Genomic DNA, 144,179 nt, shown 5'->3' on the forward strand with positions numbered 1-144,179 from the left:
GTATACAAATGATTGGTCCCACGATACAAGAAGAATTGTTTTCAATCCTGCTCAGATTTCGTAGTCACAAAATCGCACTGACTGCAGACACGGCTAAAATGTATAGGCAAATTAACATGAATTCAGAAGACAGACCACTTCAATGAATCTTATGGAGAGCATCACGTGACGAACCGATCCATGTTTACAGTTTGAACACAGTCACTTATGGATTAACTTCAAGTTCATTCTTGGCCACAAGATGCCTCAAACAGTTGGCAGAAGATGAATCATCAAATTTCACAGTAGCCACTCATGTCTTGACACATGACTTCTACGTTGACGATTTTCTGGGAGGAAATCATTGCATTGAAGGTGCAATAAAGCTGCGTGAAAGTCTCACAGAATTACTCCAGAAGGGAGGATTCAATCTACGTAAATGGTGCTTCAATAGCAAGGCAGTGTTGCAATCTATTCCAGAAGAATTGAAGGCAGTACAGGATCTAGTGCAATTCGACACAGAAGGCACAAAAACATTGGGAATTTCATGGCGCCCATCCACGGACGAATTTCTCATGGACAGCAAGGTCTCCACGACAGTGGATGTAGGCTCGTTGAAGATCTTCTCAAAGCGCCAAGTTGCCGGCATAATTGCACAAGTGTTCGATCCAATCGGACTAATATCGCCAGTGGTGATAACATACAAGTCATTCCTGCAGCAGTTATGGCTCCACAATGTAGGATGGGATGATCCGCTTCCTATAGATTTGCAGAAAACATGGCGTCGTCTTCATTCGCAGCTCACATGTATTAACGAAGTAAAAGTACCACGCTTCGTTTTGGCTCCAGGAGACATCCATAAAGTTCAAATTCACGGTTTCTCTGATGCATCAGAGAGAAACTATGGCAGTGTTCTCTTCGTAAGATCAATTGATTTAGAGGGTCACATAAGTGTGAACTTATTGTGTTCAAAGTCCAAGGTGGCTCCGGTGAAGAGAACCACTCTTCCACGTTTGGAATTATGTGCGGCAGTTCTACTAGCCAAACTGGTACACAAAGCATTGTCCATACTGCGTCTATGTATAGACACCATTCACCTATGGACCGACTCCAAAATCGTCCTAGCTTGGCTGGCGTCACCAGCCAGTAAATGGAAACCTTTTGTTGCCAACCGGGTTGCTATGGTACAGGAACTCACACAGGTCAGTGATTGGAAGCACGTTCCGTCAAAAGACAATCCTGCAGATCTGATCTCACGAGGAGTCGATGCAAAAACTATCAGATCACTTCAGCTTTGGTGGCACGGACCCACCTGGCTCCAAGAAGAGGAGACACAGTGGCCATCATCCAGTTTAGCATTCCGTCCAGACGACAACACTATTCCAGAGCAGCGTAAGGTAGCAGCTACCACATTGGTCACTCATGTAACAACTGAAGAAGAAATCATATCTAGATATTCAACTTTATCCAAGCTACTGAGAGTGGTGTCACTCTGCAAAAGGTTCATCAGCAATTGCAGAAACTCAAGAGAGAAAAGGAGTGAAGACCTTACCACCTTTGAAATTCAAGGCGCCACACTTGCCTGCATCAAGATAACACAACGCGCATTCTTCTCTCAGGAAATCAAAGATTTGTCTGACAAGCAGCAAGTACACAACAAAAGCATTTTGAGGAACCTTCATCCATTTCTCGACAATGAAAAAGTAATTCGTGTCGGAGGAAGATTGGAAAACAGTGAACTGGAATTCCAAAGCAAGCATCAAATTATTCTTCATCCAAAGAGTCATTTCGCGAAAATTCTGATAGCATCAGAACACAAGAGACTTATGCATGCTGGTCCACAGCTTCTCATATCATCACTTCGTGAGAAATACTGGATACCTCGCATACGACAGGTGGTCAAACAGATCATTCATCAGTGCAACATATGCTATCGTTTGAAGGCTTCAGCCGCCCAGCAGCTGATGGGGCAGTTACCCTCCAGTAGAGTGAGACCCAGCAAGGCATTCCATCACGTAGGCGTTGATTACGCAGGGCCATACCACATCAAGACCGGAGCCGCAAGAAGCAGATCCACAAGAAAATGCTACATTGCAGTTTTCACTTGTCTTGCCACAAGGGCAATTCATCTAGAGATTGTCTCAGACTTGACATCACAAGCCTTCATCGCAGCTCTACTACGCTTCACCGCGAGAAGAGGAAAGTGTGCAAGTATTTTTAGCGACAATGCTAAGACGTTCCATGGTGCTAAAAATGAATTGCAGGAATTACGTAAACTCTTTCAATCACAAGAATTCAACAAGGACATTAACAGATTTGCAGCAGAAGAGAATTTCCAATGGAAGTATTCTCCACCACGCAGTCCATCATTCGGCGGGATTTTTGAAAGTGCAGTGAAGTCTATGAAATACCATCTTCGAAGAGTAGTAGGAAACGCCGTGCTAACATACGAAGAACTAGTAACTCTGCTATGCCAAATAGAGGCCTGCCTCAACTCCCGTCCTCTTTCCACACTCCCTGATTCTCATGATGAATTCAGCTACATTACCCCTGGTCATTTTCTTATTGGAGGTCCTCTAACCTCATTTCCTGAACCAAACATTACAGATCTGGCTGCCAACAGATTATCCAGATGGCAGCGCATACAGCAGTTCCAGCAGCGAGTATGGAGGAAGTGGTCTCAGGACTACCTGCATAGCCTGCAGCAGCGACAGAAATGGACAGCCGTTCAGTCGAATTTGAAGCCTGGCACACCAGTGCTATTAAAGGAGGACAATCTTCCACCACTCTCGTGGAGAGTCGGCGTCATCCAAGAAGTGTTTCCGGGAAGGGATAACCTAGTGCGCGTAGTCACCGTTCGTACTAGAGACGGAGTCTACAAGAGAGCATTAAGCAAAATTTTGCCTTTACCACATTGGGAAGAAGACGCTCCATGAGCTAAAACATTGATAATGTATCCCCTAGTGTTAGGTTGGATGTGAACATTCCAACGGGGGGGAGTATGTTGGAGATTTATCTATAAAAGTAACCATGTTTATTCTTTCTTTATATATTTTATATTGCATATAGCTTCAATTGTTTATTTGTGTATTTCAAATGCCTTAAGTAACCTGCACTCCCATTGGCTAATTCAATCTTAGCGCGGTGTCTAGTTGCCGCCATCTTAGCGCGGTAGTTACTTCCAGCCAGTGTGCGTAGAGAGGCCACTCGGGACACAGCCAGAAACCGTCGCGGATAATTATGGATACCGTAAGCCCAACGTGGCTACGCTTCATTAGTGGCGCGTTGTTGTAACCCCAGCTGCAACTTCGTGTAAACAGTTTCCCCTAGTCAGGAGTGCATGGGAAGTGTAATCAAGTGTTATGTGCATATACCTTATAATACATAGTTATAGTTATCAGTGTGTGTGCCTGTGTTTTCTTTACAACTACCAAGAGGATCGCGGTGAACTTTGCCCTGTAGCGACACAATCCATACCAGAGAGATGTAAGTGGTACCTACAATTTCACTTACATTTAGATCCTACCGGTTTGGATCATCATTCATTTCTGGTCCTTCACAGCCGGACAGGTTCTACATTCAGTTTTGGTCCTGTACGGTCCGGAACGCAAACAAAGAACTTGTGGGCGAGAGTATCTATTTCCACAGTCAGCAATGGAAAAATCCGCCAAATACGATTTTCTGTGCTGGCCGAAACTCCACTTTTCTCCGCTATAGGCGCTCGACATCGACTGGTGCTAAGCGGACTTTGAAACTGCGGCTGTGTTGTGTGCATTTACGATGGTAGTCAATGGATGGTTAAGTGTTGTGCAGTGGAGCAACCACAGGGGGGGCAATGCTCCAACCTTGGACCGAAATGAGTTCTAGGGGGCAAGGGGGGGCAAACATTGACGGCCAAGTGTACCTGCCGGGGGCAATTACCGCCCACAACTTCAAATTTTATGCAAATAAAAATACTTTTCATAAAATTTTCTTGCTCGCTTCGCTCGCAATACCTATTTTTCTTCATCTTATCAAGTTTATGTATTGATCGATTGATTTGCTTTATTTTACTTTTACACCAACTTCTACCTATTTTTGGATAATTTACGAGGGTAATAACGTCTTTGATACTACTACTACTTTTACTACTGCTACTACTATTAATAATGATAATAATAATAATGTTGGTCCCGGGTTCGAATTCTAGCTTGGGCATGGATGTTTGCGAGTGTTCATTCATCAATTTCACCATATCATCTCTCATCCCCATCTTCGCAAATTAGCCAAAAGTGGCACAAGAAGCGAAGTAAAATAAAGCAAATTAATAATAATAACAATAATAATAATGTTATAATAATAACATTATAATTCTTATAATAATAAGATTATTATTATTATTAGCTTTATCATTATTAAAATAATAATAATTATTTTTAGCATTACTATTCTTAAAATTATTATTATTATTATTGGTACGTTTATCCTGGTACTTGCCCCCGCAGACAAAAATTCGTGGTTACGCCTCTGGTGTTATGTTGTGTATTTTCGAAGTTATGGGACAAGAACAGCTGTAAAATGTAAGCTATTTAGAAATATTAGTTTGACTTCCAAAGTAGCGGCGAAAAGTGCTCTTACATGAATGAATAATCATGATAACCTGGGATTTACTCCAAAAGAAACTTCAAATATTTATAATCAACTTTGCCGCTGGAAGTTTGGCCCGTGTTTTCATTGAATGCCGAAAAAAAACTTGAAAAGTTTTTGTCGGTCACATTCTGCTGTGTATTATTTTAAAAGTAAGAGAATTCTTTCGCTTTGCTGTGAATTTAGAATACATTAATTACGGAAGAAGTAACCGCAGTGGTCGTCATTAGGGCTTCAGACTACCACGTGGGGGACCTGGTTCGATTGCTGTTTGGTCATCTCTGGAAATTTTTTTCTATCGGTGTTCCTGCAAAAGAGGGTCTGGCTCTCACCCAGGTTCACATCAGTGGGTACAGCCCTGGGTGAATAAATACGGCTGGAGTATGCTGCTGATTACATCACTTTCATTATGACCGAGATCGAGAATGCATGAAGCCCTAACTTCATACCATAAGGTACCTTCGTGCAAACGAAATGTTTCTTTCAAGGGAGAGGGGATAAGCAATCATTTTCCAGCAGGGAAAATAACACTTCTTTTAGGGAGGGGGTAAACAACGGAGATATTTATTTTACTTTTCACGTAAAAAACACAATGAACTAAGTAACATTTTTCACTAGTTTTTCAGGAAGAGAAGGATGCCCCTCAGTGCCCCCGCTGGAGACGTTAATGTGGCATACAAAAGTTATTTTCGTTTAGTTATTCAGGGCATAAATTAATCACTCTGATGCGTTTTTAATTTATTTATTTCATTATTATTGACTTTCTTTGGAGTTCCCCGACAGAAATCGGTACAGCTATCTTCCCTTGCTTATTGCTGGATTTGTAACGAAGAAAATTATAGAAATGATGCCTTACTCCAAATGCAACGCACAAATATCTACCTCACCATGTATTTGAGAACCTATGGACCACTCTCCATCGCTCAGTTTTATTGGTATTTCGCGAACTATTAAAAAAAATGTCATCGAAAATGCTGTGCCTCTCTTACCCAGAGTATTTAAAGCGAAACCTGCAAGAACATATAGAGCCTACTGCCGGCTTTGAGATTGAGAAAGTACAATGCGTTGTTCTGTTCCACGAATAATGATCGCCCTGAAGACTTAAGGCGAAGAGGGACAATTACGCACCAGGCATGCATTTATTCCAATATCGTCGGAATGAGAAATGCTACTAAAAAGATCTCCGGCAGGAATGAAGAGTATGAATTTCTCCCCATGTGGCAAGTGGAAGCGGTTTCCTAAGTTGATTATTAAGCCTTATACGATTTTTGAAAAATATGATGAATTAGTATTTACTGAATCCCATGTATTCCTTATGGGACATCAACTTCAACTTCAAGTTACGGCTCATCAAATGGGAGTTTCGACTTTTCCTACTGCTATGACATAGTTCTACGTGTCCTTTTTCCGTCCATGTACTTTTCTACGTCATCGGATGTTTGATATTCCCGAGAGAACGAATAAAATAATGGTCCCATAAGCCTGGTGCATTTCTCCTTGCCTCCTACGCCATCCTGGCAGTGTTGCCAAACCTGATGTGCATAATAGAGCTAAATTTCACCATTAATATAGCTAAAGAGGACTTTCAAGGAGCTAGATTAACGAAGGCTGCATAAAGTGCCTACTAGGTAAAAAGGTAAAGTGTTCCCCTGTGCATAGCACCACGCCATGAAGGCGTATAGGGGGTGTGGGGGTAACGCCCCACACTTTCTTGATCCGGTCGTGAGTGGGGGTGATGTGATCAGCATCACGCCCCTGACCGCCTTTACCCCCCCAGGGTTTCCCCCAGGTACCCATGTTATTCGACGCTGGGTGGGCGCCGGGGCCGCTTCCACCGTTAGAAAAGTTCCCGGATTTGAACCGGCCGGGGATCGAACCCGGGACCTTGAGCATGGTAGTCAGACGCGTTACCGACTGAGCCACCGCGGCCACATAAAGTGCGTACTAGGGTAATTTTAATTGTCAGAGGGGTGGGGGTTCTGCTATTACCGTTAGCTTTAAAGTGATGGCAATTTATTCTTTCTTAGTTTTCACCGCCTAGATTTGGCGGCATCACCCATCTCAATAATCCATTGACACTCATATGAAATAAAAAATAAAGGATTCACCTTAGCCAGAGAGCTACATATAAAAATACCTGGGGAGGAAAGAGGGGGTGGGTGACGCAGCCTATATATGAATATCACGTCACGTGCAAAATGTACACTCATGGCAAAGGTTGGTGGTATTTATGGGCCGGAGCCAGTGGTGGCACCATTGTGGGGCAGAGGGCGGGTGCCACAGTTCACAGTCAAACGAGTGCACGAAAGAGCCAGATCTGGCTTCAAAAGAGCGAAGTTGGCAACAGTGATCAGCAGCTGCCCCAGCGAGAAAGACCAAGGGGAAATTGTCCCTCCTCGCCTTAAGTAAACTTATCTGTAGATTCTTCATTCCAATTGCGTTGAAATGAATCTTTCTCAACGAAAGAAGTGTTTGGAACACTTACATACATAAATCAAGGCTCTCAATCGTAATGTTTACCTCCATTAGAAGCATCTCGGTAGAAGCAGATCAGTCGGGCATCAGCGCCATTTGGTGAGTAACGGCAGAAATCGTCAATTCTTGCGATAACATTCGGACTGTGGACTGCCGAGGCTCGAAGGATCTTAGTTTCACAATCTGCAGACAGATGTCATGCCAGCACAGTGTGAATTTTTGAATCGCGAATTTGTTCAGTCAGATCAAGGGGGAAATTGTACTAATAGGGGAAAGTACGTTCATTCGAAAGGGAAATTGTCCCTTTAGATTGTTGTGGCAACACTGCTCTTAGTAATCCATGGCCATGTTTTTCGACATGAAGCGTATCAATTCACTTTGATAAATATGACATATTTTCGTAAGAAACCCTCGAAAATGCGTTATTGGGAAAACGTGGAGAATCCAGGTCAGTCCTATTTGTTTGTATTTGGCTTTATTATAGAAAAATGCGAGAACTCTCTGAGTCAATGTGCCATAAAATCACACTTGCACTGGAATAGACACGTATCAATAAACGTGCAAGGTAGAATTTTTTCGTGCTCATTGGAATGACCATGACCATCTACGGACCCCACCGTAACTCTTTATAGGTTTGTAGAGAAATGGAAGAACTACGGTAGCTTCGGTATGCATCTGCCGCCTGTAAAAATATTTATATATCACAAAAGTCTACGAGATTATACCAGCATCACAATACGAGTTGATTTCGGCATACTCACTAATTTTGGCCTCGTAATCACGAATCTGCTGTTAAAATTTGGGTATCAATTAGATCTCCGAACAACACCTCTCGCACGTTTTTTTTTTTTTTTTTTTTTTTTTTTACTTACCGATTCTGGGTAACATTATCGATTCTGGGTAACATTATCATGTGAGGGAAACGGATTCCTTGAAATCTACAGGAGAAAGTACTTACGGAAATCATTTTCTTTAGCGTTGTGGAAGTTCCTGAATGAAGATTTGCTCCATTTTAATGTGAATGCGTGTTGTTTTCTGCGAAAATCTCTGTCCGACACGCTGTTTTTGCCCCCGCCATTTACTTTCTGCACTAGAATGCAATGTTCCGTGTGTTAAGATGATGCATCGGTAACAGTAGTATAAGCCGGAGACACATTAAACTCGTTTATTTTCAAATATAAATCATTGCTACTTACCTCATATGCATACCGGAACATTTTTCAAGCTGGGAATCACTTTTTTTTCCATGAAAAAAGCGTTATTTTTAACATTATAATCATTTATTGGTCGTTGCTAATTCGGCGGGCAAATCTTGACTCACGTTGTCTGTCGTCAGCTGATGTGCAGTGTTTCCAAACTTATGAACCAATAAATGCCGCACAAACTATTCACAAAAGGTTTTTAAGCTAAAATTGGGGCTAGACTCTACTTTACGTCCTTATCTGCATGGTGATTGCTTCTTTGCGTTCGCGGTGCGCAATCGTGGTGCAGCACCCGGCATCTCTTCGGGTAAGTATCTTTTGCTTTTTACACTTTCTGTTCACGATAGCCCCACTATCCATTCACGGGGTCGAGGTATGCCTACGAGGTTAGGTTAGGCCTGTTAGGTTAGGTTCCATTAGCACTAATTTCACCCCTAAATATGTGCTTCATCATCTAAAAAATTCCTCAGTACGTTCAATTACGCATATCCGGACATCGTTTTTTCTCGATTCACTCCTTCAGGAAATTTTTCCTCCCTTTGGGATTTACGTTGTTGAATTCCTTATAACATAAGGGTACTAGTTTACTATCCTTCGGACACATTTATTTATTTTTACAGAAGAGACTACTTACCGTAATAAGTTCCTGTAGCATTGTCGAACATCGGGAAGGTGTGATGTTTCAATGTTTCATAGCTGAAATTGATGTTGTTCGTTGAAAATTAATTCTCCGACGAAGATAGCGTTTGGCGCGTACATCTTCGTATAGCATCAAGTTTGTACACCTTCATACACCATCACCTCCATACACCGTCGTGACTATCATGACGTGTCGTGATTGTGTTTTGTTGGTATCCAGTGTTTCGAACTGTCTGCGTTTGGGATGAGTTAGAACTGTGAATCGAGGGTTTGGAGAATGACGTGTGGTGGGTGTGTTGTAAAGTTTGTGCCGGGTGTGGAGGATCCGGTGGAGTTTTTGGTTGAACACGGGAAATATGTATAATGGAAAGGTAAGAAAGAGAATATATGTTTCGGTTAAAATTTGGTGTGTTTTTATGAGGATGTAGAAATTGGAAATAATTGCGAACCATTGGCGCTAGCCCCACGAACCATTGGCGCTAGCCCCACGAACCATTGGCGCTAGCCCCACGAACCATTGGCACGTGGATAGGTTAGGTAGGGCCACGCAAAGGTTTCAATAGTTAAAAATTGGTTTCGAAAAAAGTATTCGTAGCTCCACACACCATTCTCGGATAGCCCCACGAACCATTCACGGGAACGAGGTATGCCTACGAGGTTAGGTTAGGTTCCATTAGCACTCATTTCACCCCTAAATATGTGCTTCATCATCGAAAAATGTCCTCAGTACGTTCAATCACGCATTTCCGGACAACATCAGTTTTTCTCGATTTTCCCCTCCACGAAATCTTTCCTCGCCTTGGGATTTACTTTGTTGAATTCCTTATACAATAACCTTTCCAAAGATATATGACACGTATTCCTTAGGAAAAGGACGTAAACTAGACTCTTACCGAAAAATCTTCTTCAAAGCTAGGTGCCAACTCTGAAAATCAGGCACCAGAAAACCACCTACTAGCAATTGTGCATACTATAAGAAGGTGAGCCAGCCCTAGTGGCAGAGTGGTTAGCACATCATGCTACGATGCCAGGGGTCACAGGTTTGAATCCCGGCCTGAGCATGGATGTTTTTGAGTGTTCATTGATCATATCATCACTCATCCCCATCTTCACAAAGAAGTCAAAAGTGGCAAAAAAGAAAGCAAAATAAAATAAAGCAAATCAATCCATCTATAAGAAGCTGAGAATCACTGTATTCAAAACATCGCTAAATCATGTGAGAAAGCCAGAAATGGGGGGGGGGGACAAAGAGTAAGAAATTGTTATTTATTCTATGAAATGTTCACAACGTTGATAAAAAAAATAATTTGCTAACTTACGCAGTACTGCAATTTTAACTTGGGAGTTTTCAGAATTTCGTACATGCAAACTTGAAAAATGGCAATATTACAGCAAAAGATCAGTCGCCAGGCTGAAATTTCTAGTCGCCATGGTGACCTGGATTTTTTGAGCCCTGAATATGTAGCATGATAAAATCACAATAAAAACGAAAGGAACTTGGGCCGTGATGACTCAGCAAGATTCAAGTTTACTGTAAGAAACATTTATACAATTCTGTAATACTTAGTCTTTCTTGAAATAGTCATTAAACATTTGGAACCATTGCCAGGAATAGTGCTGAAATATTATTAAAAGTGTTATTGAAATATATGTGTGTATGGAGTCTGGTGAAGGAGTACCATAAACCCTATGTGCCCCCTCGAGAAAGTGGAACATTTTCATGGTTTATAAAAATTTTGTTGTTTATAAATGTTTTCAGTTCTTTTTAGCTTGCGGAAATCTGTTATTGCGAAGTAAAGTATGTCTGTTACCTTAGCGTGAAGCAGAACAGCCCGAAGGCTTCACCCAAGTGAATGTAGTACACAACACAATATTCCACAATAGCAGCAGACGGGCTGTTCCCTAATGTTTCATAAATGTGCATTGTTAAATAAAGTAAATCAACGGTAAATCAATTTTTTTGAAATAATTATGGAGACTTGTGTGCTTGCTTCATCGACACTCTACAATGCCAACATACTGCTGCAAGCACACCTCTTGCCATAGCGGAAACGCCGACATGGCCATCTACACTTCATTGTATCACTCTGTATTAAAACACATAAAAGCACAATATGTTGGTAATATTAGTGAAAACAGTAAAAAATAATAATTAAGTTACTTACCATTATAAAATGACCAAAGATAACAAGTCAGAATTGACATTGTGGTTGATGTTTTGCAGGTTGCAAATGATGCTCTACTATCTAAACCAACTGTTGTTTACGCAACCCAAGTTCTGAGTTGTATAATATTACCAAATGTTTTCCCTCACTGCTAGACTTTTACGTCACCATGATTTTTGAGATTTAATATTGGCTTGTGTACTTTAATGGGAAATTGATGTTTGTAAGGAATAACATTTAGTATTGTTATTGAATTTTGAAAGGTTTTTTTTATATATATATATATATTTGAAGGATGCAATATATTTGTTTTGTTTATTTGTGATTAGTGTTAATATACATCATCAAAACAGTTGCCCATGAATTGATGCAAACTTTGTAATAAATATTTGATAAATTCTTCGTTATATTTTTGTACATTACATATTTTTTTTTCATAATGTAGCTATTTACACTATCATTTCAGGAACAATGGTACAGGCACCGGTAAATGATGATTCTGCTTCTTCTGGTATGCAAAGAAAAAAATATGCAAAGCCAGGAAGAAAAGCCAAGGGGGAAAGGATGTGGAAATCAAAGAACCAGGGAAGGTTGATTGTTCGAAACCTTTCATTTCAGGTGTGTGTATAAGTATCATCTTAATTCTTACTTGCATAAACCTCTGAATTCCACTTTATACGGAGATTGATAAATATTTTTTTTGAGAACTCCACATACATTGAAATGGGTTCTTAACCACTTGGATATGATGGCCTAAAGTCCATCTCACATGGAGCTAGAATTTCCACTAGAAAGGCCTCTTACTTCATAGACTAGGACAGCAAATTGGTTACCCAGCAACTAGTTTTGGTTTAACATGGTTCTTGTCACAACACTGGTCTTTAAGATCACATATTTCAGAATATGATTATTGAGTTTGAATTTGTTTTTAAGTCTACTTTATGCACAGATATGCTAATCAGGACTGGGTCTACAGTTTGAAGTGGGATCCGAACCATTCACTCTGTGCCTCCACGAGGCATTGAATCTGGGACTATTTTATTACAAGGTAAGTATGTTACCACTACACCATCGGGGAAGCGAGTCTATGATTCTGATGATTGTTATTTAAATTATGGAACTGTACTCTTGGTTTTTGAATTAAATCATAGAAGGAGTATTTTTGATCGAGAGTCCATGTGAAGACACGTGAATTCCACGTAGATATTTAGTGATTTTGTGTTGTTAAAGAATCATATTTTATGTATTTGGTTTCTGAAAACCATACGTAGAAAGGATGTTCTCATAATATTTCGAATATCACATTCTGTCCATGGAATGGTAATTGAGATAAAATTGGTTCTGTATATACGAGCCATGTCCAGAGTGTAGTACCAATTTGTAATAAAGAATTGAAGAAGTTTTGGAGCACCTGGCCTAAATCCCCGCTCTTGCCTCTAGCGATTATCATCAGTTACAAAATTAAAGGAATTCATTAAGAGGAAAACTCTGTGATGACAAGGACGAGCTCCGGCGAACAATAACAGCATTTCTCAATGGAATGACTGCAGAAGTGTATGACAAGGGTACACAAAAACTTGTGTGAAGGTACAATAAGTGCTTCAGTGCCATGGGTGCATATTAGAAAAAAGTTCAAGGTACTTAAGTAAGAAAGTTTTGATCAACTAACTTCTTTAGTTCCTTTTTAAAATTACCAAACAGGTAATACTTTCTGGACTTGACTTTACACTCATGGGCATATACCACGTGAGGCACCTAAAAGTACCACCTGAAATAGCGAAGAAACCAGAAGCAGTAGCGATGTGAGGTTTGCGGGAAACAATAATATCAAATGGGGCTCGTAAATCGGAGGTATGGGGTGGGTCGAAAAATATCGACAAATGGGGCATCTGGAGCAAAGTCATATTTTTTAAAATGGAACGATATACAATAACATGCATAATATAAAAGAGCACACACACAGAGAAACACAACGCCGTTGGTCTCGTGCATCTACTGCACATAGGAACGAAGATATGGCCATGTGAAAATATGTAAACAAACTAACAAGTGGCCCACTTGACCGTCAGTACCACGGCATGTACAAGTATGAGATGTCGGAAGCCATTGGACAAGATGAAGACAGAACGTGTTAAAGGAAGAAAAAATACAGTAGACATCGTCAGCACCATGTATTTGACAGTGTTACAGCATAATGAAAATGACCATGACAGTATGTCGAAGAACCACTGCGTAAGAAGCGAAAACCTGTCAAAGTGTGTGTTCAAAGTGGTGGCTGTCAGCTGCGATACAGGCAACGAGGCGCCCACGCAAAGATCGTTGCACAGAATGTAGCATCTCGTAGGGAATGTCCCTACAGGCCGCAGTAATACGGTGTTGCATATCCTCTGGAGTTGTTGGCACATCCCGGTAGACAATGTCCTTCAGCTTTCCCCACAGGAAAAAGTCTAACGATGTCAAATCTGGGGAACGAGCCAGCCATTTGACAGGCCCTCCACGTTCAATCCAATGATTTGGAAATGTATTTTCCACACATGCTGTAGCGCGTCTTGCACTGTGAGCTGGGCACCCGTCATGTTGGTACCACATTTCCCTCCTTGTCTGAAGTGGTATGTCCTCCAATAGTACAAGCAGTTCATGTTGTAAAAACTGTATGTATCGGTCAGCATTCAGTGTCCCTTGCATAAAAAAAGGGCCAATGAGATGTTCACCCACTATACCACACCACATGTTCACACTCCATGGGTGCTGACGTTCCACTTGGCAAAGCCAATGTGGATTTGTCACCGACCAATAGTGCATGTTCCTTAGGTTGACATTTCCATGATTGGTAAAAGTTGCCTCGTCAGTGAAGAGGATACGTGACAAATCGGGTGTGTCGTGTCGTAACATCCATGTGCAAAACCGAACACGGTCCACAAAATCATTCTCGTGAAGTTCTTGATGGAGGGAGATATGATATGGGTGAAACTTGTGTGTGTGCAGAATCCGCAATACACTTCGCTGACTCCTCCCAGCATCCCTGCCAATTTCACGGGAGCTAACGTGCGGATTCACAGCAACAGCGGCGAGAACATTTGTTGCACCTGCCTCACCTGTAGTTGGCTTGTTCCGCACACGTGCTAGTGGTGTTACACTTCTGGTGTCTCTTAATTTAATAAATAACTTACCAAACAGACGTCGAGATGGCTGTCGTCTGTCCGGATATCTCTCTGCGTACACACGGTAGGCTTCTGAGGCATTATTTCGGCATTCCCCATAAATCAGGATCATGTCCGCTTTTTCTGTTTGTGAACACCATAATCTTCGCTCTTACCACTACGACTGCTTGCCATGAACTAACACGATCTCGTGGACCTGTTATCAAAACTTGCTCTGCGTAAAGGCAGTTCTGTCAGGCACCTGAGAAGTCTTACATGCCGTGGTACTGACGGTCAAGTGGGCCACTTGTTAGTTTGTTTACATATTTTCACATGGCCATATCTTCGTTCCTATGTGCAGTAGATGCATGAGACCAACGGCGTTGTGTTTCTCTGCGTGTGCTTTTTTATATTATGCATGTTATTGTATATCGTTCCATTTTAAAAAATATGACTTTGCTCCAGATGCCCCATTTGTCGATATTTTTCGACCCACCCCATACCTCCGATTTACGAGCCCCATTTGATATTATTGTTTCCCGCAAACCTCACATCGCTACTGCTTCTGATTTCTTCGCTATTTCAGGTGGTACTTTTAGGTGCCTCACGCGGTATATAGCTCACGTAAAAGGGGGGGGGTTCAACTTTTGGTTCAATTACTAACTAACTAACTCTCTAGCCTTCTTAAACTCGAAGGTTCATGGCTACAGCAACACAGCCATCCATCTTTCCCTATCTTGAGCAAGTTCTATATACTCTTTTCCATCCCCACCCATTTTCCTTAGGTCCATCTCAACGTTGTCCCTCCATCTTCGTCTTGGCCTTCCTACAGGTCTCTTACCATCAGGTTTCCCAACAAGAATCCTGTAAACTCCTCTTTCCTCTCCCATTCGTGCCACATGGCCTGCCCACCTAAGTCTTCTTGATTTAATTATTCTAATAATATCTGGACATGAATACAAATTATGTAGTTCTAAATTATGTAACCTTCTCCACTCACCTGTCTCCTTATCCGTTTTAGGTCCAAAGATTTTCCTCAGGATCTTATTTTCAAATACTCTCAATTTATGTTCCTCTTTTAATGTAAGGGGCCAAGTTTCACATCCATATAATACTACAGGCAAAATTACTGTTTTGTATATTTTAACTTTTAGTTTCTTAGATATTAAACGAGAAGACAAAAGTTTATGAAGAGAGAAGTAACATTCATTTCCTGAATTAAGCCTACTTTTTATTTCCTCTTTAATATAATTTTCATTTGTTAATATTACTCCTAAGTATTTGAATTTGGAAACTGTTTCAAATGAGTTGTTATCAATAATTAGATTTTGATTATTACCTAACACTTGGTTTCGGCCTGTAAGCATATATTTAGTTTTCTCTTTGTTAACTTCCAAACTCTTTAGCAGTTTTGAAAAATATTTTAGCATTATTCTTAATTGTATTCACATCATACCCCAGTAAGTCTACATCAACTGCATATGCTAACAACTGAGTCACACCATTTAATTTTAGTCCTTCTTTAGGGTTCCTATTTTTCATAAGTGAAAATCCGGAACACTACTGACCCGTAGCTTGTTAGGGAGCGGGGGAGGGAGGCTGGACCCGATAAAGTTATATGTATGTACAATATAATTTCAATGGTGTTTGCAGTACTGTCTGTATCTCATTAACACTTGTATTATGGAAAGGGAGTGGTTCAATGTAGATTTAGATTGTTTCGTAAAATGAGCAGTTTAAAATTATGTCACACATTTAAATATAAAAAAAGTTGAGGAAGGTATAGTCTTAATCATTTCTTTTTTCCCACCCGATTCCAGGATATTTGTGCATCCCGAAGAAACTATTCGGAACACCGGGACAAATGATACCATTTCAGGATTGTCCCTGATAAACTTGGACATATAGCAGCCCTAGCATGAGCGTATATATAGCTCACGTAAAAGGGGGGGGGGGTAAGAATTACAATGTTAGAATGAGTCTTTTCCTCCTTGCTACAAAATTAAATATAACATCAGTGTTATTTTAATATTCATATGTTTGTACACTTAACAGTGCAGGGTTCATTAGTCGAGGGCCTCCCCGATGGCGCAGTGGTAGCGTCGTCGGCTTGTAATCAAGGGGTCCCAGGTTCAATAACCGGTAGAGGCACAGTGGTTCGGATCTTATTTTAAACTGTAGGTCTAGCCCAATTAGCCTTACTGTGCATAAAGTGGATTTCAAATACCAACTCAATCAATCCATTAGTCGAGGATCTCCCGTTGAATTGCGAAGATATTATTTCAACATCCTTAATGTTAAACACATCCTCTCGGTTGTTGAAGATGAAACTGGCAGTGTAGCCAACAATTTGTGCATATTTCAGTACAAGAGCTAGTCACAATTTTCTACTACCTACAATGCAGACCCTGGACATGTCTTTTCAATTACTGTTTGCCACATTTTTCATTCAGATTTGAAAATGTAAAAAATATCAAAACAGGCCATCCAACATTTTGACACACTGTTCCAATGAATAAGGAATAGGCATTTCATATTGGAATAAGTTGTTGCAATTTTTCAATGTGTTGACTGTGTTCAGAGAAAGTTGGATTCATTTCTACTACAAAATGATCCAAAAATGGACAACAGTAAAGTTTCTACTATTAGTGTATACAATTTCACTAGTCACCGTACTGAGTATTGATACTTTTCTATCCATCTTGTGCTAAACAACTTGAGAACGTTACAGAACTTCCATAGCTATCTGACACTGCATTTTTCACAACCAAATTACTTTGAGAAGATTGATTGATTTATTTGCATTGTTTTACTTTGCTTTTTGTGCCACTTTTGGCTAATTTCCGAAGATCGGGATGATTGATGACATGATGAAATTGTTGAATGGACGCCCACAAATGCCCATGTCCATTTTGGGTTTCAAAACCAGGACCGACGATGTGCTAATGGGGGGCTGCTTCTTTGAGAAGACTCAATGGGAAAAAAATTATAACATTTGACAGTCTCAATATAGCAGAAATTGCACAGAAATGGGCAATAGCCAGGTTTAAAATATATGCTGAACAATGTACAAAATTTGCCTTTAGACACTTCTCTGAAATTATCTATCTATATCGCCCCCTTAATTCTACCACCCATTACATCAGCACCATCATATTCTTCACCAAGAATTTTTTTTTTTCCTCAATTCACACCCACTCAACCCATAGAGAGTAGAAGTGCTAATATCTGAAGCTAACCCACATGTAGTTACAATTTCCAATAGGGACAAGTTTCCCATTCCAATCTAGAGTTTGGAAAATGGTTTATCAACTTTCGGGATTATCAAACCGTTAGGAAATTTCAAATTATCAAAAATTAGAACCGGAGGAATAGCTTGAATGGTAACAAATCATGTCGGGAACTTCTAATGAAATTACAGAAGGTTGTTCGCTTTATATCCGACCATTTTTGGCGGGTACTCACCTTAAGAGATACTGCGCCGCCACCACTGATCATGTTCTATTGGACCCCCAGCATTGTGAACTATCGCCCGGCATCACAGTTTCCATTGCAGCAAGCTCCGGTGTAGGACAGGCATGGGAATTCTGTCCCACTCCTCCCTGCAAGCTTTCCATAGACCATCCAGGGTGCGCAGGTGGCGATGTTGAAGACGTTGTTTCAACAGTCCAAATGTGCAAAAATCCATTTGACTGGCATCGGGGCTTTTCACAGGAATGTCACCCCTTAGCACTACGGGTGACACTTTACTTGCAGCTCTTCTCCTGGTGGTTTTCGTGGGTGAATGTTTCGCAAGGAGAGCCTGTAACGGGCCACAATAGCTTTCGCAGTAGTCACCCCGAGTGTTTCACAATGCGTACATATGAAAACTTAGCATGGAAAAGGGCCGTTACGTAACCCTCCCAATACCGGTTGATTTTCGGTGCCATTTGATAACATTCACTACCAACACTCATGCACCTACAAGGTCAGACACAACACTGCTCCCGCTAGCAGATCCATAGTTCCTGCATGATACGCCAGGTGGCAGCACCGAATCGACAATGGTCGGATATAAAGCAAACAACCTCTGTATAATGTCCGAGCTGTAAGTTCATAAGCAGCTGCTTCGGGCAGAAATTACATGTGGCATTATAGAATTTGTGAGATGTCAGGAGTTTTATGAGTATTTTCCAGAGAAATTCTGAAACTATCAGGAAATTGCAGACATTTGCTTTACAGTCCCATCTGGTGTGTGAAATTGATTTCTTTCCCATCCACATCCCTTTCTATATAGGCCTCCCCGATGGCATCGTCGCCTTGTAATCAAGGGGTCCCTGGTTCGATACTCGGTGGAGACAGAAGTGGTTCGGATCCCACTTTAAACTGTAGGTCCAGTCCCAATTAGCCTTAGCGTTCATAAAGTGGACTAAAAACAACAAATCAACCAACCCTTTCTATGTACTTGTAATTTATGAGAACAAAATAAGTCTGAAGACATTTTTACGAACAAGTGTCTGCGTTTAGCAGATAGAACAGGTAATCTGGTAATTTTACTGAACCTAAGGGGGGGAGGGTTGGACCCATTGAAACCCCCCCCTTAAATACGACCATGCACTGCCACAATTTTTCAAGAGTGGCAATACAATTTATTTTTTTGCCTTGTTCTGTCCAAAAATATCTTCCCCTCCCTTCAAAAAATAATAACAGCTGAAGGTCTCAAGTGATACATTCTGTTTATACAGTCATCATTCATTTTTATATATGCTACAATATGAATGAAGTGGGTTCTGATTGGTTGCTCCCAGCATTGAGACAAGAAACCAATAGCGAAATAAATAGACATTTTCTAGTTGCCAAAATTTCTTCCCATCAACTCTGAAGGGAAAAAATTCTATTCTAGCAGGCAGAAAGCTGTTATCATAGGAAGTCTAGCTCTATGGGATAAGGTTTAAATTTTGATTGTGTAATTATTTTTATAAGCTCTCCAGGAGGATGAGGAATGTGTTTCATATTAATGTGGAAGAAAGTTAGAAGATGTGTACAGAATGTAATTCATGTAGAAAGAGTGTATGTACAATATCAGAGTTACACAGATGGTCTTAGATGATAATGTTAAGTGTTACTTATTGACAGTGGTCGGAAGTAGCACACTACTTGTAGCGTCTAACTATAGCTAACTACAAAATTTGTAGCGCTACATTTTGAAAATTGTAGCTGTAGATGTAGCAAAGTTACAAAATACCTGTAGTAGAGAAAATTTCGCTACAGCTACATTTTTCTTAGCATTTTGAGGTAAATTTTGAATGTGGCAACAGGGTAAGGGAAAAAATCGAAAATAATGCTTACTTTTGCAGGAGGTTCGTAAAGACGAAGTCTATTACGTTGAAATACAGATATTAGATTATAAATATCTTGATATCGCAGATTATATAATCTGTGTAATTTATTTCAATAGGATATGAAAAATTCTAATATCCAGATAACTAACTGACATATATGAATATATTCCGGCTAACAGCTACGTTCTTTTTTGAACTGCGTCACTATTTTGGCAAGAAACATGCTTCGTGTGTGACACCCCTGGAATAAAGATGCCTTGTTTGCGTCACCCCAGGAACATCCTGTGGCTATCTATCCATGGTGTACGAGACAGCAAAATGTGAATAATTACTGTGTTAAACATAACTTGCAGCGCAAAAACGAGTTATTCGTTTTCCACTACAATGACAGCAATAGTGCCAGCAATCAATGGCTCAGTACGTTAACACCATTGATCAATGTCAGTGTGTAGGACCTCATCAGCAAGAAATTATTGTTACAAGAACAATAGACATTCAATTTCTGGAATTACAATTATTTTGTCATAATATTTGTTCCCAAATTTTAAAATTACATTACATTTAGAACACTCGGGTTTACATGTCAGTTTCCTCAATATATTTTATATTGTAAGAAGTACGTACAAGTTATTGACTTTCCGGCAGAAACAATTTTCTTTATTTAATATATAGTTTCCAAATTTATGTATTTTTTGTACTTTCACGTCGCTTTTCTGTAACTTTTGCTAATCATGACAATCAGGGTTAATGTTTTTTTTTTTAGTTATTCTCTTATCTCATACATTCGCTTTCTGCCACTTTTGGCTAATTGTGTGAATGAGGAAGATTGATGAATGATTATGAATAATGTGTAAAATGAAGGAGCATGAGGATTCCATTCTCTCAACTTGGAGTATTTCCTAGTTTTTGTTACGAGTTCATTTTATACACAGATAGGCTATTTGAGACTGGATCCGAACCACTATGTCCCTCCCTCCTGTATTGAACCTGGGCCCCTTTGATTACAAGGTGACAAAATTTCCACTGTGTCTTCAGAGAAGCATTCTCAACAGGAAAACTTATGTGAAGCATTGCTCCACCTATTTCTCATTTACGCCAAGGAAGCATCTGCCAGTATTCCCAAGGTTCTAGCAAATCTTCCCCCCTTCCCCTCTCTTCCTGCCAGCTATTATTCCGTTTAACTGCTAAGAAGATAAAATTGATAAATATTACATTTTTACCTGATTCCCATTTTGCATAACAGATTATGCATGTGCAATACATATGACTATTATTTTTTTAAAGCAGTCAGTAACAGAAATATTTTTGTTATGACTTTATGAGAACAACCCGCACACATGTAAGGCCTGGTTTCATTATAAAGCATAGTTTACCCTCCAATTATTGCTTCTTCCATTATTTCATTATTAAAATCTGCTCAGGTGATAAAACTGCCCCACATATTCTCTCTCCGTAGGCATAGTAAAGTGGAACACCCTAATTGCAAATCTCATTTATCAGATTTGAATTGATATGTCACTTACATAGGTACATTATTCTCAAACACTACAGTAAAAATAAGTAACTAAAGTAACACTGCTATCAAAATTATCGAATGACTGGAATCATGATAATAAATAACAGAATCTATTTTCCAATAAGTACAACTATCATTCTTTTGAATATTCATGTGGTTGTTTTAAGTTGTTTTTTTAGGCAAAAGTAGGGAGTAGCGATCAGGAGTAGCTGGAGCGAAGCTACTTTTAAAATGTAGCATTCTGATCACTGCTTATTGTTTCTTTATGTATGTTTTTCATCATTAATGTCAGCTGTAATTGCCAATTTTTGTATAAAAAAGTCATACTCTAACTTCCAGGCAACTGAAAATGACATGAAGGAGCACTTCTCAAAATTTGGTCCAGTTGAAGATGTGAAGCTTCTTCACAAACCAGATGGCAGATCTGTTGGCTGTGGGTTTGTGCAATTTGAAATGGTAAAAGATGCTAGAGAAGCCTTGCGTATTTGTAGCGGGAAAGAATTTAAAGGTAAATTTTAACCTCTATTAAAACATATTTCTTACACTTTTTGTACCAATAAGTAATGTGTCCTCATCAATTTAAAAGGTAGTTTATCCTTCTGCTCTGCTATTGGAAAACAAGCCCATTGTCATCAGTCCCAAAGTAACAGGATTTTGTCATCTAGTAAACTGCAATGAAGTTGGTTTGTCTTCATTCCTTCCAGAAAAAAATTATGAAGAATTGACAATGATGGGTGACCCTTTTCCATTTTTCTTGTGTGCACTTTAACAGGAATCTTTCTGCTAATCACCTTTGTAGTTGGTAGGGACATTAGTGAGAACTGACTTCATGTATTTATTTTCACATTTGATCTTATCTACTAGGAATGGATCGATATGAAATTTTGGCCTATACCGATAAGGTACCAATGTAAAATTTACCAATATAGATAACCAATAAAATTTCAAGTGGTTCGTTCATTGACTTTGTTAATAAATATATTACCAGATGAACCAAGCTTTTGCAATGCAAGAGGAGCTGCATATTTAGACACATTAAAACCTTTAATTAGCCGTTGTATTTTGTGGGATACACTGCTTTCAATGCGTTCTTAAAATGGGCAGTGTGAATTGTGAGAGATATGTATTTTGAAGATGCTATTTGTGTGCCATCTGTGTGATTGTAGCACATTATTATAACATAAAAAATACCTAATTTTACATTTCTTCATTTTCTATGTAGATATATTATTGAATATTCATTATACTAACAAAGAAATATGAAACAATTATATTTTATATGGTACGATTGTAATCTTTGTAGGAGCACTGGTTACCATTGTATAATTACATGTATGTCTCTAATGGGCAATGTATCTCACAGGATACATTATGTATCGCATTATTTAAAAAAATAAAACATTTTTGTCATAATTATACTGAAAACAGCATTTATCTAATTAATTTATTCATTTATCCAGTTAATTTATTTTTTTGAACTTGTCATAAATGTTTCCTCATTTAAGGGTTAAAGAAAGAAGAAGTATAGTATGAAGATTATATCCATAAAGATTGTAACAAAATATCACAATATAGCACTAAATAGATACATCAGAGTGGTAAAGTTATCAGTACTTTACCAATAAAGTGATACATCAATATGTCTATATCAACAGATACCAGTAAAGTACCTAGTACCAATTAATCTGTCTCATTCCTATTATCTACATATCCACACAGATATAGTTTTATTTCTAGAAATAGAAAAGTTTGTGTAGTATGAAAACTAAGAATGATAATTATAACTAAATTCAGCCTAAACAATCCATCTTGGTACTCTGAAATAGGAGTCCAATGTTTGAACCCAGACATAGTGAAATTTGATGAATGTGAACATATGTTGCTTGAAACATTGATATCTCATTTCAGGATGCCATAATAGGTATGCATCTACCAGTCTGTAAAACTGTGGAAATGTCAGGGAAATTTCCTCTTATTCTAGAAAATCAACGTTTTTCTATAGTGCAGGAGGCCTTAGAAAGAGCGTTTCGCGGGCTAACAGCAGACGTCGCTCGCACACTATTGCCGATACTCTCGTATCGTCTGCTCCTCAGCCGAACGAACAGGCCGAGGTAGCAAGAGGCAGAGGTCACTCACCCTTCCAGAAGGGTGCAGCGAGCTAGCTGTGGCAACCAGGCTCGCTCATTCGCAGACCTGATTGGTTCTCGCAGACACACCCCCATATTGTCGACTGCTGTAAGCCCACAAAGCGATCTTTCTAAGGCCTCCTGCACTATAGTAGTACAGTAGTTTTTGAACAAACAAGAAATATTGTAAATTAATCCAGATTCTCGGTCCCCGCATGACATATCTTTCATACCCCTGCACGGGCCAGACATCACCATAGGTAGGGGAAACCGGTCGTGTGATTTACTTATGGTCCAGGGTTTTTAGTTCGGTACTGAGACTGTCATTTATTGTCGTACTAGTGCGAGGCAGAGATAAAATACCTTGAAATGTTACACTTTTTGCTTTACCTTAGTTGTGTTGACTCGAACAATAATAATACACTAATAGCATTATACCAGTTACCTGAAAAACATCAAATGATAACACAGACGAATGGTAAAAAATATGAATATATTGTATCAACGAAAATATTAGAATTAACAAACGTTTTACAGCTCCCCCTGATTCATTCCCTCTCTCACATTCTCACTTCTGGGGAATGTCACATGGAAATATACATACAAATCATGGATCTAATCAACATACCATTTCCTTTTTGTTTAAACATTTACGTGAATTTAGGTCATTAGTCTGCCTGCTCCTGTGCTCATTTAAATCAAATATGCGCCAGGCCTCGGAAAGCAATTATCTGAAGCAATAGGTCGGCATAGTTAAACCTTTCGTTCAAATGAACATACGCAACAAAATCGTAAGCACGACATTTACCAAGTTTCTCGGACGGGGGTAATACACATAAGCCTCTCTTGTCCATTGAGAACAATTACACCATTACATAGTGATGCAAAACTTAATCGGCTCCAGCTGCCAGAATACACAAATCAATCGTCGGCGCGAGCAAAAATTGCAAGAACACTATGCAATAAAGAATACTACACCCGCACGACCTTGCAATATAACAAAAACTTTCAACAAATTAAAAGACTAATCAGTCAACCTTTGACAAGCTAATTGACGTGACTGGGCGGTTATATATATATATCCCTCTCTCCCCTCTTTCCCTCTTGCCCCCTCTCTGTGTGTGTGAGTGAGAGACAGTGAGGCCTCCATGTTTAACACGTTTTTATATTTTCATGCAATATACAGTTGTAGGTACAACCTACGGAATTTACTTAACAAGCTTTTTTGCGGTAGTGTTTTCTTTTCTCTTTTATTTTTGTTATTTTGAATGTTTTTAACTTCCTTTCTTTACACAAACTCACAAGTGATTTTGCCGGTGTATGGCATGATTGTATATCCTCAGAAAAAGCATTTTGATAGAGTGTAGATCTTTTTCTTTTCTGTATTGTAGCATGTAGTGCATAACGTTAGATTGCTTTAACACTTTCCATTCTTCATTCCAGGGAGGGTGATTGTTGTTGATTGGGCTATGCCAAAGGACAAGTATGTAAAAGCACGACCTCCAGTTTTGTCCTCATCAAGTGAGAAGAAAGGGGAAGGAAGGGAGAAAGTGAAGAAGAACAATGAATTTGTGAAAGAGGAAAGGCTTGAAAGTGTGAACAAGGGGAAATGTAATAAGAAAGTGAGAAAAGATAACGAATTTGAGAAAGAGGAAAGCACCGAAAGTGAATTACAAAGTTCAGAAGACTCAGATGAAGATACAAGTACTTTTCAAAGTGATAAAAAGAAATCTCATCACTTGAGTGAAAATCATAGAAAGGAAAGTGACAGTGAGGCAACAGAAACTGATAGTGATGCAACAGAAAATGACAATGAGGCAATGGAAAGTGACAATGAAGCAGTGGAAAGTGACAGTGATGAAGAGACAGATGAAAAACCAAAAAGAAATAAGTAAGTGAGGAAACTGTACAATCAAGTCTTTACTTTTTTGTATGTCAGTGGGGTTTTATTTTTATACATTTTACTTCACACATTTGTCAATGTTCCCACTGACCTAGAAATCCCGATAAAATCAGGAAAATCAACTTAAAAGTAAAAATATAAGGAATTGTTAAAAAAAATAATCAAACCCTTTAAAAGTCAGATTTTTCTGTCCTCTTCTAGGACACTTTTACCTCCAAAGTAGTTTCTTTTTTGGGACACTGTAGTGTAAAAATATTCTATTCATTGTTTAATTTGAACAATGTTAAAGATTTGTTTGATTAACATGTTATTTTATGGTAACTTACCTTGTAGCCAGAAAACTAAAAGAAGCTGCATGAATACAGTAAAAACTTAGGTCTAAGCTTTCAATCCTTTCTCAGGTCCATTGAGGAAAACAGTCAGGTGCCATAAGAATTTTTCCGCAATTCAGTGCTAAGTTATGTTAAATCATAAAAGAAAAGTCAGAGAATTTGGTTTTACAAAATGAATAGGAACTCTATTTGTGTTCAACTTATTGTAGGGGAAATATGTAGAATGTATAGTAGACAGGCTCCTTGCAAAAATTACTATTATGCTAGGGGTCCTGGGTTTGAATCCGAACCTGGGTATAGGGTCGTCTTTGTGAGTGTCCCTTCATCAATTCCATAGAATCATCACTCACTTTCATGACAGTGGCAGAAAAACTAAGTAAAATAAACCAAATCAATAAATCCTTGTAAAAATCAATATTTTGCAGCAAAAATCACCCTTCAGAGCAGTTGATCTAGGATGTTAACCTGTTGGAAGTATGTCCAGCAATGATCGTGTTATTAAATGAGGATAAGAAAAGTCTAGGAATGTGGAGTGAACAGTTTTCATTACAAGTCTGGTTTGGTTCAAACATTAGCTTAGTTTCTGGCTGATTAGGTTTACTTCAAGTTTTACGGACTTATTCATGCTCTTGAACAATCAAAAGTCTGGGTGCTGTCTTTGATGCCATTAGGTGAGATTATGCCTTGATTGCAAAGCCCCCTTGCATACCATAGTGCTTATTGAGGAATGTAGGGTTCTAGCCAATTACAAGACCATATTCCCTAATGTTAACATTTGATTACGTGATCAGTTTTTAATCATCACTAGAAATGTACACATAGAACACCATCTAGTGTCAAGTATAATTTATACTATGTGCAAATCATTTGATGGTATAGATCGGCCACAAGGAAAAAAAACTTTGGACGAAAAGTCCCCGTTCAACTTTCTCTTCTTCCGTTCAGCTCGGGCCATAAGGAAGCATGGTCCACTCTCCCCCTCCCCTCCTTGTGGGAGTACGGTGCACAGGAGTCGCGGGTCTGCGCAGGATGTTTTGCTTGTGGTTCCACTATATAACACTCAACACTGTTTCTGCTGGGAACAATTTTAAACAACTCTTCCATCATTTGGGATTAAAAACTGGTAGAACCTGTAGAATCATTTTTGCAGTGCTGACATAGTTCTTTATGTTATTCAAGTCGCAGTGGTAGATCCAAATATTTTTAATTTGTTTTTTGAGGGGAGGGGCTGTTGTTTCATTTATTCTTGCCTTTCCTTACCTGTGAGTTAAGTAGAGATTGTGTCAAATTATTTGACTGCTTTTCTGTGACTGCTATGTAGCAGGCCATGGCCTAAGGTCAAGATCTAGCTTCCTGAGCCAGCAAATGGTCCATGTAGCTATATTCATGTTATGTGTGCGTACAGTTCATCATGTTAAAGAATTGCAGCCATTTAGAAATGAGCAGTCCAACCTTAACTACATACGCCACAGTTTCAGCTTATTGACATGACTATAATGAATTTATATCAGAGGTGTGGCATGCCAAAATGTAAAGAAATTAAAAAGTTTTTTCTCAATAAAATAACAACATTGTTAAATACGTTAACCGACAGCGTTGCAGTCGAGTGTATATTGCAGAGGACATTTTTTCTGCAGCCGACAAAGGTGAAGAGGCAGGCCGTTCCGTTACCGTCAAGAGGTAACAAGAGAAAATTGCACCAATGCAAGGGAACAGAGGGGAAAGACTTAGAGGCAAGTGTGCTAGGGGGTTATTCATATGCCTGTTTAGGGGCCCAGTTACCGCTGCAGCCTACCAGATCAGCAAGTGTTGTCACATTGGATTTCCAGAAAAGAACTAAATCCCTCCTAAAATGGGGATACTATTTCTCTGAAGCAACAAGACCTAGACTGCAAAGCCAAAGCTGAATTTAACTACAACTGAGACCATTTATGTAATACGTAGATGAAAAGATAAGTACTTGATGCGATTCGTGATTTGGACAAATCTTGCTCCAAAAAGCTAAGTTGGCAACAGTAGTACGTACATCTGGACTCCCCTCCCACCGCTGGAGGAGCAGAATTCTGTTGTCTGCTCACCGCAGAAACATCAAACTGACCCAAGAAATGTGTGGTTCTTCTTCCCCTTTCCACCTCTTTGCAAAGAAACAGAGATGGTTGACAAGGCTCGACCATTATTCACTGGATTTTCGCAGTAACTCTCTCATGAGTGGTAGTTCTTTCTAGGAGTGATTGTGGCTAAATCATTGAGCGGATTGCAAAAAAAAAAGAAGGAAATAAACATAAATCCAAATCAAAGGCTTGTTTTTTGTGGGGGGTGGGGGCAGCATAGGGTGGAGATGATAACGTCTGATGGCCGGTAACACTTTTGAAAAAGTCACACCACGCATATATATGTGCATATATAACTAGCTGTGTGTGTGTTTCTATAAAAAAGCCTTTGTAGAGAGTAATACATAAAAGTCAAAGAAACAATAAGAATAGCACAAAACAAAAAAATTGAATATCTGAAGGGGAAAACATATTGTGTACGAACATCAAGAGTACAACACAGCAAACTAGTATTTTGTATGACCACCATGGACTTTCTGCAGTGCAGCCAATCGTCGAGGCATGCTGGTTACAAGGTTATGGCAAAGTGTAACCTTGATTTCATGGAACCAAACCCAGATTATCTGTTCCATGAGTTCCCTCCTATTCGAGAATGTCTTGTTATGCAGTCTTCTGCTCATATTGGCCCACAAATTTTCAATGGGATTCATGTCAGGTGAGTTTGGAGGCCACCAGTCTCAAAATAGTCATGTCCTTGAACCATGTATTGACGATTTTTGCTCGGTGACATAAAGCATTATCGTCCTGGAAAACAAAATAGTCCATATTTTCTCCAGAAAAGTAGTCTCTAGCTGTTGTAAGAACTTTCCGTTCCAGAATTTGAAGATATTTTCATGCATCAACTGACCCTTCACATATCTCCATCCTTCCGACGCCTTGAGCAGTAAAGCAAGCCCACACCATCAGTCCACCACTGAATTTTTGCGTCTCTGAAACACAATCCTTTTCAAGTTCCTCGCCCTTTCGCATCCACAACTTGGCACCACCATTGTTTCCCACTATTCTAAATCTCTTTTCATCAGAGAAAATGACGTGCTTCCACTTGTCTTCAGTCCAACTTGAATATTGCTTCACAGACTCTCATCTTGCTGCCCTGTGTGCTTGTGTCAGCTGCGGCTTCTTACGCGGTTTCTTTTTCCCAATATCCACTTCGTGGAGTCGAGACAATACTGTTGTATGGCTGACTGCAATTCTAAGGTCATTTCTAATTACTGAAGCGGGTTGGCAGGAACTCATTCCTCGATTCTGCAGTGCTGTTGTTTTCATTTTCCGATCTACTCTGGGTGATGTTTTCTTTTTTCTACCACACTGTTGCCGAAGTGACAATTTGTTATACTAGTTTTGCTTGTGAATTACTCTTCCTGCTGTTGAAGGGTGGATTTGTTAGTGTTCCACCGATTTACCTGAGAGATTTACCTTCGCTGTGCAAAGTAAGAATTTTGCCTTGCTTACGTGGTAACAAGTCACATTTCTTACCCATTTTACTTGTTTAGAGTCCACACACAGCAACATTATCACACAAAAAAATCTTACACAACAACAATACTGCCACTTGACACTGTACAAACTATGAGAAAGCACAGAGCAGTCACTAACTGCTGTTTACCTTGGCCTACACATCACAACTGCAATGCAGAATCCTCACAAGGATAACTGACGAGGCACTTTCAGTGCCATCTGGTGGGAATATTACTGATACACACACAAACATTTGACTAGCGCCGTTCGTGACCACAGGGGTCACAGATAACTCAACGAAACTATCCTACTCTTCCTTTCCTTTTATTTCTTTTCTAGCAGGCTGAAACTATGGTTTTCTGTGTAAGTTACTGTGAGAATTGACGTGTCGCTATTTTTTTCTTTACAGTGTGTGTATTGTATGCTTTCTACTGAGGATACATATCTTACCTGAAATATAGCTAAGAACATAAAATATCTATATATATATATAAAACTTATGTTTTATTATCCCGAGTTAACTTGGACTACACACACATGCATGAAAAATGTTTATTTTCATGAACATAATGTAAAAAACTTAGTTTTACAAAAAGTGTATATATGAAATGAAAGTTTAAACAATTCAGCTCACTTACTTATAAACATTATGTATATGTAATGAACAAATTTTATTATCCCGAGTAATGAGTGGCGGCAATTGGATTCCAAAACTGCGGGGGAGGAGGGAGGGCAAAGACAGTTTAATTCCCTTTGTAGATAAGGTTTAGCATAGTTTGAGGACAAAAGTGGCAAAAAAATAGGGGTCAACTGCTCCCCATGCCCCATCCCCTAACCACCACCATTGGTCGGGCTAATGAAGGATATACATTTTTATCATAATAAACGTAAGTATAATATCTTGCCTTCAAATGTTGTATTATGTTTTTAAAATCTTACATATAGCAGTTCTGATTCTGAAATTATTAAATATTAGATAAGCACAGTATGGTGAATTCTGAAGCATGGAGCTACACATAAGGGGACTTTGCAATCTGGGCAGTTGTAATGTGATTCACTGTCAATCTTCTTGCCTTTGGAATCTCTCACTCTGCTACTCATTCCAAGCATCATGCTGAGTAAAGTGTTACTGCCAAGTGGACATTTACTGTACTTCGTGGCAGAGAACCTCTCACAAGTTTGTACAGGATAAAAAAATTGAAAGGGAAAAAGTAGTTTGGCCCGATTATACTTGGGATAATATAAAAAGTGCACCCAGTACCTGTCTGAGTTTACTTGAGATAATAAGGCACATTTTCTTGTAAAAAAAAAATATTATGAAACTAAATATAATTGTTTCATGTTGCAGGAACGTGAAAAGATTTGACAAAAAGGACCAGGGATCATCAGATTTTAGGAGTAATGAAAGTAGTGTGTTCTTGAAGAAGGTTCCATTTAATGTTACATCTGAGGAGTTGAAGGAATTTATGCAACAATTTGGGGAGGTTGTTTATGCTTTGCTCTGCCTTGATCCTGCAACAGAACATCCAAAAGGCACAGCATTTGTAAAGTTTAAGGTATGTACAGGGTTCAAATAATTTAATGGTCATGCAAGATAACTTAGTTAATGTACAATGTAAATTATTGTTTTCCGTATATTTGAAAAATGGCATTTCAAGTGTCCATTGTTTTAAATAGCAATCTGCCTATGTTAATTTGATTGTATGTTGACATCCTGGGGAATAATTTTCCCCATCATACAAAATTGGACCTACAGTTCAACCAAGATGGCAAGAACCCCAGCAAACTCACAAACTAAGGTGAGATATCATTTATGTTTTCTCCTCTTGCTTCCCCTTTGCTTGTGCCCAAGCACCCCCATTGTTGCCATATGTATAGCTTTCCTTCTTTGCTTTGTTGCCAAAAACTTCAAACAACATTAAATATTACATCTGAACTTTCCTTGTGGCTTACCTCTTCACAAAGGAACACTTGGCATTGAATAAAGGTGACAGTGATGTGTTTAAGAATGGCATATATTTTGGCAATATAAGGGCATGGTAAACAGCTGATTGCATCGTCCTCACTCCATCTGCTTAGTTATGGTTGAAAATTTGATAAGGTTTTTTTCCTCATCTTGGTCAAACTGAATTATTTCACCAATTTTAATCAATAGAAAATATGATGAAAACTGATCCTTGCACATAATGACAAATACACATTTGTAGCATATTCTTCTAATTGTGCATTATATGAAGTTCAAAATTTATATTGAGGAAAATTTTGCATTTAAATGCATAATCAAGATATCCACTCAACATGGAAAAATTTCAAGATGTTGAAAAATTTAGGAATTTGACATTGCCTAAGAAATTCAAAGAAGTCTTATATTTTTTGTGTTTGAATTTAGCTTGAAGGCAGTTGTGTGCCCAATGGGATTAGAGGTAGTTATTCCTACAAAAATATTAAAAAATGAATGTCAAGTGCAGAAGAGATGAGAAGGCATACTCCTCTCCCACCTGGGCATTCCACTGCTTCAAAGTTGAAACATTAAGAGGGATGTAAAGATTCAAGAAGTTATTTCTGTAATATTGCATACCAAATTATTCATGCCCAGGTCAATCAATGAATATAGTACCCCTGCTTTCCAGATTTCACCGATGGACGGGCTGGTGCACCGCTGATGCGTGCTTCGGCGTTCCGTATTTCACCGGGGCGCACCAAAACTTTCACCAGGTTAAACCATGATGTCATCAATTTCACCAGCCTCAAGAGCTGGTGAATAAAAATGGCATCGTCTGCACTGAAGTTTGTTCTGATTCTTGATATGCGTTCTGTAGGCAGTAGTACGGAATGTCACACCTATTTTGTTGCACAGAGGGCGAATAAACTGTCGACATTTTAAATACTGCTGCTCCTTCACTTGCACGCAAAGTGAAATAAAGTATGCCAATGCATCAAAACATGTGTCCATCTTCTGCTGCAACATGCAGGAAAGCATTCATTTGCAAAATTCAATATCTTTACAAAAGAATACCACTTAAATTCATGCAAAATAAGATGTCGTTAAGTGAAAATATATAATATTCATGAAATATCTTCTGTGATTTAGTCACTGATGGTGAATTTTTCCTGATAAACGCGGATATGCGTTTCATTTGTTCCAGTATGAAGATTTCCGAATTTCACCAAATTTGGTGTCATTTTTGGTGCACCAGTCTGATGCACACTGCTGAATTCTGGAAAGGGCAGTATGTGTTCAACTGAAGGATATGGATTTTTTCTTCCAGTTAGGGCATGGCCATTACCTTCCATTCTTCTTTCACCCCTTCTATGTTATTTAAAGCAAAATAAGCTTCTTGGCTCTGCAGAACAATTTTCGTATGAAACCACACACCATTAAACATATTAAAACAATGCGACTCATAATATACATGTCTGAGTTTCCTGTTTAGTTATCTCCTTAATTTCAACAACAGCAAAATACACATTTAGAACCATATATATAATGGAAGCGAAGTTTGGTCATGAACATCTCGTCTTAATTTTTATTTCTTTATCTATTGCAGAGAAAAGAAAGTGCAGACAAGTGCTTGAGGGCAGACAGTGACTGTTTGCTGTTAAATAACAGGCAAATGGAAGCTTGCAAAGTAATAACAAGAGAAGAAATTGATAATAATAGGAAGAAGGAGAAAAACAAAGTAAAAACACCTAAGGACAAAAGGAATTTGTATCTGCTGGGAGAAGGAGGTAATTATTTATTTTTGACTTTTTGCAGTGTAAGTCTTTTTATAGATGTTATTATTCTGAATTGGTTTGTCCAGGAATTCTAGGTTTCTCCAGGTTTGGGATGATTTAAGTTCTTAAAGCATAAAGACACCAAATTTTGGTGCTTTTGGTTAATGTAGCATATGCAGTTTTAGGGTTGGGCATATATGAAATGTTTGCCATACCAGCAAAATAGTGATATAAATTTACAGATATTGATAACATATTCTACAGATGTGATAAAAAAATTTCAAAGGTTCATTGAAGATCACAAATTGTTCATTAATATATGTAACAAGTGACACCAGTGCATTTTAGCCAACATTTGTGGAAATTGTGTTTTAAGGGATGTTTGCTCAAGCCTTGTGTTTGATTTTAAGTTCACTTTATGCATAGATTGGCTAATTAGGACTGAATCTACAGTTAGAAGTGGGATCTGAACTACTTTGTGCCTTTACCAGGTATGAAACCCAAACTATAAGATTACAAGGAGACTACATTACCATTATGCCACTGGGGAGGCCTGCTCGAGCCTTCGGAATAATTGGAGGATGCTCCTGTGTTTAGCATGGTGACAGTCAGAAAGAAACTGTGTACTTAAGAAATTTATTTTATAACACCAGGGCATCTGAAATATACATTTATATTCATAGAAATAACAAAATAGCAGAACCCTGCACTAAATTAGAGGCTATTTATAAATCTATCAGATGGGTAAAATTATCAGTAATGTTTATATCAGTACCAATAGAGAACGGAATAATCTCTTTCATCCTTAACAGGAGCACAAATAATTACAAAGAGATTTCAGAATGAAAAAACAATTCCACATTGCTATAATGTTACTTTGAAGGTTAAGGAAATATCAGTAAGTTGCCTAGGTCAGCATTTCTCAACCACTGGGGCATAGTGGTTTGAATCCCACTTTGAACTGTATGTTCGATCCCAATTAGCATTTCTGTGTATAAAGTGGCCTTAAGACTCGATTCAAACTCAACCACCAGGGCCTTGGCATAAAATTATACCGGCCTACAAGAGGTTCATTAGATCCAGTGGTTGACAACTTATAATTAATGTATAAATTTTAAAAAATTAGAAAGGTGAGTTATGTTAAAATTGTTGGGATCAGGCCATGGACTATTTTTTTTTAAAAAAAAGTTGCTGGATAGTGGTTTCACTAAGGTTAGGAAACACTGACTTAAAAAGTGAGGTACAGTTTATTACAATATTCAATGTATTTTTATTAAATTAAACTATAATTAGAAATAGTAGACTCCATAACTAAAAGAAAGAAATGCTCTACATGCAATGAATGTAATTGGTAAAACCATTTGGGAAACGAGTCTTCTGTTATAGATCATACAAATGAGGAAATCGCACCCTTTTGTGACATCAGAAATTGAGTAAAATAAGCACTTTTGGAACGGAACTTAGAATTAACACAGATCTTGACTAATATATTTTGTTCCTCTGTAGTGATTCGTCCATCCAGCAAAGCAGCCCTGGATATCTCACCCTCTGACATGGGTAAGCGATTGCAGCTTGAGAAATGGAAGAAACAAATGATAAAAAATTTAAGTGTCTTCGTAGCTAAAGATCGTCTTTTTGTACATAACCTTCCACTGGAAATGAATTCGAAGCAGCTGAAGGCCCTCTTCCTGAAGCATGGAGGCAAAGGAGCAAAAGTAACTGAGGTATGCAAAGCCCCTTTTTTCTTTTCATAAAGCTGTGTCCATTGAGACAATTTGCAATGTTCCAAACTGTAGAGTGGACGTAATGGTGGTCAAGTTGATAGGGTGGTGTACATTGTAATGTATTGAAGTGGTTGTCCTTTACAATAGCGCAATTTTTTTTGTATATTTTCCCTTTGACTTTCCATGGAACATTTACTTCCATCGACTCATGCTACCATCTGTCGGAAGCCAAGGGAAAGTATAGACTCCTCCTCTCCTCCCCTTCCTTTTTTTTGACGTGCTGAAGCAAACCCCATTACTCACCTCATTACTAGATTCCTGAAGCAGACAACCCACTGTGAATCTATCTATCAGTTTTCATGTTATAGCCACTCATATTTAGGTTGCATGAATTTTGAAAAACTCTGTTCTTTGAACTTCAGAGCTTTGCCATTTGGAGACATTTAGATATTAAATCACACTTGAGAATTATGTACACATATTTATTTATGAAATTGGTGCATAATAAACCAGACTGAGGAAATACAGATGATCCACCCTAGTTCATTTTTATGTATGCTACCATGTTAGTTCTGTAGCTTAGATGTTATTAATTAAGGTTGAATGTGCAAAGTAGAAAACAAACATTCAGAGAGCAATGATAAAATGACAGGCAATAACTTTGTCAGTCTCAATATCAGCATATACGGTAACTATGTAGGTACTCGCACCTCAGCCTCATTTTTTATTTATTTATTTTTATTTTTTTTATTTTAGGCCAGAGTTATGCTAGATATGAAGAATGAATGTGTATCAAAGGGTTATGGTTTTGTGTCATTTACTAAGCACGAAAATGCCTTGCAAGCTTTGAGAAATCTTAATAATAACCCAGAGATCTTCACTCGAGGAAAGGTAAGTTTCATTTCTTTTCTCTTCTATCATCTTAATCGTCAATTCTTTGTTACATAATTATATTTTTGGCATGTGAGCACTGATACTTGTCAACATTATTGCAAAAGTAGCTATGACCCACTAAAAGTAACAAATTAATTATTAATGTGATTATTAAGAGGCATGCATATTTTGTTTTTGACTGAAACACAAAATGAGAAAAAATACACTTTAATGTTCATTTTTCATGTTTTTGAAAGCTGTGAGGTGCATTTTCCTACTATGTTTTGTCACAAAATGATGCGAAATAAACTATTATAAGCACGAAATTTAGAGTTTATTTATGTAGGTACTCGCACCTCAGCCTCATTTTTTATTTATTTATTTTTATTTTTTTTATTTTAGGCCAGAGTTGAGTTCATTTTTTATTTAATGTATTTACAGACTCGACACTTTCTGAAGTCTGAATTATCCCGTGAGTTATGCAAGTCATGGAAAGTTGATTAAATCTCCTTTAAATATTTGAAAAGCAAAAATGGACTCCTTTATGCAAGAATAAACTTAATACTCTGATAACTACATAAATGTACTATTAGAAGGGAAATATTTATTTTATGCAACAAGTGTAGTTTGAAAAGGAAATTTTGGATTTTATTCACCATTTTAACACCAAAATGTCATTTTATATATTGCTTTTCATCCGAAAATATGCCCAGATCTTGTACCACATTTATTCATCACAATGTGTAGCTCTAGTGATATATACGGTAGAACCTCGATTTTACATTTTTTAGGGGACCAAGGTGAAAAAACTTAAAATATGGGAAAATTTTATAACATTTTGCTCTATTGGGACCATGAAGATTAGATGTATAATGTGGAAAAATGTAAAACTGGGGAATGTATAATTGGGGTATATATATATATATATATATAATGGATAAAGCAAGGAGGGCCAAAAGGGCTAAGTAAAAATCAAAGAAGGTAAAAGGAAACACTCACCGGACAGTAGAAAAATTCAAAATTTTTGCTAATTTCATAGCATCATCGGTGTGAGAGGAAATAGATGGAACCGGAAGTTGGGGCACTGCAGAGTTGCCAGGTCCCCATCGAAGAAGAAGCAGTGCGTAGAACGAAAAAAAACACTTGTTTCGTCACCAGGCTCGTCGTAAACTGTGAGTGTGTAGGAAGAGTTGGGAGGGACGGGATGGTTTGGGGGGGGAAGGTGGGTGAGGGATGGACATTACTGGGTGGCCTTGTTCAGGCCAGGTGGAGTGGTTGCACTCATGGCCGATATATAGGCCCTTTCCCATCTTTTGCGAACAGAGGTGTTGGCTGGTTTGGGTAGGAGATGGATGATCGCTACCCGGAAGCAGTCGTTGAAACTGATGTTGTGGTGGTTGGTGTGGACGGCGACAGTGAAGTCCAGGTTGTGGGTGGAGGAGCGGTGGTTATTGATGCGGAGGTTGAGGGCTGTTGATGTTTCCCCCAGGTAAAAATCACCACAGATGTTGCAGGTGAGGATGTAGATAAGGTTTGAGGCATGGCAGGTCCCTTTGGGATGAAGAGTAAATTTGTCAGTGGCCATGTGCACCTGGATGGTGTGAGAAGTGATGAGGATGGGGCAGGTCTTGCACCTGGGGCGGTTGCATTTATGGGCAGGGGTGTGTTGGATGTGTGGTGAAGGAGTGTTGTGGACCAGAATGTTTTGGAGGTTGGGGGGGCGTTTGAAAACCACCCTGGGTTTGTCGGGAAATATGCTTTTGGTTTCAGGATCACTGTGGAGAATTGGGAGAAGAAAGTGCAGTGTGTGCCTGATTTTGTTGAGGTGGGGATGATATTGGGTGATGAGTGCCGGTGGGTTGGTGGCAGCAGGTTTCTTGGTGATAGTGGTATGTGAGGCAGCTCGCGATATTTGCTTGGTGACCAGGATGGAGGGATATCCACGGTTAACCAGGGCCTGGTGTAGGCGGAGGTTATAATTCTGGCGGGAGGTGGGTGAAGTGTTCAGGCGCTGTCCCCGGAGGGCCAGAGAGAATGGAATGGCTTTTTTGGTGTGGAACGGGTGGGAACTGGAGACGTGTAGGTACTGCATGTGGTTGGTGGGTTTTATGTGGATGGAGGTAGTCAGGTGTCCTCCCTCGATGTGCACGTCCACATCCAGGAAGGTGATCTGGTTGGGGGAGTGCGTCCAGGTGAATTTTAGGGAACGGAAGTGGTTAAGTTCGTCCAGGAAAGCTGACAAGGATGGTTCTCCATGTGTCCAGAGCATGAAGATGTCGTCGATGAAGCGGAGCCGTTGGAGGGGTTGGGTAGCCAGAAACTCTTGCTCAAGTTTGCCCATGAAGAGGTTTGCATAGGATGGGGCCATTCTGGTACCCATGGCTGTACCTCGGATCTATATATCGGCCATGAGTGCAACCACTCCACCTGGCCTGAACAAGGCCACCCAGTAATGCCCATCCCTCACCCACCTTCCCCCCCAAACCATCCCGTCCCTCCCAACTCTTCCTACACACTCACAGTTTACGACGAGCCTGGTGACGAAACAGTGTTTTTTTCGTTCTACGCACCGCTTCTTCTTCGATGGGGGACCTGGCAACTCTGCAGTGCCCCAACTTCCGGTTCCATCTATTTCCTCTCACACCGATGATGCTATGAAATTAGCGAAAATTTTGAATTTTTCTACTGTCAGGTGAGTGTTTCCTTTTACCTTCTTTGATTTATATATATATATATATATATATATACAAATAATGAAGGAGACAGTAAACACTTACCACACAAATAGAAATAATTCAATATTTCGCGATCTGAGTCGCATTTTCAAGAAGGTAGATAAAAGATCGACGACACTGTGAGTAGAGGCACAGAATACTGACCGTAGCGTCTCTACGGTCAGTGTTGCCAGAAACAGTTGAAAGGAAACACGAAATACTTTAGCCAGTGTTTACTGTAAGGTGGGTGGGTAGTTTCGGGGAGGAGAGGAAAGAGTTACTGGTTGGCTAGGTTGAGTCCGGGGGGTATAGTGGCGTGCATGCCTGCTATATAGGCCCTTTCCCATCGCCTGCGGAAAGATGTGTCAGAGCGGGGGGTAAAAGGTGGATGATGGCAACACGGAAGCAGTTATTGAAGGTGGTGTTATGGCTGTTGGTGTGGATGGCAACTGTGAAATCGGAGTTTTGGGTGGAGGAACGGTGATTATTTATCCTTAGATTCAAGGGGGTGGAGGTTTCGCCTAGGTAGAAGTTGCCGCAGATTTGACAGATGAGGGTGTAAATTAGATTGGATGAGTGGCAGGTGCCCTTAGGGTGAAGGTTGAACTCACCTGCCGCTGTAGGGATCAGGAGGGTGGGGGAGGTGATGAGTATGGGGCAGGTCTTGCATCTGGGTTTCTTGCACCTGTGGGCTGGGGGAAGGGGTGGGGGTGTTTCGGACCAAGATGTTTTGGAGGTTGAGGGGGCGACGGAAGACGACCCTAGGTTTTTCCCGAAAGATGTCTCTGGTCTCGGGATCACTGTGCAGGATGGGGAGGAGGGAGTGGAGGGTATGTCTGATTTTCGTAATGTGAGGGTGGTATTGGGTGATCAGAGTTGGAGGGTTGGTTTTGGGTTGTTTGGTGCGGTTGTCGGAGTTAGCTCTAGTGATTTGTTTGTTGATGAGGGTGGAGGGGTAGCCACGGTTGGTTAGGGCTTGGTGCAGGCGTAGGTTGTAGTTTTGGTGGGATGAGGGGGATGAGTTGAGGCGCTGGCCTCTGAGGGCAAGGGAAAATGGGATGGCTTTTTTGGTGTGGTAGGGGTGTGAGCTGGAGTAGTGGAGATACTGGAGGTGGTTGGTTGGTTTGATATGTATGGATGTTTCCAAGTGGTCTCCCGCAATGTGGATGTCCACATCGAGGAAGGTCACTTGGTCTTTGGAGTGGAACCAGGTGAATTTGAGGGTGGTGAACTCATTTAGTCGGTTTAGGAATGTTGTGAGGGAGGGTTCGCCATGTGTCCAGAGGAGAAAAATGTCATCAATGAATCTTAGCCAGAGGAGTGGTTTCAGTTGCTGGGAGTCTAGGAATTCCTGTTCCAGCCTGCCCATGAACAGGTTGGCATAAGAGGGGGCCATGCGGGTACCCATAGCTGTGCCACGTATCTGCAGGTAATGTTGGTCACCGAAGCAGAAGTTGTTGCAGGTAAGTACAAGGTTGGCTAGTTGTATCAGGAAGTGAGTGCTGGGATTGTTGTGTTTGGGTCGGCTGTTAAGGAATGATTCCGTGGCACGGAGGCCATGGGCATGGGGAATATTTGTGTAAAGGGATGTGACATCAACTGTTGTGAGGATGGTGTTGGATGGTAGGGATGGTAAGTTTTGGATGATGTTGAGGAAGTGGTTGGTGTCACGGAGGTAGGAGGGCAGGGCTTGGACGAGGGGTTGGAGGTGAGAGTCTAGAAAGGCTGATATGCGTTCAGTGGGTGAATTGTAGCTGGACACAATGGGTCTCCCGGGGTTGTTAGGTTTGTGAATTTTCGGGAGGAGGTAGAAATTGGGGGTGCGGGGGTTGTCAGGTATGAGTGAGGAGATGGTGGAATTGGATAGGCCTTCAGGGGGTCCTCGGGAGAGGACAAAATCCCGAATTTTGTCTAGGTGTGTGATAGATGAATCAACCGTGGTGGGCTTGTAGGTCGATGAATCAGAGAGTTGACGGGAGGCTTCCGCCACGTAGTCAGAGGAGTTCATGACTACTGTGGTGGACCCTTTATCAGCGGGGAGGATTTTGATGTCTGGGTTGTTGCGGAGGGACCGGAGGGCTTGGTGCTGGGCTGGGGTTAGATTGTGGTGGGAAGAGGGGATTTGGAGGTATGTACTGTCGGAAACATTGTTGACAACAGAGGTGATGTATCTTTCGAGGGGGTGGTTGTTGGGAAGGGAGGGGGGATCATGGGGGGAAGGGGGGCAGAATTGGAGGAGACTGGGATGTATGTCAGACGGATTAGCTTTGGAGGGGGGATTCTTGGCCCAAAAGTATGTCCACCTAAGTCTGCGGGCGAAAGTTTGTATGTCAAATAATAGCCGGAAATTGTTAGGGGTGGAGGCTGGGGAGAAGGTAAGACCTTTGGAAAGTACGTCAATTTCGGTGGTTGTGAGGTTGTGGTTGGAAAGGTTCAAGATGGAGGTGCAGTCAGTGGGTGGTTGGGGGTGAGGAATGTCAGTATGCTGGGGGGATCTTTTGTCCGAGGACTGGTGCTCTTCTGTGGTGTGGTGGGAGGGAGGGGCAGGGTTAGAGATGGTAGGTTGGGGTGGAGTGGGTAGTGGCAAGGGTGGGTCTGGAAGTAAGGGACATGTGGTTTTGTGTTGGTGTTGTGGTGGGAGGGGGAGGGTGAATCCTGCATTCAGGGCTTGTCTGCAGAGAATGGAAAGTTTTTGCAGGTGTTTTTGGTTCAGGTTGTGGGCAATGGACTGGGAAAGGTTCCAGAGTGTGTTTATTTGGTTGTTGTTGTTGCCTGGGGTCAGTAGGAGGATTTTGGTGAGGGACTGGATGGAAATCGAGAGTTCTCGAGTCCGGTGGAGCTGTGATTTGTACATGGTTAGGGTTAGTTCGGCAGCAAAATTTCTCGCTAGGGGGCGAATATTGGGTTGAATATCGGGGGCATAGCTGAGAAAGGGAGTTTGGGTGTCAGGCTTTTGGGAGTAAGGCCTAATAAGAGGCATGAATGTAAGAAACGTGTGTGACAAACAGATTTGGTGAAGGAAATAATGAGTGACTGGAGTCGGGAGAGTTGGCGTGAGTTGTACACAAAAGGGTTCATATCCAAATAAGAAAAAAACACGAATAGGGTTAGAAATGGTGCCAGAAGGACGGATAAATACAAATAATGAACGAGACAGTAAACACTTACCACACGAATAGAAATAATTCAATATTTCGCGATCTGAGTCGCATTTTCAAGAAGGTAGATAAAAGATCGACGACACTGTGAGTAGAGGCACAGAATACTGACCGTAGCGTCTCTACGGTCAGTGTTGCCAGAAACAGTTGAAAGGAAACACGAAATACTTTAGCCAGTGTTTACTGTAAGGTGGGTGGGTAGTTTCGGGGAGGAGAGGAAAGAGTTACTGGTTGGCTAGGTTGAGTCCGGGGGGTATAGTGGCATGCATGCCTGCTATATAGGCCCTTTCCCATCGCCTGCGGAAAGATGTGTCAGAGCGGGGGGTAAAAGGTGGATGATGGCAACACGGAAGCAGTTATTGAAGGTGGTGTTATGGCTGTTGGTGTGGATGGCAACTGTGAAATCGGAGTTTTGGGTGGAGGAACGGTGATTATTTATCCTTAGATTCAAGGGGGTGGAGGTTTCGCCTAGGTAGAAGTTGCCGCAGATTTGACAGATGAGGGTGTAAATTAGATTGGATGAGTGGCAGGTGCCCTTAGGGTGAAGGGTGAACTCACCTGCCGCTGTAGGGATCAGGAGGGTGGGGGAGGTGATGAGTATGGGGCAGGTCTTGCATCTGGGTTTGTTGCACCTGTGGGCTGGGGGAAGGGGTGGGGGTGTTTCGGACCAAGATGTTTTGGAGGTTGGGGGGGGGGCGACGGAAGACGACCCTAGGTTTTTCCCGAAAAATGTCTCTGGTCTCGGGATCACTGTGCAGGATGGGGAGGAGGGAGTGGAGGGTATGTCTGATTTTCGTAATGTGAGGGTGGTATTGGGTGATCAGAGTTGGAGGGTTGGTTTTGGGTTGTTTGGTGCGGTTGTGGGAGTTAGCTCTAGTGATTTGTTTGTTGATGAGGGTGGAGGGGTAGCCACGGTTGGTTAGGGCTTGGTGCAGGCGTAGGTTGTAGTTTTGGCGGGATGAGGGGGATGAGTTGAGGCACTGGCCTTTGAGGGCAAGGGAAAATGGGATGGCTTTTTTGGTGTGGTAGGGGTGTGAGCTGGAGTTGGTTTGATTCCTAAACCGACTACATGAGTTCACCACCCTCAAATTCACCTGGTTCCACTCCAAAGACCAAGTGACCTTCCTCGATGTGGACATCCACATTGCGGGAGACCACTTGGAAACATCCATACATATCAAACCAACCAACCACCTCCAGTATCTCCACTACTCCAGCTCACACCCCTACCACACCAAAAAAGCCATCCCATTTTCCCTTGCCCTCAGAGGCCAGCACCTCAACTCATCCCCCTCATCCTGCCAAAACTACAACCTACGCCTGCACCAAGCCCTAACCAACCGTGGCTACCCCTTCACCCTCATCAACAAACAAATCACTAGAGCTAACTCCCACAACCGCACCAAACAACCAAAAACCAACCCTCCAACTCTGATCACCCAATACCACCCTCACATTACGAAAATCAGACATACCCTCCACTCCCTCCTCCCCATCCTGCACAGTGATCCCGAGACCAGAGACATCTTTCGGGAAAAACCTAGGGTCGTCTTCCGTCGCCCCCTCAACCTCCAAAACATCTTGGTCCGAAACACCCCCACCCCTTCCCCCAGCCCACAGGTGCAAGAAACCCAGATGCAAGACCTGCCCCATACTCATCACCTCCCCCACCCTCCTGATCCCTACAGCGGTAGGTGAGTTCACCCTTCACCCTAAGGGCACCTGCCACTCATCCAATCTAATTTACACCCTCATCTGTCAAGTCTGCAGCAACTTCTACCTAGGCGAAACCTCCACCCCCTTGAATCTAAGGATAAATAATCACCGTTCCTCCACCCAAAACTCCGATTTCACAGTTGCCATCCACACCAACAGCCATAACACCACCTTCAATAACTGCTTCCGTGTTGCCATCATCCACCTTTTACCCCCCCCCCCCTCCCGCTCTGACACATCTTTCCGCAGGCGATGGGAAAGGGCCTATATAGCAGGCATGCACGCCACTATACCCCCCGGACTCAACCTAGCCAACCAGTAACTTTCCTCTCCTCCCCGAAACTACCCACCCACCTTACAGTAAACACTGGCTAAAGTATTTCATGTTTCCTTTCAACTGTTTCTGGCAACACTGACCGTAGAGACGCTACGGTCAGTATTCTGTGCCTCTACTCACAGTGTCGTCGATCTTTTATCTACCTTCTTGAAAATGCGACTCGGATCGCGAAATATTGAATTATTTCTATTCGTGTGGTAAGTGTTTACTGTCTCCTTCATTATTTGTATTTATCCGCCCTTCTGGCACCATTTCTAACCCTATTCCTGTGTTTTTTTCCTATTTGGATATGAACCCTTTTGTGTACAACTCACGCCAACTCTCCCGACTCCGGTCACTCATTATTTCCTTCACCAAATCTGTTTGTCACACACGTTTCTTACATTCATGCCTCTTATTAGGCCTTACTCCCAAAAGCCTGACACCCAAACTCCCTTTCTCAGCTATGCCCCCGATATTCAACCCAATATTCGCCCCCTAGCGAGAAATTTTGCTGCCGAACTAACCCTAACCATGTACAAATCACAGCTCCACCGGACTCGAGAACTCTCGATTTCCATCCAGTCCCTCACCAAAATCCTCCTACTGACCCCAGGCAACAACAACAACCAAATAAACACACTCTGGAACCTTTCCCAGTCCATTGCCCACAACCTGAACCAAAAACACCTGCAAAAACTTTCCATTCTCTGCAGACAAGCCCTGAATGCAGGATTCACCCTCCCCCTCCCACCACAACACCAACACAAAACCACATGTCCCTTACTTCCAGACCCACCCTTGCCGCTACCCACTCCACCCCAACCTACCATCTCTAACCCTGCCCCTCCCTCCCACCACACCACAGAAGAGCACCAGTCCTCGGACAAAAGATCCCCCCAGCATACTGACATTCCTCACCCCCAACCACCCACTGACTGCACCTCCATCTTGAACCTTTCCAACCACAACCTCACAACCACCGAAATTGACGTACTTTCCAAAGGTCTTACCTTCTCCCCAGCCTCCGCCCCTAACAATTTCCGGCTATTATTTGACATACAAACTTTCGCCCGCAGACTTAGGTGGACATACTTTTGGGCCAAGAATCCCCCCTCCAAAGCTAATCCGTCTGACATACATCCCAGTCTCCTCCAATTCTGCCCCCCTTCCCCCCATGATCCCCCCTCCCTTCCCAACAACCACCCCCTCGAAAGATACATCACCTCTGTTGTCAACAATGTTTCCGACAGTACATACCTCCAAAACCCCTCTTCCCACCACAATCTAACCCCAGCCCAGCACCAAGCCCTCCGGTCCCTCCGCAACAACTCAGACATCAAAATCCTCCCCGCTGATAAAGGGTCCACCACAGTAGTCATGAACTCCTCTGACTACGTGGCGGAAGCCTCCCGTCAACTCTCTGATTCATCGACCTACAAGCCCACCATGGTTGATTCATCTACCACACACCTAGACAAAATTCGGGATTTTGTCCTCTCCCGAGGACCCCCTGAAGGCCTATCCAATTCCACCATCTCCTCACTCATACCTGACAACCCCCGCACCCCCAATTTCTACCTCCTCCCGAAAATTCACAAACCTAACAACCCCGGGAGACCCATTGTGTCCAGCTACAATTCACCCACTGAACGCATATCAGCCTTTCTAGACTCTCACCTCCAACCCCTCGTCCAAGCCCTGCCCTCCTACCTCCGTGACACCAACCACTTCCTCAACATCATCCAAAACTTACCATCCCTACCATCCAACACCATCCTCACAACAGTTGATGTCACATCCCTTTACACAAATATTCCCCATGCCCATGGCCTCCCTGCCACGGAATCATTCCTTAACAGCCGACCCAAACCCACAATCCCAGCACTCACTTCCTGATACAACTAGCCAACCTTGTACTTACCTGCAACAACTTCTGCTTCGGTGACCAACATTACCTGCAGATACGTGGCACAGCTATGGGTACCCGCATGGCCCCCTCTTATGCCAACCTGTTCATGGGCAGGCTGGAACAGGAATTCCTTGACTCCCAGCAACTGAAACCACTCCTCTGGCTAAGATTCATTGATGACATTTTTCTCCTCTGGACACATGGCGAACCCTCCCTCACAACATTCCTAAACCGACTAAATGAGTTCACCACCCTCAAATTCACCTGGTTCCACTCCAAAGACCAAGTGACCTTCCTCGATGTGGACATCCACATTGCGGGAGACCACTTGGAAACATCCATACATATCAAACCAACCAACCACCTCCAGTATCTCCACTACTCCAGCTCACACCCCTACCACACCAAAAAAGCCATCCCATTTTCCCTTGCCCTCAGAGGCCAGCGCCTCAACTCATCCCCCTCATCCCGCCAAAACTACAACCTACGCCTGCACCAAGCCCTAACCAACCGTGGCTACCCCTCCACCCTCACCAACAAACAAATCACTAGAGCTAACTCCCACAACCGCACCAAACAACCCAAAACCAACCCTCCAACTCTGATCACCCAATACCACCCTCACATTACGAAAATCAGACATACCCTCCACTCCCTCCTCCCCATCCTGCACAGTGATCCTGAGACCAGAGACATCTTTCGGGAAAAACCTAGGGTCGTCTTCCGTCGCCCCCCCAACCTCCAAAACATCTTGGTCCGAAACACCCCCACCCCTTCCCCCAGCCCACAGGTGCAAGAAACCCAGATGCAAGACCTGCCCCATACTCATCACCTCCCCCACCCTCCTGATCCCTACAGCGGCAGGTGAGTTCAACCTTCACCCTAAGGGCACCTGCCACTCATCCAATCTAATTTACACCCTCATCTGTCAAATCTGCGGCAACTTCTACCTAGGCGAAACCTCCACCCCCTTGAATCTAAGGATAAATAATCACCGTTCCTCCACCCAAAACTCCGATTTCACAGTTGCCATCCACACCAACAGCCATAACACCACCTTCAATAACTGCTTCCGTGTTGCCATCATCCACCTTTTACCCCCCCCCCCCCCCCCCGCTCTGACACATCTTTCCGCAGGCGATGGGAAAGGGCCTATATAGCAGGCATGCACGCCACTATACCCCCCGGACTCAACCTAGCCAACCAGTAACTCTTTCCTCTCCTCCCCGAAACTACCCACCCACCTTACAGTAAACACTGGCTAAAGTATTTCGTGTTTCCTTTCAACTGTTTCTGGCAACACTGACCGTAGAGACGCTACGGTCAGTATTCTGTGCCTCTACTCACAGTGTCGTCGATCTTTTATCTACCTTCTTGAAAATGCGACTCAGATCGCGAAATATTGAATTATTTCTATTCGTGTGGTAAGTGTTTACTGTCTCCTTCATTATTTGTATTTATCCGCCCTTCTGGCACCATTTCTAACCCTATTCCTGTATATATATAAGAATGAGATGGAAATAGGAAACCACTCACCAGAAAATGAAAGGAAAAAATCCATGACTGTGAGCTGCATCTGCAGACATAGAAAAAAAAAGATGGCGGAAACAGAAGACCTGCAGAGTTGCCAGGTATAGTTGGTACCGAAAAACTTTTCTCTCATCAGGTTTATCAATAACTGTATGTGTTGGGGGAGGGGGGGTAGTTGAAAAAGTTACTGAGTGGCCTTGCTCAGGCCAAGGGAGTGTGGTTGCATTCATGGCTGTAGGCCCTCTTCTATCCTTCCTGTGTTTAGGTGTTGGCAGATGGAGTAAGTGGTGGATGATTGCTACCTGGAAGCAGTCTTTGAAAGGGATCTTGTGATTGTTGGTATGTTTGGCAAGCCACCACAGATGTTGAGGTGTGCCAGTTTCCTTTTGGGTGGAGGGCAAATTTGCCAGTGACAGTGTAAATCTGATGGGTGTGGAAAGTGATGAAAATTGTGCAGGTTTTGCACCTTGGAGGGTTGCATTTGTAAATAAGGGGGAGGGAGGTATTGTGGACCAGTAGGTTGGAGGGATGTTTGGAAACAACTCTGTGCTTGTCACGCAAGCCCATATTTCCTACTTATTTACTATTTAGCCCTTCTGGTTAAGTAATAGATGTGCATTACATGTTAAAGTGAAATGTTCTAGTATTTGTAAAAAATTTGAAATACTGTTCATGAGAAAAGGTTGGCTTTTTAAAATCTCTTTAACAATTGTGTGTGTGTTAGGGAGGGGGGATTGCTGAAACTCTGTCAAATTCAAAACAACGATTTTGTACATATTTTGTATTATTTATTCTAATACAAGAATATGTTCTTTTGGTGCTGGACTATGCATGTTTAATTTATTCTTACTCCTTTTTACATGAAAAGAGGCCAATAGTAGCCTTCTCTCTTGAAAACAAGCTCCTGATTGAGGTGAAGAAAAGAAGATTAGAGAAGAACCACCAAAGGAGGATGGATGACGCTGCTGATGCTAATACAAAAGAGGGTAAGAGAAGTCTCATGGAGAAGAGGACACCAGATCAAGGTGCTATGCAGGGTCATAAAGAATTACCAGAGTTTGCTGGACACGCTGCACAAAAAGGTGCGCCTACTTACAAACGTATTGATGTAAACAAGTTGATGAAGATGCACGTGAAAAACCTGAGGAAACAGAAACGTGATATGGAAGTACAGAAAACGAGGCAAGGAAAACGGAAGAAATTGAGGGCAGTTCCAGAGAGCAACAAGAAGGTAGGGGTTTACCATGTTAGTAGCTTGCTTATTAATTCTGAAAGAAAGTTCTTTGAACAACGAACACTTTATTGGGACAACACAATTTACTCATATGAGGTGATTTTTTTTCCCCTTCCTTCTCGATTCAGTTCTTTAGTGACACACAGGGTTTGCTTTCCTTGTATTTAAAATGTTGCTGCCTATGGGCATCCTAAGTGTGTGTTTGTCAAGCACATGAAAACTTCATATCGCAAAACATTTGAAAATACTATCCAGCTGCTATAAATTATATGATTGGAAAGGCCGGCTTCCATGGCAGAATGGTTAGCACAGCATGCTTCAATGCCAGAGGTTCCAGGTTCAAATCCCAGCATGGGTGTTCTTTGTGAGTCCATCAATTTCATCATATCGTCACTCATCCATCTTTGCGAAAAGTGGCAGAAATGCGAAGTAAAATAAACCAAATCAATCAATCTATATGATTGAGGAAAAATTAAAACGTACTTTCGTTGAACATGTGATATTTTGCTGAAAACATATTTACCCTGGCAACCAACGCAAGAATAATTAAATCCTGAAGTAGTAGATCCTCTGAAATTCTCTCCTAATTCCCACTTTTTTTCATTGGAGAAAAATTACAACTTTAGCGGCTTTAAAAATGTAATTGTTTTAGTTTGGTTCTGCTCGTAATACAGGGCTGAGAAAAATATATAGTAGAATTTGAAAGAGTCAGTTTGATGTAAGGAAAGAAAAAAAATATTGGAAAATAGTGGTACACAAGACAAAAGTATGCGATGCACAATGTAATGAAAATCAATATCATCTTATTAAGACATTCCCAGCGACAAGGCATGTCTGACAACTGAGAACTTCAGTGCAGGTGTTCACTGTGACCTTGGATGACCACTTCTTTTTGGGCAGTTTGGGATCATTGAACCTATTCCACCCACTTTATGATCGTCCATGTTTTTTAAGCCAAAATGACAACAAAAGTTCATTTGAGCAGTAATTACCAGCTCATTATTTTTAGAATAAGTGTCTATGGCAAGAGCCCATTGTTCTACCCACCAGAATCCCATGGGCACACACCTCAATCAAACCCACCTAAGTGCATGCATCACTGCCATACTATGTAAATTAAATTTTCCCAACCCTGCATTCGATAATATCTGAAGTAAACTACATATGAAAATTCCCCAGTTTCTCAATTCAAGAATGCAGTATCTCAATTCAAGAATATTGTACAAATCTGTTCTACTGATGTGGTGAAGGTGTCAGGTACAAATCAGAGATCAAGAGGCTTCTTTTTTTTTAATTGTTGGCATGAATCAGCCCATTGTGATATAATCTGGATATGCTGGCATATTATGATACAATGAATTTTTAAATGTCTTATTTGTCTCCTAATGAAACTCATTTCCCTATGTTGTTATATTTGGGAGATTAATTCTTAGTGTAATCAGCTTTTAAAGTAATTGTCTTTCAGTATTAACATTTTTTTTTTTTTTTGCCTTCAGGTTGCAAAAGATGATGATGTTGGCGAATTAAATAGGTATGTTGAAAAATATAGGCAAATGATAGGAGATTCTACTAAAATGAAGAAGTGGTATGAATAAGAAGTATATTTATTCATTCATATGTTATACATAGTGTAAATAGATGCCACATAATACATTTTTTGTAAAAATAAGATGCTTTTATGTATGACTGGACAATAAAATTAAATGTAAACATGAAGCTGTCTGGAGTCCATGTATTCTTCTGTATGTGAGGCATGTGAAATTTTGAGTGAATGATAATGGAAGAAAATATTTTCCTACTTAAATTTAGGAGTTCTTGAGACGTCTCCCTCCAATTACATCAACAGCGAAAAAACCATAGTTATTGCCCAAAAGCAGCGGCTCCATCTGAATGGTGCACTGGGCAATGATAATACAATACTAGAGCTGACACCAAATCATTTTGTGATTAAATTATTCCCTCATGTGAAATTATGAATATTTTAAGCTTTAGCGCACAGAGCCTTGCATGCGTTTCTAGTCTAGACGACGGGGACTTTTCAAGTGTGAGCTTTTGAAACATGTCATCAAGTGCAACAACAATCGTAGCTCAATAGCTAATTGTAGTAGAGAGAAGAAATCGGTTTTGTTTTCTTAAAGACAGGATTTTAGCAATAGTGAAATTTATACATTATGTCTCCCAATGAGTGTTAAAGAAAGAAGATTTTTTTTAAAAAAAATGGTATTCAGTACACTCGTGGCCACCATAATAGACCAAAGTGAATGAAAAATGTATGTAGTAGTGGTACATTCCTATAACCATGTAAACTTTCATTGAAAACATGCATACTTGGGGGAGAGTATGATATGAAAGTGTGTTGATAGCTTACAGAAACAATTTCTGGAATTTTGCTTCTAGCAACGTTGGATGGTACAAATTTGGAGGGAAACACGACGAAAGACCACTCTTTGAGGATATGTAAAGAGCCTGTCCCCCAATTTGGAAAAGAAAAACAAATTACGCCACATTTTCGACCCCAAATTGTCACACATTGTTAAGTGTTATTTTGTTCTCATTATTACATGTAAAAGTGAAGAAAAAAGGGGTGGTTGAGAAATTATAGCTCTTCTGTAAAATCTATCCCATAATACAAGAGGCAAAAGAAGGACTTGCTCAAATTCCACTTGTTAATGACAGTAAGAATGGATATCTTGTTTTGTAATTTAAATATATCATACTTTATATGTGTACTAATGAACAAAAAAGACACGAACTTTGTAGCATGTGTAGTTTTCAAGAAATGGTACATTAATTGCTAATTACGTGGTACTGGTCGTATCCATCTTCAAAGGAAATACCTATGTGGTCGATATATCTCCCATCCGTCGACTAAAGGTGGCAAAATTGGGGGGGACAAGGACAGTGTTATTTTCTTGATGCAAGGCTTAGCATTAAGAGACTGTAGTGCAGGGGCAAAAGTGGGGGAGGACTGCTCCCCACACCCACGAATCGCTGCCACTGTACACAGCACAAATAAGCTAAACAGTCACATGGGAAAGATGTACATCTTAATGGTTCAAAATTTTAAAGAGCACCACCATAACACTTTTCTCCTGCCACCGTCAGCACATGAAGAGTGATCATCAAAAAGACAGTTGGATAATGTGGTCTCTTTGGAAAGAGGATGTGACCACTGCATCTTCACAGGCAATTGGTAGAGGCACATATTTTTGGTAAATAAAAAAAGCAAAATTTCGGTACAAAATAGTGTCAATTTCGGGTTCAAAAGTGGTAAATAAAATGAAATTTCGCTGTTATAGGGGTGAAAAAGTGCCATATAAAATGATATTTTGGTTTTTAAAAATGTGAATATAATCCCAAATTTGATTTAAAAACTGCACTATTACAAAACAAACATATCCCTTCTAATAGCACATTAAATCATTACCAGAATATTAAGTTTATTCCTGCATTTTTGCTTCTCAAATATTTACAGCAATTTTCCGTGAATTGCACAACTCACAGGATACTTCAGAAAGTGTTGCGTCGGTATATAAACTGTAAATTTCGTGTTTAAGAGTCTATTTCGCATTTCATTTTGTGACAAAACAGGGTAGGAAAATGCACCTCACACCTTTCAGAAACAGGAAAAATTAACATTACAATGTGTTATTTCACATTTCGTGTTTTCGCCAAAAACAAAATATGCATGCCTCTAGCAATTGTGACTGTGTGTAGAGGACATGTACTATCCCAGAGAGAAAAAAAATATCTAAATATGAATGCTATGAGTCTTGAAGCTTTCCTGGCGACGAATGATGAAAAGATTCTCTCGGGCTATTGACCAGGTGAGTTGTGGAAAGGATTACAAGCTTTCGAGAGTTAACGTCACTCTCATCTTCAGGGGGTAGAAGTGCAGTCCTGAGACTTCAACCCGGTGTATGTGTGTTCGTGGAGGGAGGTTCACGGTGAAGGTGATGGACCAATTGGGTACCGTGTTCTGCTGTGTCAATAGAACAGCACTGCAAAGAACATCAAAGCTACATTATGAATTTCCATTCGGAAAAGTCTGGACTAGCTAAACATTTAATCACTGAAGGCCATAGAATATATTTCAGCTACACAGAAATTATAACCAAATTTTCAAACTACTGGGTCCGCATCGTCAAAGAAGCATGGGGAAAAATGTAATCTTAATCGTGACACAGGGCTCGAACTGGACCCAGCTTGGCTAGCGATACTCAACCAGCAGTGTAGATGTAGCAGGTACCCAATTGGGCTGCCATCTTCACCAGGAACTTCCCTCCATAAACCATTACACACCGGGTTGATGCTCAGCACTGCACTTCTACCCTGAAGATGAGAGTGACGTTAGCTCTCGAAAACTTGTAAAAGTAATCCTTTTCACAACTCACCTGGTCAATAGCCCGAGAGAATCTTTCCATGAATGCTATAGTTACAAATTATAGCTCTTCCCCCCCCCCCCAATACAGTCTAGGCAAGAAACCTATGGATGAAAAAACCAATTTTTCATCTACCAAACAAGAAAAAAAGTAAAAAAAAAAAATTTTTATGAAATTTGAACTTCATCAGGTCCCCATGTAGGCAATGCCACGAAGTAAGGGTTGAAAACAGTATCTGCATATTGCCTGCTGTGTGTTTCATTCTCATGGCAAGAATTGAGCATTTGCTGCTGATACTTTCAGAGAAAAAAAAATGTCTAATGTAAGAACAGTGATTTGTTTTGGCAAGAAATTGCACCCCTTCCCACCAATATAGCCAGAATTAAATTAATAATAAAAATAACCCATAGCTCTACAGCCTATATATAGGGCCTTGGCCTATCTGCAGACTGCCAGTAACTGTGAGTAGCAAGTCGAACCCCCAGCTGTTATAGGAGATATCCATGACTGGGTTATGCTACTCACTCCTAGCTCCCCAATTTCCTCACGATGGTGGGTTGCCACCTATGCACAAGCGGAGACTGAACCCAGGCAGATTCGAATCCATGCTGTCCCGCAGTCTGAGTCCAAAGCACAGCACCTTAGACCACACAGCCATGAAGGAGGACAACCAGAATCAAATTAAACACTTCTAATAGAATGCCTCAAGACTCATGTAGCCCTCGAAACACGTATCTCTGAACATTACTGAGTCACAGTATGTTCCAGAAGTGAAAAAACAAAAATGTATGTCACTATCTTGGCATTAGCAACCTCATGGATTCCCAAACTTCTGACTGCACATCAAGACATGGGCAGGGTCACGACCATGATCCAGTGGGCTTCATGTCCAGTAGAGTACTGCATGGGACCACTTTTGCTCGATCATACTTGCCACACTCGAGTATATGGATCAAATATAATTTCAATGTGACAACCATAGAAATATACGTGTAAAAAATCTGTCCTGGTAGTTTCAGTCCATAATCATCTACAGTGAAACCTCGATTTTACGTTTTTCAGGGGACCAAGGTCAAGTAACTTAAAATGTGGGAAAATGTAAAATTGAGGAACGTAACATCAGTGTTTCACTGTATTCAATTTTATATATTGCTATGTATTGGTAAGATAGTCCATTTTTGTTGGCCCACTACCATAGACAAATTATTGGTTGTACATGAACTACTGGGCTTCGAGCGATGCTATCACTTCCGTACACTATCTAGCATCGTCCTTGCGAACTAGCAAAAAGCCCTCGCTGCAGCATTCTCAATGTCCAGGCTTGTGACTAGACACCTCCATTACCATGAACTGGATACCAAAGTCCAATTAAATAAGTTCAAGCAGCCATCCAGCGACACACTCTGAAAAAAGTTACTCCTGGAGAGACTGCTCACCAGCGACAACTGCATACAGTAGAAGGGAGACCATATTGAGAAGGTGATCTACCGAATTGTGAATGATCTATTTATGCGAGAAATAAATTGTAATTCAATATGGTACATCCCTTGTATTAATTAAGGCTAAGCCAATACCAATGCTTGGAAATTGTAATAATTAAAAGTCCTTCAAAATATTGATTAATAGCATCAATTTACCAGAGTTTTGCTACAGTTTTTCACACCATTGGTGCAAAAATAACTGGAAACTTCAGATGATATTGGTAAATGAAATACAACCGATACCTTCCAATTCCAACATCACTGGTATTGGCTCAGCCTTAGTATTAATATAGGAGTACTGCTTTGTAATTATACCACATCAATCTACCAGTTTTGCTTTAAAATAGTATTTGAAAAATTACCAGAGATAATTGAAATATTCATTACTAGGGCTAGGATTTTTATGACCTGAAAATCACCAAAATATGCTTAATGACCTAAAATTTTACAAAATATGCACTAGAATTTGAAAAATATGTCCTTATAACTGGACTGTTTCAAACATCAATATCTAACATATGCTGAGATATTTTCACATACGTACTATTTTAAGTTCACTTTATGGGCCCTGAGTTGCAATACACAATGAATACTTTCTCAAAATTTTCAAATAGAAATGAAAAAGATTTTACTGTTAAAAAAAAACAAGTGAACAGTGAACATGGAAGTTAGAACAAATCCACTCCGAAAATGACTGTATATTTCTTGAAAAAGCGAAAATATGCTGAATATGACCGAAAATCCATCAAAATATGCTCTATCACATATAAATGGCCAAATATGCCCTTATAAAGCACCTTAATTCAATTAGTTTCTATATATTTAGGGAACACATCACCCTTACCAAAGAAAATATGCTAAGTGATGAAAATCCTAGCCCTATTCATTATGTTTAAAGACACTCGTGCTCTGCAAATGTATTGCACGGAATATTTGCAGGACTGTGCAAGATATCCAAACTGGAAATGTAACAGGAATTAAAGTTGGACCAATGTTGATACTTTGGCATCAAAATGCCTAGCTGTCACACACACACAAACTCATTTTCTGAAGGATATGGCTTCCTTATTGCGTCTTTACTTACCATTTCAAGCAACCCTTGATGCTTCACAATTTTTAAAATTATTAATAATATAATCATTCATTTCTATATCCTTCAAGTGTTCAAAACCAATGAAAAGATTTTCAGGCTTGTGTTTGGATCAGGTAGCCATTTTCAATTTATGAAAATTGTTGTAACTTGTGTTCTGTAATTCCAAATGTAATGATTCAAAAACCTCTTTCTTTATCACCATTTTTGCTCTCACATTAGTAGTTATAAAAAAAGAAAGCATTTACTTCTGAAAAAATGGCTTTTTAATCATTACATTTGTAATTACAGAAGTTAAAGCTATTTTCATAAATGCTAAAATCACCCAATGATACTAATTGAAATTGAAAATGGCTGCCAGATCCAAATGCAACCATGAAAAAATATTTCATTGTCGATTTTGAACACTTGAAGGATATAGAAATAAAAATTATTAACGTTTTTAAAAATGATGATGCAGCAAATTAATTCACAATTGATTGAATTGATGTGAGATTACCCTGTTATATGAGTTAATATTTGAATTACAGTGGAATCCTAATTTTACATTTCCCACATTATACATTCAATCCCAACATAGCAAAATGTTATAAAAGTTTCATCGATTTTACATTTTACCCACATTTCAAGATTTTTTCAACCTGATTTCCTGAAATGCATAAAATTGAGGTTCTGTTGTACTAATAAAAACAGGACAACAAAAATACTTGAACAAATAAATAGTATTATCTCCATAACAAAGAATATAAATTTACATAAATGGAAAATAGTAGTAAATAAATATTAAAGCTTACAATGAATAAAATATAAACATTATAATTATAATTGACATATTTGAAATTATGTTTCATAGTCATTTTTCTTTTCCAAACTTGCTGAAAGCATAACATACAAAAAATAATTGGAAAATTCATGGACATCAACATACAAGTTACAGCCTGGGATTGGCATGGTTTGCTGCACCCTTTCTATTCCTTATCCCACCTCTCTTCCCTGACAACAATGGAACCAGACCTTCAAAGTATCCAAGTATTGTAGAAAGTATGACAGATCAGACAAGTTGTTCCTCACAATATGCAAAGTACAAATTTCCCACTTCCCATGTTTCCTGATAATATTTTGCTGTTCTCAAGCTGACAAACATTCATGAAGTTATTGTGGATCACAACACTCCACACAATGAAGCAAAGCATATTAAGTCATTAAAATACTGAAATGGAACAATACTTACCAACAATTGAACATGTATTCCACATTAAGATCAGAGGAAAACTAAAAAATTGCAAACAAGCAGTGTAGCCATATCACAAATTATAGTCATCTCATTTGATGAAAGTATCAGGTACAAAAAAACAAGTCCGAGGGTGTTCATAAATAATACATCACAGAATGAACTCTTACATTGAACTTGGAACAATAAGAATTCCTGATGAACGGAGTACTTCAATTCCTTTATGAAGAACACACACTCTGGCATATCCCAACTGCACTAATGACTTGGCAAACTGAAAGTAAAAGAAGATTCTAGTAACATTGAGCTCTTATGTATAAATAAATAATGTCATAAAAACATAGTAGTACTTATTCTTTCAGTGGTTTTTACCTCTTGAAGCTTGAATTTTATGCTTGTAGTGAAATGATGCAAATGTTTGAACAGTCGTATTCATATAAACAACTCATTTACTGAAAAAGTAGAATGTATTACTTACATGAATTGCAGCCGGACTTCGTGTACCTACAACAACTACTATTTTTCCTCTGTTGTTGTTCAAAACGTTAACTGCTGGACTGGGATTTAACTCGCCATCTGATGAAAATGCTGTAGCAGATGGAATGTTTATACTGGTTGGCACAGCTCCTCTATTGTAACTAGCAGTATGTTAAGGGAAAAAAAAACAACATGCAAATGTGCTGTGTATGATACTGCAATCATCAAAAAACGTCTTTGCTAACTATTGTCTTGCATTTTTTCACTTTTTTTTTTACATACAATGTACCAAACTTAAAGTTGATTTGCTTATAAACTTTAACCATAAGGTAACTGCGGAACAAAGGTAGGAAAATATATATTGCTAGATGAGAGGTGGATTAAAGTAAGTAAATAATTTTCCCTTGTGTAAATAATGCACTGATTATTGCCATCTTCTTTACCAGCACAAGAAAGAAAAACATATTTCTAGCTGTTGTAGAAACACTCTTGTTCCCTCCATATTAACTCCATAACCTCCTGCATATCCAACGAGATACGATAATGAGTAATGATAACCATGCTTTTGATATGCTTAATATAATCATATTAAAAACTTAAAATGTCAAAACATTTTTCATCACGGAAAAGGATACTCCTCTGAGCTACGTATGTCTACAACCACCACTTTGGGACGAGAGAACCGTGTGTGCTGCAAGTCTAGCAGTTCCAAAAGCTCGGCTCCACTGATGCGTGGACTTTTCTCTCGTTGAAGTTCTGCAACAGGTACAGCATCCATTTCCTAAAATGAGAAAGAAACATGTCATTTTTATAGAAATTAAGTTGGGTGTGTGTGTTTTCTTTTGCTATTTCATTTGGTAACTTATTCAGACCTTGCCTTAATCTTTAGCTGAAAGCTGACAGGATAGGAGATTTTTAAGAGTGGGTTTTTCAAAGTTGCAGTGATGCATGATCTTTTGACCTCCCCTTCCCAAGGAAAAGAAGAAAATTTAAATATTACACAAAAATTACTCTGGTTAGTCTCTGCGCCCCCACAATTAATCAAAGTGAATAGTAAAATTATACAATAAAAAGTATATTTTACAGTTTGTGTTACCCTTAAATGCCAAGCAGGTGTGGTCATTAATGCTGACATATCACAAAGAGCATTTTTGCATAGTATGCGAGTTTTGGAACATTCTGTGACTCTGGTAATGTTCAGAGATACATGTTTTGAGTGCTACATGAGCCTCGAGGGTATGACTTAATTTGATTCGGGGGGGGGGGGGGGGGGGGTTGCAGTCCTGAAGATAATGTACATTTTTGGAGGGCCTCTCTTTTTTTCTTTTTTTTTAATAACTTTTGAAATCTTTTCACAGTTCTGGTAAAGTGTCCTGTAAGGGTCTTCCGAGTTTCCTTTTCCTTTTCAATGGAACAGGGGTGAGGGAGTCACGTTTCCTGTAGATAGGAATTGGCAATGCTGGATATTTTCACAGACTTCACTTTGAAAATCATGGCACTGAAAGCCAAATGACTTCCCAAAGGTGCCAATAGAGGTAGAACTGTTTTAGCTGTGCTATTTTTAGCCACTTGCAACTATAAAGAAATAAGTCTGCCTACTTCCTTCAAACTCAAACCCCCAGAAGGGGCAAGGGTGAACATTGAACCACTCAAGCAATTTGAAGCTAATTAGTCCATGAGCTAGGACCTTCGGGGGGATGGGTTCTCATATGACCTTCGAAAGGTTTGTCATAATCAGACAAGTTTTTGTAACTTGTACATTAATACATGTGTATGTCACAGGGGTGCTTGGGTTTTCTTTCATGATTGCTACCAACAAAATATCCATAATGGATATTCTTTCAGTTGTATATAACAAATTTTTAATACATCCTTCGATTGTCGAATTATTACTGGGTTGCCATGACTTACTCCCCAATCCTCGTATAATATTATTGAATTAGTAACCATAGCTGAAAAATTATGTTTTTTCATAAACAGCATATAAACTCATCACAATTTTTGAAAAAATAAATTTTATTTCAACAGACTTATTAAATTCAATATTATTTTATAATAATTATAATTATTAAGTGTTAATAATATTAATATACTCCTTATAATAATAATAAAACTTTATTTATTGCTTATATACTAACATAGATTAAATGCTTAAGTTTTACTCACAATTTTCAATAATACTAGTGGCTAAATAGTAAATACGCTTGTATGTTATACATATCTTCTGAATGAATAGGTGTTATCATGAGGGCCCGGATTTTTATGAAATTTCATCTTTTAACTGGTGCAACGCAGACATTGCTAACTAGTACAGAAATCCTGAACACCCTCCTCAGGTTGAAGAAATGTAATTTTTTGGTATTGTTTTACCATTTTTTTTTAGTTTTAGCTCATTTTTTAAAATTTTGCGTCATTTTTAGGTTGTTTTTAAAAATAAATGTGGAGCGAAAGCCCCTCCCCCCTGTAATATTGAAAAGCATTTTACGGAATATAAGAGAGGAATGGGGGAGGGGGGGCAAAGGAGACCTTGAAGGGCAGAAAGGTGTTTACAGAATTGTGTGCGAATGCGGGAGGGAATATGTTGGACAAACCGGAAGGAGCATGCGAATCCGATGGGGGAGCATGATAAAGATATTAGGGAAGGGATTCCTAAAACCAGTTTCTCGGAACACATAATTGAAAGTAAACATAAAATCGTAAAAAGGAAATTATTTAAAAAAGTAGTAATAAATTGGACCGGAATGTATATGAGGCTACACATATATGCACAGGAAATGATGATAAACTTAATAAAGACGACGGCAATTTAGAGGAGGGGTGGGTCCATTTTCTTAAACAGTGGAATAAAGCCGGTAATGATTACATGAGTTGGGTTTTCATGTCACCGCCGAAGTTTCGAGAGCTGCGGAGGAAGAACGTGAATTTTCATTGGATTGGTGAACTGAGAGTTGAGGGGAATCAGTCCCATGGAGGGGAGGTAACCCTCAACTATGTGTACGGAGACAGTTTCCCACACGCCTTGCCCTACAGCTGCTTGGGATTCCTGGGCCGCTGCAGTGGACCTGCTTTTAAACCTTTTAGTATTTTAATATGGGCTTTTTAGAAACACGGGAACTTTTACTTTGTCAGTCAAAAGTTTTTATAAGTGTTTTTTACCCTAGCCTTCAACCTATATCCCTATATAACACTTTTTACGTGACACCATGACTGGTGTCTAGATATTCATGTGGGCCTGAAGGAGGAGGAAGTATTGACCTCCGAAACGTAGTTTGGATAAATTTATACTCACTCACGTAAGTTGTGAATTTTTGATACTTTTTAGGTATTTACTCTTTTATTAAAAATAATAATAATAACATTTTTTTACTTTCATCATCTCCTACTTGATAAAGGAAAATTGGGGTTTTCAAGCATAGGCTTATATACTAATCTGTACTGAACAAAAGAAGATATAATTTGTAACTCTAGCATTTGTAGTTTTCAAGATATACATTTTTATTTAAAACCTTGTGGAATTCTAAATTTCCTGCTGAAAACATGCTTGGTGTTGGCACAAATGCCTGGAAAACAGTCTCTGCATCTAACTGTTAACAATCTAGATATCTTTTGTTGTACAGTCATGAAAAAAAAATACTTCCCCCATTGAGCCTTAATACCAGTAGTCTTAAGGAGAAGTATTTCTTTCCACAACTGTACCTGTAAGGAAGTGACTTTAGATCATTGTCTCCAGTAGCAAAGAGAACATTTTCCCCATACTTTGGTTGTCAGGTAGGGGACCAAGATGGACCTTGGGCTCTACGTGACAGTGACATGTTTCCCTACTCTCAGTGCATGGTTGAATGGAATGAACGTTTTGCTGCACCGTTATTTGTTGTGAACAGACTTAATCATTCAGCAGATTTATACTTCTGCACGGTGCCTTCCCTGAAGAAGACTTACCAAGAAGAAATGGACTATTAAATATCCAAATACGTATATCATCTGCAATGCGACCAGTGCCCCAAAGAGAAGATTTACCTTTTCCCAGTCCTCCAGCATATAAGCCGTGACAATAAACAGTGTGAAATCATTGAGAATATGCCTCATCCTTCCACTGCAGATGATCCTCAGTCAATTGTTTCTTCAGTTGAACCACATAAAATTGCTGAAAACTTATTGATCTTATAAGGGACTGGAACTTTTAAAGTAAAAGTACAAAGCTTCGCAATTGCAGTAATGGAATCTCTTAGCTAATTGTCTGCTTTTTGGACTCATCAGAAATGTTCCAAATGTTTTTCCGCACCGAAGATGATATTATATTTTGCACAAAATTAGTGTTAGATTGGCCATTCCACCCGGTCATTACTGCTATAGAAAAAACTATGCAAATGCAGGTGGAATGCTATGTTAGCAGATTTCTGTTGGACAAGAGATGACAAGTGTAAACAAAGATGTCCACCATTGCCCTGCCTTCTATAAGACACAATATCATACATGTATAATGGAAATATTGATTTATCTTGTAAACTAGAGCCAATGGAGAATTTTCAATGTCACTACTGGATTTAGTAGGCCAAAATCTATGTAAAAAATAACTTTTGTTCTTGTAAAAACCAAAAGTTAAATTTTGTATATCTGATATATAAAATGGTTAATTCAAGCCCTTAATTAATATATGTAAAATGTAAAATCAGGTGCCTGCAATGAGGTTTGTATTGGAAAACCACATCTTAGTAATTAAATTTTCAAAACAATGCCATATAAATTAAACCCTTTTTCCTCATTAAAATAATAACAATGTCATAATTTTGCATTAAATTAAGGGGTATGTATTTACAGAAATATCAAAGTAGTAATATTATAGACAAGTTTGCGAATACATCAATAAGTCTACTATCTGCTAATAGGCTACTAAAAAATCTGCCCCATCCCTAATGTTTACTATTGTATTCTTATAGCACCTTACCAGTTCTGGGTTTTCACTAAATTTTTCAGTTGAATCCTTGTCTAATGCCTTCATCTTTTTCTCATGCTGCCTGTATGTCACACTATGTGGTGTTGCACAGAAAAATTCAATTGAGTCCTTTACACAACGCTCAATATCTATTTCTGAAAAGAGAGAGAGGCTATCTGATACATTTCCATTAAAATCCACTTACAAAGTAGAGGCAAAATATTCTAGACATTATTGAATGTATACAGTTAATTCTAACAAGTAAACATTTTGAAGTTTTGTTGGAATTAGAATGTAAAGCTATCAACGTGCTGATATACTGATCTAGTATAGTTGCAATCTTTTAACTTTTATAAGTATTCTGCACAACTGAACTAGCTATACAAAATAGTTTATGGCATTCAAAGGACATATTGTAACTTAATGAAAAGTTATGTGAAACTAGTCTTCACCAGGCCTCAAACCTACGTCCTTGGAATTCTGCACCAATGCTCAACTATTGAGCTATGAAACCAACCTTTGACCTCCCCACAACTTAGATCTGCACGAGTTTATAATGTCAGTTCCAGGTATACTGTCACTTCTCATTGCTATGACTTTGAACATATGAAAACTAATGCCATCTATCTGCCATGGAGGGAACTAATTTAACTGATTTACAGTCTGTGACACACTAAGGAATATATTGCGAACAGCTCTAAAATACTATATTGGTTACGTATTGCTCTCAGCAGGAATCCATAAGAATATACTATCAAGGTGATTCTGGCTTATTCTGGTTTCTACTTTGAAACTACATTTTTGCATGTCACGATAAAATTAATTTACACTCATACTAACCAGGAAGGTCAGAGAAAAGTAGGATGCATTCATTGAATCCCGAAGCCAACAAAGTGTCCCTCAGCTGATGAAGTATAGCCAGTCCAACAAACAATGGAAAGGATGCATCACCCAGGAGTAGCTTGTCCCACAGGTGGAATATCTTGTGAAGAGGAAACACGTCTGAAATGAAATTTTAAACCATTATGGATACTTTTGCAAACTCTCTTGGCAATTTTCATAATTGGGAAAAGAGAGACGCGGTAGTAGATAAATACGAAGAAACTAGTACTCACTTTATCCACAAAACTGTTTTGTCTTCTTTGTTCTATTAATTTCAGTGGCCACTGCCACCATCCTCGTTGGAACTTGTTGTACTGTTGCTTGGTGTATAAACAGTACAAGTTCCAACGAGGGAAATTAATAGAACAAAGAAGAAAAAACAGTTTCGCACTTAAAGTGAGTACTAGTTTCTCCATATTTATCTCTTGGCAAATTCTCAATTCACGGACTCCTACAAGTGCAGTCAACACACCATGGTTCACAATGTTTGCACATTTTGTGTGGTCAGGTCCTTGGCCTGAATAGAGTACATACACACAGTGAACGTGTCACTGTTTTCTTGAATTTGCTGTGTTGAAGATGGGGAAACTCTAGGGGAGAAGATAAAGGCAGACAGAGCATGATATTGATCACATCATATCCAATATGGGTGAGATCAAGAATATGTGCCTTCATGTCACAGTGCAATGCATAGAGAATATCTTTACTTTTATACATATAATGAAAATTATCATAGGGTTGAAGCATTACATTGCAGTCAGTGCTTGAAGTGAGGATGCTGTCTCATTGTCACCATGTTAAACATAGGATTCCCTCAGCTAACAACAAGGCTCGACCAAACATCTCCCAGCTAGCATTTTCCACTTCAAGCTCTGGTTGCAGTTATTTCCAAGGTATCATTTAGGTACCAGAAATTACCAACAGTATGCTACACACCAAATGTTGCTTCAGTGTAGAATTTACAAAAGTACCATGCAAATATTATTCAAAATAAACTTCTTAAAAAATGATGCCATTCAAATTACAGTTCCACAGCTACGGAGTAGAATTTGACATTCATGCTGAAAAAAAATCTTTAAACATTCTTAAATTCTTGAGGGAAGTCTTATGTGCATAAAACTTTTCTATCAACTTGGGTATTACTATGAGTAGTAAATAGACTGCTTTTATTTACACTTACGTGAAAACATGGTTAGAAACCAAGGTATCGCATACAGTTCTGGAATAAATCCAATGCTATCCAAATGGTTGGTCAACTCAGGATCATGGAATGCAATCAGGTGAGAGAATTTTGCCAAATACTCCTGAATCACAGCAGAATTGTCTTTTAAGAAAAAGTTGTGTAGATACTTTGGAATGAACGATGATAAACATGAATACGCAAGAGCTGGAAAAAAGAAAACTGCATATGTAGACACATGCACACAACTATGGAATTTTATAAAGCATCAATAGCAGTTTCACTCTTAACACATATTGTAGCCCTACCAATCCTACCTATCTGCCTCCGCTGCAGAGTGGCTTGCAATTCCAGAGATCCAAGATTCAATCCTTTTCATCATTCATCCTCATTATCTCAATTTTCTCCTGACGAAGTAGGAAAGTGATGTATGCATATGCAAAAAGACAGGAAATTGGGCTTCTAAATAATTACATAATATTTCCTCTTACACATTATCAATTAATCATATATAACAGAGCAACATTAAAGTTATAACTACAGGTCACACCAAGTAGCAACTGCAATGTACAGCTATGATACACAATTAGCATGAATCTCAATTCTTTGCAATAATTTATATAATGTGTTCATTTTATTTCATCACTTTTGGTTAATCGTGAAGATGAGAATGATATGATGAAATTGATGGAGGGACTACTCACAAAGAACACCCATGCCGAGGTTGGGATTCGAACCTGGAACTCCTGGCATTGTAGAACACTGTGATAAATACTCTGCCATGGAGGTCGGCAAGTAAATATGCTTCATTAATGGCACTGATTAGTTCTGAATAAACTACATATGAAGTGCTACACTTTCGATGTCCAAATATTCTATTTCCAGAGAAACCTAAAAGATTTTCATATATATAAAATTAGGCACATTATATATTATTATTACATGTTTTCTTAATGGTGCATCAAACATCTTTATCCTTCACTGTTATTGATAACTACCTCTAATTGTTTGTCATAAATTGCATCTTAAGTTAATATATATCTGGCATATTTTATCATCTTTACAAACTGCAATTAATGCAACTTTAAAATTATAACTCCACATCCTAGTTCAAACAGCGTGAAAGCAACTTTTGTGTGGACATAATACAGATAAAAAATATAATTCTTGGTACTGTTTATTGAATTTTTGCACATAAATTAAACTACAATACATTACATTCCAAACAAGTACTACATAATCTGTTTCACTGTTGCGTCTGATATTTAAAATTGAAATTTACCATAGTTTAGAAATGAAATGCAACAATGGATAAACTCCCATCTGAAAACAAAATGTGTGTGTCTGTATTCAAAGAAATATCACAATAAATATGAACACATGAAAATTTGATTTTTCCTACCATGTGACTAAATTAAAAGTTTACCTTCATTGTTGAAATTCAAATACAAAAATGGCGCACACAAGGAGTCCAAGCCCTGCCAATAAACATACTGTGGATGGTTCACCACCCAAGCCTTCAGGATTCTCTTGAACTTCCGATGGCCCTCGTGGGAGGAGAGAAGTTCATCATATTGATGACAGCGAGGAATGTCAACTTCAATCTATAATGCAACAAATATATATTCTGTATTACAGAAATAGTGTCAATGTGAAATTTACTGGTACCAATCAACTACAAAATGGCAAATATTTAGAGAAGAATATGAATAGTGCATTCACCTGCTAGACAATGTTTGTTTTTGTCTAAGAAGAAGCAGTTCTATTCATAGAAAATTCCTTAAAAATTAGCATACCTGAATTTTTTTTTATATATAAGAAAATAAAAGAATAACAAATTGAGTTAACCTTTATCAGAAGAGGAAATCTTGAGATAGAAGGTTTTCAAGCTTGTGCCTTTCAATGTGCAGTGCTGCACAAAAGAAAGAAAAAAATGTAGAAGGAAAATATTTACTGTAGACAGTTGTAGTTGGTTTTGTTTTTTCACGAAGTATCACACTCTTGTGAGAAAGAAAAATATGGTATCCTGTCCACAGAAAAAAGCATTAAAGATGAAGAAAGAGAGTATTTATACAAAAAAATCCTATTTCTAGAGCCCCTGTGACCCCTGCAATAAACCAATGTCAACAACAAAATCTAAATGCAGTACTTACACAGTCCTGCAGTCATGTAATTATGCTGATAATAGTTCACCAGAAAAAAAAAAAATTACATTACAAAATGCTAAAAAAAAATCATGATACATAAGTACATTAGTCTAGCAGTAGACTAGATAAATATTGTAATATCTATTGTGCATATATGTCCTATTCTTGCAAACCTTTTCCTCATTGTTCACTAAATAGGGGTCAATCGGGAGCAGACAAAAGTTTAAAGAAATACATTTTTATGAGGAAAGCTTTGATTTTTGTATTCTTTTGCAAAAAAAGTTAGTTCCTAAAAGAGTGCTCTCTCCCACATCCTTTGATTTATCAACTGGATATTCCATTATATACACAATGTTCAATTCACTTCAGAGATCTAGAACTACATGCATTGCACAGAGAAAAATGGCCAACACATGTAATGATTTAGACCGATGGTTCAAAGAATAATAAAGGGGTAGGATGTGCCTATTACATCCCAGAGAAAAAAAAAATATCAACAGTTTAGATTACCTATAGATTCATCTATTTTTACTGCGAAAGTTAGGCACTATACAAAGCCTTACAATGTGGATTAGCCAAAGGTTTTAAAAAAATTCTTCTCCTTACAGATGCACCGAGTGTATTACAAGCATTATCCACTGCTTATCCCAAATTATGTCATCAATCTTATCTTAATATTTTAATTATTCAAGAAGTTCAATTTGCTTGCAAAAGAAACATTGACATACTCGTACAATTCAGTTATCTTAAAGCACATAATATTAAGGTAGGAAATGAACAAGTGGACTTACAAGCTAAACAAGCCAGAAATTTACAACACATAAGCTTCAATAGATTAATGTATACGGATTGTATTACCACGAGTGAAAATCAAACTCAAGGATCAATGGAACAAATGGTGCAAGGAACAATTTAAGGTTGTGGGTAATACATATAGATGGATAGCAGACTTTACAAATACACACTCCCACAGCAGGTCATAGTTTTCATCAATAGGTTAAGGATGAGACACGTGCGTACACCAGCACACCTAGCAAAAATACACATCAAAACTCAAGAAAATTGCAAATGTGGTAATGAAAATTATGATGCGCAACATTTAACATTTATTTCTAGAATGTCCTATTTTCTCAAATCAACAAATCACACTCTATAAAGTTATACAACGTTTAAATATTTCATTTCCAACATCACTCTCTTCCCTTCTATCAGAATTATCTCCTCCACTAATATGGCTTCTGTATGCATATGCTCGAAAATGTACGCTTGAATTATGATTTATAGTAAGAAAAAAACAGCAAAAGGATAAAAGTGATTTATTTATATAATCGTATATGAGACTGGTGAAGTAGAGTGACTACTAACTTCAGAAGAAAAAACATTAAAACAAATTAAATAGCAGAAATGATGTCCAAAGTCAACAGGATTTTGTTGACAGGATCATGATAAAGAACTCTTGAGGAACAAAAATCCAAGTGGTTGCCTGAACCAACAGCCTACTTATGAATCGATGGCAATGGCAATGCTAACTATTGTTATTCCGTAGTACATATTTATTATTTTTTATGATAAACTATGGGATGATTTTCAACTATACTTATCAAGGGGTCCCGGGTTAGATACCCGGTGGAGGCACAAGTGGTTTGGATCCCACTTTAAACTGCAGGTCCAGTCCCGATTAGCCTTACTGTGCATAAAGTGGACTTAAAACAACAAATCAGTCAATCAAATCAATCAATCAACTATACTTAGTACAATTGTAGGCAAATAGTAGTGCTACGTTTTGGAATTTTTCTATTCACTTTGGATTAATATGGGGGGGGAACCTTTTTTCTTCTAATTGCTCCTGAATCAAGATTGAAGGTCAACTTTGTACCCCCTTGTAAAAAATAAAACAAAAAAAAACAACAGCACGATACGAAACACACTAAAAGTTTGTCCAAAGCTTTCAACTTCATCTTGGTGTCATCATGAGGGCTGGTTGAGAAACGGCTGTCAAGGTTCCAATGACACTACTTCCCGTGTCTGCCAGAAAATGTTTTTGCAGTCTTGCAGTGTTGGAAAGTTCCTGGTTGTTCCAATTGATGGCTGAGGGGATGGGTTTTTCAGTCTGACTATGTTATACCATGATAAATAAAGATTCCTATATAAAACTGTCATTGAGATTATTTGTATTCTTAATCATGTGTACCTTTTCTTTACACAGCAACATTATCAATATTTTGAACAACTTTTAATTAATACAATTTTCATGTTTCAGTATCAGTGAAACTATCACCATGGGTATGAGTTCAAAGTGGTAACGGCTCAGCCCTACTATATTGTAGCATGACGTCGGGTATGGGACGGGATCGAGTCATGCTGGGATGTAGCTCAGTTCAATAAGTTAGGTTTTAGTTTGGGTCTCGCTGAACCACCTCTACCCTGAATGCTACAGATGAAGGATTGTTGGGAGCCTAAGTCGGAACGCTACTCACCCTCTTGCTTGTAGTTTTGGCCCTCAGTGACGGTCGGATGGAGACGGGTGCCCACTGGAGAGATTGTTGACGGCGATAAGAGGTGGCTGGCGATTCGGCGGCTTAATCGACGGTGCACTGATTCTCCAAACTCGGGTTGGCTTTCGGCTTCTGATTCTACGTAGTTCCAGACTGCTTCTCGTATGTGCTCGCTTGTTGCCGCCTCGTAATGTCACGATCTCTCAACTAACAGATGTCATGGTTTCGTTGATCGAGTTGCTGATAATATGGAGATCGATTGATTATCTCCGGGGGTTTTTATACATCGAAATTTCGCCATGACTTGGTGGACTTTGCACCTCCAACTATTCACCCCTTGCTGCAGGTGGAAATTTACAGTGGAAGTGCACTCACCGCTGGCGAGGGCCGTTGCCTTGCTGACTGTGGAGAGCCGAGTGGAAAATTCTTGTTGTTCGGCTCTGCATCCGGTGGAAGTTGGGGTGAATGAGCATTCAACTGGCAAGCTTCAGGACAATGTTTTACTAAAATTCATAATTCAACTTTCATGCTCCCAATTCCTTCATCAATATATAGGAACATCAATGGGCAAAATTGTTGATGAAATTATATGAAAATGTTATTTACCATTCTTTCTTCTACTGACCTGCCTATCTGTAAAAGTTGGAGTTTCTTTGTCAACCGAAGCATATTGCTCCTCTATATCTCCTTCAACCTGTAACAAAGCTGCCCACACATGGCCTCTGTAAAATGGTGGTATGTCCTTCCACGCTTCTTTCACTATATAAGACTTCTTGTATGGGTAGCCCTGTAACACAACAGTAATGGTTTAAAAAGAGGAAGAAATAAGTGAACTGTCAGAATCAATAGGTTTTAAATATAGAGAAAAAGCTTCTATGTACAGCAGTAAACTTGAACCTGTAAACAAAATGTCTGTGTAAGCACTGTCAATTCTTGATATTTCCTTGAAACTTAAAAAAAAAACTGTAAAAAAAAGTAGTCTAGTCTTTAAAAAAAAAGTTTATAGAAACAGTAGAAAGGTACAGTATATGAGTATTGAGTTTAGGTAAGGACTTCACATGAAGTAAACAAAGCTATTTCTTCAATTTGAATTGTTTCTCAATACAGTGGAACCCCAAATTTATGTTCCTGGTTTTACATTTTGCCGCATTATACATTCAATCTTGATGGTCCCAACATAGCAGAACTTTATGAAATTTTCCTCACCTTTACATTTTTCCACATTTTAAGTTTCTTTGAGCTTGGTCCCCTGAATAACGTAAAATCGAGGTTCCACTGTAATTTCACAATAAAAACTCCCAAGACTTGAAGCAAATACAAAAAAAAGTGTTATTAACTAATCACATTGCAATATTTGTTTCTCTTTAATTAAATACAACACTGATTTTAAGCCGTATCAATAATTTCAATAATCATAATATTTGATATTTTCCAATATCAGTGGTGTAACTAGTAAAGGTATTAATTCAAATTTATTCACTGATACTTTTCCAGAGATAGAAAAATACCACTTAGAAAAATACCACTTAACAAATATCCTGGTAGTTATACAAAATATTCATTTATTGTGCACCAGTATTGTGTTGAAAAAAGAAAGTGTGTCGTGCTTACACACACGCACCCAAAAAATAAAATCAAACTTGAATAAAGTAAATATTAAAAAAAACAAAAGTAAAGTGCTCCCCTGTGCTTTGCACCATGCCATGAAGGCATATAGGGGGTGTGGAGTTAGGGCCCCACACTTTCTTGATCACGGCCGAAGGTGGGGGTGATGTGTTCAGCACCATGCCCCTGGCTGCCTTTAACCCCCAGAGTTTCCTCCAGGTACCCACTTTATACGATGCTGGGAGGGTGCCAGAGCCACTTGAACAGGTGGAAAAAATCCTAGTTCTCCCCCGCTGAGGATCGAACCCAGGTCTATTGCATGGTAGTCACATGTCCTAACAACTGAACTAACACGGCTCGAAAAAATTAAATATTAGAACAAATATAAATAGAATTTCTTGAAGTTTTATGACATTCAAGTAGTAAATGACATACTGAACATGCCTACATATAGACACAATTACATTGTTCAGGTATCACAATCAATATCAATGAGGATCAGTATGAATATTGGCGTTGGGTCAAGAGTGTTATTGGCTAACCCTAACTTTATTATTTTTATACCCACAAAATACATAATAAACCCATTTTATAAGAACATGTAACAGAAGGAAACTTACCATTAGCAGCCTTTCAAAGAGAACAATTCTATGAAACTGATATTCTGTATCCCTTTCTCGGATGATTAATGGTAACAATGCAACATCTGATGACTCATGCTTCTCTTTCTTGGATTCTGATTTTGAGGGCCTGGTGACGATAAAAGTTTAAAATGGATGAGAATAGCAATATCAAATTTAAAGTAGTAGTTAAAAAATAGCCTCTTGTGCCAAAATTATTATATATAAATGTTTTTTTCCACATACTTCGATTTGTATTTCTGCCATATATTTGTTTATAAAACATATAATGATCCAACTGTAATGAATAAACTTCATCAGGTGAGATCAGAAGGATGATAAGTTGATGTTAAGATGATCAGAGATTGGCTTGGTAAGGGTGTTACCATAATCAGCTCCAAGTAGTTTTGTACAACTTAGACCACTTATCAATATTCTCTGAATCTTTGAGGTACACTTTTTTTTTTTTTTTTTTTTTGCAATTCATTAATTCAAATAAACTACACTGGATTAGCTCACCGACACTGATGTACAGACAGAGAGGGGGGGGGATCCGATGAATCTACTCTCCCTAAATTTTGGGATAATCAAAATTTTCAAATTAAATTCAAATTTCACTAAATAAACCAAAGTGGTCAATACAAACCATCCCATAATTTTGAGGCCCTTTATTTCCTTAACCTCCAACCCATTTTCCCTAATATTTCACCTGTACCTTAGTTAAGATGAGTGCTTTCCAAAAATATATGCATTAGGCCAGCCGCACACTGGATATGACACGACAAGTCATGATGCGATGCAACACGATGAAGCACGACGAGTTATGACGTAACGCAACACAACGGGACACAAAGCAACACGACAAAACGAGTCACTTTGCTTCCGACAAAATGAAACAAATATTAATTATTGATATCAGTGTTTTTTCTGGAAAGAAAGTTTTCGGTACAAGTTGGTTTGTTGTTATTATTTGTTATTGTGTTTATCATAAGAACTGCTCTAAATATTGTGGTATATAAATGATCATGCATACATGTACTCACACACACACACACTTCTTTCGTTGAAATAAAATCCTTTGTTTCATTCTCACATATAAAGGTTACCGGTATGGCATGCTGTTGTGTACCGCCTGAAAAAAGGACTGATTATTAATATTATTGCAACCAAAGTAAATGTATATACACAAGATCTATCACATCTGTCATTTCAGGAAATTAGGTTCTCATTTGCATCTTAAACAAATAGCACTCACCGCAATATATTATTTTTTTTCTACATTTTCACTGACAGGAGACAAATTTAGTAAAATAACTTTCTTTTATTCCTTTCATCTATTCTTTACAAGAATTAATGTAACGAAAAATGGACTTTTATATGGTGCATTAAATAAATAAAATGGATGTCCAATGTTGCAGCAGGAACCGAGTTTTGCCAGAATGAAGTTCCGGTGCATTCCGGCTCACTTTAAACTCTGCTTCCCACCAAAAAAGAAAAAAGTTTAATTCACGTACTGCAACCACATAGTTATTCGAGCAATAAATATCAAACTGGCCTGAAGATTGTTTTCTTGTAGAATTTACGATGTTTTGTACATTACAAGATAATTTCTAATAAGGCTATTTTTTCACGTAATGTAATCATAATGTAATTCATCTCCTGTGCCACTTCCTTCCATAGTGCATCAATTTTGTCCTTATTATTGTGATCAGTCGATGAATAATCATACAGCAGAGGCTTCGCTTGCACAAGAATGATTATCTGTTCTGGATCAAGATCTATTTTTAACCTTGACCACACTGTCAAACTTACATATAATATGTGCTGTCAAACAATACAGTGGTGAGTCACATGAAGGTGGTGCGCTAAGAAGAAAGGATTCGCACATGCGCAGAGCATTTTGTCACATTGTTTTCCTCAGAGACCAAATTCCCAGGACTTTCACTGTCTTGTCGTAAACGTGACTCGAGTCAAATGTTTCGTCCAGTGTGCGGTGGCTCAGCCCCACGTTAAACGTTCCCGCAAGTCAGTTTGCAACAAAAATGACTCCTCGTGTTGGATCCGGTGTGCGGCTGGCCTTACCAGACAACTTGTTTCACCGTAAGTGACCCTTTACTTGTGAGCTATCAAACTAACCTCTGGCTTGATCCCGAATTCACAACATTACTTCATTCTATAACAAAGACACAAGTTGGATACCTTGTTGAATCAGTTTTTTGCAAATCAAAAAAAAAAAAAATAACATGGATACTTTAAAATTAGCAATCAACTAATTACACTGTAGCATATAGTTGATATTTCTTTACATTGTAAGGTACTTTAAGTTTTATCACCAAATCAAAGTTTGCTGTAAGATGATTAGAAAATTGTGTATATAGAATATTATTATTACACACAGGCAGAAGCCTTGTTTATTAGACTAATACAGGTAGACTTGATCCCCACCACCACCCAAAAGAAATTTGTTCAACTGAAGATCAGAGGATATATACTCTGACGAAACAGTGTGTTAGAATGACTATTGGTAAAAGCACTAAACAATGGATAATGTCCCATAAACATTGAATGCCAAAAGCAAGGGATCTGAAAAATGTAAATTAGCTAATTAGAATGCATTAATTGGTTCAATAAAAAAAAGGAACTAAAATAAAAATAGTTTGATAGCATATTACAATTCATTCATGAAAATTGTTCAATAAAAAAGGAACTGAAAAAAAATGTACTTTGATAACATAATAACTTGTAATGGAGAAACAATTTCTTAAACTCTTCAATGATTTATAATTCTTCAGACTACATACTTTGATTCCAGTAACGGAAAGAAGGAACTTGGAGGCAGGTGCTCCAAACGATGATACAATCCATCAAGAGGAAGTGGAACAACTCTTAAATCAAACATCGATGACCTGTCTCTTCTCTGTCCAAACATGTTTCCTTCCAGAAGAACAATACTGGAAGAGATGTTCAATCAATCAATGAAATCAAAATACACAATATTGTAAATGTACATCAACCTTTATGCTACATGCATGTGCAGGTGGGGAGAGGGGAGGTTGTGAAGTTGTTCCAAATTTATATGGTGCAGTGTTTTTCAATTCACTAGAACAAACTTTTCTTAGACAAAAAGAGAAAGGCAATTCTATGTACCTTAGCTAGACAAACAAAGTTAGGAGTATAAAATAAAATAAAAACCTACCCAAGATAGAACAAGTGAATGATAATAATTCGTTGCATCAAACTCCTTGTATGTCTTCAAATAATATTACACTAGCATTTCTTCACCCCCTAAGACTTGACCAAGACTTTAAAAAAATGACGAAAATTGTAACTGAAGTATCTCTTAGTAAGAAGTGCTTCATTGAAGTCATAAGTAGGCCTGAACCAATAGCAAGGCTATCAATACAGAAAATTTCAGTTTGTTACTTGTAATTGCCATGTGTCAACCTTCAGTGGCAAAATCCTAAACCAAATGGGAAATGGATATTTATCTTATTTTAGTATGTGGCAACCTCTCTAAATACATTTTTGGTACCATACTGACTTCACACTTACTTAAAATGACCTCTTTGGGGAAAGCACATACACACACACACAAAATAGTAAATAAAATGTTACATGGCCCTTAGCAATGCTTACTTTGGCAATGAAAGAATTGGGGGTTTACTTCTGATGAGTCCTTGCTTCTTAAGTTCTGACTCGACATCCCCTCCAGCAAGCTGCCACAGGTAGTACAGCTGCTGAGGCCTTAATCCAGACAAGTAGTCAGAGCCAGAATTCCCTTTGCACATGTTGAACGCAGCACTATTCAAGTCACCATTAAGGGCATCGCATGCTGGGAAACAATTGTTCGAAGGTATTCTTGGTGCCATTTCCAGTCCATTAAACAATGGGTGCTTCAGAAGTTCGCTAGGTATGCAACGCTCTGTTGGCCTCACCGATAAGCATGAATTCAGAAAATCTCTCAGCTGCACTGGTAGATCCTGAAAAATACCACATCGATTCATATTAAGAGCACCAGCACCATTAGACCATCAGAAAACTAGTTTGTTAGGTACACAAGCATGTGCATAATACCAGTTTTATCAGTGTAAATATTCATGATTTTAATCATACTTGTTTTGGATTTTTTATTCTTCTTGGAATCCAAGACTTTGAGTAGGTATACTTTGTCATGGCTTTGGTGTCTTCAATGGTAGTGTGCTTGCCCAATTTACCAGGAAAAGCTATGGATCACTTGTTGTAATGAGGCAGCCAGTGTGCTCAAAGATGATGATGATGCTCAGTCTTGTTGGAAATGCTTGTCTGAGTGAGCTTCTTTCACTTAAGATTTTTCTACATCCTTTGTCAGCAAGACAAAACCACAAGAAATATACCCGACATGTGAACAATGGCAATATTTTGAATTACTAGGAAATGTACTGTATTTACGCATGTATAATGCGCCCCCTGGTTTTGATACGAGAAAGTGACAAACAATTATATCTTGTATATAATGTGCAGTACAATTCAGGTTCAAGAAATGGCTTCTTAGTTGTAGGTCATAGCTGTTGCTATACGGATCAACAGTCCCATGCCACCTCCCTCCTCTGTGTTTTGCATCCCAAAGCTTTCACTCTTTAACCACCTTATTTATTCTGTAATAGTAGAAAGCAAGATCAAAATGACATTATGGATTGGCAGTGCTCAGGAAGTTACTTTCTGTTATTTTTCGCCCGACAAATACCACTGATACGTATCCCATGTGACGGGAGTTGCATGCTCGAATTCCACCAGAACAGCACTGCTTTTCTTGGCGTCGCATTACATTACAAAGTGAAAAATTGTGGGACATGCCCTTTAAACTTTTATACATGGTTTTGCTCATTTCCCCTTTACTTTTTCTTTAAAAAAAAATCAAAAATATGGTATCCAAAGTACCATAAAAATCAGAAAGTTTCTTCATTTTGTGATGAGCTTATTTCAATAGCATTGCACATTAGTTTCACCATCTTGAATGGAATACTGTTGTCATATTCAGAAACTACAGAATTCAAGCTTTACAGCGATATATAACATGATAGGGCTCCATAAACATGAAAGGTCAATGCAAGTGCCACAAAATCATGGAATTACCTTGTTGGATGTCCGAATTATTCCATACACAATACGCACCAGTTTTCGGAGGCAAAAATAGTGGGAAAAGTGTGCATTACACATGAGTAAATACGGTATACCTAGGTATAATAAGATAAATATATGCAACCTTTGGTAATTGGTAAAGTTAGTTAAGAGTTTGCTGACATAAGATTTACCACTAAATAACACTGTATTGACCTGATGTAAAAATGATGAATGTTTCATGATGAACCTCAATGGTACATGTGCATCTCACAAAAACCGAACCTACCTGTCTTCTTTTACGATAAAATTCAATTTTTTTCTTTCATCTGGGTGTTGATTGAATAGCATAGCCAGATGTCCATACACCTCTTTGCTACGTCCTATTGTGGAACAATAGTCCGGCTTAGGCCAGGGTAGAACATGAGATACATAGGGCAATTCAAACTGAATAACAACATTAAGGTAAGAAAGGAAACAACTCACTTAACTCACAACTGAGAGTAATGATACTTCATATATTCTTGTACCATCAGGTTACACATGTTTGATACACACATTCCTTTTTAAGCTATCTGTATATATGATTAATTGAACATATCTTTTCTCATTTACATATATATTTCAAGATATTTCGATGTCTATATTCCTAAAGGCTTCTACTTATTCTCTGCAGATAGGCTTCTTCTTCTTCTTGTCTACAGATGAGCTTCTTCTTCTGATAATGCCGGAAGACATCTTCTTCTTCTAACTCAGGAAGGCTTCTTCTATTACAGGAAGGCTTCTTCTTCTTCTAATACTGGAAGGCTGCTTCTTCTAGTATGGGAAGGTTTCTTCTTTTTCTAATACATGAAGGCTTCTTCTCGAAACATATAACGTAGGAAAACTTCTTCTTATCATATACTACTTCTTATATGATATGTACAGGAAGATTTCATCATCTTCTTCTTCTAATACAGGAAGGCTTCTTCTTCTTGTAATACAGGAAAATTTCTTCTAGTTGTTACATCCGCTAACAACCTGTTGTGCTATTTACATGCTGCTTCTTCTTCTATTGTTGCCCCTGTCCACACCTGGGATCTTTAGGGTTACTCTTCTTGATATCCTCATATATATCCTTAGACATCTCCGAAGTATCTAATGGAGTCAGTTTAAATTTGATCTCCTCTTTAGCAATGTTGTGTTTCAGGCCCAGTGGATCTGCAACCCAAACTGGTGGCTGGATAATCTCTCCACCCTTTTTCCTGCGTCTCTCTAACACAGCTTCGTGGGTTTTGCAGCCTGCCTTCTTTCCACGTTTCTTAGGCATCTGCAGAACTATCTAATTCCCCCTCCTTGGGTTGCTGTTTTATAAGTACTGTGCCACCGACTAACTATGGCAACCAAAGGGACAGTTAAGGTTCACGTCCTCTCACGCACCCAGCTTCACCTGGTGCTGCAATAAAATGTGCAACTCGTCGTGCTTTGGGGCAGCCTAGGACTTGACACCACCAAGGGAAACAACCAAAAGCTCTGATGGAAAACTCCTTTCCAAACAGAAGGTAAAAGACAGAAATCCGAAATCGTTTCCCCGATTTCTTTAATCTTCTCACCCCAACATATGTGATTGTTACATTAATCAATCAATCTTGTTCTCCTTTTTCATAATCCATTGTTGTCAGGTTAATATAAATCAAGCATCAATTATCTATTAACAATATATACATTTGGTTTTGTTTCCCTTTATCTTATTTAAATTGTTTAAGCAATATGAAATCCAGGCTTTATCTAGTGCTGCCATCTGTTAGTTACATCATCCCACCTGAAGTGTATCAGGATATTCTTCTTTATATAATTATGAAACAGAACAATATTCAGCTATCAGGAATCAAATAATACTTACCATCAAAGCATCCCAACAATTATGTTCTCTAGCGAGCCTTTCCAATACTGTTCCACTGCACTGTAGAAGGCTTAATATTTTCCGAACCCACTGCGGCAACTTCAAATCAACCCAAAACTTCTTCTTTAGTGCAAGTTCTGCCATAATCATTCCTAGAGACCAAACATCTACCTTTGTACCAGAGAGCAATCGTCTACCAGTCAGATAAACTTCAGGAGCTGTGTACTTTGGATGACTGTGGATAAAAAAGGATACTGAAACTTGCAATCTGTATTTCTCTTGCTTTACTGTCATTTTTCTAGATATAGCAACTGTTGTCTGTTTGTTGTCTTACTACTATGAATATAAAATTTAATCAGCTTGGTCAAAATAGCCTAGCAACTAGAATATAGTATAAGTAAACAAATAAGCAAGTAATACTTTCATTTCTTTTCTCGCGACTCCCAACTTGCTGACAACATGAACACTGAAAAGCACTTAATACAAATATAACATGCTACAAACTAAATCTACATAATGAAACAAAATTGGGTGGAGGGAAATAAGGAAGTCTCTAGACTTTGATGCAACAATGTGTTCAAACTTTTTATTTCCTCCTCATCCCACTTACTTAAACAATGACTCATTTTTCACAATCACTAGTCTTCAAAATGTTATTGTGAAGTTTAATTGATTGATTTGCAATAACTAATTCCTTTGTGCAACAAGATAATGCATACCAAAATAAAATAAAATAAAAAGAGTTCGATTCCGAGAGACTCCTGGCCATTCCAGGAGGGTTAGCAAGCCTACCTAACACCCCTGCATCATAGAATGGTATAATAACCACTCTACAACATTGTTGAATGTCCTTAGTTGAATACAAAAAATATTTTTAAAAACGTTGTATTGATGTTACATATCTTGGAAAATCAACTTTTATTCCATGTTGCAACAGCCCTTTGAGAACTATGGTATGTTTAAAGATTTTACACTGTTGAAGAGACAATACATGTTTTGTGGCTGTCTCGGCAGCCTGGCACATGGAGTGGTCAACACTCAATCTTAACACCAAAATATCCAGTTACAAGTCCAGGTCCAGGCATGGATGTTCCTTTGTACAAGTTCCTTCATCAATTTTATGTTACTGCCACAAAAGTGACATGGAATAAGAAAAATATGTGTCCAGAAACATGATCAGTGGCTCCATCTCTGATGTAATACTGACATTCTTGAACAGAACCTAGTCCCCCTCCTTTTTATTTTTAATTACTTGAACATTTTTCTTTAGAATACTGTTACAACACAAAAATGTTGAGTTCCTGCTGGGAATAAAACCCATGCTTTACACAAATCTTAATCAGCATGTTATTCAGCTTAGAATTGCAACAATGCTGAGCATCAACCCGGTGTATGTGTGTTTGCAGATGCAGGTTCCTGGTGAAGATGGCGGACCGATTGGGAGCAGTGTCTGCTGCATGAGCACTGCTGGTTGACTATCGCTAGCCAAGACGGGTCTAGTTCGAGCCCATGCCACGATTCAGATTCTGCTTTTCCCATGAATGGCTATTGCTTCTTCTTTCCAACTTGGCTAGCGATAGCAACGTTAGCTCTCAAAAGCTTGGAATCCTTTCCACAACTCACCTGGTTGATAGCCCAAGAGAATCTTTCAACAGTAAGTGTTGTTCTAAATTTGACAATCCTCTAATATGTCTGATATTATCTGTTAGTTTTTGTTATTAATAATCAAAAGTGCACTTTAAACATGCATTATTTTTATCCTTAAAAAACTTGAATCTATTTTAGTGTGAAGGGAACACAATACAAACTAAATTAACTTTTCCTTTGATGGAGAAACTCTCAAAGTCTTTTTAGTTACAGACAGAGTCTAGTAGTCATGCATTTGGCTGCTAGGAGCCACGTCTTGCAAGATGGTGGCAAATGGCAAAGAGAAGGCATATTGTGTGCTCCAATTTCATGAACGTTAGTCAGTTACCACTGCCAAGCGGCACTTCCACACAAAATTGAATAAGGGTCCACCATTCAACAATTCCATTTTCAGGTGATATGCACAGTTTAACAAGACAGGGTGGAAAGAAAACACAGTGGCTGTCTATCTGTGACAGAAGCATAGAAGGACCATGTCAAAGATTAAAGAGACTTTCCAACAGTGTCATAGAAAATCAACTATAAGAAGCAGCAATCAACTTAGCATGCCACATCCAACAGTTTGGTGTATTTTATACAAGTGACTAAGAATGCAGCCCCATTGTCTACCGATGCTTCAAAATTTAGCACCTGATGATCACAATTGAATGGAGACTTTCTTCAAAAACTGCAAGAACTGTAAGAGCTTATGGCAGAAAATGGTTTCTTTCAATGGACTGGTTCTCCAGACCTAACCCCATGAAATTTTTTCTATGGGGTTTCGTCAAAAACCAAGTTTCGGTTCCTTTTCAACCTGCAAATATCCTGGATCTGAAAGTGTGAATCTGAACAGACATTGGAACTATTGCCACCACAACAATTTTGGGACAAAATTGCAGATATCTGCAGGGTGATGAATGGTTCACATACTTTTGTACCAGATATCTGAAAAGATATCTAAAAAAAACTTGAAGAGTTTTCCTATGAAATAAAAATATATATATATACTGTAATCACATCTGAAGTGTACTATGAGTGACAATTTTTTAAAGCTCCAGCAAATTCAGTGGTGCAACCACAGTGGGGGGGGGGGGGGCACTGCCCCCCAACCTTCGACGGTCTAGGGGGGCAAGGGAGCAACCATTGACGGCCAAGGGCACCTGTGGGGGGGGGGGCAGAGAGGAGAAATTGCCCCCTTAATTTTAAATTTTATGCAAATAAAAATATATTTCGTAAAATATTTCAAATCGTTAGTTCCAAACATATGCTTTGGCATCAACTTCTACCCCCTTTTTGCGTAATTTATGAGGATAATCACATCTTTGATACTACTACTACTACTAGCACCACTAGTAGTAGTAATAATAATGTCATTATTGTTGTTATTATTATTATTATCATTATTATTATTGGTACGTTTATCCTAGTACTTGCCCCCCCCCCACCAGACAAAAATTCGTGGTTGCGCCTCATTTTGAATAACCGCTTATTTAATTCTGCAAGATGCACACACAAAGAAGTCAAAAAAATTATCAGCTGTTAACCTAGTTTAGTGACTTCTAGAAGAGAACATCCAGAAGGCACAATATACCTACCCTACGGGGAATGACACATCATTGCCACCTCCAGTCATGTAGTAGAGGCCATAATTATATAGTTGAACGTCACCATCCTTATTGAAGAGAATGTTCTCAGGGCTTAAATTCCTGTGCACTATGCCATATTCATTTATGTGGGCAAGAGCTTGCAGAATCTGGAATGCTACTCTCACTACATCCGATAATCCTTCAAGTTTTCCTGAACTTGAAAATTTATCCAAATTTTCCTCATGATATTGGGCTACAACAATAGTCCTTTCTACAAAGAAACAACAATAATGATTTAATTAAACTGTGTAAGTAGGAGTATGTTTTCCATTTTCTCTGTTTGCATTTCAGTTGTTGTATCTAGAATTCTAGAAAACCTAGGTAACTGGTTACTGTGATTTTAAATTCATTGATAACACCATTAAGCCTTGTTTCCATGATAACCAAAAACTCAATATGCTGACAAAGGCAGAAATTTATTTTTTTCTAAAACATAAACTAAACATTATGTTTCAACCTTCTGGTAAGGTAGGTCTTCTTCAGTCTCTGTTCCAAATACAAATGAAATAAGGTACAAAAACAGGAAGATATATATATACACAAAAATAACTCCCCTCCAGACACAATATTATTAGAAAGTTGTTTATCTGGAACATTCCTTTCCAGCAGGTGTTCTAGAAGGTTAAAACATAACATTTAGTTTACGTTTTAGAATAAAATAAATTTCTGCCTTGGTCAGCATATTGAATTCATATACTGCACCAATTCAAATCAGTTACCACAACTGACAACACAAATCAACAAAAAAATTTATTTTTTTTTACTTGTGAACAAAAGCTAAATACTAACTGAAATAGTTTCATCTATTCAAGTGTCATTTACAGACATTATTACCAGAGATGGGACTTCTCTGCAAAGAAATTTTTTAGTCCTGGACACTGCTAACTTTCAGCCACTGACCCCTTCCCCCCCCCTTAGCCCGGGTCATATGTTTTTTATTTCAGCTATATACATATAATGTTTTCGGTTGTGTGTGTGTTTATATGAAAATGAGGGAAGGGAACAACATACATGCAACTGCACTTCAATTGTTTCCACATTTTTATGGAACTTATAGAACCTGTACGGTTCCATTAGCAAAACCTATATTCCACTTCAAAAAGAAATCATTCTCAAAATACTGATATAACTTCATAGTAGGGGAAACCAGAGAGCATTCTCTGGTCTTATTTGACCTTTCCTCGCCTTTCAAATAAGCTCAGAATGAGATTTCTAGCCACAATTGGAAGCAAAGAATCTTAACAAACATCACTGTATTGAAAGGGTGCCATATAATCATCATAGGAGAATATAGAGTAATGTAACTGCAGGTCATGGAAATAGAGATGATTACAACAGCGCTTTAAGTTATTTGGCAAGTTATTAGTGCATAAAGAAAATAGTAGGGGACACTCTCTTACATGATGCCACAAGTGATGTCAAAGAATGCCAAGTAATTGCTGCCACATCGACATTTAGAAATGGTAGTTGAATTCAATTTTTTTTTTCAAAAGGATGAAAACTATTTTTCGTGGAGACTAAATAAAATCTTAAAAGTGTGTGGTCAGAAGGTTCTAAATCACATTCTCGCCCTGTAACATATCCATTTTTCACTAACACACATCATAATAAATCTTGCTAAAACAACACATACAGGGTGGTGTACGAAATGATCCCCCATTTTGATCTTGGACAAAAACTATATTATAAAGATTTCAATGAAACATATATCACAAAAAAGTTTACACTTTGGGAAAATGTACTACTAAAATACATGCTCAATAGAACAACGTTGTTAGTGGTAACCTCCGTCAAGCGAACACCAATGTTACCAATTACCCTACGGCACATGAGTTCCGAAATTTCACTGCAAGCTTGAACCAAAAGTCTTCTCAGTTACATTAAATCTATTTTTTTTCTTGTAGTTTACGGTTATTACAAGCATAAGAAAACAGTTTTTCGTTGTGAAGTTTCAGGAGAACATGCGTACATACAAGAAAAACTACATTAAATCTTGCTGCATTTTTCAGAAAATCTTTTCGACACCATCCAAATGAAACTGTGTGAAACGTTGTTCAACATTGTTCAATGTTGGCACGGTTATCTTTAGCCCAATGAACGAAAGCCATTATCTGCTGTTTATGTTCATTTGTGAGTTTTTGCACCATGGCAGTCTTGTATGGATACATATGGAGATCATTTTTAAGAATCCGTTGAACAGAGCGTCTTGATATTCCTAGTTGCATTGCTGCTTTTCTAGCAGATTTGCCGGGACTTTGCATAGTGGCTCGAACAGCTTCAATATTCTCAGGCAAAGCACAGGTTTGGGATGATCACGCTTTGATTCCAATAGTGTTCCTTCCATTCAAAACTTTTCATATAGTTTGTGGATCGTTTTTCTAGAGGAGGCCCACAGAGTATGGAAATGTGCACGAAAACGCTTCTGAATCACAACAATGCTTTTTGTTTCAGCAAAAAGTAGCACAGTTGCTGATTGCTGTTGTGCCGTTAAGTCTTCCTTTGACCGTCATGTTGTCTACTCTAGCCCCTAGCGGCAGCATCATGAATTACGCTTCACACTTCATCACGCAACTTTTCCAATGACTACCGCAACTGCTGGTGATACACATGACATGATTCCTCATCTCAGATGTGAAAAAAATTAAAAAAACAAATGGGGGATCATATCGCGTGCCACTCTGTCATTTTGTGTCAACTTTCATCTCCAACATAGCAACTTTGCAGGACTAACATTGTTCCATGCTACAAAATATACACATATTTCCAGTGTCGGGTATTTCTTATGCTTTACTTAAATCAAATCTCTATCCTTTCTTTCTTTGTTTACTATTGACATGTACTCTTCCTTCCATGAATTGATGTGATGCAATATATATATTCAAGCCAGGATATATTGTCTTCTAAATAGGGTGATCATAATATTTTCACCCAGAAAATAGGACATCCCGAGGAGGTCACTTTACCCATATCCTGAAAAATCGGTTAGGCCTAATTACAAAATTATTATTATTATTATTTATTATAGTATGGATCACATAAATGATACATCATAAACAATATCTATAAAATATGATCTTCCTTTGACAAGAGCTATTAATTTTTGTAATCTCGGTATGGACTTACATAGTGTTTGTGGTGTCTTCTGATCAACCTTCGATGTTAGTCCTATGCTGAAGTTGAGGAGTGCCAGAAGTATTTATCAGAAGAACCAATCTTCTTGAGAAGAATTTTATTCTTCACTAACTGTTAATAAAACTCCCTGAAAAACTTACTTCACATATCTAACACAAAATGTGGGATTTGTTTTTTGAATTTCTGTCAAGATGCAGGAATTCATTTCTTTAAAGATCCTTTGTGCTAAAAATTCTTAAATAGTTTAAGAATTCTTAGCATGAACTGTCTTTCAAATTTAGACTTGGTTTTCAAGCTAATTCCTAGACTTTTATAAAATGGGACAAATAGTGTTTTCTTATATAATATCGATGCAATGACCTCTGAAACGGGACTGTCCCAGTCAAAATGAGATGTATGGTCACGCTACTTCTAAAGCATACAATCACTTACCATGCTTTCCTCTGATGATGTCCAAGTATAAACACAAGTATGGATGAGCAATTGTCTTCAAAAACTGAGAACGGCCATAAATTGTAACAGAATTTGGTGTCAGTGGAAGTCCATTGCTACCACAGAGTTCTCCTGGGTGACATGATGCAAAATATGTTGATCCACCAAATTCAATTCTTCCAGTCATCATTTACTCTTACAGCTCACACCTACAATGACACATATATTACATTCACAAAGAAATTAAAGTGTAATAAAGACAATGGCAATCCTAAAATGCTAACATACTCAGTCTGGGTCTCTACAATTAGTCACTTTGAAAAATACAAATACAGTAAAACCTTGTTAATCCAGACCCCGATAAGTCGGACTTCGCTTAATGCAAGGTTTTAAACTGTCCCAACAGAATATAGACATATTTCAAACCAATTTCCACAGCAAGAATGTCGAGTGATGCAGAGCCAGGTGCATCGGGCACATCATCATATCGGTATTGCGTATGTACGTACTGTATTGCCCTATTGCTTTACATGTTACTATACTGTATAGTGTATTTAGGCCTACACCCTTTAAATACACCATAATAAATGTGTTTTGTTGCTATAAACTGAGTTTTAATGCACTTTCTACTGTTCTTTTAGGTTATTTCAGTTAATCCGGACTTTTGTTAAACCTGTCAACTTAGTCCGGATTAATGAGGTTTTAATGTAATATGAAATAATGTCATATGTTTTTTTTAAAAAAAGTGTGTCAAACCATTATGTATCATACTCATTTCACATTGGCATTTGCTATTGTTGTATTTCACATAGTATTCAATATGACCTCTTCTACAACGTTCTTCACACATAGCTCAAAAGCCGCAGCTGTAGAGGCTATGGTCATCTTGTATGTCCTCCCTTCACTACTTTTCTTCTACTCTCCTTTTCATATATTTCAGATATGACTATGCAATTGTTACACATGAAACAAGCAAAACTTACATTTTATCTACCTAGGTACAACATTTATAATTTAGTCACCAATCTTACAGTAATGAACTTTTCTACACCAAGTATAGTTTTCCATACATGAATGGATAACACACCATGAAGCACGTATTGTAGTCTGATTCTCATTTGTGTGTTTTTAGCCTTTTTTGGGATGGGTGTTTATGTCAGGTGTTCTTGTTTTTTACTTCTTTACTTTGTCTGCAATTATTGTCAGCAATCCTTAATTTACCCAGTACTGTGTGGTATTGGGAAGGCAGAATGTGGCATTTTTGGCTACCAATAAGCCTCATACCACTGTACAGCCTGAACTGGCCACTCTTCGTTGAAATTCAAGCACTTTAGATTGAAAGTCACCTTTTTCCAACAACTTTCCCCCTCTCCGTTTTCACTATGTGCACTAATAACAGGTTACAAGGTTACCCATGGGCGTCCGGAAGGGGGGGCAAGGGGGGCCGTGGCCCCCCCCCCTGGAAAATGAAAGTCAACCAAAAATTATGTATTTCACACATGTATTTTCATTTTTGCCACAATAATATGTGTTAATTATTGCATGAACACCATAAATTCAAATTTAAGCAATGTTTTTTTAGGGAACAACACTATTTTTTGGGAAAATGTGCCCCCTGGAAAAAATACCTTCCTTGCCCCTCCCTGGAAAAAATCCTGCGGACGCCCATGAGGTTACCCTGACAGAGGCATGCAATATCTCATGTGAAAGAGCTCTTCAAGACCTTTTCAACACCATCTGAATCACTTCTATTGATACCCTGATTGCCTATGGGATCGGACTTTGGAATTACCCTGTATTTCTAAGAAATGGGAATGTAAACATCAGCATCATCTACCTTAATTCAAACACTATTGTGTTTCTATTATTTTTTATTTCTGCTATACTTTCACTTTTGATTTATAACAATTTGTCTATCAAAATATGATACCATGCATTACCTAACCTAATCTACCTCCCTAACTTAAATTTAACATAACTCCAAATCCTATTGGTATCCCATTTTTAAATTTTGTACAGTTATTGAGTAATAGTGTGTATACATATTGATTAAAAATTATAAGACCCGTTTTTGAGAAAATGGCTACCAATATTTTCTTTACACCACTTACAATTGATTTTTTACCCTGACATAGGCATGCAATATCTCATGCAAAACAGCCTTTCAAGAACTTTTCAACACCATCTGAATCACTTATATTGGTACCCTGATTGCAGAAATATTGCAATTGAAAATTACCAAGATGTTGGGAAAAAAATCGTCAAAATCACACAATTTGCACCCCTGTAATTTCAGAAGTACAAAGAACATGGATTTGCAACTTTGCAGATTTTCCTACCTTAAGTGGAAATTCCAAATGAATCAAAAAAATGTACGGTTGAGGACCTTGTTGATTTGACATGGAATGATGACTATAATTAGTGTTTTTAAGACAGAAAATCAAACTTATGCATAAATTGTTTATTGCATCTAAGAAAAACTAATATTGTACATGGTTGGATATGCATAACATAGCTGGGTGTGTTTCTTTTATCATTAGATGCACTTGGTAATCACACACTATTTGACACGTGAATAATTTGCAAGGTTACAAACAAAACCTCAGTTTCTAGTTCAGGAGCATTCTTATCAGACCTTCCCAATATCGTAATAGTAATATCGTCACCTTGTAATAAAGGGGTCCCAATTTGATACCTGGTGGAGGCACGTAGTGATTTGGATCCCACTTTAAACTGTAGGTCGTGTCTTGATTGGACTATCTGTGCATTAAGTGGACTTAAAAACATCACATTCAAATGATACCATGTCACCATACAGAAGAATAAGTTTGTTTATATCATGTTTAAGCTTAAATTACTGCTTATTGGTCATTCTTCGAAATTTAGTAGTTTATAAAATTATCTGTTACTGATATCTGGTCATGGTTAGGTCTTGCCCCATGGACATGTTACCATGTCGCCATACCTAATACTTTTCCTATAGGGTTTTCTGTAGCTTTATTTTCGAAACAACTTTGAACAAAATCTGTTGTGTCAACCAAATTACTAATGATCTATGTAGTATATTGATTTGGAGTTAATTATAAGATACAGATCATTTCAGTTAACTACTTTCACCTGTCTCAACTGATTCCAGTCATGTTAAAAAGTCAATCCAGCATGCCATGGAGCGGATATAATTTAAAGCAAGTACCTACTAATGAATGTGTTAGCCTGATCCATGTTCAGTCAACTTAGTTTATGTAATTCAGTGATACAAGAGAGGCTTTTTTTTCTATTGTGAAGCACAAAAGTAAGATAGATATTGTTCAGCTTTTTTTCTTGAGAATTTGTGAAGAATCCCTGTAAATTCTAAAGAGCTTTAAAATAAACCATCTTCAAAAATAGGTGTTGTTTATTTAGACTGCTTCCTTTCACACAGCATATCAAAATAATTGTCAAGTTTTTGCATAACTTGTGTCTCACTATACACGTATTTCTCTTCTTACACCTACCCCTAAGAGGGGTCAGACTATCCCAGGTGAAGAACTAATTGGAGTAAATAAATAAGGAAATGGGAGGAAGTGGGGAATTAGAGATGGGAATGGATGCTTTCTTTATAATTTAATATATGATAGCTGCGATTATAATTTTTCAAAGGTGATTTGCTGGAAGATGCTTCCCGACAGAGTGGCCAAAGGGTTCAAGACAGCAACCACCATGAAGTCTAGATCAGTGTGGGAGTGTAAGAGTAGCGAGGGATTTTTCTACTCACTTCGTTTGAAGTTCCAAGTTGGTGATTGAGCACGGTCTCTCCCAAACCATATAGCTAACAGTAATTTATTCTAATTTGAAGTGATTATCTCACCACTCCATTGTTCCCTTCCTGTTTAGCAATGGTACACATCGCAATGATCCTAACTTTTTGCTGTGCTTGAGTTTTTGTTATTAAGTCCACGTTAGGCACAGAGAGGCTAATTGGGGCTGTACCTACAAAAGCAGCCCCGAGGTTCAATAGTTGTGTAGCCTTAGCACGTTTTCACATGCACCAATAATGTTGGTGGCATCTCCTCTCTTGATATTTTCCACAAAGTGCACACATCTTCATACACAACAAATTTTCTGGAAGAACCATCAAAGGGTTGGTTTGCAACTGGAGCTCCCCTCGACACATCGACCCTCTGACCCAAGACCCTGAGCTCAGGTAATGAAAAAGGACACTTGTCCAAGCCATTAATTTTAGCTGGAAGTTGATTTGAAGCAGGGCAGCGATGCCAACCCTAGCACAATGAAGTTAAACCTAGCACAATTTGCTATGTTTACATAATGGGAAATCTAGCATAATTTGCAAACCTGATTATCAAGGAGGGAGAAATTCACTTCAAAGAACAATATTTTGAGAAATTAAAAATAAAATTTATCCAGATCTTATTCTGGTCCAGTGACATGCTTTCCTAACCACACCCTCCTCTTTTCACCCTTTCTCTATTCTCCCCAGTTTACCTCGCAAGGAACATTTCTTGGCAAGAAATCGGTAGAAGGTTGTGGGCCACAAATAAAACAAATGTTCCGCTTTGTAGTCAACAAATCATATCAAACAATCTCTAGTTCAATGTTGAACTCATCTCTGAAAGTAGACGCATAACTTAAAATTACAATCATCTGAAAAAAAAAAAATTATAATATATTACTATTATTAATTATCAATAATAGTAATAATTCATGATTATTATTACATAGGGTTACCAAATGTCCGGTTTTTCCCAGACATGTCCTACATTTTAGCCTTATGTCCGACGTCCGGGAGGAATTTGCAATATATAAATGTCCTACATTTTGAGCGTCACATAATATTAATTAGGAAAATACCTAACAGAAAAAAATCATGCAAGTTACAAGTCTGGGGACTGCTTCCAAACTCAATAGTGAAATTTATTTTGATTCAGTCATTGCCCCCCCCCCCCTAAAAAATAAGTTTGTCCTGCTATTAAACGAACGGGAAAACGGAAGCAATTAATGAACAAAGTTTTGGGACCACTTTTTAATAACTTCACTGTTCAATGCCCGAGCAGAATTTCTTGCATTATGGTTTATACTGGTGGAACACGATAATATTCAATATAATTTGATTGTAAAGCAGGGGTATAGAGAACAAAGTTATTCATGGAAGTCAGGAAAAAGTAAAGAAATCAACAAGTAGGTCAAGAAAGTCAATAAAAAGGCAACAAATTATTCTTGTGGTCAAGAATTCTTGCTATCATAATGACTGATTGGTTCATTTAGTTTATTTTACTTTAATTTTTTATGTCCCTTTGACTAATCACGAAGATGAGGATGAATGGTTTTACAATACGATGAAGGAAGGGATAGTAATCACAAACATATAGGGACAACCGACACAAGCCCCACATAAGATTATACTGGCTGTGAGTCCAGACACCAAAGCCTCGCTTGTCTGCCAAACACAGTTCAGGATGCATTAATACGAGAAAGCAGATCTAATTCTCTTCTTAAATTTAGCTTGTTTTTATCTTAACTGGCCCTTTGGTAGGGATTTTCATTAAATAAATATTTACTTTCTTAATTACTAATTTCCAACATTACCTAAGTAGGGGTAGAATAAATAAAAGTTAAGAAAAACCGAAAAAAAGATCTAGAAAAGTCAAGAATTCTGGATGTGTTATTTTTGTAGACACCCTGTTATTGAACTAAAAACTACCCATGATGAAACTTCTGGAACCATTTTAAATTACGGTAATTGCTGAATATTTGTTTGTCATTACAGGTCATAATACAAATGTTGAGAGAGTTCTTTCAATACAATCAACACAACAGACTCACCAGAGAATTTTTTGTTTTCATAAAGTCTGTAAAATGTTTGGTACTAGTCCCTATAATTTCAAAGAGTTTGACTGTCCACTCTAAAATAATTATAGTTTGACTAAACCTGAAATTTTGATAAGAAAATGTCTTCTCTGAGAAGTACCACTTAAATCATGTAGTAAGAGGTGCATTGATTAGTATGATTGCAGGTTTTGAAATTTTGCATTTAAAAATTCATTAAGAATTCATTTTTTTAAAACTGAAAAGTGTCAGTTTACAACTACTTTCTAACGTGTTCTATAGAAATATGTATTATTTATTGAAATTGTTTTGTGTCCTACATTTCCCTTACAGCGATCTGGTAACCCTATTATTACATAAATCCTAGCACAATTTATAACCATTTAGAATAATTTTACAGATTAAACAGCATTTCTTTTCTTATCAGAAGGTTGGCAACACTGGACAGGAGAAATCTGCATTTCATGCACTCCTTCCAAGGCAAGAACCCAAACTTCCGAGTTTGTCGGTGGATGTGCAAAACTCGTTGCTGGCATAGATGTTGTCATGGAAAACTACCCTGATAAAAGTTTGGTACGTGTGCACATGCACTTACAGGTTCGTTGCTCTTTCAAGTAGGAAAAAATTGAAATGCAAGGTTTGTAAATTGTACTTACTAAAGTGAATTAAATTGTCTTCACTGGGAGGGGGCATGTCCCTGTCCTTTCTTTTAGGTCCTGCTCATGCAAATATCATTGCAATATATTTTCTTATTCTTCTCTTCTTCCATAGATATCAGAAATACAACCAACTTTAATGTCATGAAACCAATCTTAAGCCACTTGACCTAACTTTGAGTTAGCAAAAAAATAATGGAAAGATAAATGGATTTAAAGTTGAGATGCTTGATGGTAGTTGTACATTGTATAAGGACAAGCATGCATGCAGAATTTCAATATAAAAATGCAATAGCACAATACATACATGAAGTATACTCATAACCAGAGCCCGGAAGTTGAGGGCCAAATAAATATGAGAAAAAGACCCTTGAAAATACCGTTAAAATTGGAGAAAAAAATCGAAAAAATGAGAAAAAAGACGTACAAAATATGTTGTTTCTCTGATCATATATTAATACAATTTACAATATTTTTTCACATGTTCCGGTGTGTTCCCAGGCATCACATGCTTACAAAACACATACATTGACCACCATTAATCAAAAATGTAAAAAACTATAAACATCTTTTTCTCGTAAGACATATGACATGCAATCAGTGACAAATAGTAACAAATTGTTCTCTTGCAGCCACAACATAAACATTGCATTTCAAAGAGTTTGCATATTGCTTGGTGATTCACTTTCTCCAACATTTCCCATGTAAGGAGAAACACTTTACCCAGATTATCTTCTTCCAATGTGCCCACAATGACATTTCCAACACAGCGGCCCTCCTCATCAGTTGTTTTGTCTATAGAGACGAAAAGTTTTTTTTTATTTTCTATGTAGGTGCGAATTCTTTCTACCGTCTGTGTACCAGCATTCCAAATATACAGAGTGTAGATTCGTCGGGAATACTTTGACCAGTGTATTTTTCTAGAAACTGTTGTTAACTACAAGTGGTAGTTAATTGTTGCCACAGAATATGTTGGCTATTGTTTCAGTAATCCCACCTCATACGTGCTTTTGCTGGCAGTTGAGCAATTGTTAATTGTGTATGAAAATATTACAGAAACTTGAAAGAAAGCTTAAAAAGGACCAAAAAGATGCAATATATTAAGAAAAAGACTACAAAAGGCAAAAACTGGGAAAAAGGACAAAAAGGCAAAATAAAAGTTACAGATTCTGACTCCCTTTCGTGTGAAATGGATAAATACCTTCCTTGGATATGTCTATTACATCACAAAGAAAAGAAGACATTTCCTCAACTTCTGGGCCCTACTCATAACACATCCACAAGCTTTCAGCAAGTAAAGAACATCAATGTAAAGAATGTACATTTGGTGCTAGATATAAAATAATTCATTCAAGATGAAATTCCTATTTCAATTTATTGATTTTGTTTATCTTACGAGGGTAAATCGAAAAGTCTTTGTTCCAATCTTTTTTTCAGTCGATTTAATAAACATGCAGGGAATTAAAATATAGGAACTGTTCTATGTAAATTGCACTATTTTCCCAAATAGTCACCACAGCGGTTCAGGCATTTGTCTCATCACACTACTAGTATGGAGATGCCGATGTTGTACAATTAGGCCAGTTGATCGTGGAACCACCACTGAAAGCGGTCCTTGCTTCGTCGTCGCAAATGAACCTCTGTCCTGCCAGTAACTTCTTCAGTGGACCGAACACATGAAAATCACTGGGGCAAGGTCTGGACTATACAGTGGATGCTCCAGAATCTCCCATTCGAATGAATGGAGTATGTCGATGGTCCTGTTTGCCACATGAGGCCTGGCATTATCGTGGAGGATAACCACATTGTCCACATAGAGAATCCTTTGGTGTTTTTTCTTGATGGCAGTGTGCCACAATAGCTGTCAGCGATCCCAGAAGACCATGAGCATCAACTTCTAGACTGATGGCATTCTGCGGAATTTCTTCATGGCAGGTGAATATGGATGTTTCCACACCATGCTCTGCTGCTTTGATTCTGGAGTGAAATAAAATACCTACATTTCATCTCCAATGGCAATGAGGTCCGGGAAACTTTCATCCTCCTCAACGTAAATCTCCAAATGTTTCAGTGAAGCCATTGCCCTTGTTCAGGTTATCGAAAAGCTTAGGCACCCACCGACATGAAACCTTGCACTTCCCCAAGGATTCATGAACGATATCGTAAACACTGCTATAAGAAATGCCAAGCTCCTTGGATGCACACGCCGATCCACTTTCACCCTTGCATCCATGCGGGCAATTTTTTCTGTTGTGGACGAGGATGTTCCAACCACTCACTCCCCCTCCATTTAGGACTGCCTTGACGGGGCGAGGGGGCTTAGTAGGGAGGTCAATTTTCATCTCGTCATTTCACCCATTCTTCATATCCATATCTCACGTTTTTCACTATTCCATCACGTCATTCATCTCCATATCTCTGACCTCCCTCTAAGAAACTAAGGTAGGGAGGTCATTTTCATCTCATCATTTCACTCATTCTTCACATCCATATCTCACGTTTTCACCATTCCATCACGTCATTCATCTCCATATCTTTGACCTCCCTATAACTAAGGGTCCTGCTAGAGGAGACAACCTCGATAAAAAACCCCTATCCCAAGGTGTGAGTTGCACGTGCCGATGGGACAGTGTTGGCTGCAGGGGTAGGTGCAGTCGCGAACGTGGCCTCGGGGATTTCGGTTTGGTCCTCGAGTAGCCTCCATTTTTGGGGGTAGGCCTTCCTCGGCATAGAGGGCATGTCGAGGCGACAATTTATGGACCCTCCACAATAAATCTTTTTGTATATGGGTACAAAAAACAACTCAAATGGGGGGAAACCCCCAAAACGAGCGCGGCCTTCGAGCCTGCTTCAATTATTGGAAAAGACAAGTAACGTGCCACGTTATCTTGTGATTAGTATTGTGCAGAAGACCGAGAGTAACGATGAATCTGCAACAACAAAGAAACATGGAGCTGCTACATTAAAGGACTTGTCACAGTTTCTGATCAAGAAACAGCTAGACTACGCCGCTGGTTCAGACGTATCAGAAATAAAGAAGCTGCGAAACGGGAGTCTACTTATCCAGACCAGCACAGATCGCCAGACCAACAACCTTTTAAAGTTAAGATCTTTGGGCGACTTCCCTGTTAATGTTGAACCTCACCGTCAACTTAACAGTAGTAGAGGTGTGATTCGCCACTGGGATCTGTTAAATGCTGAGGAGGAAGAGATTCTTGAAGCACTCTCAGACCAACATGTCACCGCAGTGCAGCGAATAAAGACGCGGAAGTCCGGAGAACTAGTACCAACTGCTTCACTTATACTGACTTTTCAAACGACCACTCTCCCAGACAGGGTACGGGCTGGATATTTGAGACTCAAAGTCCGTCCGTACATACCTAACCCGATGCGTTGTTTCAAATGCCAGCACTTTGGGCACACTCAGCCTTCCTGCAAGGCCACTACCGCCCTTTGTGGTAAGTATAGTCTGCCTGAGCATGGGACCGAACCTTGTTCTTCTGGTCCCAAATGCATTAACTGCCAAGGCGAGCACCCAGTCTGGCATCGTGACTGCCCTTCTTTCCAACAAGAGAAGAAAATCAGAGAGTTGGTCGTCACAGAGAAAATCTCTGCTGGTGAAGCAAAACAACGTCTCCGTGAAAGTATACGCACCACTTTACCTGTGCCATTCGCTACAGTTGCTGCAGCTGCTCTGACCCGTCGCAGTGTGGGTGTACAAACCAGCGACGTTGCAACTCAAACAACAACGCTTCCCGTAGTAGCTCGTCCTGCTTCGAGGAAACCAGCAACCACTCCTCGCTCCACAGAGAAGAAGTTCAAGCAGGTGCACACTAAAGAATATTTTCTAAAGTCCAGTAGCTCTCCAGTCAGGGTGGCATCGACCACCCTGAAACTTAAAGCGCAGCTAAAAGCTGCCCGGCGGGCGCTAAAAGCACCCACCCCCACTCCCCCTTCATCCCCTTCGCCCTCTGTGTCCTTACCCGAGGACATGATACAGGACGAAGCCGCGGATGAAGAATTTATCAAGGTGACAGGGCCTAGAAACAGAGTACGCCTTAAAAGGTAACTATAATACCTCCAGCTATGGCTTATTGTCTCCAATGGAACCTTAACGGTTTCCGTACACATCTCGAGGAACTGCAAATCTTAATATCTGAATTTGACCCTGCCATCATATGTCTCCAAGAGACACATTTTCGTCCAAATGAATCAGTGATTCTAAACGGATACACGCTTTACCGCACCGACAAGCTTCCTGAGGGTCGTCGTGCACACGGTGGTGTTACAATCGGTGTTCGAGATAACATCCACTCTACACCAATCTTTCTCACCACCCCCCTCCAAGCTGTCGCCGTGCGGGTCCATCTACCACAGCCAATATATGTGTGCTGTGTCTACATCACAAGGGAGGAGCGATTCTCTCTTGAGGACCTCCTTTGTATATTCGAACAACTTCCGTCTCCTGTAGTTCTTTTGGGCGATTTTAATTCCTACCATCGTTTGTGGCGCTCCGTTCGTACAGAGCCCCGGGGTCAAATTGTAGATCAATTCCGTGAGGCATCAGGTTTAACGTTGCTGAATGATGGAACTCCCACATATTTCAGTCCTTCCTCTGGCACATATTCTGCGTTGGACTTGTCCTTCTGCAGTCCCAGCCTTGCTCCTACCACATCTTGGAGCGTTCATCCTGATCTCTGTGGGAGTGATCACTTCCCTCTCATTCTTACCTTCGAACATCTTCAGCAATCACGTGAACAACACCCTCACTGGAATCTCAGTCGGGCCGACTGGGAAGCCTTCGAGCGTGCAGTGGACCTTGAAGTCGATCTTGCGTGGACTTTACCACCAATCGACGCCTTAGATGTCTTTGTGTCAGGAGTGCATGATGCTGCACGCACCTCCATTCCACATCCCAGTGGACCTGCGAGGCGACGCCCAGTCCCCTGGTGGACTGCGGAGATCGGTGCAGCCATCAAGGACCGCAATCATGCTCTCGATCGATTCAATAGGAACCACACTGCCGCAAACCTCGAGCAGTTCCGCATTAAATGTGCCCGTGCCCGTCAGCTCATTCGAGCCAGTAAGAAGGCATGCTGGGTCCAATACGTGTCTTCTCTGACAAAGCAGGCTTCGTCGAAAGCCGTTTGGACCAAAGTACGTCGCATCCAGGGGGGTGCATCTACTCCTCTGAGCACTCTGGAGCACAATGGGACGTTGTACACAGATGACGGAGACATAGCTAATATCTTGGCCACGCAGTTTTCTGGTGCGTCTAGCTCTGTAAATTATGAACCACGTTTCCGCCGTGAGAAGGACCGTCAGGAACGACACCCTCTCGTTTTTCGAAGTCATAACACCGAGCCATACAACTCTCCATTCACTGAACGGGAGTTCGATCAGGCACTTCGAGATTCTAAGAACACAGCTCCTGGAGTGGACAAGATCCACTATGAGATGCTTCGTCATCTGCCCATTGGAGCCAAAAATTTCCTTTTGGCGGTATTCAACAGGCTTTGGTTGGAGGACTCTTTCCCCACTTCCTGGAAAGAAGCTATTATTGTTCCCATCCTGAAACCAGGTAAACAACGCACCGCAGCCTCGAGTTACAGGCCTATTGCCTTAACTAGCTGTGTGTGCAAGTTGATGGAACGCATGATCAACAAGCGTCTCACCTGGTCTTTGGAGGAAAACTCATTGATAAGTAATTTTCAATGTGGTTTTCGCTCCAACCGTTCCACACTGGACCATCTGGTTCAGCTGGAAACACACATTCAGGATGCATTCCTCAACAAGGAACATTTAGTTGCAGTTTTCTTTCACCTCCAAAAAGCATATGACACAACGTGGCGTTTTGGCATCCTAAAGCAGCTCCATTCTTGGGGCGTCCGTGGCCATATGGCGTACTTTATTAAAAACTTTTTATCTGATCGTTTTTTCCGCGTACGTGTTGGGAACTCCTTTTCGGATCTTCACGAACAAGAGAACGGTGTCCCGCAGGGCAGCGTATTAAGTGTGACTCTGTTTGCCATAGCAGTGAACAGTGTTATGGCAAGCATTGTCGCCCCTGTACATGGTCTTCTGTATGTAGACGACCTCACGGAATCTCGCGTCAGCTTCTCGTCAACTCCAACTGACGATAAACCGTTTGGTTGAGTGGTCCTCCCAAACAGGTTTTACCTTCTCATCCGAGAAATCCGTGTGTGTTCACTTTTGTCGTCAACGTACATGTCATTTCGATCGTGACCTGTACATGGGGAAATCTCCCCTGTGCTTCGTGAATGAGGTCCGCTTCCTGGGCCTCATTTTCGATAAGAAATTAACATGGCTACCTCACCTTCGCCAGTTAAAGTTCTCTTGTCTTCGAGTTCTCAACCTTCTACGTGTTTTATCACATACTTCTTGGGGTGCTGACAGGACGGTACTGCTTCGCCTGTACCATGCACTCATCAGGTCGAAGCTTGATTATGGATGTGTTGTGTATTCTTCTGCCCGCCCATCTAGACTTCGCATCCTAGACACCGTCCACCATGCTGGTATACGTTTGTGCTCTGGTGCGTTTCGTACGCGTCCAGTCGCTAGTTTGTACGTAGAGGCATCTGAGCCGTCGCTGTCTCTGCGAAGACAGCGGCTGGTAGTGAACTACTTCCTTCATCTTCGCTCGATGCCTTCACATCCTTCATTTGACACCATCTCCGACGAGAGTAGGCTAGCAAGGTATCGGCTCCACCCTAGTGCCACTAGACCATTTGGTGTTCGTGCAGACGAGATCCTGTCAGCACTTGGTGTTGACAGTGACCTTCCTGGCGTCTCTCCACTCATTCCGCCTCTCCCTACCTGGGAGTTTCCTGTACCTTCTATCGATTTTTCCCTGACTGCCCTTCCAAAGGCAGAAACACCAATGGTTGTATACCAGCAACGGTTTTTAGAACTTCGTGCGAAGCACCCCAATTTTAATGTGTTTTACACGGATGGGTCCAAGACAGTCGAATCAGTTGGTTGCGCCTTCGTCCTAGACTCTCAAAGTTCCAGTTTCGCGCTACATCCTGCCTGTTCCATCTTTACGGCAGAGTTGTACGCCATTCTAAAGGCACTGGACTTTGCAGACGTGAATGGGCTGAAGAAAGTCCTTGTGTGCTGCGATTCGACCAGCGTGTTGCAATCTCTGGATTCGCCGTATTCCCGGCATCCGGTAGCGCAACGCATATTCAGACAGCTTGTGTCCTTATCTGCCAGCACAGATGTACACTTCTGTTGGGTCCCTAGCCACGTGGGCATCCAGGGGAACGAAGCAGCTGATGCTGCCGCCAAGTCTGCTGATGCAGATGGCGACGTTCTCGTCCACCTTTTGCCAGCTAGCGACCTGCAGAATGTGTTCCGTTGTCGCCTTCTTGACACTTGGCAGACCGAGTGGGATGTGGAAACGGGAAACAAGCTTCACTCTGTTAAGCCCACCATAGGTGCTTGGCGTTCCTCGTCTCGTCCCTCTCGGCGAGAAGACGTTATTCTTACCCGCATGCGTATAGGACACAGCGGTCTCACGCATGGTCACCTACTGCAAGGGCTGGACCCTCCGTTGTGTCGTGCTTGTAATGTTATTTTAAGCATCCGACACATTCTCATTGAATGTGTCGATCTTGCTTACCTCCGGCAGACTTTTAACCTTTCCGGCTGTTTGTCATCCCTCTTGGGTGATGACAGCAGTATTTTATCACGTGTTTTTCGTTTTTTGCGAAGAGCTGGACTCTTCCACCGTCTGTAAGGAGGTTTTTAGTTTTTTTCTGACTTTTTAATGTGTCGTGTTTGTCTCGTGCAGGACTCTTTACAACCTTGCACTTTTAGTTTTTTCCCAAGGGGCTATCTACACCCCTTTTTTAAATCTGTCAGAATTTTAGATAAGGGGACATTTCCCCGTATACACAGAAGGGTGCGAAATGGCCTTAAGTGCCGACGCACCCATAAATTTTAACTCAATCAATCAATCAATCAACCAACCACTCACTGTCATGAAGGTGTTCTCGGTCTTTTCACAACACACACTTCTCAAAGCGAGACACTTGTCCCCATACATCGGCTTCATTTCCCTATGGATCTCGATGGGCGATTGTCCCTTGCTTCATAGAAAACGAATAACAGTTTACTGCTCATACAATGTAGATGTGTTGAGTACTACAGCCATCTTTGTAAACTAACAGCAGCACGATGCTGTGAAGCAGTCAAAAGTTAACGCTGAGCTGTTCCAAGAAAATCTTAATGCATTGAATGTACATCTTGGTTCCTCAATCACACTAATATTTCAGTTGAAAAAAAAAATAGGGGCAAAGACTTTTCTATTTGCCATCGTACTTCGCTTTCTGCCACTTTTGGCTAATTGTGAAGATGTGAAGATGAGGATGAGTGATATAATGAAATTGATCAAGTGACTCAAAAAGAATACCCATGCCCCTGCTGAGATTCAGCCCCTTATATTGTATCTTGTAGGACCAATTCCCATTTTACTCTTGAAAAAAACACCTGAGTGTTAATAAATTAATATTGTCAAAATGTCAAGGGATCCCACATTCAATATCTGGTGAAGGCAGGTGCACTGCATAGTGATTCAGATCCCACTTTAAATTAAGTCATTTCCCAATTAGCCTATCTGTGCATGTGCATAATGTGGACTTAAAAATTTGAATTCAAATTCAATGTTCCTCCACCAGGGATCAAACCCAGAGCACTTGGCAATATTTTTCCACTATGCCATCAGGGATAATGAATAAATGAATGAATAAATTAACATCAACCACTAAAGTATATTCCTTGCATTAATGTTTACTAAAAATGTCTGATTATATGGAGAACCTGCAAAGATTTAAATCTACTGTAACTATGGACATAAGATATGAATCCACAGTTAACTTTTAGCCCATGGTGCTTTTTATGCTGTAGATCTTCTCAAAATGGGAGGTTTTAAAGCACATGCTTTCAAATGTGCAGACATGTACCAAAAAAAATGTTTGAACTATATCTCAGACTGAGGAGAGAAGCAGGTTTCACACAGAAGTGACAACGGACATGGGTACCATCGCGTCTGTAGAAAAACTTTCACTGCAAAAAATCAACAGATGATGGTGGTACACTACTCCACAACAAATATTGCACGCCTGTACAACTTAATTATGCCTCTATAAATCGGTCATGAAATTCATAACACGATCCTATGGGTGCATTCCAAAAGTCACATAAGTTTATTGCATTAACATTACTGTTGCAAGCTGTTACTTAATTCTGATTGATAAGATTGTGAAGTTCATTCTCACACAAAACACACTGACTTGAATGTAGGTTTGTTTCGTGAATATTGTCTCCTAGTTGCAGACAATGCACAAGCATGGTTCCTTCAAACTGCACTAGTTTGTAAAATACAATGTAAGGGGTCATTAACCCACTGTACACCCTCAAGAATTATGTTGAATTTCCCGTAATCAACAAATTTTGATGTTTTATGTAACAAAAAATTAGTTCCAGCACATGGAAAACAAAAATAACAGATATATGCAATCCCAAAATATGGCCTGCCATCTTAGAGTACAGTGCGACCATTTCGATATTCAGCCGAGAGATCGGGAGAAGTGTGGCGGGCGGCGCTGGCGGAGATGCCGACATTTGCAGCCTGTAATGCCCGCTTATTTTTATGGACATATGTAGACATTTACAGGGTGGGAAATAACCTTTTGCTAGGGGTCCACAGTAAAAAGTAACAACAATTAAGAAATTATGGTAATACCAAATGTTTACTATGACAATTGTGGTTACAAAAACAAAATTAAAAGTTAGTATGTCCGCTGTTTGCTTCTCTCACAGCACGAAGACGATCAGGGTAGGAGCTCAGAAGATTCGCAAACAGTCCGTATTCCATTCCATGTCACGGAGAACTTGTTCCAGATGTGCAAGGAGTGTTGGCCGGGAATAGCGGTCCGGTCCGCGTTCCACTATCATTAAGGACTCAACTGCATCCCTCAGAATAGCCCCAAAGTGCTCCGCTGCATTCAGGTCCGGTGATGCACCCGGCCATTCAGAACTGCTTAAGAAGTCAATGACACTTCGCCGAAGAAGGACTTGGTTTTAGCATTTGTCTTGAAGCAAGGTGCTTTGTCGTGAACTAACTTTTAATTTTGTTTTTGTAACCACAATTGTCGTAGTAAACATTTGGTATTACCATAATTTCTTAATTGTTGTGTGTGTGTGTGTGTTGCTTATGATTCACGTTAATGGGGCATTTCACAAAAAGTTGTCCTCCTCCATGCAAACAACAAAATAAATTATCTGAAAATTATTAGTGTATTTAATTGCATTGAGGTTTAAATGTTTGTGGATATATACAATTTGCCTATTCATCAACAAAAAATATCTAGAGTCATTACTTTGAAATTCGAACAAAGTGAGATACTTGTATTTTTTGATTGGCTTCATTTTCTTATATGTTGAAGTAGGTAGGTAGGTCATGTGAAATGAATATTGTGCAACTTTGAGACCTTGAAAAACTTTTTCCTCCCCTGTAGAAAACGTCAAAGTTCAAGGTTAGACCGCTCATTTTTCATGAAAGTGACACATGGGTAAGTTCGGAGTGCTGTATCTTTAAAAATCAACAACATCCCAAACTTTCGATTTGATATACTGTTAATATAAGACTGTTTGCTTATATACATTCAATTGTTTTGATGGGACATTGTTGCTTTGCATTGTTATGAGGCAACAAAGAGAGTCCAAAATGCAGTTTTCTCCTGTTTTCGACCCTTAATACCTTGGTTAAGCAACAGTACCCCAAAGATTTGTTTACTGGGCATTGAAGCTCACTCTTAGGACAAGCTACCTGATATAGCACATTACTTGGATATTGATGCTGTTAGCAGATATAACCCTTTGAATACTCAAACATTGCGAAATCCGCAACTTTAGAATTAGACTTATCTCAAAAAAGCATCAAGCAAAAAATAAACTAAGTATGCTATCTTGTAGCTGAATATAAGTACTAACACATGGAAATGAAAAAACTTTGGGGCCTCGTCCCATTCCCGACAAAAAAGAAATTAAAATGTTAAGAAATGTCAATGTAAATTATCACTCTTCCTCCCCTACCAAAAAATTGAATAACCCTTTCTCCTACTTTTCTTTGTTCCAAAATGAACAGCACATGTCTTGACAAGTTGTGGGACATTTTCGTTTTCCTTTCCTTGATGGATTGTGTAGTGGTAATGTTGCATCCTTGTAATCAACGGGTCCTGGGTTCGATGCAATGTTGAGGTACAAGTTGTTCGGATTCCACTCTAAACTGCATGTCCCCAGTCCCGATTAGCCTTCTTGTGCATAAACTGGGCTTAAAAACAATGCTCTACTAATCTATAGATACAGTGGCATGCCAAATACTTTCAAAAAGGGATGGGGACCTAAACATTTTCTTAGTAGGCAGTCATCTTTTCCTACCTTTGACATTCATTTTACTGGGGGCAAATGGGGTTTATTATCTGCACAACCCCCCCCCCCCTTTTAGGCATGCCACTCTCTATATGGCGAGAAGAGTATGTTTGCAAAATATTGTGTATTATTGTACCAAAGAAAACTTAACTTTCTTGTAAAAGTCTGTACATGTAGCACTATGCTGTGTGTGTGTGAGGTTCCCAAAATAAACTGATTTCAATTCAGGTAGGCCTAAGAGCGGATCTTCGTGGTGGAGTGATTACGACAACACACCATGATGCCAGGGGACCCGGGTTCGATTGATTGTTCTTTGTGAGTGTCGCTTCATCAATTTCAAATTATCACTCACCCTGATTGCTGCGATTAGTCAAAGTGACAGAAAAATGATGGAAAATAACCCAATATGAATCTCAAATAGGGCTAGGAAAAGCTGGCTTAGGATATTTCCATCATCTTTAATATTGTTACTGCAAATAACCGTGCTTTTTTTTTTATGATCATGGCATTTTTTTAAAATAAATTTTAGAATATCAGACACTAATTTATATTTTCAGGTGCTTGACCTAAAAATGAATGTCAAAGGCAGGAAAAGATGGCAAAAGATGTCTAACTGCCTACTAAGAAAATCTTTAGGTCCCCATCCCTTTGTGAAAGTCTTTGGCACGCCACTGTATATGGAGATTAGTAGAGCATTGTTTTTAAGCCCAGTTTATGCACAGGAAGGCTAATCGAGGCTGGGGACTTGCAGTTTTGTGAAATCCGAACAACTTGTACCTCAACATTGCATCAAAACCGGGACCGGTTGATTACAAGGGCGCAAAGTTACCACTACAGTATCCATCAAGGAAAGAAAAACGGAAACTGTCCCACAACTTGTCAAGACATGTGCTGTTTCATTTGGAACAAACAAAAGTAGTGGAAAGGGTTGTTCCACTTTTTGGTAGGGGAGGAAGTGTGATAATTTACATTGACATTTCTTAACATTTTAATTTCCTATTTGTCGAAAATGGATCGAGGCCCCAAAGTTTTTTTCATTTCCATTTGTTAGTACATATATTCAGCTACAAGATAGCATACTTAGTTTATTTTTTGCTTGATGCTTTTTTGAGATAAGTCTAATTCTAAAGTTGCAGATTTTGCAATATTTGAGTATTCAAAGGGTTATATCTGCTAACAGCATCAATATCCAAGTAATGTGCCATATCAGGTAGCTTGTCCTAATAGTGAGCTTCAATGCCCAGTTAACAAATCTTTGGGGTACTGTTGCTTAACCAAGGTATTAAGGGCCGAAAACAGGAAAAAACTGCATTTTGGACACTCTTTGTTGCCTCATAACAATGCAAAGCAACAATGTCCCATCAAAACAATTGAATGTATATAAGCAAAGTCTTATACTAACAGTAGTCCAAAACAAAAGTTTGGGATGTTGTTGATTTTTAAAGATACAGCACTCCGAACTTAGCCATGTTTCACTTTTCATGAAAAATGAGCGGTCTGACCTTGACATTTTCTACAGGGGAGGGAAAAAAATTTCAAGGTCTTGAAATTGCACAATATTCATTTCTCATGACCTACTTCAACATACAAGAAAATCATGCCAATCAAAAAATACAACTATCCAAATATCCCTTTTTTGTTCGAATTTCAAAATAATTGCTCTTAGCATCTGTAGCCTATGTGTTTCAGACAAATGAAGTCAAATTTTTCTACATGTTTGAAGTGTCACACATGTAACACATTTTCATTATGTCCTTTATGCATTCAGGCTAAGTCATCATAGTAAAGTTTGGCCCAAGTTCCTATGGTTTTATTGCGATTTCACATGGAACGATTTCAATGTATGTCTGTTAACACATACTGCAGAGTTTTAGCGATAACTTAAGATTTTGTTTACTAAATGCTTTCGTGGTTAGGTTAGGCAGGTTAGGTTTGGTTCTCTTAGCATTAAAATAAAGTCCCTAAATGTATTCTACTATGGTTCAAACTTACTTCTACATTCATTCCCACACTTCTACGATATTTACCGCCGTTTGTCGATGGAGAATATCTTGTAAATGGGAAGTGTGCATGCTTGCGTAAGGTAATTTTTAAGTTGTTTTTTTTCTACATGAATAACTTTTTTGGTAATTATGCGATATCACCCGAACACCTCTCACTCGTTTATTTCGTTAATTTTAGCATTGATACTTACCTATTCAGAATTGCGGAAAATTCTTTAAGGTGAAGTTATGCCTTTTTCCATAAAATAGTGTCAACTTTTCATATTAAGAGTAATTATTTGTCGTCCTTGTTCCGCTTGGGTAACAGACAATATGGCATGCACTCGTCATGGATCATCGCACATCGTGCTTGTGTTTTGTTGATTTGGAGTGGGTATGCAGTGTTTCAACCCTTTTAACCAACAAATACCTACTTTCATGTTATTATGTCATCACAAACCATTGATGGATAGCCCCAAAAAACCATTCATGATAGCCCCAAAAACCATTCACGATAGCCCCACGGACCATTTCCAGCAAGGTAAGGTTAGGTTGGGTTAGGTAAGAAAAGTTAAAAAAAAATTAAAAATTTCGTAACAAAAAGGCACGTTTGGAAACACTGCCAAGACCACGTGACTTTCGACGCTCGCGCCATCTGCAGGTACATAATGGAAACAATGGCATAATCTTGTCGCTTTACAGAAAATACATAAAAAGTGATTATTTCTTGGGTAAATATGCAATATCACCCGGATGGATTTCTTCAAATATACAGGAGAAAGTACTTACTGTGCTAGGAGAAATCATAAAACAATCAGAACAGTTACCCAAAATAAATGCTTGCACTAATTTTAAAAAATGAAGAAATCACTTTTCCCATATTTATTTTTTTCATTAGTACAGTAATATACAAAAGTTACTTTAATACCTATTCTCTAAATATTCTATACAAATTGATATCGCAATATATGAATTAGTTTCAATAGAGAAGCAATATGTGGAAAAATTCTTGTTAAATTAAGGTACATTTAATAAAACCCCTTGCGGTAAAATAACAATATTGACAAAAATATTCCTGTCTGAGCTTACATAAACATGCAAAATTGTAGCTTTCTGAAAAGAGAAAAAACTGATCTTAATTGTTTAACATGCTTAGAGGATAGAATTCACGTGCGCCAAAAATTTGGATTTTGCTGCAAACGCCTTTCAAAGTTCGTGTACCAGTTTTGTAACGTTGACAGTGGCACATATGTTTCACTTGGATTCGGCGTCATTTGAGCCTGAGTTAAACAAAAACTAGAAGCATAATTCAGAAAGTTTTCTAGCATCTTCTGAGTAAATTCCACATACGAATTCACAGCACTTGCTTCCGTTAATACGGGTGTTTGCTGCTCTATAGTTGCTAAAGGTTCCACAGAAATACCTATTTGTGCATTATGAGATATTTGTTGCTGATTAAACGTAAACCCATTAGTGCTGCCTGGGTCGCCAGCACCGATCTTCTTCAATTTCGAAATCTTGAAAATAGCGGATGGTTTTAAGTTTGTAATATGCCCAAGGAGCTGCCAAGTTGGTGGAGCATTTGAATCTGGCCAACTAAAATACACGGATCCTCCAGTTCCCTCAGGAAAAGGCTGTGAACCAGTTAGAAACACTACAATGTGATTAATGTTGTCAGCTTCGGGTATTACTGTGAGAAACTGTGTTTCTCCAACTTGCTGGAAATCCGTTTGTACTAATCGTCCAGAAACAATAATACCAAACATACTCATTTTTTCCGATTTCTACTCAAACGACAATTAATTAACTTGTATCCTCCTAAGTGACAGAAAATTTTCTCCATTGAATTTACAAGAACATGCTAGAATTGGCACAGATTACTCTCTGTAAATAAGCAACAACTTACATAGTCTTTCAATAATTACAAACAACATATTAAATTACCTGCATATAAATATCGCCCTGGAAAGCAGTGACAATACTGGAACAATCGTATTGAACATATACTTGCTTTGAAAATTATCCTCACATTTTTCTACATACTAATTTTACGCCTACTCGCAGTTTGTGAATTGATAGCCTGTGGTGGTAAAAGTGGTAAAAGTTCCAAAGAACAAATTAGGGGTATATTTACAGAAGTGTAAAGTGTTATCATAGAAAAGGTGTTTTCATAGCATTCAGAAAAATATTTAAAAAAAATAAGTAATAAATCGTAAAGGATGCCAGAGAAAATATAGTTGCAATACAGTACCTTCGGATTTTCAGCGCTGAAGCTCCATTTGATGTCATCGCTTTTCCACCACTTACGTTCGAATATTCATCACAAACAAATTGTTTCAAAAATCAAAATGAAGGCTACAGTTACTCTTTTCTCTGCAGTTTCGGCTGTTGCTTCGGTTTTTATGGAAACACCGTTGTTGAATTAATTTAAAAGAACAACTAAGGATAGTACGAAGGAAGAGGAAGATTTATTTCCACTTTAAGTGCACTGGCAGAACACACACATTTATTCTGCTCATTTCCGGCTCGTAATTCACTTCCCTTGTTCACATCGACGGCATTGTAGCTCATCGTTAGCAGACTACGATTACCCACAATTCCTAAAAATCCACCGTTTGCACCAGCCCCTATTTGTGATGGAAGAGGTGGAGACTGATGGATTCAGCGCTGAATCCATCGGTGAATATCCGAATGAAAATGCTTAAGCGCTGAAAATCCGAATGTGCGGAATTATAGTCTGTGATGGTAAAAGTACCAAATAATAGAATAGAGGTATATTTACCGAAGTGTAAAGTCTTATTTCATTCAGAAAAATATTAAACTAAAATAAGTAATAAATCGTAATTGATGCCAAAGAAAATATAGTTGTAATAACCTTTGTATTTAAAAAAAATGTACTCTTGCAAGAATGTATCGTATTTTCATTTCGTATTTGTTCAATTTGAAATACATGAAAATTAGGGGTGTGCGGGATAAAAATTTTTTTGGATCGGGACGGGAAATTATCTAAATCCCGACATTCGGGACGAGAAATGTTCAAAATTTCCCGAAGCTCTGGAAATCTCGAATTCTACACGTCTTTTCACTTTAAGTGATTGTTTTTGCATTTCTGCTACCCAAAATGGTTGGCCCAACGCAAAATCATACCGTTGGCCAACAGTAATTTTGGCCGTTGTTCCAACATTGGACCAACATGTGGTTCTTACGTTGGCCCAACGTATGGATTTACTACGTTGGCCCAACGTACTGAAAACTAAAGAATGGATAGGTTTGTTCTCTGATATATACATAACTTATTGTGAGGCCAAATGTAAACAATAGTTCAAGTAATTTATGAAAATTCAAAAAATACACAGCACTTTCTCAGATTTGCCGACTGCTCGGGATCCCGAAAAGTTGGGAATTAATTTCCCGAAGTCGGGATATGGACGGGAAATATTTTTCCCGAGCCTGGTCCCGACTTTTCGGTATCCCCTAATGAAAATGATACTATGGGTGCTATTCACCTTCCTTGGAGCTGGACGGGACTGCACTTCCGGTTTTGAAAATAATAACGTTGAATTCAATAGTGTACAGGCAGTGTCTTCGGAAAATGCGACAATATTTGTGTGGCTTTTGGTTCCAATCCAACATGAGATAGGGAACAAACAATTGTTCTCAGTATATCTCCTCCCCCTCTGGAAATTGTCATCGTTCATTTCAAGTTGTAAAAAAGCAAGAAGTTTGTTATTTTTATTGTTAATAACAGAAATAAAGTTAACTTGGTTAGTATTCGAACAGAGTAATCAATGTAAAATATGCATTAGATAGAAAAAATGAGTGAAAAATACAGGAACCAGGATATTTTTTTTCATATTCTACCATTTAACCTTTACTTTCCCAATGATCTATGAGTGTTCCATCCACAATATAGCCCGAGTCCTCGATGGCACACTCATGGATAATCGTGCTAATTAAATAATTCATGTGCTTTTAGGGCCTTCATACTTGTATGTGAGTTGTAACCGCTGACAGATGTTCAGATAAAACTTTCAAATGTCATATGGAAGAAAACCCACCCACCCAGTACCCCCTTCCTTTCCTTTCCTTCCCTGTCATGTTTTTCACGCATTGTTTTGGCAGCTGGGATATAAATGCAACGCAATATATGAGACTTACGAGCTTGTTTTCTGTGTCCCAGCGTGGGTAATCGGAGCTGTCTTTCGTCAGCGTCTTGGGTGATGTGTTTCAAGGCCTAAGGCTGTGTCCAAAAGGTACAAAGTACATACTTGAAGTACAGTCTTGACGGAAGTGACTCACCTAGTGCAGTTCGAAAGCGCCAAGCAAACGAGTGTACAAGACCAGAGGACGCAGCTCACGAGCGGTGCACACTTGCGATATGTGCTTGCTTTTCATTTGTTAAAAAAATGAACGTCTGAAGTCAATCAGCTGGTAGTTGTAGTTCTTCCATTGTGTGGAAATGTAAGTAAACAAGTTTTTTAAAATACTATGTAATTTTATTTATTGGTTTTATTCATATATGCGTGGTTTCTTTCTTCTATAGTGAGAAGGTGTTTAAAAGTGAGAAAACAATTTCTTTTCCCGCGATCGTAAACCATGTTGCGGAATGTGTGAAAATTAATTTGAAAGAGCAAATTTCTTTCATATTTCTATAATTAATAACGTGCTGTGTTATATAAACTGCACGCCGAGTCATGTGTGTGTTGTTCACGGAAAACAAGAGTGGCACATACAGCCGATGTTTGATAATTTTAGTTTCGAAGCAACTTTTGTTGCATTCCTCACTTGTGTTGGCGCTGCAGTCGAAGTGCAGTTCGAAAGCTTTCCGCTTCCAGGCTTCAAGACCGCACTGCGAGTATGCTCTCGAAGTATGCTCGCTTCAAGTATGGTCTTGCAGCTTTCGGACACAGCCTTAATTAGTTTTCTGAATGCAAAGTTTGTCAGAAACGACGAATGGAAGTATCGTCACAGTTATCGTCGTGACTGGTTTTGTAATCTGTGCTCTGCTGTACAGTCCGGATTGGCAAGCGCTCCGTACCGTTCTCTCCCGTTGTTCTCGCGTGCCGTAGAAGTCACGTCCAAGTCGTCCGAATCTGCATGTCCCCTTGTAGTATGGTTGTCACTTTTCCCGCCAGGTGTCAACCCGAACTTCACCCACCGCGCTCTGGGGCGCAGGCGCACCGCACGGAAGCAGAAGGCAGACGCCAAACAAACATCACAATGATTTCCACCTATTTACTACTCATATTAAAAATGTAACATGCTATTTCATCATTTATAATTTTTCTACATTCAGTATTATCGATAAAATGTTAAAGTATCACTGAGTTTTACATCGTCTAATCAGTAAATGTTGTCTGTACAAAGTGAAAGTTAGAATATGGCTGCCAAGCGCAGGGTCACAGCGAGTTCAAGCGTGCATCTGTCGCGCCTCTCTGCTCTCCCCTCCGACTCCACGTCTGCCGCGAATTCGGACAACGGAGGTTGGCTGAGTCCCCGGATGGAACGGTGCTCTAGGTGACATCTGCTGCCGTATATCTACTGATCGTATTTGGCGCTGCAGTCGAAGTGCAGTTCGAAAGATTTTCACTTCCAGTTCACAACTTCAAGGCCGCACTGCGAAATCATTCTCGAAGTATGCTCGTTTCAAGTACGGTCTTGCACCTTTCGGACACGGCCTAAGTTGGTGACAAGGGACGCCAAAATGCACGGTCGCACCTGACTGCAACAAAAGAAAGAGCATTCTGGAAAGGAAATGTGGCGCTCTGCTGTCTTTGTTGATGAAATTCTGGCTGTGTCCAAAAGGTACAAAGTACATACTTGAAGTACAGTCTTGACGGAAGTGACGTCACCTAGTGCAGTTCGAAAGCGCCAAGCAAACGAGTGTACAAGACCAGAGCACGCAGCACGCGAGCAGTGCACACTTGCGATCTGTTCTTCCTTTTCATTTGTTAGAAAAATGGACGTCGGAAGTCAATCAGCTGGTAGTTGTAGTTCTTCCATTGTGTGGAAATGTAAGTAAACAAATTTTTAAAATACTATGTAATTTTATTTATTGGTTTTATTCATATATGCGTGGTTTCTTTCTTCTATAGTGAGAAGTGTTTAAAAGTAAGAAAACATTTTTTTTTTTCCGCGATCGTAAACCATGGCCGTGTCCGGATTGGCAAGCGCTCCGTCCAGTTCTCTCCCGTTGCTCTCGCGTGCCGTCGAAGTCACGTCCAAGTCGTCCGAATCTGCATGTCCCCTTGTAGTGCGGTTGTCACTTTTCCCGCCAGCAGGGCGATTCACGAAAATGACTACAAAATCGAGTCTACAACGAAGTAGTAGTTTTTAGTAGTAAAAGATGTAGTAAAGTGCGATTCACGAAACCGTCTACTAAGAATCGACTACATCTTTAATTGTCTACAGCGCACGGCTACAAGGAAAGTGGTGAACTTGGCGAAACTAAGCAATATCTATGGAAATAATCGATATTTTAATCGATTGTTGTGCTATTTCCTTGACATTATCGATGCATGTCGTACTTCGAGATTCCGAGAGTTGTTTGTTTACGCAGAATGCACAGAAAACTAGTTTAGTTTGTTAAAACTGCGAAGTAATCGTAATGTACGCGTAACCGCAAAGTAATTTGTATAAAGTGAAAATACTCGTTGAATTAAAGCAATTGTGTGTAAATACACGAAATTTAATAACAGATGCTATGTTTCTACTGTATGTCACTGTTGAAACATATGCGGCAGAACTAAGGAATACTATTTTTCTTGTGTGTTGCAATTGAATGATGCAAAATGTAAAGGCAGCTGATTTTTCATGATTGATTGATTGATTGATTTAGTTTATTGGTAACACTTTACTATACCGGAGACGGATTTCTTCAAATTTACAGGAGAAAGTACTTACGCAAATCATTTTCTGTAGCGTTGATGATGTTCGGGAATGTAGTAAGGACTCGTTATTGTAAGAAATAGACATTATTTTCGTTAGAAATTCATTATTTCACCTAAAGAAATGTTCCGCAATGCAGAATAGTATGTTAGCAATGTAAAAAATTGCGAAATAAAACATTGATAGGTGTCTCCGGTATAGTAAAGTAGAACCAGTTTATTTTACTTCGCGTTTTGTGCCTCTTGGCTAATTTGCGAAGATTGGATGAGTGATGAAATAGATGAACGGACATTCACAAACAACCAAGCCCGACCGAGATTTGAACCCGGGACCCTTGGCATCGCAGCACGATGTGCTAACCACTCGGCCACAGGATCGGGCAGCTGATTTTTCATGCTTTGCCATTATTCGTAGCAGGAACGTCTACGTTTTTTTAACCTGTTCAAACCCATTAAGATTAACGTTGCTAGTTTCGTACGAACTGTTTCTCTTTACTCAACTTTATGCACAAATAGCCCTGCTGAGCAGCCATCATCTTATGCTAAGCACATTACATACACATTAAAAATAATACTAAAGAAATGATTTACACTTTTAGTGTCTCTTCTGTACTGTTTTCAGTACATCAACAGGTGTTTTGAAACATCTACTGTGTGTAGATTTTCAAGCAGATATGAAAACAAATCGTTTATCATGAGGAATGACAATTTATATTTACAGCCAATATGTTAAAGAAATGGTAGGCGAGTTGTCCATAACAGTTTTTATTTGGTCTGTTCTACACAATGTGAAATTTAAATGAAAATGTAAAAAAAAGTGGAGGACAATATGTGCTTCACTTCAGCAGAATTCCATTCTTTAAAGCAACATATGATGTGGAATGAAAAAAATGAAAAGATATGAACTATTTGCCTATTATTTTTTCTCTTTGCTGTACATTAGATCTACTGTAGGTGTTTGGTAGAAAACCATCCAGTTTCAGTAGATTTCCAAGAAAACAGTAGAGTACAATTGATAACAGTTGTAAATAGAAATTCCCAGCTAATCGGGCCACTATGTACCTCCACTGAGTATCGAACCTAGTAAAGTAGAATCTGAACAATTGGAATCACTAGCGACAATTAAGTTCAAGGTTCACGGATTACAAATGTCACTAATTATTAGAACAAACTTTTGAATGTTTTTGTGCTCAAAAATTCTTCATGCCTTGAACTTGGCCAAACTTTTAATTCATGAATAAAATATTGTCATGTTACATGCTACATTTGTACATATGAATTTGATTTCTGACTGAATGCACATACTACGGAAACATAAAAGATAGGCCTACATGTTACTTCTTTTTTCTTTAAGGACGATTTTCATGTCCCATGTTATACTGTATGGAATTCTCAGCAAACAGTCATTCATTGTTTGTTGCCAAGAAGATGGTCTAGTACTGCCACCACCTGGCAAAAAAACAACATACATACATATGCATTATCTATAAGCAGCTAGTGACAGCAACTTGGAGTATGGTAAAAGCACCAAACCGTGACGTACCTAACCTACTCACACCTGCATCTGAGATCAGAAATAAATCAAACTTAACCAGCCTAACCTTTTCAGATGTTTGTTTTTGCTATCAGATGCATATGCTAGTAGGTTTGGTGTTTTTAGCATGTAACACCAAGCTGCTGTTAGCTGCTCATGTAATATCTATGTATAAGACAACCACTCACATCACATTTGCTTACACCTCAAATTTACAGAAATTTCATTCAATGAGAATGTCAATTTGATACACTCCAGAATATACCTTGCATTCCTGTTGATAAAAAAAAAAAGGTTGACATTTGTAACAATTTGGATTAGAAATCACGGAACGACTTGAGATGACCGGACCCCTCTCCGATTTTCTTCACATTTGCCATACTCACTAATTGAGGCCTCCTAATCACGAATCTGAAGTTAAAATTTGTCGGAAACGCCTAGAAATTGCAAAATAAGCGAAAATAAGGCGTTAGTTTTCGGAATGGAAACTGTCGATTTTCGAGAATTTTTTTTGTTTCACAAACAAATATATATATTCCTGATACTACCACGACACCAAATTTTAACTATGTTTGCCTAACCTAACTGAACTAACCTAACCATGCGCCAGTGGTTCGCAATTATTTCCAATTTCTAGATCCTGATACTACCACGACACCAAATTTTAACTATGTTTGCCTAACCTAACCGAAACTAACCTAATCACGTGCCAATGGTTCGTGAGGCTAGCGTCAATAGTTCGCAATTTCTAGACGTGACCGACAAATTTTAACTTCAGATTCGTGTTTAGGAGGCCTCAATTAGTGAGTATGTCAAATATGAAGAAAATCGGAGAGGGGTCCGGTCATCTCAAGTCATACCTAAAATCACACAATAATGAAAGAACCAACCATATGGGATTATAGATTTAAAATAAAAATGCTCTGTTCACATATTTTTTAACCTATTTATTTATTTATTGCATTGGTCTTCTGCTACTTTTGGCTAATCATGAAGATGGAGATGAGGAATGACATGGTTAAATTGACGAAAGGACACTCACAATAGCATCCATGTCCTGGGAAGGATTTGAACCCTTAACTCCTGGCATCATAGCAAACTTTGCTAACCTCAATAACAGTTCGTTATATCGGAGACACATTTCTTCATTTTTACAGAAGAAACTACTTACAACGTTCATCGAGGTATTTTCTTTCATCCTGGAATCTATTTGACCGGGAAATCATGTATTTTTCAAGAGAAACATCTCAGCGATGCACAAGTGCCATTGCTTTTGCTACGTGAACTGGATGCTACATACGTTTGATGATGTAACCCCCTGTCAGTTTCCAACCCCCCCTTTTTTTTAACTAAGCTTGCCTAACCTAACCTAACCTTATCAGAAATGGTTTGTGGGGCTATCCGTCAGCTACCCATGAATAATATACAATTTGCACACGTGACGAACATGATAGTAGGTATTTTTCGGTAAAGAAGGTTGGAAACACTGCATACCTACAACAGTAGTCAACCTCTGCCCACCATATTGTGTGTTACGGAAGCGAAAAAAGGAATAATAAAAACTACTCTCTATATGAAAAATTGTGTTTGTTTTGTGTAAAAAGCATAATGGCACCTTGAACTATGTTTCACAATACACAATTGGTAAGTACGAACCATGCGAAACACAAAATATCCAATTTTAATGTGTCTCCGATATAACGAACTGTTACACTAACCTCTTTACCTATTTACACTAGAATGCTTTGGTGCACCAAATTAATTTTAAAAAAATCATGTTCTAATGCAATTTCCTCTCATTGTTTAAAAAATTACTAACCATTGTTATAACTGTATCTTTAGTCAAAACGAAAATAAATGTCTGATGAAAGGAGGGTGTGTTCTCCTGAAATGTCGCAAAGAAAAACTGTTTTCTTATGCTTGTAATAACCGTAAACTAGAGGAAAATATTTCCTCTCATGTATTAACTATTTTGAAAGTTATGTTGTTTTACAATAATTGCTACCACAATTTTTTAACCGTTAAAAGATAAGTAGTGTTACATAATTAAACATGAATGTGCTGAGGGGTTGCCAATAGAGGAAATATAGTGCTTCTTGTTTATAATAGTGATATCCCTAATATTTTATATGCATCGAAAGATGTTTTATGCTGGCTGATACAAGATTTGAACTGAGAAGTTTATGTACAATACACTTCCCAAGCACAAATCCCATACCGTGCCTTGCATTAATGCTCCTGAGTCTGGATCCCAGGGAAGCCAGAATGAACTTGGAACCTGAGAAAAATAAAATATATATATATATAGTTTGCACATGGTAATGAACACATAATCGTCACAACAAACTCTAAATGTTTACATGTGTTTGTGTCAGTACAGTGTACTGTTTTGTTCTAGCAGATAATATGTGCTCTATCTACACTATGCCCTAAGTATACAACGTGCTCTATATACAACGTGCTCTATATACAACGTGCTCTATCTACACTATGTTCTAAGTATACAATGTGTAAATAAAACCTGCTGTAAAGTACAATTTTTATCCACATCTAATTTTTAAATGACATATGTTTCAACAATTTGTATTAATGCATGATCATTATAAAAATTATTTCATAATAAACGCATAATTATTGTGCTGTGAATTTTATTTATAAATTAAGTAAATGCTTAATAAATTTATGTAAAACTATATTTCACACAATTCTTGAGCACTGCACAAAGAAGAAAAATAGCTCTCATGGGACTTCATTGAAGCCCATTTTAACAATTGAGACGGTTAGGTTGATTTGCTTTATTTTGCTTCACTTTTGGCTAATTTGCGAAGATGGGAATGAGGGATGATATGATGAAATTGATGGATGGACACTCAGAAACAGCCATGCCCAGGTCAGGATTCGAACCCGGGACCCCTAGCACCATAGCACGATGTGCTAACCACATCGCTGGCAATTGAGAAGGCGAATGGAATGGCATGGATAAATAACAATAATAAAAACATCATCGCAACGATTGTACATAACTGGCAAAAATATAGGCTGCTATGATAAGTGGTGTGTGTACTGTGAAGATTTTCGATGCATGCGTTTGTATGATTTAGCAACCTTAAGTAGCCTATCAAGAGTTTTCATTTCTTTTCAGAAATGTTTTCACTATTTACTTTGGTCCTGTTACAGCCATCGATAACCTATGCACATTTTTTTTTCACTTAAGTTTGTGCTGCTTCTTCTCATCCGTCTGCCTGCAAGCACGTTCGTACAAAACCAAACTGCATACTGCTGGGGCTTGACTTCCGTATAATTACGATTTTGGCATGGCTTATGGGATGCATAAGATTCAAAATGAGTCGTTATTATTTATGGTCTGAAAAAGATGAAATTGCTGTTTTTAAATCGCATGAAATCCTTGGTAACAGTTCCGAATGTTTCATGATTTTTCACAAATTTTATAGGAGTATTAGGAAGTGTTTACAAAACTGGAAATGATTGTGGGAGTAAGTTAGAAACTTGGAGAAACTAATTAGCACAGTTAAGAGTTGCACAAAGTATTAATTACAAGATAAATTATGTTTTGAAATGTATTGTGCACGAGCAGGAATGCCTGCAAAGAGGTGCTAACAAATTATGCCTACCAAACTTAATCTGCTCGTGGAAGTGTATTTTCATATAAATTAGTGCAAGATATGGATAATTATTATTATTATTACTAACTTGGATTACAGGAGGTTGAGAGAAACAATACTTTTGTTGGGAAAATGAGGTTCCACAATTTTGATCAATCCGGCACCTCCTGTTCAGTGACAAATTACTATGAAGATATTTTCGAAACAGAAAAAGGATTTCCGATATCTCTAAGATGTGTTTTAAGTACACGCAAATGCCCACTGTCATTTCCTTCTGCTTTTTGAAAACGTGAAAACACAGATTATGGGCCATTTTGGTAGCTCTATTTTCTTCTTTGAAGTTGGATGTCATACACAAACACAGAATATGACGAATGTAGTTCGCTGTAGCCCGCTCTAGGAGGGTTAAAAAGGGTCCTACAAGAACTGTCTACGACTGTAGCCCGATATGTAGTCGACTGTAGCCTGTAGACCGCTGTAGACAGTTTCAAGAATCGCAAATTCAGGAAATGACTACAAATTTGACCACAAGCCTGACGTGGCTACATATTAGACTACATATCGGACTACTAACAGTTCGTGAATCGCGCCGCAGGTGTCAGCTCGAATTTCACCCACCGCGCTCTGGGGCGCAGGCGCATTGCACGGAAGCAGAAGGCAGACGCCAAACAAACATGACAATCATTCCCACCTATTTACTACTCATATTAAAAATGTACACGCTATTTCATCATTTACAATTTTTCTGCATTCAGTATTATCGATAAAATGTTAAAGTATAACTGAGTTTTACATCCTCTAATCAGTAAATGTTGTCTGTACAAAGTGAAAGTTAGAATATGGCTGCCAAGCGCAGTGTCACAGCGAGTTCAAGCGTGCATCTGTCGCTCCTCTCTGCTCTCCCCTCCGACTCCACGTCTGCCGCGAATTCGGACAACGGAGGTTGGCTGAGTCCCCGGATGGAACGGTGATCTAGGTGACATCTGCTGCCGATTCGGACGCGGCCCATGTTGCGGAATGTGTGAAAATTAATTTGAAAGAGCAAATTTCTTTCATATTTCTATAATTAATAACGTGCTGTGTTATATAAACTGCACGCCGAGTCATGTGTGTGTTGTGGCACATGCAGTCGATGTTTGATAATTTTAGTTTCAAAGCAACTTTTGTTGCAATCCTCACTTGTGCTGGCGCTGCAGTCGAAGTGCAGTTCGAAAGCTTTCCGCTTCCAGGCTTCAAGACCGCACTGCGGGTATGCTCTCGAAGTATGCTCGCTTCAAGTATGGTCTTGCAGCTTTCGGACACAGCCTCTGCCTGCCTGCCCTTCCCCTTACGCGTACCCAATAGCGTCTTTGTGAGTTGCACACATTGAGGCAGGTCAGAAACGATTCTTTAGCAGCAGTTGAAACTTGTGTGTCTGTGTGCTCCCTGGTTCGTGGCATTGTTCGTGGTTCATTGCACGTTGGCTGATTGTGCTTGTTTTTATTTTGGTAAGTCCTTGCATCTTTTTTTCTGCAAATCCACTTTCTTCTGTTTATTCAGGTCTTGGACCAAACATGTCCGGAAAAAAGCGAATGCGCGAGAGGGAGATATGTGATTTCCTACACAACACGGACGACGAAGTTGAGACTGTAGGACCAGAGGGTGCCGAAGATGCGGTCGGAGCTGATGGTGTTGATTGGGAGGATTCCTCCGATTCTCCTTCGGAAGAAGATGATGCTCCTACCCCCATCAACATCATCAGCATCGACTTCAACCTCGTCAACCTGGGGCCCGCGAACCGCTCATCTTCCGAGTCCAACTGCTTTCCCTTTCACTGGCCGGCCTGGACCCAAAACTGCTGATCTCACTGCAGTGAAGAGAGCATCAGTCCGACTATTCTGGACTGATGCTCTCTTCCACATTCTTCTGGTAGAATCTAACAGATACTACCAGCAAATTGTTGACAATAGTCATCCGTCCAGGGTAGAGCCCCCATCACCCTGTTACGTACCCAATAAAACCAAGTAATGTAAATAGTTTGCCAAAGAGGAATAGAGATGGCAGCACCAGGCGTGCAAGATTAAGAATTAGCATAATATATGTGAATAACTGTATAAATAAGAACAAAGCAAATTGGAAAGATGAGAAACAATAAAATCTACTATAAGAAGAGAAAGAATACATATAAAAGAAATAAATTAATATATATATTCGATAAAGTAAACAAGTGACCATATGTAAATTGATCAGAAAACTAAAGAAGTCAAAGCACTGATACAAATTTGTGGCTTTGAACAGATATTACATCTGCTTGGTTGTTTCAATCAGTGGCGGCGCGTTCCAATCGACGCTCCACAGCACTTTTTGGTTGAGCGTGTCAATCGTTTGCACCAAGTATACATTCTGTTGTACCCAGTTAGTGTTGGCGCGTTCCAATCGCAGCCGCAAGTGAGGATATTAGTATTATTCCCATTACAGTGGCGTATGCTGAGACGAAGATCAGGGCTATCTCCAAATATAGTAGTGTTTGAATTTTAAATGAAAATGTGTCTGGCAAAAAAGGGGGAGGGGCTCTTCCTCATTCATTTTGGATTTTTTGTTTACATCGAAATTTTGCCATTAAAAACAACAATAGTAGGCAATGGACATAAACTATTTCATGCTTATTTATAAAGAGGAGCGGTCTATAACATGCAATATGTAGGACCTACATGCGAGTATGAAAAAATAAGTAACTTCTTACCTTACTTGAAGGTAAACTCCATTCTCCTCTCCTTCTCCGTGAATTTTTTTGTCACTTTATCGAAGAATGTGTCCTCACATGAATTTCTGATGTTGATTAGAACCCCTTTCTCAATAGACATTATAGCTAAATTACTAAGCCGCGCTTGTCCCTGTGTTGCTCTGAGATAAGTTTTAATTCTCCTTAGAGAAGAAAAACTCCTTTCGACGGTTGCTGTTGTCGATGGAAATGTCAATATTAGTTCTGCTAGTTTATACACTTCACTAAACACTATGTCCAAATTATTGAGCTTCATATAATTTGTAATTTCATTCACTGATTTATTCTTGTACTCATCCAGAGAATAAAGCACACTTAGTTCATTTTTGAGGCGGACTCTATCAAAATCTGAGGCATACTGTTCACTCAGTTCTGCCAAAAGAGTTTGAGGAAACATTTCACGAAATGTATGAAATTTGTCTGAATCCAACAGAGACACAAATTTTAGATCGTTTTGAGATTCAAATCTGAATTTTATCTGATACATCATTGTATCCAGAATTTCGTTGAAAATTCGCTGGTATTTGGAACGGTCATCATTGCCCTGTCTTCTTGGCCTTCGTTCATATTCACTATCTTCATCTTCAGCATTACTTGCGGCCTCCGCCCATGCATGATCAAACCCTTCGTCCCTAATTTTCTGCAACGTGTCATAGAATTCATTGACTTTGTTCGTGCAGTAAGAAATGTCCATGCATTTACTTTGCAATATGTCAAACAGAACATTGGAAAATGCAAATATTTTGCTGAATACAATGAGAAGAAATCTAGTGTCAAACTTGCACAGAAAACAAACAAAGCCTAGTGCAATATTCACCTCGTCACTTGTCCAGTCACCATCTTCATCTACCACTGCTGAAAAGAACTTGATAAGGTGCCCTCTATATTCCTTTACAGTATTTACAAGCCTTGATGAGAAATTCCACCTTGTTGGTGCCACTCCCGGCAGTTTCTTTTCCATGAAGTTTTTTAGAGCAGTTGTGCGGACCGTCGAGTGTGAAAAAAAGGTAGGAATTCCTGACAAAGAGGTAAAGAATCGTCTACATTCTGATATATTGTTCGTAGACTTTGACAAGACCAAATTTAGCCTGTGACTGTAGCAATGAATGAACATTGCCGAGGGATACTTATTCTTTACCAAGGCCTGAAGTCCAGACACATGACCGGCCATAACAGCTGCTCCATCGAATGTTTGCGCCACAAGTTTCTTCGAACAATTCAAATCATCTACAACCTTGGTGACATGTTGGAACAATCCTTGTGCTGTTCGGTCTGAACTGACGTCAGTGAAATGCAAAAATCGTTCCTGACAGTTTCCCTCATTATCCACAAATCGTATGACTGTTGATAACTGACTTTTATTAGTTACGTCAGTTGTCTCGTCAAGTAATATTGCAACGAATGTTGCATTTGATATTTCTGATTTGATATGATCTGTAATTACACTAGGTACTGCATCAATTAAATCATTTTGTATTATTGGTGACGTACCTCTAAACACGGTTGCGGTCTTTAAATGATTAGCTATTGTCGGATCATATGTTGCTAAAAATTCCAAAAGTTCTATGTACATGCCTTTATTTGTTGAATCCCCAGACTCATTGTGGCCCCTAAATGCACATTCTTGCTTCCCCAGAAATGCTATTGCATCAATTAATCTTCTTATAATAATTCTGTTTTCCTTCACTTTTTCATTATGCAAACTGTCGGCAATCTTCTTTTGCAAATTCAAGGAATGATCAATTCTTTGAGAACCGAATGTCTGTAAGTTACTGAACGCACGTATATGACTAAGTGATTTTTGGTGTTTATCACAAGCAGTTACCAAATAGTTTAAGTTACTAAATCCTGTTGTATTCCAAGGACTTTTGTCGGTAGAAAAAAGCAAACATGCCCAGCAATACAACTTATTAAGTGCACTCGACCCAGTCAACCAAAGATATTTTTGGTAGCTGGTCTCGTGAAAACGCCTTATATATATCTTATTTTTGTCTTTCTGCACGACTGTAAGGTCCGGAAGAGGTGGGAGAGGCCTACCTGTCTCTATTATTTGTATCCTATCCTCGTAAGGAAGCCGTGAGAATGGCGTCTTGGAGACAAGTTCGGTGATTAAATCCATTTTCACACGCACACGGAACAAGAACACAGAACAACACAACACATGTCAAAAACACAGCACAACAAAAGGGCCTCGGTCACTGAAATTTCTTTAAAAAATGGATTCCCATCCATGAACACGCTACGCGGGCGACACAAAGAACTCGGATCTCGGACACAACAAGTTTGACCATATATCCCTTATACCACCGACCCGCGTGGTTGAAAACACGTGCGGTGAATGGTTGCTATGACAACATGGTTTGTTTATGTTGCCAAACCTATTTCAGTGGGATGACTCGGGCCGAAACCCCCACCGCCAGGGCGAAGGTTTTGACATTTTGACAGCGGGGGAGGGGGGTTGCTTGAAACAGAAGTAAACAGGATGGCAACATGGCTGACGTCATCAGAATGTCCCATATAGCTGCGACCGGCTGCGACCGCAGTCGAATTTCAAGGAAAAGCAGAGTGCCAACTTCAGGGAAAATCACTAAATTTGGCGGATTTATAATGCTTGTATGTGACGAAATTCATGGAACTGGAAGAGAGACAGGCAATGCTCGAAGGGATGGAGGGGGGGGGAGGTGATGTAATTTTCATGAGGCATCCCCTAGCTTGAATAATTTGCATTGACACCACCGCCTATAATTTCTTTTCCAGCGATCTAGCGAATTTCGTATTTCCATTGTTGGCAACACTACAATATCGCCAGGATGCAGCGAAGTCTTCACTCGCCAGCGCTTGGGTTTGGAAGCCAGCACCAGGGACCACCAAGGTCGTCCCTGCCAGCACAAATACGTCATAGGTTGAAAGGACCGCCTGCTGGTTTAAAGACTTTATCCTCAGACGAAGAAGCCTGGCGATGAATAAAGACGACCTTACACTAGCGCTTTCCCCCTTGGTCGTAACTTGAGAGTGAAGCATCGGTTAAATTTGCTAGTCGATTATTTCCCGTATTTTAATATGGGCTTCGGCGATAGCCTAGGTAGCCTAGAATATACGCGCCTGATTCCCAAAGCTTAAAGGAAAAAGCTGGATAAAGAATTTATTAAATCGTCAAAAACATAAATAGAAGGAAGTCCAGATCCAGACCATCCATTGAGAAGGAAGTCCAGATCCAGACCGTCCATTACGAAGGAAGTCCAGATAGAAGAATATTCAAATAGAGAAAAGAAATAATAAAAAGCATATTGAGATGAAAATTGACTGTAAATGAGAATTATAGAAGAAAGTAGCTTATCATGTAAATATTCTTACTGCATGTATCCTGTGTAATATATTCGTTTAAACGTCTCCATTGGAAGGCATCCTGTCTGGTTTCGTTGTCTACAAAGAACCCTACCCTGTAGATAAGCTAGCTGAGGTTTACGATTAGAATTTATGCAGCTTGCACCAAATGGAAGTAGCAACCCTTGGCGAACTTTTCCTTTTCTTTGCACTGTACACTTACTGGCAGAAAAAAAACTTTTCCCTTTTCCATACCCCCTGGGTCGGCTATCTTCTTCGTTTCCAGCACATATTTCGTTTCCTTCATTTTTCCGACAATTCATCTCCTCCTCCTGCGACAGAGAACAGGGACCGACTGTTGAAACTGAGACAGGTTTTCAGTGGCGCAGGAACGTTTCTCATTTGGGGGGGGGGTACAAAATTCAGCCTCCCATATATATAAACACACATACTACTGCACCTAGAAATACATTTCGGGGGTCCAACCAAGTGTTGCAATAATAATAATAATAATAATAATAATAAATCATTATAATTATAATAATTATATTTAATTAAATTAAAATATTAATTAAATATGTAAGTTATCTACCTTACGTGTAGTTATGATCGCCAAGATTTGCATAAAAACAACTGCCCTGGCAAGGAATGTAATGTCAAATAGAAAAATAATTCAATATTTATTGATTACCAAACAAGGAGTTAGATCCAATTAACGAAGAGTAAAGTTTCTGATTAATGTTTTATGGATATTATCATTAGTTGTGTGCATAAATCTTTTGGAACCCTACAAAGCCGTATGAGCCAAATTACTTGCCTTCCAATAAGTTCAGCAGAAATAACCATCGATTATATAACAAATGCTAAACAATTATATTTTCATTATTTAATTTTACTTCTTGGTAAGTATTTCGGGGAAGTGTCCGGACACCCTCCTAAATACGTCCTTGATACAAGTATAATGTGAAGGCATGGGAAATATTCTATTTTAGAACAGCACACAGGAATGTCCTGTTATTTAATGCAAAATTTGCATAACTATTTTTTTCTTTGTTTTTCTTAGAATTTATGTTTTTTTAAAACAGATTTTAAAACCAGATAACAATTTTGAAACATATAACGCTCTGGAATTCGTTCTGGGCTTATTTGAATTTAACGGAACGGAAAATCAGGAGTTCGAAATGTGAAAATTGCGAAGAAAGATACATCTATTCATTTCAATGCAGGTTGAGATTAAAGGGGGTGAGGAGGATCTTGAGCCACCCCAACCAGGAATAATCACCTCCCACCCACTGGATATAGAAACCACATTATTGAATATACCATACTTATAGAGTTCCATTTCAGTTCAGTTCATTCTAATTTTAAATTCCCATAGCTACGCATAAAAATATATTTAAACAATTTATGGCAGATGTGTAGACTACCACATCCAATGTCTTTTAGAAGTCATGAATTTGGTATTTACTCAGACATCTGTAGGGCGTTGTATTAAAAAAAAGAAGAAAAAACTGAGTTGAGATGGTTCCCGATCAACTCGTAAGAAGTCTAACTTTGAAATATTTGTGAAACATTTGACAAGCTGTACCTAATGACACTATTCAAGCACTGAAAGTACTCTCATTAGTCATTACATATACAAAACCGAAATCATTCAGATGTCAGAGGAAGCAAGGAAAGAAATACGCTCGAAAGGTTTTTTTTTTTTTTCTTTTCAATCTATGGTGGACAATATGAAGAACCGCCCAAGGTTTCTTTTCGTATGTAGTAGTATTAAATGCAGATAAATGCGTGTGTTTTAGGGTGATATGTCAATTTTTCGTTTATGTGAAAAGGTAAACTTTAATGTAAGCAAAAGCATGTGTGCGTCACAGTTAGAGATTTTCGCATCTATAAAGAAAATCCAAAACACATTCCCACCTCGCCGGCCTCCGTGGCGGAGAGGTTAGCATAGCGCTTTGACCAGTGCTCGATCTACAAGCCGCAAGACCCCGCAGTGCGGGGGCCCCAGAGACAAGTAAGCATTTAGGGGGCCCTAAGCCATTGACATAGTATAGGGTTCGTATATGCGTATGTAAAAAGTATGTAGAAAATAAACTCAGTTACTCAGGAGGGGTACAGAAATGAATAAAATTTATACAGGTAAAGGTAAAGTTCCCTGTGCTGTGCATCTCCGTAGCACCGTGACATGAAGGCACGGGGTAGGACTCCACATATTTTCGTTGTCGGCCATCTTGGAGGTGATGTGATCAGCACCACGCTGCGGCCGCGTTTATCCCCCCGGGTACCATTTGATTTAAGGCTGGGTGGGCCCTAGAGCCGCTTTATGCTGGGATAAAGCCGGAAAAATTCCGATCTTAAGACACCCGCCCGGGTTTCCCGTGTGGCAGTCAGACAGAATCAAATGAGGATAGAATTTCACTAGCAATGCAGAGGTGAAGGTTTCTTCAAACTACCTTGAATCAGGAACAACTTACGACTGCATGATTGTAACAAATGCATCATTTTCCAGGTCTGAGAAAACAGTGTCAAATACTCGTATATACCACATCACCTCGCTTTCCATTTTTTTAAAAAAATGAGTTGAATTCAATATGGTGACCGTCTACTTGGAACACACCAATCTGGTTCCCCCCAAGCCAGTGGTTCTCAACCTTTTTCTGTCTGGGACCCACCTTGAAGGATATTACACTTCATGGGGCCCATAAGCATGGCCTCCGGCATAATTACCTGAAGGGTTGTGTACCGAGTATATAATCATATTGTTTCCTAACATCGAGTACTTTAAGAAGTCCTCTTTTACGCTTGCTTATACAAATTACATATACTACATTCTAGAAAAGTAAATATGTAATTTAGAAGACTAACCGTGAAAAAATTCCAGTGAATTCTTAAAACCACCGCAATCCATTTGTTCATAGGCGGTTAGCTTTGTAATCCAAGCAATCTCGATAGCACGATAGCGATGTGAAATGACTACAGGTGACACCTCTCGGCAATCTCATACACACACACACCCACACCCACACATACATTCTACGCTATGTGTGTGTGTGTGTGTGTGTGTGTAAAGGTAGACAGGTAGAGGGGGACCCTTTGGCAATATTTTGCGGGGGGCCTAAGATTTGTAGATACGGCATTGGCTTTGACGCCAGAGGTCCCAGGTTGGACATGTGAGTGATAATCAATTTCATGATATCATCACCCATCCTCATCTTTGCGATTAGCCAAAAGTGGCAGAAATGCGAAGTAAAATAAACCAAATAAATCAATCAAACATTCCCATCTCACTCAAAGACCTTGTGAATCCAATCCACAACGCTCAATCCGTACTGCTGTCAACCTCGTCACTTGATTCAAGTTCTTCGGAATCCGTGTCTTTCAAATTTATAAAATTTATAAATTTATAATAGTCTTGATGACATCGTCTCTGACTATTTCACGCTGGAAGTCATCTTCTTGTATTTTCTCTGCGTGAGCCACACAATCTGAACACTCGGAAACGCGTATTCTGTCTATTGCTTCGTGAGTCAGTTTCTGTACGTCGGCAATTTTGAAAGTCTTGTTCTTGTCAGCTACGTACCCCTTCACCTGGGCCCAAATCATTTCAATCGGGTTGTACTGACAATGATAAGATGGGAGACGAACAACTCTGTGACCATATTCTCTTGCTATTATATCGATTTCGTAACTTTTGTGAATTGGTGTATGATGTTTCACCAACTGCAACATTTCTGCTCGGGTTTGCGTGCTTGTGTGGGGAATGTTCTTGTTACAGAACCATGCCATAATATCCGCCTTCCTTGTGTTCAAACAAGGCGTTTTATCCACTTGCAAGGAATGTATGCTCGCGTTGTCCATTACAATCACGGATTCGGGAGCGAGAAACGGCAGGAACTGTTCGCAAAACCACTTTCGAAACACGGCAGACGTCATTTCTGAATGATAGTCAGTACTGTTTTTTTGGAGCGGAAAACCAATTTACTTTGGGGCATAAAGCCTGTAGCAGCTGAACCCGCATGACAAACTATAAGACGAGCACCTTTTCCTAATGGCACCTTTAACCCACCAGAACCATCACTCATTCTCCAGCAGCTCGTCTTCGTGTGATTCTGGTTGACCCAGGTTTCATCTAAATAGTATATATTTGCAGTACCAGCTTTCCTGATTTCGTGCATGGTTCTGAGGAACATCACTCTCGCAGCTACAACATCACCCCTCTCCATTAAAAATTTCCTCCCGTCGTTGCCTTTCCTATATCTGAACCCCATGTTTTTTCAAAATGTTTAACACTGACCACGTACTGCCTGCAAACCCAATAGCTTCCTTCAATTTAACCCTAAGTTTCACTGCAGTAGGAAATTTGCCATTTCCGTACATATCAAATATAATATTACGCAATACCCCCTTATTAAAAAAATCCAAGTGCGTAACATTCTTTCGTCGATTACGACGTTTGCCAGGCGAGCGAAAAGAAACCGACCCTGTATCACCGATCGACGACCTGGCTTCCTTCGCAATCGTCTGAACTGTACGCAGACCTCAGGGGGTGCTCGTTCGGCGGCGCAGATCGTATGCGCAGTTGTCCGTGGATGCATGACGTCATCGTCGAAACACTCGGGACGGAAAAGGCTGGTTCCTTATGCAAATATTGAGATATTTGACAAAGAATATCTTCTAAAATATAGTAGCAGGGGAAAAGTTAAAACTTTCACTTTTAAGATTCATCCTTTCTAATCAATTTATCACAAAGTTGATTCAAATGTGCAAAATGGTTTTCAAGAAATCGTGTTACGAAGGAACCCCTGTTTTGTTCTCTCCAGGCTTCCAATGTAAGCGAGTTTTAACTTAAGCGCGTTGGATTTCTTTTTGCTGTATGTTTTGAAATAAGATTATTTTGTTCTTGTCAACTGAAATCATGCCTAAATGCTATGGAAAGCTGTGAAAACTATTATCAGAAAACTAACGGAAGAAATCTAAAATATCACAGCTTGATTGATATAAAAAATGCGGAATGCCCATTTTTGTGAAAAAGGCATTGTGCATATCTAAAAGCAGAACTTTTTAATATTGTATGTAAATGTAAGGGTGTAATAAACGTGGCTGCTTTCCGTAAAATATCACTGCACTCTCAACGTTTCTCTTCTGTATTTTCTTTGACGCCGTCAATAGTTTCAACACGTTGTTTTTTTATATATATTTGTCACATATTTGTTTTCATTAGTATTCTGCTCGTTCTGGCACCTGATCGCAGCAGCTAGGGCTCAAAGGACAGTGCAGTTACACCGAAAGAAGGCTCGGATATGGCAGGCTTCAGAAGTTAACTCATCCAAATTAAATTAAATAAGTATGTGCTCTCTCTAAATTTAAATCATAGTTCACAAACAATTTGATTAAAAGTTTTAAATGTATCTGTTTTATTTAATAGCGTATTAATTGGTGCATTCTTCTCCAGCATAGCTATTGGCAGTGACCACACTACAGGGGGGGCAGGAACGACCCCCTATTCTCGTTCGACAATTTTTCTCTCTCTCTCTCTTATCTGCCCCCAGTAAAACGACAAAAATAAATAAATGAATGGATGCTCTTTTAGCCAAAATATGCATTTTTGTGTCGTACGTAACGGAATAATAAACATGATTGTCCCGGGAAAATATGACTTACCCCTCCATCTTTACTATTGCGCCGTCACTAGCTACAACATATTTTGATTTCTATTGTTCCCACATATTTATTTTAATTTTAGTATTGTGAATCATATTCCACTGTGTTACCTCACGTAGCCACCCCCCCCCCCCACACACACACACACGTAGCCTACGATTTCAGTTTAAGTTTTAGACTAAAGCCCCTATCACACGGAACTGGATTTCTATTTGGAATGCTCTAGTTGACGCTGGACTGGCTACCCATTTGCAAGTTTTCGCCTCACACGGTACTTGTTATACCGTACTTGTCGATAGTCTTTCGTTCCCATAATGGCGGCCGCGCGAGATGTAAACAACGTATCACTTCACACTTTTAAAATACGATAACTATTCAACCGAGAGGAATATCGCATCGCATTAAATGGTTTTAGGTAGAGAAGAACGGCGCTGATAAAATACATACTTTACAACGTTTACTGTACACGTATGGAAGAATATTTTAGCTTTTTCAATTGTAAACATGCCTTTCGTGTTGTATGCACTCGGAAGCCACAGACAAAAAAGGCTACTTTACAAACTCACAGAATATCTTCACATGGCCAAACTTTGCTCTGATTGGCTGTTCCACAGAATCTAGTCGAAGAAGTTAGTAGCAATTAGAACATGTCCTATTCCTCAAAACCAGTCAAGCAGTCAGCCAGGCGGCCATGATTACTAGCCAGAAAGTCAGTTCATCGCCAACTAGGGCATTCTAACTAGAAATCCAGTTCCGTGTGATAGGGGCTTAAGCTTGTCAAATGTCCACTTATATCTTTGTATTCTTGAGCCATTTTAAAAAAAAAATTCGTCCCTTCCTCTGGACTATTTCATAGCAATGTTTTCCCACTGGAAGCCCCTTTACAGATCGAGATCCGGGGCTATAGCCTTCCCAAGCCACCGTCCCCTCCAAATACTCTCTTGGCCTTATGAAAGAAAAATATATGTATTTCTACGAAATATTAATTTGACTTGGCAGTTTCTTTTTTCGAACAGGAATAAGTTTTAAATTTTAATAGCTTATAAATTTACACTAGCAATTTTGAGTAAAGGTTTTGCGTAACTCTAAAAGTACATTTAGAGACTGCAAGGTTAACTCTCGATATATATCAGATATATTAATAATTTTCATCACAACATCTTGTAATAATTATTTGTTACTTCAATAATCTCCTCGCAAATGTTTCTCGCATATTAAAACATAGATGCCATTTTCTGTTTATGTCCCTGTAATGCTGACCTCCGTGGCGAAGTGGTTAGCACAACGCTTTACGATGCCAAGGGCCCCCAGGTTCGAATCCGCGCCCGGGCATGGGTCTACTCTCCTTTCTTCAATTTCATCATATCATCACGCATCCTCATCTTTGCGATTGGCCATATGTGACAGATAAGCGAAATAAAATAAACTAAGTCTATTAATCAATTATTTTTTTAAACTCTTTAATTCTTCTTTAGCATGTCACGTTTTTGTTAAAATTATATTACGATTTGTAAAATGACGAAATTCTAAAGGAGAACACGTAACTTTCTTTGTAGTGCATCGGTCAGAAAGTTTCAGGAATATGGATTTTCCATATACATTTTTTCACATGTACTTTGCACCCTTTTAAAAGTAGCGCGTTTTCAATTATGTTACTAATCATTAAAAGGATGCCTCAATATCATCTTGGAGGATGACAATTATTATTTTCCCCCTCCTAAAGGTAATAATATACTTTCGCTCTTTGAATCTCCCATATAAATGCTAGGGGCCGTCTGCTTCAGCCGAGCTCACTGCTTCTCCGGTGACGTCACACGTTCGTGCAAGTTCGGCAATCTTCGGATGGCTTTACCTAATCTCTATCTACCCAAAGAGAATAAGATTAGGGGAGAGAAATAACTCCCTATCCCTACAATGGAAACATTTTAGCAGACGGCTTGAGATGACGTCAGAAATTTTGAAACAAACTGGCCAATGAGGAACAGGCAGGTGGACTGGTGCTGCCGCCGCCGTCTAGGTACCGAACTACGTTGGTTGCCATAGCAACGCAGCAAGCACGCTATATGCAGACGTCTTTCAGATTCAACACTACAGTCAATTGGATATTGAATTTAGTAGTTTCGTGTTGCGCAAAACATTAAAGGACTGAAATATGTTGTTCGATTATTAAAATCAATTAATTGTCTATACTTTAAGGATATACTTATCTATTTTGATAATAGTTATCACTAGGGCTAGGATCATTTTCATGACAGAATATTTTTTTAGGGTAAGGGTGATATGTTCCCTGAACATGTAGACATTCATATTATGAAGAAACTAATTAAATTAAGGTGCTTATTAAGGGCATATTTGGCCATTTCTACGTGATAAGCATATTTTGATGAATTTTCGGTCATATTCAGCATATTTTTAAATTTTCAACAAATATAGTCATTTTTGAAGTGGATTCGCTCTTACTCCCATTTTTACTCGAGTTTTTTTCCACTGTATTAAGATCTTTTGCATTTTTCTTTGAAAATTCAGAGAAAGTATTCATTGTGTATTGCAACTCGGGTCCATAAAGTGAACTAAAATAGTACATACGTGCAAATATGTCTGCATTTAGATGTTGATGTTTGAAACAGTCCAGTTATAAGGGCATATTTTGTAAAATTTTGGGTCATAAGAGCATATTTTATTTTTTATATTTTGGTGATTTTTAGGTCATAAAAATCCTAGCCCTAGTTATCACTATGATATGAGTAAATTAATTTGTACCCATGAGATCAGTTTTATTATGTATTTTTTTGTTGCTCCCCGAAAAATTGTCTTTTCATAATTTTAGGCACAATTTCGGACACTTCATGCAGCTGCAATAAAATTGTAAACCTATATAAATTCGAAGTCGAGAATGTTCTTGAGAGTGGGGAAAAAGCACAATTAGTGCATGAAACCATGCTCCCCTATCGTTCCTACAAACTAAAACCAGTATTTCCTTATTTACTTGTTTAACAGTAGAAAAGCACAAGTAAATAAACAAATAAAACATATAAATGACAACCATTCAGTACATAGGAGGATTGTCCAAAATGCAGCCTGAGAGTTTCTTCTGGCTTGCTAAAGTTACTTTAGTACTTATGAAACCTCATTATTTTTATTCTGAGGTATTATCTTCGCTGAAAGAAAAATGCAACAAGACCTGCAACCAACTGTTCCATCGGCCTCATTGGCAGTACGCATGAAAATCTTGAAGTACCCTGGTGTATACAGGGGAAAAAAGGTTGTTTCTTCACACTTATAAATATTTTTTAAAGCAATAATAGTATGCACAATGTCTTCAAGATACTGAAAATTGCACTGGCAAAATGTCCATTTTTGGTAACAAGAAATGGAAATTTTTAGCCTGCTACTCATCCTATATGAAGAAAATCTAGTACTCTGGATAATTAATTTGAGCTATAATCATAATTCAGATAGTTACTTATCAACTTTAATTCAGATAGTTACTTATCAACTTCATAGTGTCATTATGAATCAAATTTATTTTTAAAACTTTCCTACTTACCGACTTTTACGTAAAAAATCCCCCTTCTTTTGTATTTTGAAAATATTTACGTAGTTAACAAACATTGTTTGGAACATACTGGAACCAAGTTGTAAAACGGTCCCATACACTTCCATCTTTGAATGTTAGTTAATCATGTCTGCTGCTGGTCGGGAGGGAAGAGGAGATGCAGCAACACAGGGTGCTCTCTTTCTAACAACACACACAAAAAACGATGGTTGACTACGATATGCATGCAGGAGTAGCGCAGATAAAGAATGCATGAATTTTTCATACATCTTAAAAACATACCTGGTGCTAAATCTCTCTCCCATCCTCACAACCTAAAAGTGTAATCAAGGCCAAACCTGTGCATTAGACCTGACTTCAATACCTGGTTGAAGCAGTGGTTCAAATCCTACTAAACTGTAGTTTCAGTCCTGATTAGCATAAGTGGAACTAAAAACACACAAACCATAAATTCAGTTCGCTTACAGGTGTTTCTACTGTTCAATGAAAAAAAATCATCAAAGGAGTAAGTGCCCAAGAATAAATTAATGCAGAAACTGACTTCACCACTATCATGCAACAATAAAGATGTCAAGCAGTCCAAATACATAGACTGGCCATTTTCATTTACAGGCTATTTGCCCACAAGGAGGAGGCTCCCTTTGTTTTAAAAAAAGTTTACTTTGGTGGCCCCTTCATTACATAAATGAACATAAGAAATTAAATAAATAGCTATGAAAACTTATCGAATGTTACATATTCCTCAGTAAGATTCTGCTAATTCTTACTAAAAGTATGCACGTATTTTACTTGAACATATGCATTGCAGAGACTGCACAAATAATGATTTTGTTAGCTTATTTGCATTACATGAACAGTGTACTTACTGTATTATGTCCCCATATTGTGTTACTTTGTATATTCATTAAACAAGTGAAAGGTGTAACAATTCTTTTGTGTAACAAAAAAATCACTAGATTTTTTAATGCAAAAATGATTTTTTTTAGATTCTACCATGGTAATGAACATGGGAGTGTCTATATAATACCTAAATAAAAGCAATCATTCCTTCCTCTCCTTTCATTAAGTGAAACAAGTGTAATTCACTAAAAATCATGTAAATTCAGAGTAAAAAAGAGGCCACATGTGAAGTACATGTAGGTTCAAATCTGATGACACCACCATCAAAATGCCAACTCACGGAAGATCCCCTGCTCACTTTATTAAAACTTATTTTCACATTTCCACATTTTAACAATTATTTCCAGGACATTCTGTAATGGTTCTATTTCTTTTACTTACATTTCGGTAAGTTTTTAATGATACCAACCTTGCGTTCTGAAGTCACTGTGGGATGGTTTCATTGTTAGGCTAAATGCATAAGTTGTTAGGTTAGGCTTATTAGTATTAGCTCTCTGTGCATAAATAATACATTTGCAGTGTATTTATGCTAAGAGAACCAAACTTGACAACGTAGGCATATCACGTCTGACGTCATAACACAAGGTTGGTATCGCCATCTGCGAGAAGGAAGACCTCTCGGAAATACTTAATCGTTGGCTCCTATTTTTTTAAGAAAAAAATCTTACATGCAGCTACCTGTTGTAGCAAATTGGTGGCTAACAATATGGAAAAATCCAAATAAATATAAGTAGACACTGGAACTCACTTTTCACAACAGCTCTTGGATGTGCACTTTGCATTATGTGCCACTCCTGTTAAAACTTGCTGAAACACATGGAGGTACTTACCCTGAAGCTGTTTTAGTTAGTTTTCACCCCCACCCCCAAATGTAAGTTTTCTATGGAATATCTTGGTAAAGTCAGAAGTGTCTTCACCACAACATGTCAACTATACTGCTAAAAAAAAAAGTCTTCAATATTCGATATGGAGAATTATTTCCACCACCGAGGCGAGCATCTGGGCTATTTTCACCAGATGTTGAAGATCAGAAATTACACAATCAGGTATTGAAAGTATTTATGGAAGAAATTTTAATGCTAACAGCCATAAACCTGAGCTGCGTAAGACTGCAGAATATGGGCTGCTTAGGAGGAACGTGGTTCATAATTTTTTGGTAATGTTTTGTAGTTAGTAATTGGGAAAAGTAAGTTTGAAGGTACGGAAAATTTTATTTCCTTGAAAAAACTAGAAATACCCATGCAGGTTGGGTGCTCTTGGAAGGAAAAAGTGACATGGTGGTGCACATTCCTGCACAAATTTAGTGAAAGCAAAAAATTCCTACGTTGTTAGGTAGCTAGGTTTAGTTCTCTTAGCCTGAATAATAATTTGTCATTGCATTTATGCTAATAAAACCTAACCTTGTAGGCATTCCTCATCGAAATAATTAAAGTAGCTGTGCGTAAACAATATGGACGCGAACGAATAGAGAAATGCATTATTTTAGTAGCAGGAAAAACATTTTTCATTGTGTTTATGCAATTGGAACCGAACCTACCAAGTCTAAGCTAACCTTGTAGGCATTCCTCGTCGAAATAATTAAAGTAGCTTTTCGTAAACAATATGGACGCGAACGAATAGAGAAATGCATTATTTTAGTAGCAGGAAAAACATTTTTCATTGTATTTAAGCTATTGGAACCCAACCTAACCTGTAGGCATTCCTCATCGAAATAATTAAAGTAGCTGTTCGTAAACAATATGGACGCGAACGAATAGAGAAATTCATTATTTTAGTAGCAGGAAAAACATTTCTCATTGTGTTTATGCTATTGGAACCCAACCTACCAGGTCTAACCTAACCTTGTAGGCATTCCTCATCGAAATAATTAAAGTAGCTGTGCATAAACAATATGGACGCAAACGAATAGAGAAATGCATTTATTTAGTAGCAGGAAAAACATTTTTCATTGTGTTTATGCTATTGGAACCCAACCTAACCTGTAGGCATTCCTCATCGAAATAATTAAAGTAGCTGTGCATAAACAATATGGACGCGAAGGAATAGAGAAATGCATTATTTTAGCAGCAGGAAAAACATTTTTCATTGTGTTTATGCTATTGGAACCCAACCTAACAGGTCTAACCTAACCTTGTAGGCATTCCTCATCGAAATAATTAAAGTAGCTGTCCGTAAACAATATTGACGCGAACGAATAGAGAAATGCATTATTTTAGTAGCAGGAAAAACATTTTTCATTGTAATTATGCTATTGGAACCCGACCTAACCTAACCTTGTAGGCATTCCTCGTCGAAATAATTAAAGTAGCTTTTCGTAAACAATATGGACGCGAACGAATAGAGAAATGCATTATTTTAGTAGCAGGAAAAACATTTTTCATTGTGTTTATGCTATTGGAACCCAACCTAACAGACCTAACCTTGTAGGCATTCCTCGTCGAAATAAAGTAACTGCGTAAATAATATGGACGCGAACGAATAAGAGAAATGCAATATTTTAGTAGCAGGAAAAACAAAACAAATGACAGCAACTGTGTGTAAACAATATGGATGCGAACGAATGGAGAAATGCATTGCTTTTAGCAGCAGTAAAAACATTTTTTACATGCAATAATATAGGCTAATAGTAATCGGAAAAGTAACACCGGAAAATGGAATTAGAAGGTACGTAATTTTTTTAATCTATTTAGAGGCAAAAAGCAGCCCATGTTCTGTAGTGAGACCCTGAGCTGCCTAACCTAACAACATTAGCATTCACTGACATAGCAGCAGCAGTCCATATCAGAATACCTGGTGGTATTTTTTCAAACTCCATGAATATAAATGCACACTAACGTAAGTTTGATTCACATCAACAATTATATCCATGTAAAAGACCAAGCCAGGTCATAGATCATACACATGCAGAGTTTTAAAACCTGGTGAAAATAGCCCGAAAGCTAGCTTCACAGCGATGAAGCAAGTCCCTCCATTATAATATATGGTTGTGCTTTTAAATATATTTCCTGTGTTATTTCCACCCCAATATATTCTCCTGTTTAATGCCTACACCTTAGTAAGGAAAAAGAACAAACCAAATAGAATTACTCTCTTAGAATTCATTATTCCATCCATGTATACACTAGAACCACGTATCTTAGCACACTACATGAAACCACAAAGCAGCCACAAATAAACACTAATCAAAACAGATCATCACCATGCTCCCTGCATTTGTGTAGATTCACATAACCACCATAAAAAGTATCCTATTGTCTTCACTCCCTTTTGATGTACATACTATTACTACTAACACTATACACTGTCTGGAAACACAATCTTCAATGAAATCATATATCATCTTTATATAAAAATTTCTTCATTCACTAACACTGTACGGTACGTATAAACAGAATTGACCCCTTTCACCTCAATGGAGATTCACTAACAAGATAAAAATCGACCACACTGAAACATTTTTCAGTATTATTGTTGCAGAAAACAGGCAGGGTATTCTTTTCACAGATAAAGCGAAATGTGTCCTTGCAGTCCAGACTTTCCATTCCATTCAACACCTGTGAATATCTGTAATAAAAAAACACGAAATTTTAGTATTTTAATAAAAAGAAAAATACATTTACAATCACAGTATATACTATAATATAAATTAAATAACATTTTATATCTCTATGTATTTAGTGAATGACAACCACTCTTTCACAAGCTTGAACTGTTACCGTGCTGGTATTATTTTGAATCTTTCTATATCTTTAATTTTTGTTTTGCCTTTATTTCCCAAATTATTATATTTTTAAAGTTCAAGCTTGTGAAAGAGTGGTTGTCATTCACTAAATACATAGAGATATAAAATGTTATTTAAGGTAACAGTTTCATGCATCGGAGACACATTTCTTCAATTTTACACAAGAAACTACTTACGGAAATGAGTTTCTCCAAGGTTTATAACCTCCGTCGATATATATTCTTCCTAAAACTTCATCCTACAATGCAGCAGAACAATAAATAATCACTTTTCATGTAATAATATTGCGCATTTTGTGAAAATCGACAACATTATGCCGTTGTTTCCAAGATGTACCTGCAGATGGCTCTAGCGTCGGAAGTCGCGATCTCGCTAGTGGAATCAGGGTTTCCAAACGAGCGATTTTTTTCGAGAAACGCGAGTTTTTTTTCTTCGAGAAACGCGCGGTTTTTTGTCGAGAAAGGAAAATGGTTTTTCGATGAATTTAGGGGTGAAATGGGTGCTAATGGAACCTAACCTAACAGGCCTAACCTAACCTCGTGTGAATGGTTCGTGGGGCTACCCGTGGATGGTTTTTGGGGCTAACGTCAATGGTTTGTGGGGCTACCCGTGGATGGTTTTTAGGGCTAACGTCAATGGTTTGTGGGGCTACCCGTGGATGGTTTTTGGGGCTAACGTCAATGGTTTGTGGGGCTACCCGTGCATGGTTTTTGAGGCTAACGTCAATGGTTTGTGGGGCTACCCGTGGATGGTTTTTGGGGCTTTTTACAACTTTCATGCACAATGGAGTTGGAAACATTGATATTCGAAAACAAAAGAAGCGTTACAATTCGCAAAGCAAGCGATATCACACCGTGACGTGCTTTCCGTAGCATTAAGGAAAATGGTTTATTTTAGTAGAAAAAGTGTTTGTTTTCGTGCAAAAAGCATATTGGCACCTTCCACTATGTTCCGCAATACATAATTATTAAGTACAAACCACGAGAAAGATAAAATATCGGATTTAAATGTGTCTCCGATGCATGAAACTGTTAATATACCGCGTGTGCGTTGTAATGTTTATTTGGTTTCCCATTTCTTTCAATGATAAATTTGGTCTCACTTGTCTGTGCACACACCAAAGCATAGCATCATTTTATTTTCCACCCATGAAAGTATATATATCCCCATATCATATATTTGCTTAATTTGTTGTTACATAGGAACTAAAATACACGTGAAGAAGCAACTACACACACAAATACGTACCTCTCTCTTATATAGTATGTATATCCATCGCTTGTTTCCAGCATATTCGGTCAAACATCATTACAAACTGCTTCAAATAATTATCAATCTTCATAGTTTCAATTTTTGACAACATTAACCCGAACTAGAACGAACTATGATACTCTAGTTCGACGTCAACGGTAGCAGCTCAACGAAACCAGACAATCGTTATTTCAAATTCGAATACACTCACGCGATGCTGCATTCATTTATTAACAGTAGAGCGCATGTTAGTTCACTGCAGCGTTGCCAGGTCAGATTTTTAAAAATCGGGAGATCGTCCCCTCAAAAATCAGGAGATTTGCTTAAAAAATCAGAAGAACTAATAATAGCGGATTGTCAACGTTCTGGGGGGGGGGGGTGTAGAATGGGAAAAGCTTTCCACTATCATTATTGAACATTAATTATTAATTTTAGAAGTCAAAAGATAAATTTATTACTGTTATGTTAATACAAATTTTATTATGAATTTCACTTCAAGGGGTACGATAACTCCACCCCCTTAATTCACCTAAGGTAAAGGTACAGTTTCCCCCAACCAGTGGCGATGATCGGGTGCCAAAACTGAGGGGGTGCAAGGATTGCCCCCCTCCTAATCGCCGGCACTGCTCCTACACATTGCAAAAGGCAGTGACATTACTGGAAAAAATCCGACCTCGATTTTCTGTTCATCTCTCACAAATATTCTAAAATAAGTTGTGACTGTGCGTGGATTTATGTACTTGGCGTTTAAAAGTTTATGGAAACATTTCGTGATTTTTGTATTAACTAGGACTAGAGCTTAAACCACTACGCATTCGGGGATATATTTTTTAAATATTCTACCTGATAATACCTTAGATTGCTTTTCTTTAAAACTAGCCAAAGTTACAGGATATAAGAAAGATCACACTTTTTTTAACAACATATTCAAAGCATACTCGCATTCATGGTAATGGAGAAGAGCTATCATGCCTGAACCCCCGAAATATCCCAGTCCCAGTCCGGGATTCGAACCCGGGGCTCAGTATCAGACAAGTCGCAGATTTTTTCTTCAACTTTTTTCCCAGTTACTCCAGACAATGTAAATGTTAATTAAATCAGCTTTTTGCATTCGAGGATTACCTGGTATAAAATCTGGAAAGGGAATTTCTACCGTCACAGTATTGACTGAGTATAAAAGGACATAAGACCAATTGTAATAGTTGTTACGCTCAGAAATAGCTTAAGATAAACAACGCTATAAAAACATGAACTATTATTCAGGAAAAATAAAACTGCGACGTATAAGTCTGCAACAGCAGTCTACTAAGCCGACTTCCGTGGCTGAGTGGTTAGCAGAGAGCTATGACATCAGGGATCCCGTCTCGGGATCGAATCTCGGCCTGGGCATGGTTGTCCCTTCATCAATTTCATCATATCATCACTCATCCTTGTCTTCGCGACCAGCCAAAAGTGGCAGAAATGCGAAGTAAAATAAACCAAATCAATCAATCAACAGTTTGCTAAGAGCTTCTGTAACCATAACCTTTGACCGCATTCGTAATGTGGACTCCTTTTTTTTATCAGAGTTAAAAACCTGAACCTGTATCTACTTTAGCATTTGCAATAAACACTACCATAAAACTAAATACTTGGGTGGCAACATTGGTATTTAGTTGTAACCAGTTTCCTCCCCTTTGACAAAAACCTCAATGGGGAAAGTTAGGACACCCGCCTTGGAGTTCACAATGCACAAAGGACTCAAGAAGCCGCGGGTCTTTCCCAGTGTCATCAAGCCTGGTATGACCATCCTCCCCCCACCTCTCTCTCTGCGGAATATTCATGGGTCTTTGCATTCCATCAGCTGAATATGTAAATTTTAAATCAACTTTCGATTTTTAAAAATATTTGTTCATTAGAAATATTTAAGGAAGCAAAAAATCAGGAGATTTCCACAAATTCCTGAAACTTGTCAGGAGATCAGTAGATCGTGCTGAAAATCAGGAAATCTCCTGCGAAATCAGTAGACCTGGCAACACTGGTTCACTGTACCTAAGGTGCGACGTCGCTAGTGTCGCAGACCTCGAGAGATGAAGTGCGCATGCGCGGCGTAATTTCCATTTTTAGGCGGACTCGGCGCTCTTTCCGTGTATACTTTTTGTATCTACCTTGCGCAGACCTATCCCACATGCAGCCGCTGTACGCCCCTGACATTTGGCAACACTGCTCCCTGACGAACACGAGGCACTGTCTGCACTGCGAGATTCACTTTGGAAGAACTGATACACTTTGTACACCATATCTCGCGCTTGTTTGTGTACAACACGACTCTTAGGTGTTTCTGTAGCCATCTTGCACACGTATATTGACAAATTTTTGTGATCACACTGAAGAAACACGAACAGTCACAACGAAAACCAAACCGATTCTTGCCGCTCGAAAAACAAAAGAACGACATCGCGCGTTTTCCACGGCAGTCTGTACTTCCTCCTTTTGCTACTGCGCATCGAGGCTTGTTCAAGGTCAGCCGCTTTCATATAGCTCTGCGACTCTAACTAGTAGCAACCACAATGTAGTAGAAAAAGGTTAGAATGGTTTGAGTTTCTGTGGTAAGGAAAAGGAAGATAATGTTTATAAGTTATAAACAATATGCACTTTTCTATTGGGCGAACTGAAAATAGGTTCTTTTAACAGTTGAACCTTGCGTCTGCTGTCAAATTACCAAGGAGGGTACAGGGAGTACAAATCGATTTACGGATTTAGGGGGATACAGTACCCCCTTCAAAAATTTAGGGGGGTACAATGTACCCCTGTACCCCCCCCCCCGTTCATGCGCCACTGCAGGTTTTAGAACATTTCAGACAACGTTACCTTGACTTGTAACATCCCACTGAACACGTATCCATTGACGAGGCTATTGTTCTTTACAAGGGTAAAGTGCTGTTCAAACAATATAGTCCAAAGAAGCACAAGCGATTTGGCATCAAGCTATACTTGCTCTGTGACTCTTTGGGATATACGTTTGATATTCTAGTTTATCTTGGAAAGGACAGAGGAAGACAGACTGGAACTGTGACACCCACCCATGCCCTGGTCATCGAACTAAGTAGGAGAGTTCAAGGAATTAGCCATAAATTGTTTATGGACAATTACTTCACCTCCCCCCGACCTTTTTGATGATCTCGCAACAAAGCACGTGCGGGTGGGACTGTCAATAAAAATCGGCGTTCCATGCCCATTGACTTCAAGACAAGCAAGACAAAACGTGGTGACCTGACGAAGGGAGATTTGACAGCTGTACGGTGGCGCGACAAATGTGACGTCCTTGTGCTGACGAATTACCACAAGCCCCCCCCCCCCCGCACAAGGAAACTTTGGTGACGACCACGGTAACCCCTTGAAACCCAAAATTATACTTGACTATAATAGACATATGGGTTACGTGGACAAAGCTGACAAGATAACATGTACCTATCTGACTGGCAGACGGACAATCAAGTGGACGAACAAACTCTTCTTCTATCTTGTAAACTAGTCCATCCTGAACGCTCACATCCTCCTCAAACACTTCTCCCGAAATCACTCACATTGTGATTTCAGGATAAGTTTGATCGAGGACCTGGCTAAACGGGGGAAAGCGGAGCCTTTGCCTGGTGCCGATCTCGCACCACCTCTCGAGTTGGTGAGAAGAGAAGCTTTTTCGAGGAAAAGCGGGCAATCAACAATTTCTGAATGTATTTGATGTGCTGATTAGGAATATTTTGTTTGCCACTCTCGATTTTGGTGTTATATGCTTCAAATCGCTAAAAAAAAACAAAATGGCGGCCATACGAAATTACTTCCTATTAACTTTTGAAGGAGCAGAAACAAAATAGTGATCTTGGTGTCAAACATTATGTTTTTGGGTATGCTGAATCCAAATATTATGTTTTCTAATCTGAAATTTTAAGCTATGTGCTCCAAATCGCTAAGAAAACAAAATGGCGGCCATACGAAATGAGTTTCTAATAACTTTTGAGGGAGCAGAAAGAAAATAGTGATTTTAGTGTCAAACATTATGTTTTTGGGTATGCTGAATTCAAATATTATGTTTTCTAATCTGTAATTTTAAGCTATGTGCACCAAATCGCTAAAAACAAAATGGCGGCCATACGAAATGAGTCCTATTAACTTTTGAAGGAGCAGAAACAAAATAGTGATCTTGGTGTCAAACATTAGGATGCTTTTGGGTATGCTGAATCCAAATATTATGTTTTCTAATCTGAAATTTTAAGCTGTTTGTTCCAAATCGCTAAAAAACAAAATGGCGACTACGTGCATTCATGCAATGTTTCGTATCCATACTTTTGAACTAAGAATAAAACAGTGTAACAGTAGGTTTCTAATACAGAAAAAAGTATAGAACATTGCTATAGTAAAGATGCAAAATAATAATATTATTCAAAGCGTAAGAACATGTTGAAATATTAACAGTACCAGTGTATGATAAATCCGCACGTTATCCTCATTCAACCTTATTTTGCCTACAAAAGTAGTATAACATTTTTCTAGTCACGGATATTCATGCACTCCTTAGCGCCAGTATCTGCACATTTGCAAGCTGCAGTAGCTACATACAAGCTGGCCTTTCCTGCAGGAACATGTAGCGGATATACAGCCACCCAAACATCCACAGGTGACAATGTCGTAGCAGGGTTGTGGAATTGGTGGCAGCGATTGAAGTTTTGGAACGAGCTGTCCATCAACCATTTTTCATCCCAAGATAGTAGGTGGTGCCTGCCTCCACACCATGGCTTGATAGTGGGCCCGTTGTACATGAAACCGTAGAGCATCGGTAGTGGGGGGGGGGGGGGCAGTGCTTGTGGTGTTTTTCCTTTGCTGAACAGCTTTACTCTGGCTTCATCACAGCTGCTTGCATCCGGTACACCATAGAATTTGCATATGAACTTCTCTGTCTTGTGTGCTGTTTCATGTTTCAATTCGTCAACACCAAGATTTAGTAGATCATTATTATTAGTGTTAAATATTTTCCATGCTGTCTTCGTAACTGATCCCAGCAATGTAGGATACTGCGTCGCATCCTGTTATGGTGTGGAATGCGATGAGAGTTTCGAAGACAGGATCCGTAAATGAAAGCTTCTGCCTGACTTCATGTACTGGAATGTATTTTTTTTTTTTTCATGTTCCTGCTCGCAACCACAATTTCGTACATCTAATCTTGTGAAATAACGCTACCAATTGCACTGATACATCTGCATCACGTGCTGAGACAACAATGTTATCAGCACCAGAATGAAGACAGTGAAGTGCCGTGACCGCCTCTTCGTGGTTTGCCTGCAATCCTTCAATAGACAAATCACGATTGTTTGTTCGTAAGTCATCCTCCTTGTGAAATCCACCGGAAACCACAAATATTTTGTCTTCAGGAGCATTGTTGATCAAATGATTCAAATGATTAGAGAGAAAACAGGCCAAATCTTTTTTATTCTCAGAGTTAGCAAGAAAGTCACCGAATTTGTTGGGGATTGGCATGGATCCATTTTCTATTACTCTCCTTACTAAATGAGCATGTTTCAAGCGCCTATCCCTTGTTCCAGCCTTGATTGAAGTTGGCGTTGTACCAATCAAAGATGACATCAATCCTCTTAAAGCTTCTTCCCATAGAAAGAACAAGGTTAAGAAATACATCTGCCAGTTGACCAAAGTTTAAAAACTCCTGCAGACTTTTTAAGTGCAACAACTAATGCTTGACCATCTATAAGGCATGACTCGGACGGAATTGATATATCAGGTTGGCAAATTACATCCTTGGTCATCACATCAGCTAGAATGGTTTTGTTTCCTGTTCTCAGACTTCCGTTTGTGTTGGCAAGGGAGATTGGAATTGGCATTAGTTCATGACACAAAATGCGATTTAGATCCACATTACGACCTGCCTCATAGGCAGTTACGAGGCGCTGGAGAATAAATATTCCTGTCAGTTTTCAAATTAGTTTCCTTGCCACTTAGAGGGACTTAAAAGTATTTGCATTTGACTTATGTAGAGGATCACTTAACTTGACTTGTGTGTGACTAGTGTTGCCCACGAGACGAGACTTTGGCCTGTCTCGTCTCGTGGAAATGCTGTGAAATGCTGTCTCGTCTCGAAAATATTCGTTTGTCTCGGGACACATGATCAATCTCGTCTCGTCTCGAATTTTTAAAAGCCTGTCCCGTCTCGTCCCGTGGGCAACACTATGTGTGACTTTTACCAGGGGCCATCATCCTTTCCTTCTCGAAGGTGTCTAGCTTTACCTGGCCCAGTGTTTCAGCTTTGAGGAGAGTATCTTGAATATCTGAAGTAGCTAAATCCTTTGTTTGTGGCAATGTTCTGGAGGAAGTGATAAGAAACATCTTAAGATGATGGCTCACAGGTGCAGGTCTTTTCAAATTTATAAGTGGATCCATGGTTCTATGTTTCTATCATTCTGAAATAAAGTAAAAAAAATATATAGGTTTAGTCATTTTTGTGGATCTTTTTTTCAGTGGCAACCCACCATCGTGAGGAAATTGGGAAGCTTCGAATGAGTAAGCGTAATCCGGTCCCGGAAACTTACTATAACGGCTGGGGATACGTCGGGCTGACCCAGCAACTATCCCAATACTGGTTGCAGATCTCCACGCTTAGAGGTGGCGAAGGAAAGCATGGGAGGGAGACCGGCAGTCGGTAGGTAAGCCTAGGTCCTTCATGGGCTGTTGTGCAAAGGATTATTATTATTATTATTATTTGTTTAAAAAAGAGGAAAGAAACTACAACAATTTTCAAAAATGTCAGA

General features: G+C 38.9%; 6 protein-coding genes across 8 annotated transcripts; 2 read left to right on the forward strand and 4 right to left on the reverse strand.

Annotated features, from left to right (window-relative positions):
• Positions 1-2,381: 2,381 nt before the first annotated feature.
• On the forward strand, positions 2,382-2,915 carry LOC145987425 (uncharacterized). Its single transcript, XM_083121896.1, has one exon. The coding sequence runs from the start codon at positions 2,382-2,384 to the stop codon at positions 2,913-2,915; it is 534 nt and encodes a 177-aa protein (XP_082978022.1).
• A 4,393-nt stretch (positions 2,916-7,308) lies between these two features.
• LOC146004616 (RNA-binding protein 28) lies at positions 7,309-49,639 on the forward strand. Of its 2 annotated transcripts, none has more exons than XM_083143492.1 (10): positions 7,309-7,528; positions 11,553-11,704; positions 21,403-21,571; positions 24,633-25,080; positions 30,342-30,549; positions 32,542-32,722; positions 34,217-34,434; positions 35,191-35,325; positions 47,522-47,884; positions 49,384-49,639. In XM_083143492.1, the coding sequence occupies exons 1-10, from the start codon at positions 7,468-7,470 to the stop codon at positions 49,480-49,482; spliced, it is 2,034 nt and encodes a 677-aa protein (XP_082999618.1). In that variant the 5' UTR covers positions 7,309-7,467; the 3' UTR covers positions 49,483-49,639. The 2 variants fall into 2 exon arrangements, with proteins under 2 accessions (XP_082999618.1, XP_082999628.1); XM_083143502.1 differs by lacking the exon at positions 7,309-7,528 and adding an exon at positions 7,692-7,712.
• A 5,905-nt stretch (positions 49,640-55,544) lies between these two features.
• Positions 55,545-106,456, reverse strand: LOC146004624 (TBC domain-containing protein kinase-like protein). Of its 2 annotated transcripts, none has more exons than XM_083143524.1 (15): positions 106,395-106,456; positions 84,226-84,434; positions 80,611-80,872; positions 77,390-77,624; positions 74,047-74,390; positions 73,212-73,361; positions 70,411-70,540; positions 68,811-68,972; positions 64,970-65,147; positions 63,544-63,750; positions 62,322-62,483; positions 61,494-61,636; positions 57,184-57,329; positions 56,550-56,709; positions 55,545-56,345 (listed from the first exon to the last, which is right to left on the reverse strand). In XM_083143524.1, exons 2-15 carry the CDS (start codon positions 84,413-84,415, stop codon positions 56,238-56,240), a joined length of 2,577 nt encoding a protein of 858 aa, XP_082999650.1. In that variant the 5' UTR covers positions 84,416-84,434; positions 106,395-106,456; the 3' UTR covers positions 55,545-56,237. The 2 variants fall into 2 exon arrangements, with proteins under 2 accessions (XP_082999650.1, XP_082999641.1); XM_083143515.1 differs by lacking the exon at positions 106,395-106,456 and adding an exon at positions 106,088-106,220.
• On the reverse strand, positions 105,017-106,032 carry LOC145990393 (protein OPI10 homolog). Its single transcript, XM_083126092.1, has one exon. The coding sequence runs from the start codon at positions 105,913-105,915 to the stop codon at positions 105,310-105,312; it is 606 nt and encodes a 201-aa protein (XP_082982218.1). The 5' UTR covers positions 105,916-106,032; the 3' UTR covers positions 105,017-105,309.
• Positions 106,457-118,910: 12,454 nt separating the features above from the next.
• LOC145987477 (zinc finger MYM-type protein 1-like) lies at positions 118,911-120,521 on the reverse strand. The gene has a single exon (XM_083121901.1). The coding sequence runs from the start codon at positions 120,519-120,521 to the stop codon at positions 118,911-118,913; it is 1,611 nt and encodes a 536-aa protein (XP_082978027.1).
• Positions 120,522-125,668: 5,147 nt separating this feature from the next.
• Positions 125,669-126,208, reverse strand: LOC145987493 (uncharacterized). Its single transcript, XM_083121902.1, has one exon. The coding sequence runs from the start codon at positions 126,206-126,208 to the stop codon at positions 125,669-125,671; it is 540 nt and encodes a 179-aa protein (XP_082978028.1).
• Between the last annotated feature and the right edge of the window lie 17,971 nt (positions 126,209-144,179).

Source organism: Lepisma saccharinum, chromosome 1 (assembly GCF_977018435.1).
Source record: "Lepisma saccharinum chromosome 1, izLepSacc3.1, whole genome shotgun sequence".
Taxonomy (NCBI): domain Eukaryota; kingdom Metazoa; phylum Arthropoda; class Insecta; order Zygentoma; family Lepismatidae; genus Lepisma; species Lepisma saccharinum.

What these genes read in the sequence shown, in the direction of transcription:
- LOC145987425 (XM_083121896.1), top strand. Translation starts at nt 2,382, where the DNA reads ATGAAATACCATCTTCGAAGAGTAGTAGGAAACGCCGTGCTAACATAC.
- LOC146004616 (XM_083143492.1), top strand. Translation starts at nt 7,468, where the DNA reads ATGACATATTTTCGTAAGAAACCCTCGAAAATGCGTTATTGGGAAAAC. An exon ending in GGAAAACGTGGAGAATCCAG is followed by an intron (nt 7,529 to 11,552) that starts GTCAGTCCTATT and finishes CTATCATTTCAG; the next exon opens with GAACAATGGTACAGGCACCG. An exon ending in GTATCTGCTGGGAGAAGGAG is followed by an intron (nt 32,723 to 34,216) that starts GTAATTATTTAT and finishes GTTCCTCTGTAG; the next exon opens with TGATTCGTCCATCCAGCAAA.
- LOC146004624 (XM_083143524.1), bottom strand. Translation starts at nt 84,415, where the DNA reads ATGATGACTGGAAGAATTGAATTTGGTGGATCAACATATTTTGCATCA. An exon ending in ATTGTTGGGATGCTTTGATG is followed by an intron (nt 74,391 to 77,389) that starts GTAAGTATTATT and finishes GGTATTTTTCAG; the next exon opens with GATCTACCAGTGCAGCTGAG. An exon ending in ACTTTTCTCTGACCTTCCTG is followed by an intron (nt 61,637 to 62,321) that starts GTTAGTATGAGT and finishes CTCTCTTTTCAG; the next exon opens with AAATAGATATTGAGCGTTGT.
- LOC145990393 (XM_083126092.1), bottom strand. Translation starts at nt 105,915, where the DNA reads ATGAGTATGTTTGGTATTATTGTTTCTGGACGATTAGTACAAACGGAT.
- LOC145987477 (XM_083121901.1), bottom strand. Translation starts at nt 120,521, where the DNA reads ATGTACATAGAACTTTTGGAATTTTTAGCAACATATGATCCGACAATA.
- LOC145987493 (XM_083121902.1), bottom strand. Translation starts at nt 126,208, where the DNA reads ATGACGTCTGCCGTGTTTCGAAAGTGGTTTTGCGAACAGTTCCTGCCG.